The 109576-nt window shown below is 40.3% G+C and overlaps 6 protein-coding genes across 10 annotated transcripts; 5 read left to right on the top strand and 1 right to left on the bottom strand.

The window, feature by feature from the left end:
- Positions 1-4065: 4065 nt before the first annotated feature.
- Positions 4066-11351, top strand: rheb (Ras homolog, mTORC1 binding). The gene is made up of 8 exons (XM_063885100.1): positions 4066-4356; positions 5081-5152; positions 7447-7514; positions 7616-7698; positions 7813-7869; positions 7987-8034; positions 8350-8431; positions 10536-11351. Exons 1-8 carry the CDS (start codon positions 4305-4307, stop codon positions 10626-10628), a joined length of 555 nt encoding a protein of 184 aa, XP_063741170.1. The 5' UTR covers positions 4066-4304; the 3' UTR covers positions 10629-11351.
- A 1244-nt stretch (positions 11352-12595) lies between these two features.
- Positions 12596-14233, bottom strand: ly97.3 (lymphocyte antigen 97, tandem duplicate 3). Of its 2 annotated transcripts, none has more exons than XM_063885020.1 (4): positions 14061-14233; positions 13651-13722; positions 13202-13324; positions 12596-12874 (listed from the first exon to the last, which is right to left on the bottom strand). In XM_063885020.1, the coding sequence occupies exons 2-4, from the start codon at positions 13697-13699 to the stop codon at positions 12768-12770; spliced, it is 279 nt and encodes a 92-aa protein (XP_063741090.1). In that variant the 5' UTR covers positions 13700-13722; positions 14061-14233; the 3' UTR covers positions 12596-12767. The 2 variants fall into 2 exon arrangements, with proteins under 2 accessions (XP_063741090.1, XP_063741089.1); XM_063885019.1 differs by having other exon boundaries at positions 13651-13719; positions 14061-14229.
- Positions 14234-15377: 1144 nt separating this feature from the next.
- Positions 15378-17556, top strand: LOC134866356 (gamma-crystallin N-A-like). Its single transcript, XM_063886477.1, has 4 exons — positions 15378-15588; positions 15789-16037; positions 16578-16723; positions 17291-17556. Exons 1-4 carry the CDS (start codon positions 15568-15570, stop codon positions 17424-17426), a joined length of 552 nt encoding a protein of 183 aa, XP_063742547.1. The 5' UTR covers positions 15378-15567; the 3' UTR covers positions 17427-17556.
- A 2931-nt stretch (positions 17557-20487) lies between these two features.
- Positions 20488-33879, top strand: LOC134866360 (activin receptor type-2B-like). Its single transcript, XM_063886481.1, has 11 exons — positions 20488-20910; positions 22876-23083; positions 25534-25649; positions 26175-26326; positions 27013-27156; positions 27655-27798; positions 28587-28735; positions 28867-28981; positions 29783-29921; positions 30115-30239; positions 30663-33879. Exons 1-11 carry the CDS (start codon positions 20859-20861, stop codon positions 30855-30857), a joined length of 1539 nt encoding a protein of 512 aa, XP_063742551.1. The 5' UTR covers positions 20488-20858; the 3' UTR covers positions 30858-33879.
- A 1266-nt stretch (positions 33880-35145) lies between these two features.
- Positions 35146-64774, top strand: LOC134865633 (rho GTPase-activating protein 29-like). 4 transcript variants are annotated; one of them, XM_063885289.1, is made up of 22 exons: positions 35146-35296; positions 35949-36316; positions 48712-48855; positions 51958-52054; positions 52264-52336; positions 52590-52650; positions 53238-53387; positions 53934-53998; positions 54104-54214; positions 54443-54523; positions 54850-55017; positions 55185-55322; positions 56026-56213; positions 57679-57848; positions 58516-58650; positions 59157-59255; positions 59921-60084; positions 60258-60446; positions 60598-60735; positions 60972-61195; positions 61716-62013; positions 62834-64774. In XM_063885289.1, the coding sequence occupies exons 2-22, from the start codon at positions 36028-36030 to the stop codon at positions 64025-64027; spliced, it is 4176 nt and encodes a 1391-aa protein (XP_063741359.1). In that variant the 5' UTR covers positions 35146-35296; positions 35949-36027; the 3' UTR covers positions 64028-64774. The 4 variants fall into 4 exon arrangements, with proteins under 4 accessions (XP_063741359.1, XP_063741362.1, XP_063741360.1 ...); XM_063885292.1 differs by lacking the exons at positions 35146-35296; positions 35949-36316; positions 48712-48855 and adding an exon at positions 50344-51152; XM_063885290.1 differs by lacking the exons at positions 35146-35296; positions 35949-36316; positions 48712-48855 and adding an exon at positions 51173-51473.
- A 221-nt stretch (positions 64775-64995) lies between these two features.
- LOC134865632 (retinal-specific phospholipid-transporting ATPase ABCA4-like) lies at positions 64996-104133 on the top strand. The gene is given in 51 exon segments (XM_063885288.1): positions 64996-66340; positions 67451-67563; positions 67725-67818; positions 68003-68144; positions 68411-68550; positions 69419-69546; positions 69704-69901; positions 73582-73671; positions 76333-76570; positions 77424-77563; positions 78160-78276; positions 78775-78972; positions 81209-81414; positions 82437-82613; positions 83367-83589; positions 83810-84031; positions 84182-84386; positions 84478-84570; positions 85146-85349; positions 86230-86407; positions 86496-86627; positions 87041-87180; positions 87283-87420; positions 87756-87937; positions 88054-88159; positions 89198-89403; positions 90218-90272; positions 90489-90542; positions 90923-91095; positions 91374-91498; positions 91640-91738; positions 92112-92393; positions 92642-92674; positions 92758-92863; positions 92948-93022; positions 93326-93495; positions 93927-94104; positions 94315-94430; positions 94719-94866; positions 97057-97180; positions 97668-97797; positions 97965-98085; positions 98752-98814; positions 99123-99229; positions 99908-100049; positions 101000-101134; positions 101554-101657; positions 101818-101910; positions 102362-102537; positions 102540-102610; positions 103256-104133. Coding segments are annotated over 50 exon segments (6975 nt in total). The 5' UTR covers positions 64996-66340; positions 67451-67497; the 3' UTR covers positions 103388-104133.
- The last annotated feature ends 5443 nt before the right edge of the window (positions 104134-109576 follow it).

Here is a 109576-nt window from a genome sequence, read left to right as displayed (position 1 = left end):
ACACGAAAAAGCTTCAAAGATCAAGAGTAGGGTATTTACGAACATCCATTATGTTGTAGAACTAAATATAATAAAACCTCCAAACCCCAGCCCTTATTTCAGAAAATAAAAATGTTATTCCAAAAACCCATTAACTTTAAGATGAGGGAACCAATAGGCAAAAATTCTAACTCATTTCCAGGTTTTAGGTTTTATACCAGCAGCACAAATAACACATTTGCCTCACAGGGCTTAACAAGTTATACAATATGCTGTGGGACACTTTCAATCTTTAGATCTTCAATTGTGATAAAGAGTCTCCTCCCAAAAAAAACGTAAACTTACAGCTCCCAAAGTCTAAAAAGCTACTGACAGGTCACTCAGATTGTGGCTTCACTCACGCCGTATGGCAGTATGTACAGTATGTATGATGCAAGAGACCAGCATTGGCGCAGTAAAAAAGCTCTGGTTCCGACCACTGAATTGCTTTCCATATCCCAATTGTGTCTGATTATCAGTATCATAATGCTAAAACGCCAAGATCCGACTGTCTACAGTTACGCTTGGTAATGGTAGCAGCATGACTTGCATTATAAGGTTTGCCAATTAGCAAGTAGGCAGTGTAGCAGCAAAAAAGAGTGAAAGAAAGAAGGAGCAGTCTCAATAGACACAATTGTCATGTATAGTGCATCACTTGAACTAGGATTTGGTGGTGCATTTTTCTGGAGAAACTCGTATTTCAAAGTGTTTATGTTGACCGTGAATGACAGCACAGTTTCATAACAAGTTCCATCCCTGATGATTTTCCTGCCTGTGTCTACTAGAACTTGAAACAATGGGATCTGACAAGCTCTGTTCTATAAATTAGGATGCTTGCCAGGCCATCACTGCCAGCAAGCCATAAATGTTTCATGTGGTGCTGATATGGTAATCATTGGATCCCTACAATGACACCTTGTGAGAGTTGGATAACGATGGCTGTCTTTCAGGCCTCTGTGACTCTGGACGCGGTCCAACAGCTGAGGCACAGCCTGAAGAGTGAATCAGCCAGTTAAAAAGGCTCTGTTGCACCCAGTAGGTGTATAAAAATCTCAAAGATGAAGGAAATAAAGGTGCAACGGGTCTCCTCTACGCATCTTGCAGACACACAGCCTGTCTGATGCAAATGCATTCCTCTGAGTTTAAATATGCATTGCGTTTCATGAGGATTGCGAGTGGGTCCAGGTGCCCGTTGGTGGCACAGACCCAGCTGGAGGATGTGGCTGACTCGCTCCACTGGCGCCCAGGCTGGCATACTAACAGAGCCAGGGGTGCTTTCACAGTGAGTTGAAAGAGGCTGGCGCGGGTGCCACACACCCAGGGTTCAGACACACGAGCTCCAGCTGCATGTCCATTAGCTCGCATAGCTAAAGAAATTGCAAATCTAAAGTGAATTTTTCAAACTGGTTCGTGACAAGAATATCGATCTCATGATGACACTCGCATACATGCGCCTTAATCACATCTGCCTTCTGAATGCACGCGAGATTCTGTGAGATTAATTGTTGGGGTGAAATAAAGGAATTTTCCAATCACAGGGGATGAGGCAATGAAAGGCCAACATGTCTAAAAGAGCTTAATGTATTATTGCTCTGAGGCTTGTGTAAGCCTTTTATTAAATTGAAACAATCTTGTCAGACACCTGTTGTTCTTGCAGGGGTATTTATTGTTGGCCTATGTCAGCACACTGTAATCCCTGGATAGTACATGGCTGTATTACTGGTGTGACCTATTCTTGGTCATCATAATTTTGTGTGTGTGTGTGTGTGTGTGTGTGTGTGTGTGTGTGTGTGTGTGTGTGTGTGTGTGTGTGTGTGTGTGTGTGTGTGTGTGTGTGTGTGTGTGTGTGTGTGTGTGTGTGTGTGTGTGTGTGTGTGTGTGTGTGTGTGTGTGTGTGTGTGTGTGTGTGTGTGTGTGTGTGTCCAGTGATTGCAGGCACCCTTCAGCCATTTCAGTTGAGCTTTTTTTTTTGACACCCAGTGTCATGCAGAACAAATCGCCTATTGCTGACACCAGTGATTTCTTGTCTCCAGTGCTGAGAAGTGTGTGTGGAGGCAAAACAGTGAGGTCTTACTGAGGGAGAGTTGGACATTTCTGTGAGTAAGTGGTAATAGCCCGGGACGTGACAGGGAAACGGGGGACTTCATTGGTCACAGGGCAAGAGAAAATGCACACCCCGGGTTGTATGGGGCTATTTTTGCGAGAGTATATAATTACTTCTAGAGTTTTTCTCCAAAACTCTCTAAGCAAGCATTTAAACTGTGTGGAAATACTCAGCAAGAATATTCTGTTTTCCTGACTATCGTTGGTGAAATGATTGACACACATGATCAACATTAGTCTTTAAAAGTAAAGAGGACTCTCATCTTTCCACCACCTTCGCCACGCCTGCGATGAATTCCTGTTGGCTTTACCCACTAATTGTGGCCTGAGTTCCTATGGTATTGTTACATGCCTGTGGTTTGGGTTAAGGCCACGGTTATATTAAGACATGGGTATTTTACCATCTATTATAGAACACACTATCAGCTCAGATGATCAGGGTGGTCTGTAGTCTGATTTATGTGTGAGGTTTTTGGAGAGAGTGATGCACTGCTTAAAAAAACGAGAGTCTGAACCAAAAACAAGAGACGGATGGAAATAAACAATAATTAGAAAGGGATGTTTCTTTGGGAATATATATAATAGTTATTTGAACACTGAGAGACAGACCTCTGCTACCGTTAGTGGCTCCTGGGTGAGATATAGACGGTGTTATGGGGACATCTACTGGTCAATGTGAAAGAGTACTATTTATTCCAAATATTTGGTAGAGATCCAATAATATTGTTTTATATATTGTCTCATGAGATAGAAAGTCTTTACTGCACATTTAGATATCTTCTGTTAACCCTGAGAAACCAGAAGGGTTTTAGAAATATTACCTCATACATTTTAACTGCCACACTACAAACATACTCACTAAGACATAAGCCATAGGTCTATATTTATATCTGTTTCTTTATTTTAAACAGTTGCATATCTAGGTGATTTACATGTTTAATACCTTACTAATACTGCCAGGATTTAATTCGGTCGTTTATTTTCTATGTTTAGTTAAATAACAAGTGCATTTAAATATATTTAATCTCATCTTGAGAAAGTAGTAAGTAAATACAACTTATACCAATGTTTTAAAATGCTCTATTATGTGTAAAAGTCCTACCATCTTAAATTCAAACATACATATAAAAAGCATTATTCAAACCAAACCGTCCGTTATACAGAATGTCTTTTATTTTGGGGAATTATAATTAAAGATGCATTAACGTTTACACCCCTCCATTGTTGTAGTTGGTAATGATGGGGCTAATTTTAATTACTTTATATACTGTAGTGTAGCTTGGAAAATGCACATATATTGGCAAATCAAATCTTGTTTAACCTGTTGATAATAATCATGATACTGTGTTCTGTTCAAATATAACTGAAAATGAAGATGAGTAAAATGTGAAGTATCTCAAAACTGTAGTGTTAATTTTGACCACTGACTATACTATTTCTAAATGGGTTTGTCATTTAGTTGAATAACGATCTTATTAAGGCTCTTTCTGGGTAAAATAATAGAGTCCAATACATCCAATACGTAGTAAGTATTTTTTTTTTAATAAACAAATTTCATGCACCAAAATGAGGTCATCGCACTTGGGTTTACAATCAACTGCAAACACACCACTTTAAGAATGAACTGTATTTGTGTAGTGATCGTTAAAGAATGACTATAGTGTGTCCATGTTAAAAATATATATATAATGACATCTTAATTGGAGTCGTAATGGCTGTATCGCTGCTCCCTGACCCTAAAGACATGAACGACACCGCACCTGACCACACATGTCACAACGCGGTTAGCAGCCAATCAGATTTCAGGAAGCAAGCACCACTGCTTGACGAGCATTTATGTTATCCAATCAGAGCTTTACAACAGGCTTCGAGTCCTTCCTTTACTCCTCTTGTAGCCAATTAGAAAGCAGCAGTAATTACTAATTCATTACATTGCAAAGGGGAGTGACGCAGTTATTGTAGATCTACAGATACTCCATGCTTTTTTCACATGAACCGAAATAACATTATTTTTCCAAGCTTCAGAATTTAAAATCTTAATAAAAAAAGAGCAAAGAAGAGTGATTCCTGCCGTCATCTGAAAAGGCTGTATGCCTAATCTCTGCAGCCTTTTAATTTGGATGCCATTCCGGTTGGAGGTTGCGGTACACCCCGAGGACTAGATGCGATAACCAGGACCAGATATGCCGCAGCCGAAATCACGAAAAATCGCCATCCTCGGGTACAGATCCGTAGGTAAGTTCCCAAGACACGATGAAAAATGGGTAGAATAAACACATCCCGGGCCTAGGATGCAACCCTGAGGCTACATTTTATCGGCCTTATGGGTCCATTATGCGAGCCATTACGCTCCCTATAATAGACTTTAATGATAGGGAGTATGGTGCAGCATCTCACAGCAGGCGAATGAGCGGCATCAGGTAAGACATTGCTCTGCGTGTTTTATCATGAGGCCTCCCGTAATGTGTTCCACATATATATATTTTAACGCTAAATGTCATTTTTGATGCGTCTTCATCAGTGACCCTAACCCCTGGTTTAGTTGGTGCCATGCTCGTCAGGGGCCTGAAGGTCCAAGCGAATTTGACGCATTACTGTGCGTTTTGTTTGATCGTATCTGAAACCAAAGAAGCGCAATTTGTATGCAGTGAAGGGATGTTCAGGATGGCAAGATGGCACACGCAGATAGAAGCACCGAAGGCCCAGCCAGTCTAGCATCCCTAACACACAACCTTGTAATATTCCCATAGAGACTTGGATAGTGTTAATGGTTGCCCACCCTATAATAAGGGAATAACCTCTCACGGTTTTTATATAAGGATTTAAGTAGCAGATTTTAAGCTTTACTGATATGCTAATGATGATAAACTGCCAAAACCAATATTTGTGAATGTATTTTCCATTCTCCAATGATTGCTTCACATGTTATCTGTCTACAATATTACTTTTTGTTTTACAGGAAAGTCCTCCTTGACGATTCAGTTTGTTGAAGGCCAGTTTGTGGACTCCTATGACCCGACAATAGAAAACAGTAAGTGGGAATGGTTGACTGTCAGAGCCTCGATAAACAGATTCTGATGCATCTCCTCTTGTGACCAGTTTGGTTAGTAGATGAAAGTTAACAAAAGCCACACTAACTATACTATTTTGTATTCAACTCTTTGTTCCCTTGTGTTTCAAAGTTAAGTCTGGTAGATTTTAGTTATAGAGCCCCAATATCTAAAAGTATTTAAAACCTGAACGTCACGTGACACCCTGCATCCTTAAACCTCTAATTCTAAAAATGTGAAACTCCACACTAAACAAAAATGGTTTAGTGTGATCGAAACCAATAATGATAATTGTAGTTGGACAAAATAATTCTCATCTCAAGGTCCACTTAGGCCTTGTTTCCAAAGCTTTAGCTACATCTTCTGGCCATCCTCAGTGTATAAATTACCTCAGATGTAGCTGTTATCATATGACCCTAGTATTAAACTGCAGTCACATGATAACAGAATGCTGCAACATATACAATAAGGATGCAACTAATGCCAACAAGTATTATTTTAATCAGAAAATGAATTGTTAAGTTTAAAAAATGTCACAAATAGCAAGAAAATCTGCATTTCATTTCCTCAATGTCCTTGTTGAAATCATCATATTGTTGTTTTGTCTTAAAAAAAAGGCTAAACTCAACAAAATATTTTCTTTGTAATCATTTAAAACAGAAAAAAATTACAAATCCTTACATTTGACAAGTTGGAACTAAGGAATGTTTGACATATAGTTCATAAAGATGACGACTACCATTGGAGTCTTTTATTTTGTCATTCTACTGACCTATATTGATTGCAGGTCGAATACATTATCACACTCTATATTGTATGTCTCTGCATGGCAAACATTTGACATGTACTGAGACATCTCCAAATAAACATTGTCCAAATGTTTCATTATACCTTATTTTGGTTTTATATCAACTTAGCTTGCTACCATCATCTCCATTGTACGCCATAATAGCGTTTATATCATGATTTAACTGAGAAACAAAAATAATTATAACCCTGAATCGTTACCTGGCAGGGCGTGATGTTCCCTCTAATTAAATGTGTCCATACACTAAACCAGCTGATTTCAGTTTCCACACTTTCAGCCCAATTAACTTTCTTTTTAGCACCTTTGGAGAAAATCAGCTGGTGTGGAGTTTGGTCAGACTTATGTGTTGAATTTAGTGGGATTGGCTTGGGAACTTAGCCTGAGGGAAGTTTAAAAGTACATTTTTCCAATTGAGAGTAACAGTAATTCATCAACCTACTACTGTAAACACATATTTCCAGACCCTCCAGAGATTTGAGTCTGAACTTTACCTGGAGGCTGTTTTTCTGTTTCTCAACACGCTCGCCCGCGTATCGCCCTGCATTTCTCGAGTGTGTGGTCTGCGTCTATAAATACATCTCTGGATGGTTATAAAGTGAAGTGTCAGCGATATCAGCGAGATGCTGCAGGCAGCGCAATCCCTCAGTCCTGTAGATAATGTGACCCATCTCCAGGCAGATATTGACATTCCTGTGCCGGATGAACTCAGTGGTACCAAAATGGATCCATACGGAGATGTGCAGACTGAGAACGTACAGTAATGAAGATACAGTATAGCACTGTATAGTACATATAGTATAGTACATGCAGTGTTGGTAAGTCTTACTTTAAAAGAACATTTCTTGCTCTTTCTGGCCTGTAAATCATAAAGAAATAAACCAAAAAATGTAACTCAAAATAAAACTGGCACCAGCTAGCGAATCGTACTCAGAGGAAAGATCCAAGACGAGACGAGAGCGTTGTTTCGTACATTTATTTCAAAAAGTAAGATGAGCAATGATTTCACCTTTCATTGTCCTGCAGCCTTTCCTATAGCTTTCCTTTTCTCACCCTGGTTAAAAAACCTTTTTGCCTTTTTACCGGTGCACTAATCCCACCACCCCCAGTCTCCAATATATACCTGTTCACCAGGTGGCCAAATCACCCTGTGCCCAAAACTTCCTTCCAAATAAAAGCATAAAGAACTACTTAATTTAACTTAAATTACACTAAATAAAAGGTAGATTTTGAATAAACACAAATGGCAAGAAAATGTATGTTTAACTATTTTTGTGACGCCATACGATAGGCTTTACTTTCCTCGTAAAGATACAAAACAATAAATACGACACTATAAAAGACAACAGCATATTCACACATGACTCACAAATAATATAAATCAATATACAGCTCCAACACTCGCCTCTCCTTCCATCCAAATGTGTACAATATCTATTGGTTCTAACTTTTCTTTTCTTTTGACTGCAGCGTTTACTAAAATGATCACAATAAATGGACAAGAGTATCATCTGCAGCTGGTCGACACAGCAGGACAGGTGTAGTTATTGAATTTGATCACATATATATTAATACTTTACTGTTAATTCTGCCTCATTAGTCAGAATAACTTTTCATCCCTTCTTTTCTATCTCTATAGGATGAGTACTCCATCTTCCCACAGACCTACTCCATAGATATCAACGGTTACATCCTGGTTTATTCAGTCACATCCAATAAAAGGTACTTTCACTCCCCTCCTTATCATAAAGCAATCGCATCTCTATGAAGTTCTGTGTAATGAGTTGAAACGGCGTTCAAAGGCTTACCAGGAAACGTTCCCCTTGTTTGTTCCAGCTTTGAAGTTGTACAAGTTATCCATGAAAAACTATTGGACATGGTGGGAAAGGTTCAGTAAGTTCTTCGCCTTTTTCTTTTTTATCTCCTTGTTTTGCTGCCTCAGGCATTCCAAGACATGTAATTTATCAAACATACATGACAATTTGCCATATACTTGTCCCTCTATTGCAGAGTTCCAATTATGCTCGTCGGAAACAAGAACGACCTACATATGGAGCGGTATGTCCCAACACACTTCCAAAGTGAACATTAGGTCAACTATGCACAATAGGTATACACATGGGGGATAGCATTTGTCAATTCTCAGTTTTATTTCCTAATTTTTTTCTTCATATGAAAGAAATACAGAGCAGATGGTTAATGTTTTGTTTACAGCTGACCCAAAATAAGGACAAAGCTAGTGTGGTAATACTTGTTTGTGTTTGTTTGTGTAGCTCTCTTCACATATACCTTACTCAGTGGAAGCAGAATCCATGGGTTGAACCCTGCAGCCTTACTCTGAAATATCTATGTGTTTCATTCTGTTCGTTTTAGGGTAATCAGTTGTGAAGAAGGAAAAGCATTAGCCGAATCCTGGAATGCTGCCTTCATGGAGTCCTCCGCTAAAGAGAACCAGGTAAGAGTCAAGACTGCAGAGATCATATTCACCTGCTAGTACCTTGACCTATTTATCTGGCTGTTGAAAATATACCCAATTGAGATATTTATATTCTGATTATCAACCAGAGGTGGGCTTAAAGCCTTAACATGTTTAGCAGTTAACCTTTGGGTGTATGCAGTTTGATATGTGTGTCTATCAGGCAGGGAGAGTCTAACAAAGAGAGTATGACAAGTTGCATTATGGGAAGTGTAGTATCAAGCATCTTCATCAACACCAGGGACGCATCATGGTGACAGATCCACCTAGAAAGTGCTTTACATGTTTTGGTTGAAAGGCCCTCAACTTGTGCTTCATTTGTGTTTCATTCTCACTGCTCTCATCAGCTGATTTCACCAAAAAAGCTCCAAAAACCCCAGTGTAACCACGGATAAAAGTGACTGAATATTTAAGCTAAAGTAGCCAGAAGCACATAAATAAATGAATGCTAATATTGCTCTGTGTGTTTTGGTTGTGTAAATAACTGTTGGATAACAGGTTTTCTATATCACTCGTGGATAGGATAATATATCAAAGTTGTGATTAGAGCTAACTTTACTGCCCCCTAGTGGCCACAAATGTGAATTCACGAAGATTTAATAATGGTTCAAAAGTGTATCCACCACAGTCTTTGAGACTGCAAGGTGTTACTGCTATTACTTAATATAATTCCCTACATTTAATTGAGGGACAGGCTGAAGCTTGGCCAATGTGAGCTAAAAGTTGCAACAGAAGCCACAGGAATTCATTCTTAATCAGTGTTGGGCAAGTTACTTCCAAAATGTAATACAGTACGTATGACTTATTACTGTCTTTTTAAAGTAATAAGTTACATTACATTATTACTGTCTCTGAACTGTAATGCGTTACACTACTTTTGCGTTACTTTGAGTTACTTTTACCAAAATAACCGCTAAAGTAGGGCTTTAAATGCTAAAATGTAGTTTATTGCAGCTCATTAATTAAAGCTATCTTATCTATCTGCCAGTACATGCTGAAAATTAGGAAAAGAGCTAGAAATTAAACTCATGCTCCATTAAAGTGGGCTGGATAATATGTGATACCGGTAACATGACTTCGCTGTTTCTCATTAATAACATGTTAGTGGAGCCTCTGCACGGCCCTGTAACCTGCTGTATATGAACAAGTCTCTATGGCAACGTTAGCTCACCTTGTCATTGGTGTGTTAACGGGGATTTGGCTGACAAGCTTTCTAAAAGCCGGCAATTCCACAGAGGACAGAGGCTGCAGATCTTCAACACTCCGCCACGAGTCTCTGAACTTCTCGGGGTTTAAGCAGCACAGCAGACCGAGAGAGAAAGTTACCTTCTGTAGCTTTGCCGGCGAGCGCTCCTGTCTTTTTCTTTTCTTTCCTCCGAGCCTGCAGCTCTGCAGCTCTGCATCGTTAATCTGTTTCTGCAGCCCTCTTAACCGATAGTAAACAGGCGTACTGAGTTACTTGTCTATCGGCACAATTATTTCTCTGGTGTCGGAATGTCTCGCGATGTTTGTGATTTCTTAGAAACCAAACACCAAATCATTTCGGGTTGAAATGTGTTGTAACTGTGTTACTGAGAATTGTAACGGGTATTATATTACCCAAATGTCAGAAGTAATGCGTTATATTACTGCGTTACAGCTAAAAGTAATACATTACTGTAACTCGTTACTTTTGTAGCACGTTACAGCCAACACTGTTCTTAATATATATTATGTATTTATGAAACATAGCTAATTTGGAGAATGGAAACATTTTCTAGGAAACTCTGCTTCGAATTAACTTAGCAAACAACAGTGTGTTTGTCTTTAAATGTGCAGAAACAACCCCATCTTTGTTGTGTGTAAAGCCAGTGTGCCTCTGCTGGATGTAATTTGTTCGACTGGAAAATTCCAAGTGGTGTGACTTAGGTGTGTGTGTGTGTGTGTGTGTGTGTGTGTGTGTGTGTGTGTGTGTGTGTGTGTGTGTGTGTGTGTGTGTGTGTGTGTGTGTGTGTGTGTGTGTGTGTGTGTGTGTGTGTGTGTGTGTGTGTGTGTGTGTGTGTGTGTGTGTGTGTGTGTGTGTGTGTGTCTCTATCTCTGTCAGACGGCTGTGGAAGTTTTCCGGAGGATGATCCTTGAGGCAGAGAAGATGGACGGTGGCGTGCAGCCAGGAAAAACGTCCTGCTCCATGATGTAGAGCCGCCCAATCAACACACAGGACACTGCACTGGGATATCCCGTTACTTGAAGGCTAGCTGCCAGTTTTTCTCCACCTCAGCTGACTCCACCCCTCCAGGGTCTTAAATATCCAATACTGTCTATTTATGGCTCTGATTCCACTGTTATTTATCAATATTTCCTATTCCCTTTTGTCATCCTGGTTTTTCTTTGTGTGTTCGATAAAAAAAAGAAATGATGAGTGGTGGTTCCCTTGTCTCCCACAATCCACCCCTCCTCCATGTCTGTGTTTGACACTGATACAAAACACAGAGCTTCATTTGGGTGTATCAGAAAAAATGTTTTCCTGTGCTCGGTAATAACGACTACCGTAACTATGGCCAGAGATAGTAGTGGCTTGATGCATCTTAGCTCCTCATTATGCAGCTCCCATATAGGCAACGAGTCCTTCTCTGTTCAAATAGCAAGAGATAAGAGAAATGTCATGTCTGCCATGCATACGCTCTGGAAACGGATAAGAAAACCCGGCCGTTTCTTCTGATACATCCCCGGCTGTTTGCTCCCTCCAATATAAACAGCTCTTTTTCTACTTCATCTCCACGCAGTACCCACTTCTCTGTCCCTCAGTTTGTTTTCATAGCGGTTACTGTCAGCCAAAAAAATCTGCATCCATTTTCTAATGTTGAAAATGTTGTACAAATGTTTTTGATTGTAATCATTAAAAGGAAAAAGTGGTTATGTACAGCAGGGTTGAGTGTGGATTATTACTGTGTACCCTTGGAGGCAGGGCAGGTTTGTTTTATAGACAACTTTAAAAAGAAAAAATGTAATTGTTTCACAGGAAGGTTAAAAAGACTGTAATAAATACAACAAATGCACACATTTAAGGTAAGATGTACTTTATATATTGCACATATTTCGAAATAAAAAAAGTAGAAAATAAACATGTATACAATATAAAGATCTCAAAATAGAAGATAAAACAGAACTCAAAAAGTGAAAATATAAAAGTTGACCCTGAAGATAAAAATCTGTAAACTATCTGATCAATGAAATGGTATTGAAGGGCCAATTTACATAATTAACACAAAATTATCTAACTTTAAAATGATAAAGTGATTTGAGGAGAGCTCAGGATGCACAGCTAGATGATTATGTTTTTAAGATTTAGTATAGGTAAGCAACATATCCTATTCAAACTTGATTGCACCAACTAAATGTTTTTTTTGTTTTTCTTTTGAACAGTTAGAATACCCTCAACAGATGACCTAAGAGGCAGAGCGTTCAATATAATAATAGATAATAAGTTTAATTCACCCCTACCTCAGCGTTTAATTTAAAGACAAACAAGATAGGGTTTTAAAGGTGCTTTCTGTCTAAACTGTCTAAGTGATTGATTATTAACGTGCGTATGTTTTACTGATTTCACAACAGAGATTTTTCATTTAAAAATGATTTTGTCTGCTCTTATCGTTGACAGTGGGCGGGCGGGGCTCTGATAGAAAAAGGTGATGTCATGTGCCTCAGTGCCCCAGTGAGGAGAAAGCAATATTAAAATCTGAATCTGGCGACAGCTGGTGGGATGTTTGCTCACTGTCAATGTAATCTGATCCAACTACCCCCTTACAGTCCTGTGGATGCAGATTTTCCCCTCAATAAATGACTCCTAAGGGTGTCATTCCAAGGTGCTTCTCATGAATGTTATATGTAAGATGTTTGTAAAAAGGAACAAGGTGAAAGATTGAAAATCCTTAAGAGCCGGTGAGATATATTTCCATCTTTGATAGGTGTCTTACAAAGAGGAATAGGTGTGAGTACTTTTTTTTGACACTACAAAAACACAACCTGATAAAAATAAGACTCATGCCTTAACAGGAACCCTTTAACTTCAGAAGGGAATATTAGCAGATGTATCTGACTTGATGTGCCAGTCCAACATAACTAAAAAACGTTAGAGATTTTCAGGCATCAGAAAAGACAACATGATAATTGTCAAACGTATTTATTTCTCAAGGGATCAGGTTGATAAAACACATTTTGTTCTCCTAGGACTAGCTGCTTTAATGTCCATACATGCATTCACACCTTGGAGCCACTTTCAGCTGTTGGCAGGACGCACTGCCTTTAGGTGCCTTGCTTGAAGCCATACATTTAATTTTTATAAGGTGTTGCACATGTCTTCGACACAGCAATTGATATCGATGTAGGCGTTCATCTTCAGCATTTCGCAGTCTTCAAGAGCCATGCATTTCTGGTAATGGCCATCTAACAAAAAGGAGAAAAGGTTCCTTTATTATGTAAGAAGTACCGCACCGTGGAAGAGCCAATGGACTTTGATATACCTACATAATGTTCAAACATTTTACAAACAGTTTCCTTTATTCGACATGGAGCCACAAGAGGCCTTGACGTATTTTCTAAATGAATTCATATCACCTCCACCATCGCCCTCTGATTTTTGATACAGTGGTTTCCTCCTCCAACTTGACTACGCTTCACAGCAAAGATAATATCCATATTTTATGTTGGTTTATGTAGTGATTCCATGTACTTGTCAATGATAGAAGAGTTTCAGTGTGTTGAAACACTCACGTGGGGGTCGGAGGAAGCTGGCAGCAGCGCAGGCATCCTTCCCTGGTTTGCATGTCTCCACAGTGAGATCACAGGCTCCTCCGGCCTTTTTGGAGACACATCGGTGGCAGTCAAGGGTTTCACCTGGGAAAACACCCAAGCAATATTTCAGTCAGTTAATGTTTTTTTCTGTGAGATTCCAGCCCAACGAGCAAGTACTTAGTAAGGTATTATCTACTTAGATGTTAAACATGTGTATGAAGCCTCATAGATAGATACTGTGCTCTCACAGGTATGTTAATCACTTTCATTTCTCAGATATAACTCCTACCAACTGCTGCAAAATGAAGTGTCTGACAGGTCTGATGATATTGTTCCTGAACAGTAAAGACAGTCAGAGAAAGCAGACATCTCTGTTGCACAGCAGCAGGGCTTGTGTTTATTCAGTGGAGAATGAGTGACAGACTCACCAGCTGTAAACAGCAGAGTGACGGTTAAGGCCAACACCAACAACTTCATTGTTCTGTTCAATACTGCAGCTGCTTAAAAATAAAGCACAGATTTGATTACGCACAGTTCTTGCAGTTTTCTGGATATCATTTACATTGACATTACTCCTCCTGTAAGTGTTTTTATTGGGGGTTTATCTCGTGATTTAGGAACTGATTTAGAAAATATACATAGTTTAAATAGTAGAATTCTGTGCAATGACAGGTGTATTAGCATGCATACTCATGAAGTTGTACATCAAACAAAGCAAAACATGTCAAACTAATAATGAATGAATATGATTTGGTATTAAACACATTTAAGAAAAAGAATTTAGTGTTAAATAAAATGTACTGAATAACTCAAACAAGGGTAATTTAAGTGTTCATACCTTGCTGATTCGTCTGTCTCGGTTTCTGCCAATTACTGAGATGTATTCATCCTCTCTACCTCTTTTTATACTCTTGGTAACATCCCATTAGGTGGTGTTTCTCTGTTAAGTCTATATGCTTAGTAACTCACCCAGACTGGGTAGACTGTGTTCAGGGGTTAAAGTTTGCCAATGCTCAAACTCCTGCATTATGCAAGAGCCGTCCACCCTTTGTCTACTTCTGTATGTCATTTATGAGTCTTTTGCAAATAATAATTTCTACATTTGTCAGAGGTGAAGTTATATTACCTGCATTTAAACCTTAGGAGGACAGGAGGATATTATTGAAAGGCACAGTATGTTTGCTCTAGGTGGATTATGTCCGACCTATATGAGGTGTAATACCTGCAGCTCAGTGTTCTCAGTCTAACCTTGGCTTCAGACTTGTGAATTGCCTCTATACAAAACCTGAATGGACTTGAACTGGGACTAATGAAAGAGGATGAAACACTGGCACTCCTGCTCAACTGTCAAATACTTGAAATAAATGCTTTAGAGAGATGCTGCACAAAATAAGTTTTTTCTTTGATGCGGAAGAAATGTGACCTCCATTTTAGTCCAATTTAGAGTACCTCCAATCATGGGTGAAAAATGCAACTAACTATTTGCAAAAATATGTTAAGAATCTATTATATCATTTTTTATTAAAGAAAAGAGGCCATGAACAGGGTGTTTTACCCATCTCATGGCCTCCTTGATTGACTGCTTTAGTGTGAAAAACAAACCTTGTTTAACTTTCTAATCTCAAAAGAGCCATTTGAGTGCACTTAATCATTTTAATGTGTGTGTTTTATCTCCTCTCTATACCACTTTCGAAAGAGAGAGGGGTCGTACAGTACATGAAAAACAGGTTTTATCTGTTTTGTATCCTGCTCCACCTGTCGAAACTTAGAAACGGCCGCTCTTTGATGTTTAAACGGTGGGAAACTGTCATGGGTCAAGGTCTAAAGTAGATCCAGGGATTGTGCCAGGATCAGCAGCAGAGAAATAACAACAGAGAGTGATCTGGGGGAAGAGATGGAGGAAAATCTGCTCACTTTGCTGCCATGAAAGCTCAGAGATGAACTGGGACCACACCTTTTTAAAGGATCCCACTTACTCACACAAGTTATCAGAAGAAAGATTTCTTATTTGCACTTTGTCCTTTCACCTCTGCTTTCACTGCTATGTTTGTTTTCCCACCACCACCCAAATGATATTCTGCAACATCACTCCCAAAGTCCAATCATAGCAAAATCTCTCCCCTTCTATTGTTTGGTCCAACCCAAAGAGCCAAACTACAATATCAGCAGTGGCACGTGTATGGGAAACTGTCCATGTGGCAAAATGTCTAAACCCCCCATTGTTTTGCTTTTGTTGCCTTTGCCTCGCGATACCACCACACTGTCTGTTGCACATATATATCTGGGTGTCCAAATTTTTCCACTCTTAGACTTTGTGACTAGGTTGGAACAGCTAACAGTGGAAAATGTCTCAGTACTCAGGAAAGGTGAGTACCACAAAAAAGGATAGCAGTGAAACTAAATCATGTTACGGCACACAAACAAATGTCAACCTCAAAGGCATTGATAGGGCTGATGGGTCCAACTTCACGTAGTATGTTTTAAATGTTGAGTGGCACAGATCTTTATGACTTTTTCCATACCAGTAGCTGTTAAATATTTGTACCTCCACTGGTAAAACAAACAGATCGTGTTCTATGAGGGGAAATGTTTCACCGGGAGGAAGCTGGAGATCTGCAGCGATTGTGACAACTTCCAGGACCGTGGCTTCATGAACAGGGTCAACTCTGTCCGTGTGGAGAGCGGGGCATACATCTGCTATGACCACCCAGACTTCAAGGGCCAACAGTACATTCTGGAGCATGGAGAGTACCCCGAATTCCAGCGCTGGAATGCCCATAACGATCACATGGGCTCCTGCAGGCCAATCAGGATGGTAAGAGTGCGTGTGTGTGTGTGTGTGTGTGTGTGTGTGTGTGTGTGTGTGTGTGTGTGTGTGTGTGTGTGTGTGTGTGTGTGTGGTGTGTGTGTGTGTGTGTGTGTGTGTGTGTGTGTGTGTGTGTGTGTGTGTGTGTGTGTGTGTGTGTGGGTGGGTGGGTGATTGGGTGGGTGGGTGTGTGTGTGTAAGAGAAAGACAGAGACCGAAAGACCCAATTACTGAAACTCAGAATCATTTTCTACAGAAATAATTGTGTTGGCACACCGAAGCATATTAACAGCTTGCAAGTCTTCACATCTCATACATAAACGCCATCAGCAGAAAGAAAATCACATATTTAAAGTGCACTTGAGACGTACTGTTGAGCGTGGGCTTTGTCCTCGGTGAGCATTTAACCTTTGGATTTCTATGAGATGTGTTGACGCATACAACACTGTCCCCATCGCATAAAAAACAAGACCTTGGTTCTATGCAATGAGATGAAGTTGACTATTATTGCAAAGAATCAGTGAGAGGGCATGCTATTATCCTCCGCAGCATGGAGAGCACTACAGGATGGAGATGTTCGAGGGAGACAACTTCTCAGGCCAGTGTGTGGAGCTGTGTGAGGACTGTCCATTCCTGCAGGCTCGCGGCCTGACCAAAAGCTGCGTCAACTCCGTCAAGGTTTATGGAGATGGAGCGTAAGTATCTCTGCAGCCGGGGGACAGTTGGTCAGTGTGTTTTAACCTGCTCAGACCACATATAAGCACTAACATGTACTAAATATTGTACATTATACATTTTTAGAGTTGAGTTGAATTTATAAGTCATGACTTCATTTTTGTATGTTTTTTGTTTAAACGAAATTCTATTAAATGAAAGTGGTGTGCCCCAGTGGCCAAGGAGTATAAGGCACTAAGCATGGACCAGTTGCATCTACCCTCACTTCATGTCTACCATCTACCACCCAAGACTCTAGATTATAGACCAAAATTGCCCCAAAAGAAAATATATAGAACAAAAATATGATTTTAATAAACAATGTTAGACTTGGCTGTCTCAGTTCTGATGAAAAAAAGCCTGAATTCTCCATATAGTTATAGATACAAGATGTATGAAAGACAATGTGTTTTTATATTTTGGCCCTTTAAACTCTAAACTCTAAACTTAGATTTTCGACAGTATATAAACTCAGTCAGATAGAACACGTTCATGCATATATTATATTTAAATATATGATAATGTTATTTATCCATTTCCCCAAACAGCTGGGTTCTGTATGAGGAGCCTAACTACCGCGGCCGCATGTACATCGTGGAGAGAGGAAACTACTGCACCCACATGGAGTGGCAGGCGGAGAACCCCAGCATTCAGTCTGTTCGCAGGGTGGCAAACTACTTCTAAAAGCACCGTACCGTCACAGGCAATGTGTCTGCGGGCGTAAGATCATCCATTGAGGAAAGACACACCCCACTCTCAAGTAATCCCTTGCTGACTGTGTGGGGCAGTAAAATAATAAAAGATGAACAAAGTGTTTGACATTTCTTGTTGCATTTTTTGTTTTGTACTGAATAATTCAAAGGTTTTAATAAAGTAGTGATCCGACACTATCTTCAATCTTATTTCCATTTTTTCCCCGTTTAAGCTCAGAGTGAAACTCTTCCCTTAGCCACGACACCACAGTGTAGAAATGGCTGTCTCTTATACACCATAACGACTAAACTAATGGAGCCATTAGCAAGTTAAATGAGATATTCTAAATACCACTGAACTCAGATTAATGGAAAGGTATCCTGGCATTTTAAACATTCAGAAAGGAAATAAAATGGTTTTAATATTGAAAAATAGATTATTATTTTTTTATCTCTAGAAATAAAACAAACGCTTTCCCTCATTGAAGTGAAGGTCTGGCAGTCAGCAGTAAACAATAAAAAAAAGGTGGTCTCTGAACAGTGTATAAATCCAGAGTGAAAGAGGGATATTGGACAGGGTGAAGCTCAATCTGCACCTGCCCCGGGGGAGCTCTGCTACCACCTAGTGTCATTTATCTATTTTACTGTGAAGTCCTGAAGCTCACCTCAGGATTTTATAAGTGGTCACAATGGGACTTTCAACCTCATCGTCACAAACATCTGAATAATACCCATATTTTTCAATTCTTCCTTGAATTAAATAATATTATGAAATAAAAGAAACAATAGTTCTGAGTTGTGTATTGATTAAAGCAGCCTATTATGCTAATCTTCAGGTACATATTTGTATTTTGTGACTATACTGTGACATTTCTCCATGCTTTAATGTTCAAAAAGCTCTTTATTTTTCTCATGCTGCAGCACCTCTTTTCACCCTCTGTCTGAAACCAGAGCCCCGTCTGCTCTGATTGTTTAGCTGGCCGGCTCTTTTGTGTTTAGTCAACAGCTTACAGATGCTCCTCCCCTTGGCCTATCACAAATAATGGGTTGGAGCGCTAGCCTATAGAATCGTAGTGCTACATAGGGATGTCACTATGTTTGGGCAGTAAACAAAGGAGTCCAGGTAAGGTGGGAGAGAAACTCCCTCTGGAGGGAACACAGGGATTTGCAGACCATTTACATGCACAAAAACCTATACAACACACTAGAGGAAACGAAAAACCCAGAATAGCACAATAGGGCCTCTTAAATGTTGTCCACTCAGTGTTTATCCACCTGAAACAACTTTGACCAACAAGTTTTTATCCGTATTTTTTTTTATTTTATGGATACAACTTGTGTTTATAATAACTGCCATAACATATATTACAACAGCCGTTTACAACATTATTATTAGCTCATAGTTTCATGTTTATTTATGCACCAATGCATCATTTCCCCTGTGCTCTTATTCTTTTGGGAATGTCACATACAGCTGTGACCGTAGGACCTTTAATGAGCACTCATGTGCTTTCTCTTCCAAATGTCATGACAACAGAACACCTATCTTTACAAGGTTTTGCTCATGGCCTCTATCGAGTTACAGGGTCAATACGGGATAGCTTAATGAGGAAATGCCTTTGTCTTGAGTTACACTCGGTGGCACTAGTTTAAGGGCGATTACCTATGTCTAACCTCATTCCTGGGCCATTTACTCGATGAATTGTCTGGGTGTCACTAACATGCCATTAGTCTGGATGTCAAAGATGAGAAAGAGGGAAGGAAACTGTGAGCAAGCCTTAATGGCATTTTAACAATGTCATTGCTGATTTTCTATAATGATGGGTTTATTTTTTGCACAAAGGATTACAGTTCTAAAAGAGTGTGTCTTAAATGCTATGCAAGCTATGTGCAGTGGTATTCTATATCCATTGATGTCTATTTTATTTCCATAATAAGACTTGATTATTTGCTCTAATGGAGGTGTGCATTCTTCTTAAGTGAGAGGATTACAAAAGAAAAGCATACCAAATTAGTGGAGAGGAAATGACTTAAACCTCAACCTTTTTGAAGGAAATACTTTTAAAAGAGTCTGTCTGTTGTCTGGGAGACTTATGAGTGTGCAGTCTGACCAAACTTTGTCACTAAGTCTCTCTTATTTAGCAATTATCAACAGAACTAGGTCTACTACAAAAATAATATTATGGAAGAGATTGGGGAAGAACATTTGTTGCACACTTCCTCTTTAAAAAAAAGAATTGATTCATTATGAGCCATGGTTTGGCTCTATTCTGGTTTTGCTATGTAATAAATATTTTATATTTAAGACCTAGGCTGGCAGAGAAATTAGCAATTAGAACGAATATATTTTAAATAGCATTTATTATATCTTCTGACTCCAAATTAGGTCAGCTATTTTTAGCAGTACCACTAATGCATAAAAGATCATTCAGATAGAAAAGATCCCCGAATGTATTATACTGTTTGTGGGGCTGAAGAACACATTTATTACACTGATACGGATAACAAGATATAATAGGTTATGTGATGTAAATATTGAATTAGCAAGGACACTTTGAATTTGTGAATAGTGTGTTATTGTATTGGCATACTGCAAATAGAGTTAAAACATATACTATATTTATATCGTAGCTTTATTTAAGAAGCTACAGATATCGCACTATTCTATGTATAACGAGAACAATAATGAAACATTTCCTGCAAAGGTCATTTAAACCCCGGGCTAAATGATAGGACCCAAAAGTGGTAGTAAAATACCAACTCTGACCACAGAAAGTGCAAGTGTATACTAGCTGGGACCGGGGCAAATACGAACATGGGAAGCGCAAATATTTCACCAACCTATCCTCTTCCTTACGATAGTTTTAAAAATATATAAAAAAACCGTAATCTCTATCGATGCGAAGCTAATATAAAGTCATTTCAGGCTTGTATCTACGGTGTCGTGTTAAGGTCACACGCTGGCTGCCTGAATTCCCCTCTTTGTGTTTACACATCCGGGTTTCCCTGTTTGCAGCCCATTCCCCATTTAGAAGCCATTTTGGACACAGATCAGTAACATGCATGTAAACCCCGACCGACCTCCCGATGCAGCGGTGCTACTATTCAAGTGAATAACCTCAAAAAGAGCGCTGAGCTTTCGTCTCGGATGCTTTAAACGCTTTCCATTCGGTTTTTGGAACCACTTCCGACGCAAAATGCTGCCCGTCTTACTGGACTAACAGTCAGTTAATCGCTCCTATCTTTTCTTGCAACATTGTTGCAGCGTCGCGGCTATTGACACGCGTTGTGGTGGTGGTTAGGCTGCTGGAGGGACCGGAGGCCTGTGGTCGTTTTGATCCTGGACTGATGTTTCGGACAACCTGAGTTTTAATGTTCGCGACGGAAAGCGGGGGAAATATCGGTCCTGAAATAAAAACGGAACATGTCTTTTTCATGGCTGACTTGTTCACTTCTTCTGGGAACTTTATGCGCAGGTAAGCTGCTTTTGTTGGTTCTGAATTTGCAACAGTTTTGTTACCGAGTCCGCAGCAAAGACATTTGTGTGTATTTTTTAAGCGTTTGAAATTCTGACCCGCGAGCGAGTTTTCGTGTGTTGGTTGCTTAAACTTTTGTTGGCTGTAGATACTATCGGTCAGCTGTGGGGATTTTATTCTCTTACCCATAATCGCCTTTTCTCTGTTTGCCCCCACTACCACCTCTATTGCACACACGGGAATTATTCGAGGGAAAGCCGAGACTTTTTACACAAAGAAAATGAATAATATAGCATTAAAATACAGCTTTTTGGGCTGAATAAATCCCCTATTATATCCAAATGTAAAACTGTTGCGTCCCCCTCGCCTTTCTTAACAGTGGCAGGAATAGAAGGCAGCAGCTGCATCAACATCCTGAAACCTTATAGGCTTACATCAGGTCTGCTCTCCTGTTTGTGGTTACAGCCTCAACAAGAGCCTTTGATAACACACTTCCCCCGAAAAGGAATTTCATAAATCAATGTGCGTTTGATTTGACGAGAGAGCAGCTGTTGTGAGAAGTCAGGTCTTCACCTCAAATTGAGGTTACTGTTACACGGTTCTGGTCTCTAAAGCCTGTGACTTGTAACCACGTAAAATGGAGCATAAGGGTTGTTTTTTCTTTTGTTTGGTGGTTATTTTGCTAGCGTTTGCAACTCATATGTGTGTGCCCAACACGTTCATCTTTGTCCCCTTGCTAGGCATTCCCTGTAGTGCGTTTGGGAACAATATATCCACTTTGCCTTTTCACTTTTCACTTTTTCCCCGAACTGTAATACGTTTTTTTCTATTCAGGCAGCTGTCAAATAGCGCTGTGGCTAATGCCTTTATGGTTTATAGATTAGGACTCGGAGTGTATAGTAAGCTGCTTCTCGACAATTCATGTTGTTGTGGTGTAAGCCTCAGTAAGTGACAGAGGGAGGGGGGTTGGGGAATGATCTTGTAGTAAAAGTCCTCCCGGATCATGTGACCACAGATATCAAAAATGCCATCTAGGCTCAATGGAGCGTTGAACATCTCGACTGTGTGTGTGTGCGCGCGCGCGTGTGTGTGGTAGTCTTTACTACCTTAATTTCTTCTATACTTTATAATGAGCATGATGTTTGGTCATTGCATGCATCCCTATATGCTATAATGAAATCCATTGTACGCTGCCGGACAACTAAATGTATGTGTGTGTGTTAGTGGATGCGTGCCTGTGTGTGTGTAATAGGTTGGTGGGGGTAACGCTGGGGGATGGGCGGCCTCCTATAGGCAGGGATTTAAAGAGACATGCACTATTTTTTCTGCGAACAAAGATTAGGCACGAATGTCCGAGAAACATTGTGAATGACATGCTTTATGCTCCAGTATTCATCAAAAACACCTCATACATGTGTTACTTCAGTGTGTCCAACTCTTAATCCACAAACGGAAATAATAAAATGAGGAATTGTTTTAGACTGATAGCTTTTGTTAAGTCTCGACTTGGTTATAGGGAAACTATTCCTGCTAAATGGCAGTAAAAGCCCTGAAAGAAAGAGGTCTTATCTGTGTTTCCAGATGTGTCACACTACAGCGAGTCCTTATCTATAGGAGTAACACACGCCACTGGTGTGTTTCTATATCACAGCAGGGCATACCATTGTTTTTCTATTGCTAATTAAATTGTTCCCTTCTTTTTAGTTTGTTACTCTCTGAATAGATCTTTTAGTGAATGGGATTAGGCTGAACTACAATTCAGCAACAATTTCTATGCCCAGAGGAAGTCCCTTTTCACTACACAGAGCCGCCGAACTTGGCCGTGTGCCACAGTGATGATAGAGGCTCTGCTCAGTGATGTTTCATCGTGGCATCAAGCGGATCCTGCACCATATGTCGGTGCTTCCGCTGTTGATATCCAATTCATTAAGACGTGAGCTGACTGAGGCCTTCTGTCCTTCTCAGGGTACAGTCTGGGCGAAGCAGAGACCCGGGAGTGTGTGTACTACAATGATAACTGGCGTACGGAGAGGACCAACCAGAGCGGCTTCGAGCGCTGCGAGGGGGAGAAGGACAAGCGACTGCACTGTTACGCCTCCTGGCTCAACTCCTCAGGGACCATCAAGCTGGTGAAGAAAGGTTGCTGGCTGGACGACTTCAACTGCTATGACAGGTGGGGTCACTGAGCGAGGTCATCGCCACTGATCATTTATATTTTACGTTTCTTTGAGTGACTGGCAGGGAGTTCAACACAAAAATCAACTTCTGTATCCACATGTAGCTCAAGACAGCTATGGTTCCTTGACATGGGGCCCATCAACTGAAAAAACCTGGTGGTTCCGGCTTCTCAAATGTTAGGATTATATGTTTTTCTCATTTTATATCACTGTAAATTAGTTGTCTGTGGGTTTCGTGCTTGTACTTGGACAAAATCAAGCAATTTACACACAAACAATTATATAAATAAAACATTACGTAAGACATTATTCCCTTTTTAATTGACATGTTTTACGGCTCTAACGATGTATCAGCAGATTTAACTAATCAAGAATCATTCGGTGAAGCCTTATATCATCCCAACTTGACATAAAACACATCCGGAAATTAAGATATGCCGGATATATAATCGTATTATCTGCGACCTATTTGCATATAGATTTGTTTTGACACGTTTTGCATTGCTTTGTCACAAATATAAATCTCAGCAAGCATTACATTTACGCAGTTGCCAGTTTATTATACAGACGGGGTGCATCTGGTATTTAGCTGACACTTGTTGTTATACGCACGGTAGAGATAATAATAATAAAACACCTTTTCTTTTAGTATAAATCAATATGTTTCAACAGCATCGCAAACTACATCCTCCAAAAAAGATTATACAGTTAAATCATCTCCTCTGTAAAACAGTTTCAACCGAGATGGCACATTATTACCTTCATGAAGGCAGGATGTATTGCTGTTGATCTATAAGACTGACTGCTTTAGCTGGAATTGTACTCAATAAACTTGCAGCTTAGTACAAGTCCCAGCACAAATGATCGAAGTGGACCAACAAACATAACCGCCTCTATGACTACTGCACACATACACACATTCGGTCTGTTTCAGGGTACAAAACCCATAGATATTACATATTCAATTAATAAAAAAACTGAAAATGTAGATGATAATGAAGTGGAAATCAGCAAATACTAAATTGTTTTCAACTCAAGTTACTCAAGTAGTTGATGAATTATCCACAATGCTATCCAGTGATGTCTGAGATGAAATGATGGATATACAGCTCCAGAAAAAAATTAGACATGTAGAGAAAATGATCGCTACATGTTTGGCAGCCATTCCAGTGTTTGTTGAATTCCAACACAGAGAAAAATTGTCAGTAGTTTATAGAATACAATAATTAAAAAAAACAGACATGTAAAGCAAGAGAAAATGATAATGCTGAAGTGGTCTCTTCTCTTCATTGTTTCCGCAGCTGTATAACATGTATCAAACCAGCCAAAAACTAATAGGCGTTCGGTCCAACTAAATCCACAAATATAAAATGTCTGAGACTAGCAAAGCATGTTGAGGTAGACTGAAGTGATTTGAAAATTCAATTTCCAATCATGATAACGAACCAGACTCCATTAGATGGTGGAAGTGATTTCAACAGGAATAATTCCTGTTTGCCAAATGCTCTGCAGCCAGCAGAGCTCACACTCCTTCTTTGTGGGAGTAACAGATAGTGTGCATCCGTATCGACGGTGCAGAGTACAGCTTAGTGTCCACAACCTGGCGATGGCACAGAGATACGGTGGCACCGGGCCTCGCAGGAGTTTCTAAGTCAGGAGGAGAATTTCAAACTAGTCTTTATCAGCAGCCGGTGCAGAGCTGTGCAGCGTGATCAAACTTTAAATATTCAAACCACAAAATTGTGAACAAGCTGGAGTTTTGTTGTAGCTCATGAAGGCCAGCTGGAGAAAACAGGACTGTAATAATCTCCCCCAGATGACGCATCTGTGCGTGTGAAGAATTAGTCAACAGAACAGGTAGTCCTTTAGCAACGTGCTGGAGCCTCTTCATTCAATTCTGATTGTTAGAGGTAGTTTTAGCGGTGATGAGTGACGGTGGCATGCCAGTGTTTATCAACTGAATAGCTTAAGCCTGAAGGGCTGTTTGCTTGTTTCTTGTCTTAAGTTTTAGAAACCCTGTGATTCATTTGAATCATGACTGACAGTTCAATGATTGTGTATGTTGATAATGGACCAGTTAAACACAAGATATATCTATATTTAATTAGATTTGTCTCAGTTATGCACCCTTTATAATTAAATCTTTGTTGGCTTTTAAACAAGCAACTTCACTATTAGCGGAAACCAAGGACAGGATCGGGTTAAAGTCAGAGTTATTACAATAAACTCGACAAAAAAGATGATGTCCTTTGTGTGAGGGGTTTGTTCACTGCAGAAACAAAGGATAATACAAACGTTTGACACTCGATTCACATGACACTTGGTTGTCGAAGTCTAGATCAAAAACATGTTAGTTCTATTGTTATTATGGAAAAGGCTTGACATGTACTTTCAAGATATGGATAACAACGGAATCATTTAAGTGTGTGCCGTCTTCTTCTTTTAGGCAAGAGTGCGTCTCCATGGAGGAGAACCCTCAGGTCTTCTTCTGCTGCTGCGAGGGCAACTACTGCAATGAGCGATTCACCCACCTTCCTGACTTGATTGGAATTGGCAACCGAGGTGAGCTGCGAATGCATCCCACATATAGTACAGGCAAAAAATAGGTCTTCGCTTTTCCCCTCTGGTTAGTGGGAGTGAAGCTTAGCCTTGCATCTAGAAGTAAAAAAACATCGAGTCTACACAGAATACACAGGTATTTGCTTTCTTCCTAAATATTGTGAAATCGTGACTTGTTGTAAGACATTTGGTAATATATGCCATTGGCCATTTATTTTATTCTAAATTGATGGAACTTGTCACGAAACAAAATGTTGCACTCGATAAAAAACAACATCTTTATATGCATAGTATGATTCATTTACTCATTTTCAGCTGACTAAATGGTGGAAACATTAAACACCTTTTAAAAGCCTATTTCTCCCATTCTTCACACTGTGGTGGCTCAGGCAGTGAGGATCAAGGCCATACAATCTAGATAAAAAGTCTTTGTAAAAATCAGCACTCAGCGAGGAAGCTTGTGGTGCTGCTTATGACCTACATGTAATAAAGCTGACATACTGTAATTATTCTGTCCCTCCTTGACAGTGAAAATTCGCCCTCCACCCCGAGTGCCCTCACTTCTCAACGTGCTGGTGTACTCCCTGCTGCCTCTCTGCGTGCTGTCCCTGGCCCTGGTCCTGGCCTTGTGGATGTACCGCCACCGCAAACCTCCCTATGGCCATGTAGACCTGAGCGAGGTGAGAGCCCCCCCCCCCGCCCGACTCTCGTTTAAAGTGCTTCTCTGTGGCTCTTGGGGATCACTTATCCCTCCATGCTTGTTTCTGTACTGTTGGTGCCTGCTGCTGCTGCTTATCATAGTTACAGCGTTCTGTTATATTCCTCAAGGATTTCATACTGAAGGCAGGAGAAGTGCCAACCTTTTATTTAGATCAATTTAGCACTTAATACGACTTGTTACCACATCATCGTTTTTAATACTTGCAATGTCTAGGTTGTAAGTGTATTATCTTTTCTAATCTGCACACTTGGTATCTATTGCACATCTGTCCGTCCTGGGACCGGGATCCCTCCTCTGTTGCACTCTCAAGAGGTTTCTTAACTATCCCCATTAATTGTGGGGTTTCTTTGCAAGTTTTTCCCTTGTCTGTTGGAAGGGTCTAAGGATAGGGTGTTGTACAAACCGTTAAGCCGGCTGAGAAAAATGTGTAATACTCTGCCGCAGGGGTTAAGCAAGCATGTAGTCGACATGTTGAAGTGTCCGTGGGCAAGATAATTAACTCCAAATTGCACTCGTATGCTTGTCTTAAGTATTAAAGTTGCTTTTGATAAAAGCGTCAAATAATTAATATGAAGTGTACAATTTAAAATATAAATAAGACTTGATTGATTGATGGATTACCTGGTTTCCCTTTCTGTTATTCAGGATCCTGGACCGACTCCTCCATCCCCCTCTGTGGGTCTGAAACCGCTGCAGCTGCTGGAAATCAAAGCCAGGGGCCGCTTCGGTTGTGTTTGGAAGGCCCAGTTGATGAGCGAATATGTTGCTGTGAAGGTCTTCCCTGTTCAGGTATGTTAATAATTCACGGCACTTGTATTTCTCTTTGATTGCCGCATTCAAGCTCCAGTTGTTTTCCCCTCATCTATTAACATTACTTTTGAGTCACAGCCAAGCATCAGATTCTTTGAAAATCATTTACAACCTGTGATCTTTGAAATCCTCTGAGACTCCTAACCATCTGGATGATTAAATAACCTGATTGTTGCACAATGATAGCTTTTTGACTGAGTAACAATAGTATATTTGTGATAGTGGTTCACGTTGTACACATTTAAAATGAAGATATGTCATTTTGTCATATGTCATTGCTCATGCATTCATAACAGCCAAAAAGTGTGGTGTAATCCCAACACAACTGGGTATATAGGTTTCGGAAAGCTGGATGCTTAGCACTGTAACTTGAATGTAATGTTTATGCTTTGTGCAACATATAAAGAAGGGACTGATTATTTTAAAAAGTGCTCATATGAATTGTAAAAACCTTTTCTTATCTGTGTGTTCGAACAGGACAAGCAGTCATGGCAAAATGAGCGGGACATCTTCCTGACTCCGGGGATGCGACATGAAAACCTCCTACGTTACATCGCTGCAGAGAAGCACGGCAGCAACCTGGAGACGGAGCTGTGGCTTATCACAGAGTTTCATGAGAGGGTGAGTGCACATCCTCCTATATATATATCCCACATATACAGCATTGGTGCTGAGGTACAGTATAGGGCTTCTTTGTTTACTAGAACTGCTGTACTTTTTCCAATATTGGTAGAAGCCTTTTATTTATAACACGAGCATCGCAGCTTTTATTAAAGTGGATTTCATTACTTATGGCACATCTTCTGTACACAGCATACTTTAAAGTGAGGACTTTTGTAGCTTGTGGTGTATTTTAAGTGTTTAATTAACCAATATTACAGGCAATTTGTTGAGTAGTACTCCTTGAAGAAGAAAAAAAAAAAGTGTTAGAACGTGCGTGCGCCTGATTAAACACCTCGAGGCTACCAGAATATCCTGTTCATCTTGTCAACAAAGGTATTAATACATCAAAACAGGATTAAACGATAATTACCATGCCCTCAAACGGAGGGTTACGTTTGTGTGAAGACTTCACAGCTTGCCCTTGTATCACCTTCCATCCATGGCAAACATCTTTAGTAATTGTCTCCGCGCCATCTGTTCATGTGTCATTTGTTTGCTTCAATGTTTCCATTTTTATCAGCATCTCAATCGTATTTTAAGCTCTATTGTTTCAATTTAGACGCCTCTTGTTATTCTTCCAGACTACGCTTCTCAGCCAGTAAATGAAGTAAAACGTTGGACCAAAAACAATATATTCAACGGTTATTGTTGGCTCATTAATTGGACACTAAGTGTAGATTTTCAGGGAAATTGGTTAAAATTAGATTCTTGTTCAGTTTTTTTAATCCGTTTTTGTCTGCGTATAGGGCTCATTGACAGACCACCTGAAGGGCAACACTGTGAGCTGGGGTGATCTGTGTCACATAGCAGAGACCATGTCCCGTGGCCTGGCTTACCTCCATGAGGACATTCCCAGCTACAAGGGAGAGGGGCCCAAACCCACCATCGCCCACAGGTAAGAGACAAAATGCACATTTTTACACTGAAACCCCCATGAAACCTTTCATAAGTACTGCCTTAGTTTGTGACTAAACATGTCTATAATTACAGCATTTTAATGAGTTTGTCCTCATGTTCATTTCCCAGGGACTTCAAGAGTAAGAATGTGATGGTTCGAGACGATCTGTCTGCAATCATTGGAGACTTTGGCCTCGCTGTAAGATTCGAACCCGGAAAACCTCCAGGAGATACTCATGGCCAGGTAAGGAATCTCTTTATTACTGCTCTTTATTTCCACATAGGCACTCTCATGTAACTCAGAGAGCCCTGTGTTTGAGATATGCACTTATTTTATTTTGTCAGGGTTTTTCAGTTTGACATAAATCTGATCATTTATTTATTTTGATTGGGAGTAAAAGGGGACATACTATTTAAAACCCAAGTTTTTCAGTGTTTTCACCCATACATTTCTCTGTCTGAAGTGCATACCAACACACAAACTGAAACGAGACAACTCAAGCAGCTTTTGTTGACTGCCTAGGTCGGAAAACCAAGCATTCAACAAGCTCTTCAGATTTGGTTCCCCTTCCTATACACATGCCGACTCATTTAAATGAAATGCCCCAAACCGGAGTATCTCCTCAAACGGCTTGTAACTACTTCTGCAAAGTAGGAAGCAGGAAGGAGGCTTAAAGAGATATGCACTGTGACTTCCTTTTTTTGGAGCATTAAACCAAGTTAACATGTGCATGGTATAGATCTTAAACACAAGTGTTAACCTGAAAATGAGCATATGATGTCCCAATAAAGAATAACTTGATTCGTTTTGAGGTTGCTTTAAGTAGAGCCAGTTAACCCCGCAGTGAAGCAGGATGCTGTTTTATACTAAAGCATTATTACATGTTAATTTCACTAGCCTTGTTGGGTACAATAAGTGTCTTTGTAGCCACTGGGTTAATGTTTTAAAAAGACTAACTTCCAGGAATGTTACCAGACAGCGTAACTCTTGAGAAACGTGTTTTATGCACATACTCGTATACATTTGAATCTGTTGTCCTTGCAGGTGGGTACGAGGCGTTACATGGCTCCAGAGGTGCTGGAGGGAGCCATCAACTTTCAGCGAGACTCCTTCCTGAGGATAGACATGTACGCTATGGGCTTGGTGCTGTGGGAGCTGGTGTCCCGCTGCACAGTGACAGACGGTGAGTCAAACAGTGCAGGAATGCCGCTTCGCTCACAGGTGAAAGGTCACTGTGCTCCAGGCTGACCTAATAAACAAAGGATTAGTTTTCCTTTTTCCTGGGAAAGTCATCTAATAGGTTAAAGGTGTAATGTGTGATGTTACTCTTTTAAATAGGGTTTCAGGTTTTCATCTATGCCCCTCTTAAATTACAGTTGGGGAGTACATGCTGCCGTTTGAGGAAGAAATAGGCCAGCATCCCACCCTTGAGGATCTGCAGGATGTGGTCGTGCACAAGAAGATGCGTCCAGCCATCAAGGACTGCTGGCTCAAACATCCTGTGAGTAACAGTAGAAGAATAGCTCCCGCTGTTTCCAGAAAAATTCCAGGATATCATGCATCCTTTTTTCCAGTGAATACAGCTTGATCATTTGAGGTCACAGTTCTCGGAATTAGTTGTTGTTTCTGAAACTTGTTCAGTTACATCTAACCCTTAAGGCAACAGAACTGAAGTGGAACTGAAGTCTGATTTAACAGTTGCTTATATTTCACATCATTTATCCAAATCTGCAAAGTAACTAAAGGCATTCAAAATAAATGTAATCGAGTAAAAGTACACAATTTACCTCTAAATTGTAGTAGGCTAGAAGTACAAAGTAGCAAAAATGGAAATGCTCAAGCAAAGTATCGCAAAATAGTACGAGTAAATGTACTTCCCACCTCTGACATGAACTCTCCTGTGTGTTCTGGTATGTGGCTACAGGGTTTAAACCAGATGTGCGAGACCATCGAAGAATGCTGGGACCACGACGCAGAGGCGCGATTGTCCGCCGGTTGCGTGGAAGAGCGCATCGGCCAGATCTCCAGGACGACCAGCAGCACTACCTCAGACAGCCCCGTCTGCATTGTGACATCTCTCACCAACGAGGACCTACCTCCCAAAGAGTCCAGCACCTGAACGGGGACACCACCCTTCCCCCCTGAGCTCCTGACTTTTTATTTCTCAAATCCAAACTCAGCGGATCTCCGTGAATATTTAAAAACGTTCAGAAAAACAACTAGCAACTTGAATGCAGCTGCTATTTTATCCCAATACTGGTATTTTTGTTCAGTTTTTGGTGTTTTTAAGTCAGATCTACTACTAACACATCTATCTGCTGTAGTTTTGAAGTAGTAATAAGTTATACGATGGGCACATCTGATAACACCCATGTGTCAAATCCTAAATGTCGTCATTACCTCATGTATTTCTTTGGTGTTAGTCTATTTTTATTACCTCATAAGTTGTTATCTTTGTCGTTTTCCTGTCTTGGTCATGATCTTCTGCGGCCAAATGAAAGGAACTCTTGCTCCAAACCTCGGACGACGTGCTGCACACCTCGGAGGAACCGTTTTGAGACTGTTAAAACAAAATATATTCATCTTCCTCAGGGGTCGAAGCTTCTCGATTCTTTTTAACTCGAGTGTGCTCCCTTATTTTAAACCTGTGAATGCCTCAGAATGAATAAGAGAAAAAGAAATCGGAGCACAGCTGTTTTCTCGCCAGGGAGGAGCTAAGACGGGAGCTGAGCAGTTGTATTGGACGTTTTGGACTTTTTTGAAGATTTGGGACAAGCGCCTCGTCCCCGGGGAACTACCTCTCAGGTATCCAGTAGGCTTCTTTGGAACATTTTCTCTAAGTTGAGAGCCATGCTATCCAGCTAGCTATCATGGACGTATTCCTGGATTTTATTTTGTTTTTTAATTGTAGACATTTCAGAGTTACTCCTTTGCCAGTGCCAGGGGCATTGACGGATGCTGTCTGGAGTTGCAATGTTACACATTCTTGATTTGAACTGTCTGTGTGAGTGAGCGAGCGAGTGAGTGAGTGAGAAGTTGAAGACTAAATGATGTGAAATGGAAAGAGCGTGTTTTTAAAGTAAGAACCATGGAAAGATATTTGGGGTTTATCCTTGAGGGCCATACTTGAGTAAGCAACTTGTCTGTTTTTTAATTTTCATGGGTTTTTGTTCAATAGACTCAGTCGGACACCAGTCCCCAGTTACCTCAGTCACTGTACATCATGCAAGGAGAGCTCAAATGGTTGCCTTTGTCTCAAATGCAATGCCATAGTTGTACCATACCATGAATACCATACATTGAATGTCCGTTATGCTGCTGTGACTATTCCAGGATACTCAAGGATTTGTAGATGTACATGTATTCTTTGTTAATATAACGCTAATGATATTATGTGAGGCTAATATTCTGTTTTTGTGTTTTTTGACTGGGTAAGCCCTCAGCTGCTTACTCTTCCAGACTGACCTCAGATATTCTGACAAGTACCTCAGGCTTTTTCTACATGTATATCAAGTTGTGCTATGTATTTTATTGTGTTTTAGTAGTTGAGATATTTTATTGCCGATTGGGCCTCTTTGTCTGTGGAGATTTTTTTTTTAATAGAGCCTGACCAGTCGTCACGCTGTTTATGCTGTACAAGCCTAAAAAGAAGAGAGTCAGATTCTTGTAAATAGACCTGTAACACACAGTTGCCGAACACTGATCTGTTTTTTAAAAACACAAAATCAGGGCATTATTGTTCTCATTTCACAGAAATTGAAAGGGATTTCTCAGTTCCACCTCGAAATATTTAAGAGTTGACAACTAGCCCTGTGATTTATTTTATTTTATATATATATATATACTTTTTTTTTTTTCAAGAATGGTGGTTGTGTTGCAGATTTCTATGAATAATGGTATCAGTTCCTCTGAATCAGAAGCTGTGTAGGTAGCACTTGCGTTTAGAAAACTCAGTATGTATATCATTAAAAAATACCACATAAAAAATCCCTTACGGTTTAGTGCTGGCGGCTTCTGTGATTGGCCACTTGCTGGAAATGCCAGTTTGAACAGTATTACCTCAATATTACCCCGCTGATGTGACGTTCAGACCTGTTCGGTGATAATATAACCGCGTTGGACGACACACAGGCTCGTCTGTTGTGCTTTGACTAGTGCTGTGAAGAGATGGTGATTTTAACAGTGGTCTGTGACGCTTGCTCCTGTGCAGTTTTGGTGAAAAACATGTGGGGAAAAAAATACATCAGTCCATACAGAATAATGTTTTTAGTGTTTGGATATCATCAATGTGTCTATACCTACATGATTGATTGATTTGTAATCCAGCCCCATTGTGGTTCATATAAACAGTGGCATGTGCGTGGTCCCAGGGTCCAGCAATATTTATTATACAGCAATAGTCACTTGAAAATCATAGTTTACGTAGTTAAACTCAGCTGTGACTTAGCAGTTTTTCTTCTGCGGATCAATAAAGTACATCTCATCACACCTGGATCGTGTTCTGATGAGGACACGTGTTAAAACCTCCCGGTTGGAAGAAATGCTGTAGGGTGAATTTTTTTGTGCGTTAGCAGAATGGGACCCAGGTGCTTTCACGTATTGTGCCAGAAAACAACAACGATCACGAAGGAAAATCTGCCGTTATCGTTCGTTACCTCCAAATGCTGTCTTACACCCAGCTCTTCTGAACAGAAAACCAGTTACCTCATGCAGTACCTCGTTAGTAACACTAACATGGAGTCAGTCTCATCTTCAAAAAAAAAGACAAAAAAAATCAATTATCGTGTATATATTTACTTGACAAATGTAAAGGGTTTCTTCCTTTTCATGTGTGAATCCTGTGAAAGCAAAATTCTTTCTTTTCTAAAATTTACTGTCAACATATTGTTCATCTCTCATAGTGTGAATGGATGTTTGACTGCATTGTGTGACCTCTGTTTGTGAACTGTGTGTGTGCAGTGTGTCTGTGTGTGTGTGTGTGTGTGTGGGCGTGCACGCCTGCTGTATGTTGGTTGGTTTCACTAAAACAGTACGAATGGTAACTTTGTGTGAGTTGAAATGCTTAGAAATATAAACTAGATGAGAATACATCCATCTTTTTGTATATTGAAATAAAGACAAACACTGATTAACCATGGAAATGAATTTCTTAGTTTTTGTTTAGTTCAGTTTCTCACGTCCACATGATGCGTCACCATCACATAATACAACAAATATATTTAAAATGCTATAAGCAATTTAAGGATCTACATTATGACGTATGTAATAACTGAATTAGAGTGATGTACTGCTTTTGAATTACAACTCTTCTGTAGGAGAACTTTCAATTTTTGTTGAATATAAAATATTGACATCAACATTCCCAAACACTACTTATCCAGGGCTTGTCCTATGGTTACATGTGTACACTAGAGGGCAGCAATGGTGTCAGAAGGCAGTGGCCTAGTTTATAAGTCAAAAGAAAATACCAATTGATCAAAACTGCCTGTAAATGACACGTTAATATTTTCAATGATTCATTTAATTGTGTCAACTTTTCATAATAATGTTTTCTTTCCTAATTAATATTGATATTGTTTTTGTGTAGTTGTGTCTGATGAAGGGTTTTAATTTGTTAACAAGACTTATGTTTGGGACACAGAAGTTTCCCAATGTATTTATTGCAGAAAATGGACAGAACAATAAAGCAAAAGGATTTCTTAAATTAATGTATCAAAGGTATAATATTATGCCAACTAATAACACTGGTTAACTTTACCACAGCAGTGGAGGCTTGTTTTAACCACAGCCTTGAGGAAGGATCTATTTTAGGTCAGACATGGGGAATTATAAGCATACATGCCATGCTTGTGCCAAAGTATTAGTAATTGAAACAGAAACTAAACTAAGCGGGGAAAACCGTAATAATTTGGCAATATGGGCAATACTGTATATTGCAATACGATTTTAGTTGTGGCAAATTTGTCACACGAATGAAAAAAATGTCCTGTATGCAATAAAAAGTCATCTCTAAAACTCTTGCAAGTCCGAATATAAAAAAAAACTAAGAAATGTAAAAATGACTGTTTTCAGAAAATTCAGAGGCAATCGTACAATCTATTTTCAATTGGTATGTTATGTGATAATGTCTCTTAAATGTTTATTTTTGCAGGGGAAAACATTTACAATTCCAATGATGCACTATTTGAAAGGCCCTCCCAAATGTAACATATTTTAATAAAACGTTCTTTAAACCATTTTGGAAAGTTAATGCAAACGAACAAACCAGCTTGCAAAATATCCGCTTGCACGTGAACGCATCATAGTTCCATCCGTTGAAAACATCTAGCCAATCATAACGTGTGTGAACCGTCACGTGATAAACCGACTAGTAATTTACGAATGACTTGAGTTGCTGATTGTGGGCTACTTTCCGATGTACAGTGACTCAAGGCGCACAACTTTCTGCCGCTGTAGGAGTTTGTTTTTTCTAACGGCAAAGCTCGTCGGTTCACAGACTTTATTAAGACACGTTTTTTTCGGATACCGTGGCCATTATGTCAGTAAAATGCAGAGCAGGTGAGTTGAAGTAGCGCTTTTTTTAAGCTTGTGCCAGCAAAGCAGTTTATGACCCGGGTCGTCAGCATCACTTTTTCATTGCAAACTGTCCGGAAAAAGAAATGTGGGTTTCGTGTTGTTGACGATTTCTGTAATTAATACCCGAGATGTTGCTTCTTTTTGTTGATTTAAGTGTGTTTTCTTTCATTTCTGTTGTACTTTTATTACGGTGTGTGGCTGTGCTGTTATTTATTGACGTATATCGTTAATTTACAAACAAGATGGCAACAACAAAAAGTTGCTTGAAGTTGTAGCGTTAGCCTAGCTGTAAGTACCCCCCAAAAAAGTAAATCTAATTATGGAATAAAATTACCTTCAATGTGTAAGGCTTTCTGTGACGTTAAACACTAAACTTTGAGTTAGAGACTTATAGTTTTCTATTTATGTAAAACTCACATGATTAAATGTAAGTAGGGTTAAGTGGTTATCCGTCTGTTACAGGACACATGCATTGGCTGTTTATTAGATGTGTACGTTTTTGACTTTGGCTATCAAGGGTTACTATACAGGGTCAAACAATTTCTTATACAGTAGATTAACACATTTGGAAAATAAACTCACACAGATACACAATCCAACACATCATCTTCAACCATCTTTCTCTGTGTTTCAGCCATCCAGGGACCAGGGCATCGTGTGAAGTTCAGGGGCTAGCTGGCCTGCTGTACCCCCTGTAAAGGGTGGCTGCTGGGATGCTACGGAAGGGCAGCAGTGGTTCTGGTGGTGGTGGAAATAAGCAAACCCAAGGTCTGCCACGACATCTCACCAAGACCCTCACAGGATCTCTGTCTGCCGGATCCACCAAGACCTGGGATATGGGTCGCAGCTCCAAGAACCCGAACCCTTTGAGCAGCATGGGGCTCACCTCCCACCTGGTGGGGGCCCCAGGAGTGGATCCAGAGTATGTCATGCATCTGGTGAATGATGTACGGGGTTTCGCTGATGTGCTGCTCAATCTAAAAGAGGCTTTCCAGTGTAAAGGTGAGTTCAGTGGGAGCTGGAATGCAGAGGTGTTTGTGCAGGAGTTGCCGGGGTCAGGGGGGGAAGTGAAAAACCATAAAAGACACATTTGAAGAGAGAAAATCCACCATTGGATACTTGTTACCCAAATCAATGTTGCATGTTTGTTGTGAACTATGGGTTCTATACAGATAACAGTATTGCACCTTTTGTGTAATTTTTCGCTCGCCTATTTGTTAAGTTGGGATTTCTTGCAAATCCTACAAAGACTTCATTTCAACAAACCCCAGATAGTGTGGGAGTAGTTGAGACAATATTCATGGAGCATGATAAGAGCAAGAGAGTAAGGCTTTATTCACTTGAGTAAGCCCTTAACTTTGATAAGAGGCTACTGCCTGTGGAGCACATATCTCTCGTATGATGGAATTCTTCTTAGGTAATTGCTGACCATATGTCTAGGAAAGGAGCCAAGGATGATGTATAGATAGTTAAAAATCTCTACCAGCAAATTCCATTGCAGATAAACTTGGATTGTATTGACAAGTTGTCTTTTGTTTGGCCAGTTGTCCACTTGCATCACAGTTGCACCAACAGCTTTTTAAACAGTGTAACAGTGAACATTTTTCTTTGACTCGGGCAGTATATCACCGTCGTTCTGCTTTGATGCCTTCTGTGCTGCTAACACCCACAAAATATAGTTGCAGTCATGGCACCGTAAAGGATTAGGTTTCCAGGAAAGCTCTGTGTGTTATTCTGATATTACAGATAGAAAACTAAAGCCCACACTTTGTCACCCTGACATACAGCCAGAACCACCTGGAGTGTTGGTGTACAGTTTGATAACAGCCTCACCGCTAACATGCCGGAGCACTTGCAGTGTTGTTAGCCTCTTAAAAGCTACACAAACCCACAAAGTGCCACACGCACACACACGCACACGCACACACACACACACACATAGATTACGAATGTTTTCTCAGTTTTTCTCACTTGGTTTGATGGCTTTGCTCTTGTTTGCAGACACACACACAAACACTCCGCCCACACACACACTCTCACATAGTGTTTAACAAGGCTTCATGCTACAATTAACCTACTGTTTGTCATGTATTACTTTTAATTATCAGTTCATTTGTGTATTCTTTTATTCAATCTTTATAAAGTGTGTTAAATTAAGGATTTCGGCAGAAAGCAACACTTTTTCAAGTTTTTAATCTACTTTGCAATCAACTCATTTATTTTGTTTGTTCATTTTATAATAGCAATGATTTCAATCAAACCATTGTCTAAAGACATCTTATTTAGCTTTTTGGTGTCTGTACTGTAGTAGTTTCATTAATAGAGGGATTTTCTTCAGTGTAATCAATAACACAACTACTTCTACTACTGCTGCTGCTCAGCTAAAAGGCACATACCTACACACACACACACACACACACACACACACACACACACACACTCTCCCATGCTGGGGTCCAGCTGCAGGTCTGGGAGTGGGAGTGAGTTGTTTAGCCATTCCTCTGGCGGGAGGAGTGAGGCCTCTGTGAGGAAACCTTGGCTTGCGTCGTGCTGAGTGTTGCTCTGAACCATCACGAAAACATTTGGGATATTTGCCTCCCCGTTAACAACAGCTCTTATTGAGCAGGACGGGATAGAATCATACATCACGACCCTATTATTTCATTCAGCTATTTGTCATTTGGATTAGTGGTTTGTTTACAGTGACACAAGTAGCTTCGTGGAACAACTCAGGCAAATGCAGCTTTGCTGTCAAAGTAAACATTGGGACATTTTGATTAGTCAGTCTGGTGGAAGATGGTCACAGTAGCTTTAAATATATGCTGTCACCTGACTGCGAATGCACAGTGGATGTTTCAGCTTTGGTGAAACAACCACTGTGCTTTCCTTTTGAAGCTAGCGAACAGGAAAATATGAATCATCCCTGAGCTGAAATGTGATTTAGAGACTGACAATGTTGTGTATTTATGATCATACATTCTTGTTGTCCCATATGTCGAACATCCTGAACATTGTTTAAAGTCTGACTCCTGTTGGCTGGCCCTGGAGCAATCCCGGCAGTCGTCTCTTAAAGGCAGACACTAATTATGAGCTTTGAATGCTTTAATCGCTACCACAGTAAAGAGTTTTTATGACCAGGTTGACATTTTTATTCAATTTATGCTTCATTTAGACAGGAGGGGCCCTTGAGGTTATGTTTTTCAAAATGTTCCTCGCCCAGTTTGTATAGCCTTGTAGGAGATATTCGAATAACCTCAGTGTTTTTGTCAGTAAATGATAACTTTAAAGTCCCTATGTACCACATCGTGATGATTTGATCATCTACACCTTTGCCACTGTGCGGATGTGTTTATATCCATAAATCGATTGTAACATGTCTTGTTGTTTTTGTGTAAGCGAGGTAACACAGTCTGGAAAAGGCAACAGTCAAAGGTCTGTTTTCTTATGCAACAGGCTGTATCTCTATTTTGGTAAATGCACTTTGATGATATCTTCCATTGCAATTTTTTGCATGGTAAACATGTGAGGGACAATGTCGAGCGAGCTGACAATAAATTGACCGGACTTCTTTCTGTGGATTGATCGTGTATAAGCATCCTTAGCAACAGTCTGGTATTGACGAAGAGCAGAAGTCTATATTTCCACATTTACCAATCGGAATCAACTTTGAAACTAGGCCATGCAATAATACTAACTCAAAAGTGATAAATACACATGAATGAAAAATCCATCTTCTAGATAAGAAATGTAAAAAATGAATGACAACTCTAATGAGGTGTATAGGAAGTTTAGATTTCTTTAAATAAAAAGCTAAAATTGTACACGACCGACCTATTATTATACGTTTTAATAAGTGTAATCTATATTATCTTAAAACAGTTATTGCTAAACTCAGTAAGTCGGGCTTACCGTTGCTGCTTGCTGCGCCTCTGCCTGCGCTGTTATCATTGTCTGATTAGCAGCATTTGTTGGTTTTGCTTGAAAAGATAAACAGCGTAACAGCAACAGGTCTCCATGATAGAGGAGCGCTGCAGGAACACGTTGTGAGGGAAGCAGAGGAGAGGTCAGCGAGGCACATGCCAGCTCTCGTGTTATTCTTTTCATATTTGGACAGCTTTGTCACTGGAGTACTTTGTGAAAAGACACAATTCTTTATTTTGCTGAAAGGCCTGTCTGTTTGCTCAGTATTGTATTGACAGTATGTATTGCCCTCAGCATGGGTCTCATAGCTCCTCACACAAGAGACAACTTTAGGGAGTTTAGCTTGGGTGATGCTTGTTATTCCTCTCAGGACACCCGCCACTTTTAAGCTGGAGGCGCATGTTTGGTTGACGAAATCCCGCAGGGCGAACTGCATCAGTCACCGTAAACTCCAAGTTAACCCTACCCACCTCGTTCACACCCGTGACTTCACACTTATTCATTCCCCAGGGTCAGATTGTGGTGTAGATTTACACATTCTCTCATAACCGGCCCCACACTCTCAGCGCTGGTGAGAATTGTTTCCCAACAATGGTCAAAGCTGTCAAAGAATGTAACCCAAGAAAAGAATGTGAGGCTGAGCTGTACGAGTTTTGACTGAGGAGGTGACCCCTGTCCCCGTCCCAGAGATGATCTTTGTCCACTTGCACGTTCCAACACACACCATTAGTGAACCTTAACCTCTTACCGAGCTGCATCACACTCCACATTTAAATCAATAACATGCCCGTTGAGCCAAAATGGTGAATAACAACATCATTTTGTCAACAGTCTAGAGTAAATCATCAGTATTCTCTTGAAAGGATTGAGGAGAGAAAACTTGCCACGGATTTGAATGAGTGTACAGCCTGTAGTCACAAAAATAACTTCATAAATCAAAGAAAATACACACTCGCATAATGGTGCATTCAAAGTCTTGTAGTACCAGTAAGCCATTGTTGTTAACAGTGAAGTCAAACCTTTTCTTTATCTTGAAATAATGTCATTCCATATCTCACATGTATGTGAACAAGTATTTCTGTAATGGTCCTTCAGACACATGTTTAAAGAGCATGTTAGAGGCAATAGAATAAAAGAGAAATGCAATAAATGCCACAATTCTTTCTTCCTCCTGAAATGTTTATTTGAGTGTGCATTGCTCTGCAGAAGACAGCTTGGTTAATGGTTTTTAATCAGGATGAAAAGGGAGTCCTCCACACAGCCGAGCTGCTGTCCCCCTCCCATCCCCCCACTCCCCTGCATACTCTGCATTCCTTTAGAACAAATGTTCACTTGTAGCTATAGAGCCTCCAATAGACCAATGCTAGGTGTGAGGCAGATTGGCTATAAAAACTCTGCTAAAAATAATTCAGACTTGATTTGTGGTCATAAATGCGACTCAGCGGCGGCTATTCAGTCAAGGCTGTCTTTCATTAAGTGGAAATTCGCTACAATTTTTTAATGGAATCAAAGGGAAACATCTCAAGGGAGCAATCAGAGTTATACTTATGTATTTCTCTGAGTTTATTAAGTGGCTGAATGGTTTCTGTGGGAAACACAACCTGTGTGTGAGTTATCTGATCGACACACACGAAGAAGGTGATCTTTTACTTTAAGGAGTCATTTTACACAATGCTACTGTTGCACAATGTCGTAACCCTTTTTTTTCTTCATCTTTTTACATTTTTGTTTTGCTTCTATTTGACCTGACCACACAGGAAGGACACGTGTACATTTCACTCAGAAACACCTCCTTTGTTTCAAATGGGCTGAATGCAGTTTGTCTTCATTATCGAGCAAAAACACTTTAGGAATGTTTGTTGAAAAACGTGCAGTGGAAGTAATGCATGGTGTGCCGGCCAACAGGGCTGGACAGGATGAGGTTTTCACTTGACGTGCCTTTTGTTGTTGTTCATTCTATTTCCTTTTTTAAAGCTTCTCTGCTCCATTTGGGTTACCTGTTTTTAGCCTTTCAGCCTCAGGTGAGAAACAAAAGTGCTTGACACTTTACAGTCCACTTCAGGGGAGAGCAAACAACTCGCAGCATAGTTTCAGAGCATGTGGTTGAAAGCGTATTGACCTCAGATAAACAGGAAAATGTTTCTGAGAAGAGGCATTACATGTTGTAAGGAGGAACATGTATAGCTGACTCACAAACCTGCAGCTTCTTTCAACTGTTGGTGTCACCGTGACACTGATAAGATCTGGCTGTTCTCCAGTTAAACAGCATTGTTCTGTTTCAGAGTACCAGTCTGTATCTGTGCTGATGTCAGAAGGACAGACTCTGTTTTAGAGCACCGGGCCAAAGGATAACACGTTCAGAACGGGTTTGTTAAAATATGCAGCAAGGTAAACAAGTCCCCGTGAGATACTAACCGTGTTTGTCCAGGGACTTGTTTTTCTTTCTGCTCAAAAAGGGTTGTATTGTAGTAATATGACTACAAAAAGATAGTTTGGACATTTAAAATCGAGCTGCAACGACTACACAGACATCAATTGACAAAAAACAATCACCAACTATTGTGATAATCAATGAATCCAATTTTTTAATTGAGATTTTCTGCTTTAATTGGTTTTATATCGTATTAAACTACATATCTTTGATTTCTGGAAATGACAAAACAATGTATTCGTCACTTTGTACTTTGAGACACTGGACATTATTTCACAATTTTAGGATTTTTTTATGGACTAAACGACTAAATGCGGTGCTATTTAGAGATCATAAAATGTCCTTTATAAGGCTTATTAGACAGGTATTCTATTCCTTCCGTCAATTTGAGGGACATTTACAGCATGTAACCAATTTGAAACCCTGTGTTACTCTGCAGGAACACACATACAGCACCACAAACATCTCCCCCTTCATGCACAAGTGCCCCTGTGCTGGCTGAAGTGGACACTTGCGGGTGGTGCCTTGAATTGAGAGAAAAGCCGAATTCTAGCACATAATAGTTTAATGGCCCGCTGCTCTTAGGGGAGAGAAAGGAGAGATTTGTTGGGCAGTAACTTTCCCCTGTGATGCTGAAGGATGTTTTTGTGCAAGCTTGTGGTCAGGGTGTGTTTCCTGGGGTGGGATTTATGGTTATGGGCCCTGGATGTTTGTGTAGGAGATTGGTCATGGCGAGGGGTGGATTGGCCAGTGGAGCTCCTGCTAGCAGAGGGACGTCACTGCTGACCATTGAGCCGACCCGCTGAAGTTTACAGCTACAGATAAAGGTCTGAGCAGAGAGAGGGCTGGTGCTGCTGTGTTTTTGAACCAGACCAAAAACAGCTAATGTTATGCTTACTCGGGTGTGAATTGAGATGCGCAACAACAACACGCCCTCCCAACAGATTCTTCCATCCCTCGCTTCACACGTCTGACAGAATTAGTCATTTCTGTTTCTCAATATTGTAGTAGTCTCCGACACACATTCCTCTTCTGTAGTAAATTACGTCGTTCCTTCAGGCAAATGGAAAAACCTTCTCGTCAAGGTGAAGTTATTTCCGGATCAAAGAAAAAAAATTGGCTAATAATACAAGCTTTTATTTGTTCCTGGAGGCATTACAACTTAACAGTTTAAACAGAAAAACTGTCAATGAGATCCTCAAGTGTTGATATTTATTTTTACTTCATATTATATAACATTTTCTAAAATACAAATGTTTAATATGTCATTTTTGGTTTTAGGAATATTTGAGCAAATTACTTAAACGTCAATGGTTTTATTATTATTATATATTATTAATTTGCAGCCTTCATCGTTAATGCTTTTGTAAAACAAGAATACCATTTGTTTTTGCATGGTTTAAAACCATTGTTTGGACTGAATTCTTGTGTAAAATCAGTTTTTTCCTGTTTCCTTTTCTGCTTTGTCTCACCTCGCTGTGTACTGACGCCCTGTGAAGGCCAGTGTGTTGATACAAGAATGTACTCTTGTCATGCACCTGCCGCAAAGTCCCCCCAAACATTTGATGAAGTGTCAGAGAATTAGCCTGAAGTGTGAAGCCCGGACCTCACAGAGAGCCCTCCACTAACAGGCTGAGAGCAGGTAGCTGTTTATGGAGGGCCTGCTGTTTACTGTCTGTGTGATGTCTGGGGCCCCGCTCTGTCACCAAACAAGGCATGGGAAAGCCAGAGAGGCACCCAGCAATGTCCGCGTTTGTTTGGACAGTGGGGGGAAACCAGTGTTTGGAGATGGTTTTCCTGACCAAACAACTCCACCTGTCGCAGTTCAGGTTGCAGCTCTGCAACGCAAGCAGAGTCTGTTACAGTGGGAGTAATATTTTCTGACCTTGTGGATTGGGATTAAAGAGATGTGCTTATTTGACTCAGGTGTCTCAGAATCAGGTTTTCTCACACATACAAGCAGAGGTGGGAGAAGTACTCAGATCGTGTACTTAAGTAAAAGTAGACGCTCCAGAGTGTAGGAATACTCTGTTATAATCATACATAATGTGTATACTGCAGGGTAGCTTGTTCTTTTGTTACAAGTAATGCTGTTTAATACATGTAATGGATTAAAAGTACATGATTACCTCTTTGAAATGATACAAGCAAAGTACAAGTACCTCAAATTTGTACTAGAGTAAATCTACTTGGTTACTTTACATTAACTGCATACAAGGAACTTGCTTTGTGTGTAATGGTGCATATACGTGAACACAGTAAGAGCAATTGGGTTGTAAAGTGAAAAAGAGCAAAAATACAACTATTGTACAAAACGATAGAAACAAAAACATTTGATAGGATAACAAATATACGTGAATAAAAGAAATATGAGCAGTTTATTCAAACGTAAAAGTAGACAAGCAATGCCGTTTGTAAGAGATATGCGAGACGGACAAAACGTGGTCCCTTCCATCGGTAGGGGAGCATTTAGGGTGATGACTGAGTCACCATCCTGGGATGAGGGACACATCTGAAATACAACCTGAAGATCCACTGCTGCCCACTGGGTGTTTATCCGTCACCCTTCCAGAGAACAGGCAGAGGAGGGATCCTGATGGAGAAACGTGGCCTCCCTGGTCTTTCCGTAAAGCCCTGCGGCAGTTTCCCAAGCCGCGCTGTGTCACCAGCAGAGCTGCTCAGACTTGTTTCATGTCTGTGTGTGTCGGGGGGGGGGGGGTCGCGTGTCCAGACAGGCCAGTTGATTGCCCGTCGTTATCAGTGGGGGGAGCAAGGGCTGTAACCTCTGTCAGGCCACCTGAAGATTTGGATTAGATTCTCTGCAGCAGACACACAATGAGCTTTGTCAGACACAATGGGACCCCCCCGCGCACACAACAATATGAGGGCAGACATTCATTTAAAAGGTAAATGTTTGAGTGTAGAGAGTCCTCTTTCGTAAGTGATACTCCAAAACAACACAATATTTTACATGAGTGTTTGCAACCGATTGACAGCGAGGTGGATTGTTCAGGTTTGTGCTTTGAGAAGTTTCTCCTGGCCTTTTTTCTGTGGACACCAGTCGCTAGTAGAATCCATTGTAACCAAAATGACTTTAAGCTGACTTTAAGATCCACTTTTCAAGTCTATAGGGCTGAACATTGGGTGGTCCATCTCTTGATAGAAACACAAGTTACTCACATGTTTAGGCTACTTAATTGTTGACCATTTTTGGAGACTTAGGTTATTTTTTTTCAGAAATGCAACACATGCTGATACACTTTCTGTTTTGTTTGCAGCCCATTGTCCAGATTTGATCTTATTATGCGTGTTGCATTTCACATGAGACTACGATGTTGTACAGTTAGGGTCTAGTAACATGGTCTCGTAGTTAAGTCATAAAACCGTGGTAAGAATCTTAAACGACAGACTGGAAATATAGAGAGCTTTGAACCACCAGATGTGTGACTCTTTAAAAGTGTTCCATACTGTTAGCGGTTAACCCACTTACTGTATTTTTAACACTCAGCTGTCAGGAGTTGTGTATCAAAATAGGAACTAGAGGCATGACTGGTATTTTTGTCAGGTACATGTGAAGGACTGTTGCAACATCCCAGGTTAGAGTCTGATATTGAGCTGAAACAACAAGTCAATCAACTGTAATTATTTAGTTCATATTGCCACATATTTAACTTCGTCTTGAATGCAAACATCGACTACATTTGTGTTTTGTTAGCTCGCAGTCTCAACCTTCATAAAACTACTTTTACTGTTGATATATTTTCCTAAAAAGGAGGGGGGTGTTGATCTTGCAGAGAATAAATGAAGCAGACTGAGCGTGAAGCGTGGCTGGGACGCCGACTCATCCCACCACTGCAGAGACAGACGAGACCGCCTTGAGCTGCGTTGGCGTTGGTGGGGGGTCCTCCTTTTTAAACAATATAACCCGGCTCTATGCCTCAGTGCTGTTATCTCTACCAAAAAGAACGGCACGGCCCCCTCAATTGGCTACAAATTTACAGTGAGCTTTTTGATGCCATTGTTGGGACAAAGGCACTCACCACTGATTTTTTTTTTTGACCAGCTTTCTTTCACGCTGCAGTGAGCAAAGATCCTCTCACACAATTCAAAGGGGCAACAATGGTGGTGATCAGTATGAGCTGTCACACAAAATCTGACCTTGTTTTGATAACTTAATTCCCATTTGGGATTGCTATATACAGTTCTGTTGTTAGAATCTTTAATCTGGGTTTTAAGGGCAGTGATTGAACAATGATCTAAGTGGCGTAATTGCGCAAAGACTGGGCTGGGAGGTTAAGCTGTGAAGACCCTTTCATTGGAAAAAGTAATATGTTAAACCTTGGTTGTTCATCGTTTTGAAACTTAACAAGTTATATTTTTACTCTATAAGTGTTTGGGTATAGTATTGACATAGTTTGCGTTGTGTTTTTTGGTGTGGATGTTTTCACCATTGTCTGTAATCTGAATCGTAATTCAGGTTTGGCAACCACCATTTTTTTCAAGGTACATTTATATTTAAAATCTGATTCTGTATTGACTCCCTTATGGATCCCTATTCCCATTTTTGGGTTTGAGTAGCTCTGCTCTCACTAGCGCCGACACGGTCTTTGTTCACTCGTGCACGCTGTCATATATCATGAATTGAAATCGCTGGCTGCTATCTGTTTGTTTGTGCAGTTTTTTAGCTCGGCACAGAGGAGAATTCTGACAGCTGGCAGTGGGTGACAGTACACAAAAGACACAGCCAATACCAAAACAAGGGGAAAAAAATGCCCTGAATGGCTTTGTTCCAATCCAGCAGATTGGCTCAGGATGTCCCTCGGTCTTTGTTGCCACAACATCCTCGCTATTGTCATTTCCTCACAAAGTGAATCCCCTTTGCTCTTCTAAAGAACAGATTAGTCTAATTAAACCCTTTTTTTTTTTTGAGGAAAGGGAAACGGGTGATCCTGAGCGACGTCACTGCTCCATATCAGCGCCTTTTAGTCAGGCTAAGTGGAGATTCTCAGGTGTGGACCTCATTAGGAAGGTTTTCGTATGGTAATGGGGGAACCACATATGTCTTTGATAAGAAAATCTTCAAACACAGCTGAGCTAAGGTTAAGAGGAAGGGGAGGGGTTCTTAATGAAGGACCATTGTCAGTGTCAGTAGGGAGAGAACCTCAAAGTGTGTGTTGCAGGGTCAGGGGACCTCTCGCCTTAGGGCAGGAGGGCAGGTGAGCCCCACCCCCTGTATTACCGGACGCATTTCCTCTAATCCTGAGGGGTGGGGAGGTAAAGACAGGGATCCGTTAGCTTCTAATCAGCAAGAAGACCCTTGTGTGTCCTTTAATTTGTGTATATTTGGAGAGTTTCTTCAAGTGTTTTGTGTTCCTAGTGATTCATTCTCAAAGTCTTATCTCGCCTAGCGTCTATATTCAGCTTTATCTCTCCGGTCTTCTTTTGAAATAGTGTCACAGATGGCAAGGGCTTATGTCTCCGTTGCGGATTATGTCTCTTCTACCACGTTTTACACCAGCCAATGGAGTTAGCGTTAGTGTTTTTAAATAAGGAGTCAAATGGGCAACACACACACACACACACACACACGCACACAGGCTCTCATTTTGACGCCCTCTGCAATTCCTTTTAACATTGCAATAAATTCAGCCTCTCATCTCGTGCTACTGCCTGCTGGGGTGGCCTTGATAAAAAACAGATGACTTTTCTGTTTCCAGACAGTGTCCCTGCTACTTTAAAAACACTAAGTGAGACATGAACTCACCTTTTTTTGTCTGGTGCCGACTGGCACAGCAACAGCTGATTAGCCTTTATCAGAGCGGGAGACAGACTCTTCCTCTTCTGTTGTTTGAACGGGATTCATCAAGATTTACTGATTGTCTTTTGGCTGTATTTTAAGAGCTAAATTGTGTGGTTTGAAAAGTCTCTTCACTGTGAGGTCTGAATTCCCTGGAGAAATCTATATAAAATATCTAACAAGTTCATAAAAGAGCATTCATTTAGACGCATAAATACATTAAATGGTATAATGCTCCTCATTGTATCCTGTTGTTTTACAGGAAAAGCATACCTTTCATAGCAGGATGTACTTAGAATGTGGTACGCTTGGCAAAAACAGGGATGGATGCATTTTGTACATTCTGTTCCTCCTCAAGTGTCATCTTCGGAAACCACTAGAAATATGCAATATCTTCCTCAACTTTTTTTTTTCTTCCGCTCACACTGTCAGCAGATTGCTACAGAAAAGTATGCTTGCATAATAACTACCATATGTGCCACTTCAGTCAACTCTTTAAAAAGGTTATTTGTGCCCTTTTTATTGGAGTGTTTTACAAATTGCATCATGCATATACACAGACACTGCACCACAGTTGTGTTTTTCTATTGCATGAGCTGTAAAAAGTGTAGTAAATAAACACAACAACATCTCAAAGACTTGGAACGGCAGAGGAGCTACTGCACGTATACAATAGATGGCTTTGTTGTTAACTGAGACGTGTCTAAAGTACAGGTTTGAGTTCACTTGTGACCACAAAAGCAGACAGAGTATGTCATCACTTCTGGGTATTCATCAGCTCCACCTGTGTGAGATTCTCATAAGCGTGACTGACATTGTTCGACCTGTTTACATAGAAATATCCCTCTTCCGCTCTACAAGGTGTCACTCTACGCCTGGAGGAAGCAAGTTTCATCACTGCAGTTTTATGCCGCAACAACTGCCTTAATCACTGCCTCTCAACAAGAACCGTCTTCCAGATATCATCTGGGGTTGCATCCTTGCATGCAGATAAAACAAAATGCGTATGACTGTGCCTGAGGGAAATCGTCTGGATCACACACAGATGACATCAACATTTAAAATAACAAGCCAAAATAAATGCTTGGTATTCTTTAGACACTAACGTAGTGTTATTGTAGTGTCTTTGACTAATAGATGAAAATGTTTGATTTGAAAACTGTGCACTGTGGTATTTGGGTTTCCATTTTAGTCTCTTTTTGGTTTACCTTGCTAACCTTCAACCTGCATTGTCTCTTTTATCCCAAGATAATCTGGAAGGTCTTCAGGAGGTGGTGCAGGAACGTTTGGCAGAGTTACTTCGCGTCCTCAAGGCCGTCATCAGCAAACACCAAACCCTCAACTCAGTAGACATCCTGGGATCGGCTGGAACGGTCATTGCCAAGGTCAAAGGTCAGTTGTAGTCACTAGCATGCACTGAGACACACAAATAAAAACACTCAGATGATGCTGGAATGTCCTGGCACTAACTCTGAGTGTTGCATTACTGGTTCAGCCTACGTAACTCATGCAGACTAGTGTGGGAAATACCCTGCGGTTGTATTTTATTGATCTGTTCTTAGTTATAGTTGGCTGGGAGTTTTGTTTCTGAAAGGGCGCAGTATGAGAAGATAATACTCCTTCAGCAACAGCTCTGTTTCCTGTCTCCCAAATGAACACAAACAAAAGGAATCTCAACTCACGAGTTCAATCTGCTAGAAATGTGATCCTCTGCAAGGGTTTTTCTTCACTTGACTTACACACAAGAATCCCTACAGCGGTGACGACTGTAATTTGCATTCCATATTTCAGCGACCACGGGGGCCCCCCGGCAGGCGGCTTGTCGGTCGAGCACATCCACGTGTCTTCATTCTTTTCCCCTTTTCGTGAGGTGTGAGTCTGTCTGACAACGCACCTGCCTTATCTCTATATCTGAGTTATGAGCTACCCCTCAAAAATGCTTAAAAATATCTGTCTGCATCTATGGTTCATTGACGAGTGCTTTGACAACGTGTAGAATGCCAAAAGGAAACAAAAGAGATTCAGAGTAGGATGAGTCACGGTAGTTTTGTTTTGTTTCTTTAATAACAAGACGTACGGTGACGAGTTGTAAAATGACAACATGTCACCGAGTATAGTCTTACCTATAACTGAATGGTTTATACACATTTATTACGCATGTTTTAAAAAAATGTTTAATGTCCGTGCGGTGAAACATGAAGATCTGAAATCAAATCTTGAAATCTGTTATTAAGAGAAAAGGTGGTTGTATTGGTGCGTCCCTAAATACAGAAATACTATGATTTTACAAAATGTGTGGGTATTACCAAGATGTTTATTATACTGTATGCTATAATTTCACAAAAATATGCATAAATAAACACCTTACAGCGATGGACTGATGATGCTTCTATAGATTAAGGCAGTGCAGTTTCCTGTTTTTCAAGAAAAGCCATTTATTCTTGCCGTCAATTCAGAAGCTGCATATGTTGTTGACAAGTCAGAATTAGCCTGTCCACAAGGGGGTGTCTTACATCAACACACACCCTGGTTGGACTGTCCCGTCAGGGCCAGTAGGTAACACAATATTGCCACCAGTCACCGGGCCAGAGGAGGACTGAACAGGAGAGGCTGAGAGAGGAATGAGTCAGCGAGACATCAGAGATGAGGACTCAAAGGTTGGGATGATAACAGGCCCTGTGCGTCTCAGTGTCTTCAGAGTGTGTCGCCTCTTCATTCATGTTGCCCTTTGATGCTTAAAACACCTGGGGCACTTCGGCAGCTGCCAGAATTTACTGGGGAAAAAAATCCCCTTCCTTTCCTATCCAAACATACTGTTTTAAATACCATTTAAATGCAGTGTTTTCTTCTGCATCAAATACATGATCTTTTCACAGACTCATTGAATCAAACGTGTGTGTGTGTGTGTGTGTGTCGCTCCTTGTGAAAAACTGCAAGGCTCTGCAATAAAAGTGTCAACTTCCTCAACATATTGAGATTCTTTCCCTGCTCTGTCTCCCTTTGTCTAGGGAAGACGCTTGAAGGACACATTTGGTCACTACGAGCAAACTTCTATGTCAGAGGCAGTGTTTTTGTCACTATGCTCTCTAAGAGATCTTTCAATTTGCCTCATTTTTTCTATCTTTCATGTGTTTGTAATCCGATTTCACACCAGAGAAATGAAGCTATGTCAAGGTAGAATCATCAGGGAAAAAAGACATGCTCTTAACTCATCAAAGACATTTCTCAGGCACTAATGGTCCCAGTTACGGCTCAACTGTGAGAGAACAATGGCCCCTGTACTCGAATGATGCATTTTCCATATTTCAATCGTGACACGGGGGGGCCGAGCTCTGGATCATTGTTATGAGACGCACAGGATGTCCTGAGGAAGAAGTCGGTGCAGAGTTGTACGCTAGCATTCAGGGCCAGAGAGGTTCAAGGCAGGGAGGCTTGCAGGGAGGCGTCTCACTTTTGGTGTCTTCAAGAATCTCCCTGGATTTTGGGGTTGCCTCCCCATCCCAGGATGCCATGACCCTTAAATGCATCGTCATAGGTTGGATATTTACAACCACCCAACCACCACTGACATGGATGGAATTTGCTCTAATGAAGAGAAAATGGAAGCACAAAAGCTAGAAATAAGTCTGGAAACTTTTTATAGATTTCTTTTTCTGGTCCCAGTTACTGTACAACGTTACTAGAAAAAGGTAAGAGTTGCATATAGTGTTACATGTCACAGAACTCAGGCCGGGTGAGGGTTTCCTGTTGCGGGCAGGCAGGAAGTACTCGCTTTAGTCGATTTCACTGTCTCTTCGGGTCCTCTGATTTCTCTTGCTGCGTAAACTGTTCTCCGACAATGTGCAAACTTTCTCAAAGATTATTCAAGCGTCGATGGTCTAATGGATCTAAAACAAAGTGGACGCCTGACTGTCAATAGATATCAAATCAAAGAATGAGTGCAATTTGATCACCTTTTCTGTGCATGATCGTCATGGAAGATAGCATATGGGATTATAACACATTTGAACGTAGGAAGGAACTTTTGGGATTGTTTTTTTATATTTCTTGATTATCCGTCTTTGAACATTCTTGGAAGCAGGTATTTCTGAAGTGGTAGGAAGAAATGGACTGTTCAGGGCGATGTGCTGTGACAACTTCTGCTCTCATAGCTGTGTTTTTTAAGCTGTTTTCATAGCGCTTCCTTTGAAACACTTGACCCTTTGTTACCACTCAGGGGTTAAACTTTTGTCCGCTGTCGAGGAGAATGTCAAAACATACTTGAAAAAAACGTAAGCCCTTGTAGAGGCGATAAACTTCTCCCCACAAAAGTCAATCAGATAAAAAAGGTCTCTATTAATTAGGATTGCAAGAATAAAACCAAATGCTCTGAGAGGAATTGCATGCATTTAATACAATGTTTCAGTTGAATTTGTTGAAGGACTGAACATGAGCTGCTTTGTAACGCGGTTTAATTTTGGCTGAAGTTATTGTGTGTTTTATCACTCTCCACAGGCATTAACTTCAAGGAAGTGAACCCAGAAAACACTCAGGCTATATTTGGCGAGATACACACATCCATTGACACTTTGGCATTCACTTTCGGCAATGTGTGAGTACAATGTTTGAATAGCTTTTCAACACCACAAAACTTTTATTACTTTTTTGTGTAAGAAAAACAGGGCTGACTTTAGCCAACCTTTTTGGTTAAAGTTTACAAACAGCATACTTCACAGTAGCATTTCTGGAAACCCTTTACTGCTGAATAGATTGCATTTTTCACCCAATCATTTGACATATATCTACACATCTTCCCTCCAGAGTTTCTGACTTCCTTATGGGAGATGTGGACGGCGGGCCAGGGTTGGGGATCCCCCAGACCAGGAGAAGCAGGGTGAGACACCGTCTTTCCTTCCCAGTTTTCGCACCATCTTTTTTTTTCAACGTTTTTTTTTTAAACATTACAGTTTTCAAAGAGGTGCATTTTTTTAAAGTGGCAATTTCACCCCGCCACCATTTTCTTAAAAAGCCTCAAAGACTTGTTTTCTGTACTTAATTGGGGTGTTCAAACCCAGCTGCTTGTGAAGTCTTACTTTGATCGTATGTCTGCTATTCCCTTCTTATAATCTGAAATGTCTTTTTCACAGTCCTTTGACAATCTCTCTTTGGATCCTGAGGGATATTTGTCAGAGAAAAATGACCTTGTGGGTAAGTGTTATTCACAGTCCGTCATTTACCTCTGAGCAACGTGGGTGTAGAATAAAATAAATGAAACCTGAACAGTAATGAGTATTAATGGCTGCTTTTAAAGCATTTAATGGTTGCTTTGTAGCCCAGGGACGCCCTTAGTGTCAGATGGCGAGTTAGCTGAGTGATTTAGGCGCTGGACTGCTTGAATGCCTGAGGTAGACCCACCCTTAGCCTCTGCTTCCACCCCTGTTATTTCTGCTGCTTTTTTCATACTAGCTGCTCATTTTCCCCTCTCCGTCCACATATCTCACATTCCTTGCCTGTTTGGGAGTAGTTCCGTGTGGGATGGGAAACACATGGGGTTTGTGTTAAATCAGACGCTGGATGCCTGGGAGAGGTGCATCACAGTGTAACCAGTTAATAGAAAAATAATGCTATTTGAAAAGGCGCCCGGCACTTTTAAATCCTCCTACACTGTTAACTTTAACCTGAATGTGTTTTTTCCATTTACCTCCCACACACGTCTGTTGGGGGTAGTAGAACTGAGACGCATCATTCCAATCCAACACTTGGCAATGTTCTTGATGCCATGTGTTTCTCTCTAGGCCCAGAGGCGCCACTGTCACGCGAGGAAGAGGTTGACTTGACCCTGCTGAAGCATGACAGCGGGGTGGAGTCTGCTCTACTCTATGCCAAGGCCTGGTCCAGGTATATCAAAGACCTCCTGGCCTGGATGGAGAAACGGCTGACAATGGGTGAGACTTCAAGACTATGGACAGTGGGTTGCAATCAAAGGGTTACTGCATTAGGAAGAATACTAGATATGTTTGGGGAACACAATAACTCCTAAACAGTAAAAATGAACACCCATCTTGCATTGGAGTTCAGTTTAAAAAGACATTAGAGGTATCTGTAAATTGAGTTTGACCCAGGAATGAAACAGCGTTTTTAAAATGGACCCCTGAGTCATTCTAATCCTTTTTACTGTTAATTGAGTTCAACAGGGGCAGAACAGTTTGAGTGTTTTAACGCCATTTAGTCATGGCAACTTATTTTTCACTCTGAGCAGAAAACATTTGGTACCGTTTCATCCTCTTAAACTATTCAATACTTTTCATTTTGTTTGATTTAGGATAATACGTGTGTAATACACTGTGTTTCAGGAATGTAATAACTAGAAATATCTGTTTGTTTAAGGCCAGCATTATGGAATTAGATTAAATGGAGTGCATGTTGTTTTAACTGAATTAATAGTATTTACAGAAAATAATATCTTCACGCTTTGTTTATTTTGTTTTCAGATATTGAGTATGCCAAAAGTTTTGCCAAAATGGCAGAGTCTGCTAAGACACTGGCCAGTCAACAGGTAAGAAAATAGCCTTTTTATATAAATCCTTTATTTATAATGTGTATGCAGTATATGTTTTCTTGTGTTTGATTGAACATTGCCAATTTCTTTTTTATTTCCAAGGACTACATGCCATTCAGTGATATCTACGTTTCCACATTCAAGAACGACTTTGAATACAAACAGCTGCTTACTCAAACTGCAATGGCTCTTCAGACCAATAAATACATACAGGTAACAGTGAGTAATGCAAGTCAAGAGTGCACATAAATAAAATCCCTGTATTTTAATACAGTGGGGCTTGAAAAAGTGCAATATTCCATAACAGAACTTGCAGACCAGAAAACAAGCATTTCTGATATGATGAACATACATATCATTTATCTTAAGGCTTTATTTAGAAAAGCATGAAATGATTATGAAATTCTCTACCTCATTGAATCGTTGTCCATCTTTCTCCAGCCTCTTCTGGCTCGTAAGAATGAACTTGACAAGTTGAGGAAAGACATCAAGGAGCAGTGGCAGAGGGAACAAAAGAAAATGGTTTGTGACATGTCCCTGTTTAATACACGCTATTAGCTCAGAATCAATGCAACCCCTCTTCCTTTTTGCATTTATTAATATCAGTAAAGCTACTTCTATGGAATACAAATCAGCTAAAGCGCAAACTAGATAGTAATTTGCATCATCAGTTATCTATAACAATATATTTTCTGGATGGTTAAAAAGAAACGAGCCCTGGTAGCAGTGTTTACAGTCACTTCTCATGTGATTCAACCAGAAAGGTGTGCCTGACTATGCTTATGATAACTGTTTAACCCCTATGTTGGATTTGAATCACATTATGGTCTATCTGTGTGGTTTGGCAGCAAGAGGCCGTGGCAACCTTGCGTAAAGCACGAGTGCTGAAGGCCCAGAGGAGAGAGGAGTACCAGAAAGCCCACACATCTACCAACCGATCCCAGGAGGAGCACGCTACCGCTGGCAACAAACAGCTGGAGAAGAAGAGGAAGCTGGAGGAGGAGGCTCTGCAGAAGGTGCGCAGGGGAGAATAAGATAGCAATGAACGTTCAGCTTTGAAGGATTTACACACCGGGGCTTGTGTCTTTGCAGCGGTGCATTATAGTTAAATTCCTGAAAACGTATTATTGACATTTAGCATTTCATCCACATCTTCACTACTTTCTGTATCCACTGTGATCAGGCGGAGGAGGCCCAGGATCAGTACCAGAGCTGCATGGCTGACGCAGGCGTCAGGAAGATGGATCTGGCCAACGCCAAGAGCACCATCCTCACACAAATCCGAGAGACGGTGTTCCAGTGTGACCTCACACTCAAAGCTGTGAGTGGACACTACGTGATTAGCAGCCAGCTAACAAGCTGATGTACTGAGAGTCAGAAGTTAACTGTCCAATAACATGTAGTTGTTATATTCATATCTTACAGGTACAATGCATCATGAATTGAGAACAAATGACTTGCCCTTAAAGCAAAGTTTAAACACAAGACACACATTTCTATTTATTTGAAAAACAAAAACACTTAATCCATGTTTGAAAGCAAATTAGAATATGTAGAGAAACAAGCATTTCTCATAGTCTTCCACAACAAATGTAAATACATGTAAACTGTATATGTTTGTCTACAGCCTTAAATGCTACTTCTTCTTGTGTTTGGCAGCTTTTGGGGCCAAAATATTTCTTTTATGTTTATTTTTAAGATTGCAGAGAACCTCCAGCTAAACATGTGCATGGATAAGCTAGATTGAAGGCATTTATGGGCAAAAAAAACACATTCCAATCTTATATAATCACATACCCACCCATTAGACATGTACTGTAAATATTACTAATAGTGAAAACAGGTTTTAGAAATCTGTCAAGCATTGTTTATATTAAATTGAAGTAACATAAGCTACAGTTAATAAAATAAATGTGTATCTTTGTATCTACTTCTAATCACTTAAGTGTTCATTTCCCTTTTGTTTTATTCATTAATTCAATGAGTCATTCACCCATTCATCAAACTAATCCATCTCTCTTCAGGTGACGGTGAACTGGTTTCAGATGCAGCAGGCGCAGACTGTGTCACTCCCTGCACACTACCAGGCTCTGAGTGAGAGCACCAAGTTGTACGAACCGGGCGAGTGCTATGCTGAGTTTGTCCGGAACCTGCCCAAAAACCTGCCTAAAGAGCGTCTGCACTCAGACTCTACCTCCTCCGACAATGCCAGGTACCACGAACTGTGGATTTACTGTAACATTCTGGGAAAAGATCTCAGTATTCAAGCTATGCTAAACTCAATTTTGATAGGTAGGGCGGCAGTGGCTCAGTCAGTAGGCACTTGGTCTTGGGACCGAAGGGTCGCCGGTTCACGTCCCGATCGGACCAAAAAAAATATGGAGTGAGCTGGTAGCTGGAGAGGTGCCAGTTCTCCTCCTAGGCCACTGCCGAGGTGTCCTCTATCTGCTCCCTTGGCGCCGGGTACCTGGCTGCCTCTCTGCTCTTCCTCAATTTCCCTCGGGATAAATAAAGCTTCTTGAATCTTGATATGACATGTCAGCTTGTTGCACATGAGGCCATAATGTGAAAAAGTCACTGTCATAGTTTCAGGTTCTTTTTTTTATTAAACATTAATTCCTAGAGGAGAGTGTTTCAAAACATCTTCATGTTACTCTTTTTAAAATCTCTTCTTTCAGCAAAGGTAACAGTGAGTCAGAGTGGGAGGAAGCGAGAGAGAGAGAGTCAAGGAGAGACAGAATGCGTGTTGAATTTGTTGCCCTTCCTCAGGAAATATCTGTGGCGCAGGCTGAATGCAGCGGGGGAGATTGTGAGCGTGAGAGTTTGGCTCTCGGTTGTCCCTAAGACTTAGATTGTAAAAGCAGTGTCAGAATCTGCTTCCCATACACACACATACTCATTACCACTAAGAAAAACAAGCAAGGCTTCACTTTCTCAGTGCTAAGTTAACGGTGAGATTGATGATTTTATTGTATTTTGTACAGTTAAGTGTGAATCACAAGTGTTGACACTGCTGTAAAAACACTTTGTGGATTAAAAAGGGAATTTAATGCTTTAGTGCTTCCATTATTGTGCAGCCACTGACGTGTTTCATGTGACATTATATGTTGCAATGGTCTACAGCTGGGCTTATTTCAGTTTCTGTTCCTAATCCTCTCTTTCACTCTTAGTTATGCCTTAGGCACAATTTGCATTTCATAAAACTCTTTGAAGTGGCGTCCAACAAATAAAATAGAGCTTTTTTGACTTCATGGCTTTTATTAACATCTGTTAGCAACTATGGAATTACAAAAGATCTGGGGGGGGTTTCTAGAACAGCTTAGGTTAGCCTGTAATAGACAGAAAAGGGCTAATGTTCTTCCAATGAAATGAATTGGCTCACTTAATAGAGCAAAGGTGCTACATGTGTGTTGTGAAGGGGTAACATAATGTCAGTAAATGCTTGCTTATTCAAAACACTGCTCCAACTGTGCTGCTTGTAGTCTTGGGGGTGGGTGGTAGCAAAACAGATTATCTGCCAGAAACTGAAATCCAAAAGTCTCAGTGCCTTGAGAAGTAAAAGTTTAGTCGCATGTCAGTTCCCCACACAAACACACGGTAATAAATCAAATTCGAGCAACTTTGGAACAATATAAATCTTCATCACGTAACCTTTGATTCTGACTTTATTTCCCCAGGTTTGTGTTCAACAAAAGGTCTGTGGGCAGCTCTCATTCCTCCCATGGCAACCTGTCGCAGGCATCCATCTACTCTGGTGATGTGCTGAGCGGAGACGAGGCGGACTGTGCCCTTAACCGCTCTGCAAAGATCAGCGAGGGGAGGTCCAACAGCAGCACCGACATACAAGGTACTCCTTCATTTAGAAAATACTGATTTCAACTCAACGGAACACTATGAATTTAAGCGTTGCTGTGAATAACTGCAGAATTTAAGAGAAGATCATATTTGATACCTGAATATACAGCTCCGGAAAAAATGAAGAGACCACTCCAAACCTGTCTTAAATCTTTGTCTCTACAAGTAAGGCAGCCAGTCCAGTGTCTGTTGAATTCCAACTAAGAGAAATGTTGTCAGTAGTTTAGAGAATACAATAAAATAAAATAGAAATACATTTAACTCAAAGACATATCTATAAATAATAAAACAAGAGAAACTGATGATGCTGAAGTGGTCTCTTAATTATTTCCGCAGCTGTATATAGTATTTTGCATCGTGGCTGATTCCCAAACCCCCAAATGACTGTTGCTGAAGCTCGCAGGTGTTTTTGTGGGTCAGACTAACTACTTTCAGGGTCTGGCCCTGGGTTCTGAGTCATGGAAATGTTCTCAGGACTTAATCAAAACCGTTGTGTGCAGCTTACGCGTCATAAGTCCAGAATATACGTGTGACCTGCCTAGAAATAACCAAAACCAATGCTAAGAATATCCGTTAACGGGAAGCTGCTTTTGAGCTGGATTTTTTTCTTCTCTTATTCCGTTGTGTGTGTGACTGGTGGTCTTTATGTTTCCTTGCAGCGCTGAGAAGCCAGGCCACACTGAGAGCCTGGGCCTCCGGTACTCAGGGCAGCCAGGGCGGGATGTGCAGCGACTCGGAGAGTGCGGGAGGCAGCAGTGAGTCCAGGTCCATGGACTCCCCAACCGCCAGTCCAGGTAAGAGGATTTCATGTTCCAGGGTGAGGTGAATTTGTGAAATGCTATTAAATAAATACATGCGACAAAGTTAGGAATCATTTGAGTCGATGAGATCAAGAAATCAATTTGGAAAAACACCCAAACTATTAAAGATGATAAAGACAGGAATAAAAATCAAACTGAAAATAGCCTGATATTTTTATATCGAAATCACAACAGGGGTAAAAGTATCTGCATGTTATGTATTTATTCTAATTCTAATTGTTTTAGTGTAACTTCCTCTTTGTACAACAGACACACTCACTACTCATCTCTAAGTGCACTTCCCTCTACAGCTGAAACTGTTCGCCACACCGTGCTAAGCTTTGTTATATAAAACCCCGCATGAACACACGTAGCAGAACAATAGCTTCTCTGTTCTCTGTACTGCAGCGGGATATTGTCCTGTTATAAAACGGTGCTTTTAAATTGGTCTCTCAATATTTTTATGCACAAAAATTCATGACCTGTGTATGTACTGTCAGGTGACTTCAAAAGACGGCTGCCGAGGACTCCCTCCACCGGCACCATGTCTTCTGCGGATGACCTGGATGAGAGGGAGCAACCGTCGCCTTCAGACAACGGTAAGGCGCGTGACCCCTTTTCCCCCGGGCAGACGCACACTTGTACATATACCAATTCTAGGCAGGTAGCGCAGGCAGTGTGTTGTGTGTCAGGGAAGCTATGGCAGATACAAAGACAAACTGAGGGGGTTTCGCTCGGCTAAAATGCTTTTACACTTGACGGAGCTACACAGATTGGGGTCATGTTAGTTTGGCCACATGACCTCAGCTCACACTTCCTTTATATCGTGAGGAGCTCTCTGAGTCGGTGTGCATGTCTATTTTCTCATTGAGAATCGAAGCTGCGAAGTAGCTCTCCTATTTGACCTTATTTTTTAATCGTTTTTTGTGGACTGACCTGTACTTGTGTGCATAAAAAACAAATATCATATGACATCCTCACATGATATAATAGTTCCTAAAGGCATATGACAAGGAGTTGAGGTGCCCAACCCTATTCTGTTTTCATATCTTAAGTTAATCTTTTGTTCTGGCTTATTTCTATACTCATTTTCTGATTTGGGGTCTGAGATTAGTAAATGTGAACTAATCCAAATTAAAATAAATGAGGTGACGTGAACAAAGGCTTCTTAGTTGCCCTCACAGAGTTTCAGTTGTTTTGCCTTCAAACTAACAGGAACTGGAAGCCACCAGCATGTTTCCTCATCTTTGGTTCTGATTTTCAGGTCTGGCAGAGATGGTGACGGAGACAGCCAGTTCTCCGGGTCCCTTCAGAAATGCTCAGATGTCCAAAGCCTCTCAAACCCATAAGCTGAGAAAACTACGAGCTCCATCTAAGTGCAGGGAGTGTGACAGCCTGGTGGTTTTCCATGGAGCGGAGTGTGAGGAGGTACAGTACATATAGTCTTTCTTAAGCTGTTAAAATGCTCATGGCGCTGTGTGTATGCAGAATCCATTAACAGGACATGGAAAATACTTTTTAATTTGTAGGAATTTGTTTAATCTAAGGGTGAATCAATTGGCCACTCCATATAACTAAATTGAACTCTTCTTTTCCCTCAGTGCTCCCTCGCCTGCCATAAGAAATGTCTAGAAACGCTTGCTATCCAGTGTGGCCATAAAAAGCTGCAAGGCAGACTTCAGCTGTTTGGTATCGACTTTACACAAGCAGCGAAGAACAGCCCAGATGGCATCCCTTTCATCATCAAGAAGTGCACGTCTGAGATTGAGAGTCGAGCCCTCAACATCAAGGTAAACTGAGGTTTTTTTTCACAGTGAAATTGCTCATCTTTTTATCTTGGATGATAGAGTTTTCAAGCCACACACATCGCAGATATCATTCATTTAAAATGATGATCATAGTAAAATGTTACCAATCCTTTTCCTGTTTTTTTTTTCACAGGGGATTTATCGTGTGAATGGAGCCAAATCACGTGTAGAGAAGCTTTGTCAGGCGTTTGAAAACGGGAAGGACTTGGTGGAGCTGTCTGACCTCTCTCCTCACGATATCGGCAACGTCCTCAAACTCTACCTGAGACAGGTGGGTCTAAAAATGGTCTCAGAAAGTTAATAATATACCGTAAATAATGGGTAACTTTAGTGATAAATGAGTTATTTAAAAAAGGCAGGTGATTGGAGATGCTGAGAACTGTAGATGTAGTTTGTGAGCTTTTTACTCTTTTGTTTGTAATTGTTTTAAATAAAAATGTTATTAGGTATTCATACACTAGCAGTTAACATTTCTTAAACACATCACTGTTTCCCTTCGTTGTACAGCTGCCAGAGCCTCTGATCCTGTATCGATACTACAACGACATTATCGGCTTGGCCAAAGAGTGCCAGAGAGTGATTGTGGATGAGGTAGATAAACCTCCGACAGGAGAGAAGGGGGGGGCCAGCATCCAGCTCAACAGAGTCCTTTTCAAGATCAGAGACCTTCTCCGCCAGCTGCCTACAGCCAACTACAGGACTCTGCGCTTCCTTGTAGCTCACCTACACAAGTAAGGGCTGTTAACACACACATGCTAGCTCATTGTAAGGATTTCTGTTTGTCTGTACACAAACTTCCTCATAAGACACAACGGGAAATAGAGACTTCCCTATAGCATAGAGGAAGTACGACAAACACACGTAATAAACATGCTCTATTCAGAGATCTATTCACAGTTTTGAGATCTGGTTCCAGCAGCAATATTTTTAGAATGACTATTCTGGTCTTAGGTCCTTTACATTTAAATAAAGGCGTAATTGCAGACACTTACAAATAATCACATGTCAGAAACGGGCTCTGGTTGGAAGCTTTCGAGGCAGGTTTTATTTAGACTGTTGTCACTGAAGCTTGTGTAGTGAAACCTTTACTCCCATCTTGCCAGGTTTAAAGTTTTACAAAAATATTGATCTGCAGAATGTCAGTCTAGCTTTGAATCTGACACGAAGTCTGTACTTACAACCAAGACAAAATACTTAAAAAATACCAGAAGAATGTCTTTGATAAATGTCATCACCCCCTTACTCCCACAGAGTGACGGAGCAGGCGGAGGAGAACAAGATGACGGCGAGTAACCTGGGTATAATCTACGGCCCCACGCTGATCAAGCCCCGGCAGACAGATGCTGAGGTGTCCCTGTCCTCGCTGGTGGATTACCCCTACCAGGCCCTGATGGTGGAGCTGCTGGTGCGCCACTTCCACACGGTGTTTGACGTGTCGCTTCTGCCCGGCTCTGACATCACATCCGGCCAGGCCTCCCCTAGACTCACCCCCCAAGAGAAGGTGCAGCGGCTCAGCAGACACTCCACCTCCCTGATGGATATCAAAGAGGTGAGGAGGGATTTAAGGCTCTGACTAATGCTGCTCTCATATCATATATTAGAGAATGTCTTAACAGTACGAGCAGTTAAGTGGAAAAATGTTTCAATATAAAGTTGTGTGAAGGCTTTTGTGTGAGGTCTGATAAGACTTCATGTTTGAAATGAAGAGAAAAACTCTGGAGGTTAGAGTTAGAAAGAAGTGAGCTGACCATACCTCTGTTAGAGGCTAATACCTCAAGGCTGCATTCGAAACAACGATCAACAGACGAGTCAAAGAAAAGAAAAGCAGAAAAACTCCATATTTCAGGGGCTATAAATACATGTTCTTCCATGGGTTTATAAAAGTTACAATAAATTGTAAGCAGTTACCTAACCAGTGCAGCTGTAGTAGGCACCAGGTTTGGAAAAAAAGTAGAATTCCGTGAATAAAAAAAGACAATACGATTCTGCTGCATCTAGTTTGGGAAGGCTGAATCATTGGAAGACTTATTTGATTGATTTACCTTTTTTTAGAAGATATTTTTTTGGGCCAGAGAGTGCCTTTTAATACAGTTGAACAGTTCAAAGGGGGAGATAGAGGGAGGACATTGCCTAAAACTCGTTCGGGCTCGAACCCGTGTGTGTGGCAGCGGACATTGCAATTGAGCCGCCAGCTCTTACCACTTAGTTATCCTGCGTCCCGCAAGACTTGTTTAAAGATATTTTTAAATATTATATGATATAATATATGTAATAATGTGCATTTACATTATTAAAGCTAGGGTACCTTAATTAAAAATGGATTAAAGTCTGGTTAAAAGATTCTAATCTAATTGTTTTTGTTTCTCCAGAGTGCCAAAGTGTACAAGAGACACTCGTCAGTGATCCCCTCCTCACACATCGTGAATGAGATTCAGGAGGTGCAGCCAGGAACAGACAGAACGGAGGACTTGGTCTCGGACAGACTCAACGGGCTCCAGACCTCCGCTGAAGGGGATATGCAGAGGTCCACCTTAGTGTTTGGCCGCCCTAGCTCCACCTCACCCTCCACCACCGCTGCCCCACCAAAGGTCCAGCTCCGCACCCAGCGCACCCGATATGTGTCTCGTCCAATCAGCATGCCGCTAGAACGCCTGCCCAACCCCGCCCAGATCAGCGAGAGGAATTGCCGTAACACTGCTGCTAAAGATGATCCATGCTCCTCTGAACGCGTCACTGAACCCATTCAGGAGATACCAGAGCCAGAGAAGGCCCGCCAAAGTGGCTCATCGAGAGTTAGCACCTACTACATCACTCCTTTCATCGACACACATTCCATGCAGAGGAGAACGTGGGACAGGAAGTACAAGCACTATGATGTCACACCCAGGACTGCTAAGATTGTGGCCAACCTGCCACCTGCCAGCTCTGGAATACAACCTGTGAAGGCAACGATGCCCGTCACTCTTAGCCCAGCGCTAACAGCTACGGTTAGCCCAGCGCTAACATCTACAGTTCCTACTACAAGTAGTGGGAGCAACATGTTCTCTACCAACCCTTACGCAATGTCAAAGCCGGTCTGGATTTCTAAAAGGGAAAATGACTCGGATAATTCTGTCAGCGAGGCTAGCAGCTCGCCAAAACTTCCGCTAACTCTCAGGGCGCCAAGAACTCTGCAGCCTCCTCCTGGAACTTTCTACAAGCCCCCCGTTTCTTTTAACAGCCGAGCAAGGACGCTTCCAAACTGGACTACAACTGTTACCACGGTCACCACCACCACAACCACCACTAGTCCATCCCTCGCCCCCTCCACCCTTACCCAGGTAGTCACCCCAACCCCTGCCCTGTCAACGAGCCCCCCACTGACTCCTCGGCTCCAGACACAGGACTCCACCAACAGCGCCATTGACCCCGGGGTCTCGACCTCTGCTAGCCTTTCGCCCCCGCAGTCCCCACCCCCCAGTAGCCCGGACGATCTCAGTCCCAGCGATACCAAACCCGTGTACCAAAGACTGCGCCCTCGGCGGATGCAGGAGCTCGAACACAGAGAGGCTCATTTTGTCTGACGCCAAAAAAAACCACATATTATATCTGTAAATATAAATGTATCTGTGCCATAGTGTACACAAAGGAAGACGTTTTTATAATACAAGCTGAGTGGGAGAAATGTAGGCCTGTGAAAACAAACCATGAAAGTGTTATAAGTACTAATATATTGTATTTACATGTTCAAGTCAACAGGCTCCTCTCCCAAGCATTCAGAACACACACATTAAAAAGAGTGATGCCAACATCGAACTCTCAATGCTATTAAATTATAAACACATGAATTATCCAATTTTTGGTCAAAGATTTGTCAACATGACAACTCTCTAAAGTATTCTAAGTCTATAATTGTACTTGTTTTAATTGAACCTCTTAGTTCCTGTTCAACGTTTGATTTGTTATGAAATTATATTTTCATTGTAATCACACAATGCACTTAACGCAGGTTCCAATTCTGATGTGCCTTTTATGTTAATTCTTGCTTATTTTTTATCCTTCAATGAACAGATGGAAGTATTTTTTAAGCTGAGGTTTTTAATTTGAAAGAGTTCAACATTTATCTTTTAAATGAGTCCTTTTGATGCCTGTGATTGGTACATCTTTTCTCAGTATGTAAACCTTATGTATCTGTTTACGTTTTTTTATATCCATTCATACATACTGCATGTTTGTCAGTCCTTTTGTTCCATTGCATTATTGTGACCATACCGAAAAAAATGACATGCAACAGTGATTGCTGCAAATTAAACATGTATTTTTAAATGTTACTTCCTTTTTCTTTTTTCTGTTCAACACCTCAGAGAACCAGGATGTGTTTTTTAGGTCTTCATTATTTTATTTGACCACATTTCTGTGTCCTTTTTTACATTGAATCCTATTCAAATTCATGGCTGTATTGGACAACTTGGAGTTTGAAACAGTGGAAAAGTGGCAGATATAGGGCTGATTATTTTCACTATCCGTTAAGTTCTTCTTCTATGAAACCATAGGCGTCATTTATACTGGGGACACTGAGGACAATTGTACACCACTTCTGGAAATGGCCAATTTTGTCGCCACCACTTTGCATTAGGATCATTCGTTTAAAAAAATCTGGGAATAGCTTATTGTACACCTTTTTTTTGAGAAGGTTTATTTACACAAGGGAACATGTACATCTGGAGGCCTGTTCACACTTCTTGGGTGCATTTCTGGTAACCCAAGTGTTGCAGTTTGGACCTGCGTCACATTAAATGTTAGTAACAATTGAATAGCGAATAGCTTTGCATCAGCGTATGAAAAAGTATTGTAAGCATACAGTATGTATGTGTGTATTGTTTGTTAATGCAGATGTGTTTTTTTATATCTGAAAAGTGTCCCCACCAGAAAAAATTGTGAAATCAAATGTCAAGAGCCAAGAAAATGCTGTGAAAATCACTTCATTTTTGCCAATCATTTGCAGTCCATCGACTAATCAACCACTTTTTACAAACTTCTCCACATTATTAATGATTCTTTCATTGTCAATATTTTCTAAAAGCACCATCCCTATAATATTGTCCCAATATTGATGTATTAAGTCAAATATATTATAATATTTGATGTTCTGCTCATCGGCCAGCCCTAATTTAACCCATGGATCCTGTGAGATTTTTTGTTATAGTTTTCTGAGATGTGAGATTGACAAATTGGAGTTGTGTGACATGGTTTACACTGAGCTTTGTGCGGGGTTAAGCCTTTAATTTACATCGGTTTTCAGCTCAGCATGTCTGTTTTTCACACAGTTCACCGCAGGATTCAAGTGGTTTTAATGTCAAACTGTCAGGGCTCCACATTCTCCAAACCTAATCACTCGCGTCTCCTCCATCTCGTCGAGTCATGTCAGACGGGTATGACACAAAAACACCTCTGAGTTTCTCAGCTAACTGCGTCAAAAAATATATTTGAAGTTGTTAACCTGGAGGACTTTCCTGCAGAGACAGTAACTGCAGGTAAATCTTGCTCATGGACATTTCAACAGACCTTTTAGCTCCTACTGTTATCAATCCTGTAACCCCTCTCAGCACAGGGCAGTCCTTCCTCCCCATCCCTCCTTTCTTCTCTAGCAGATATCCACCTAATTCTGCTTCAAAATGGATGACTGTTGTCTTTTTTTTGCCTGCCCATGTTGAGCTGGGAGATTAGAGCAATCAGATTAGGAGTGCAGCTGACCTGCAGGCAGAGGAGAGAGAGAGTGTGGGCAGCCAGGAGACGTACACAGCTCTTTTACCTTGCTTAATGTTTTGCACTACTTCAGCTGCTTTGTGAACCTATTTCTCTAGATGTCGTACGACTTTTACATTATTCCATAAGAGGTAAGGAACTTGCTTTATTGACTAAAGGATGTAAACGCTGACAGCTTAATAATAGCTAATTACTGTTTTAAATGAAAAGGTAAATAAAAAGAGATGCCTGTCGATGCTTTTTTAAAATGTTTTCCCCTTATGGCTTCTTGTATTGTTACTTTAGTTTTTTCTACATTTCTACACATTCTGTGCGAGGAAGTCCTGCTATGTGTAACTGCTGTTGGAGTAATATTAAGGTTATTTCAGAGAAGTCAGACATAAAGCAAGCCTTCACTTTCCTCTTATAGTCTCGGTGTCCTTTTGTTTTTCTGGTATTTTTGTCCTCAGTCTGCTAGGCTGCGGTAATCTATTTGACATGTCACTCTGAACAAATTACTCTTCATGTCTGACATTCTCTTGAGCTCCACTGCAGACAACCTGTAGATGTGATTGGCATTTGAAGTTGTTTTCAATTTGAAAATGAGTTTGTCCTTTGGTCTGTACGGTAGAGCAGGTGCAAATTGAATTCATGAATCACCTCGACTGCATTTTAATTATTGTGATAATGTTTGACTTACTTTTATTTTCCTGTAGAGAAAATGCCTTCTCTCATCATGGCTTGAATAGCACACCTTAATGGGTGGTAGTGTTTTGCTCAGGAGCACTTCAGCAGGGTGTGTGTTTTGCAAGTTTAAGATGGTCCGTCGAAGGATGTAGGCATGACAACCTAAAACAAATTCAAATGAATGCTAAGGCCAAGGAAAGTCAAGTTTGTGTCAGTCAAGTCCAAAACTAAAGCCAGAGTGTGTCAGTGCAACTCAAGACAAATCCCATATCGGTTTTTTATAAATTCGATTTCACTAAATCATAGGATTGATTGATAGAAGTAGACTGAAAATAGACTTCTGAAAAAGCAACAACCAAACAAAAACTAACAATACTCGACCATGCAGTGTAATATACATTTTCATATAAATATTTCGGGTAATAATGAGAAATTCCTAGTGGTCCCAGTACCAGACCCAATAACTGTTGTCCTGTTTCTTTCTGGGTTAACCTTGCTATGTTTGTACAATTTTAACCGTCTGTGAGAAGTAAACAGCAGTGTGTGGTCGCTGATGGAGCGTTGTGTATCCGCAGGTTTGTCACAGTCTGATGACCCCTTCCAGGGGTGAAGCTGCAGAGCAATGAAGACAGGCTCTCAAATCCGCCTGTTACTGTGGAAAAATTGGACCCTCCGCAAGAGGCAGAAGGTATTATTTATGTGACAGTAGTCAGAAAAAACTGAGGATAAAAATAACACCACACACTACAGCGTTCTCTGAATATGATACGTTTCAGGATTAAATCAAATGTTACAGATTTCTAACCTTTTCTGTGTTTTTTAAATCCCACTTTACTTGTTTCTGTCCAGGTCCGCTTCATCGTTGAGATCTGCTGGCCTGTGTTGTTATTTGTTGGTCTGGTGTGGCTGAGGAAGGCCAATCCACTGTACCAGCAACATGAATGTAAGACACACTCTTCTTTAACAAGTTATTTAAGTGGTCCCTTTAAACAAATTATTCAAGAGTCAAGAGGCAACGCTAATGTGAAATTGCTGGAGGGAATAACACATGTTAACCTTGAGGCAACTCTTTTAAAATCACTTTACGAGCCTTCACTTTTTCATAACTGAGTTGTCTGTTTCTTCAGGTCATTTCCCAAACAAGGCCATGCCTTCAGCGGGGATTCTGCCGTGGATCCAGGGCATCTTCTGCAACGTCAACAACCCCTGCTTCAGATATCCCACCAGAGGAGAGTCTCCGGGCGTTGTCTCCAACTACAATGACTCAGTGTAAGACACATCAAAGCATCTCTAAAACCTAAGAAACCTCCATAGAACCTCATAAAGCTGTAATTTCATGATTTGTTCACTGTCAGGGATTTAAAAATAGTTTCATTATAATCTGACAATTAAACCAGAGTTAGACCCTAGTGCTCTAGCGCTGATTACAGATGATAGGCTTCAATGGAATGAGGTAATGCACTATATCATTGTATATAATCTAGAAATGGTAACTAATTAGAATAATTAATTGTGGGTTTTCTACTTGATTTTAGATTGGCACGATTCTACGTTGATATCCAGGAGCTTCTGCTGGAGGATAGGGACGTCCAGGAGCTCGGCGGTCTTTGGCAGGAAATTTCGTCCTTCTCAAACTTCATGGAAACGTTACGCAACAACCCATCTGTGGTGTTAGGTAAAGCAGAGAAAGAAGCACTTGTTTTATGTGTAAAATAGTACGTAGAAGCATTTTTTCTGATCTCTGTTATCAGAAGAGGCAACGATTTTGGATGAACAGAGAGCCGAGTCGGTAGGGAACAAACCACAAGGGTGTAAACAACCCTGGTTTGATTCCTGTCTCTCTCCCCTATCACACTAAAATAAAAGCATAAACATCAGTCTTTGATACAAAACCAAAGGTAAACAACATTTCCCCTCAAAAGTTTATTTCCTAAAGCTTTTATAAACTCTTAACTTTACCTGACAGGGAACCTATACAACACTTCCATCTAAACCTTTTTGTTTGTTTGGTTTCCGACACATCCTCTTTGTGTTGGTGTTTCATGTCTAGTGTTCGTCACAGCACGTCCTCACTTTCTCTTTATTTGAAAAGCAATGCGTCTCAGTTTAAATGTCAGGCCATTTTGCTTACAATGGCAGTAATCCTTCATGTGTTGCATTTCCAACTGCTGGATATACACTTAATCTATTCATATTTTATTACAGAGGTAATCATTTGAATGTTACCGCTACTGAATTATTTTCCCATGGTGTATCAATTTCCTTAATTATCTTATTCTGTTATTTCCTGCTCATATTCACATTATTGTGATCGTTCAGGATTGTCCATATTAATATAGTATTATCATTCTGAATATTACTGTATTTGAAATGACCTCACAAGTGCTTGCAGTGATATGAGTTTAACACACATCGTCTTGCTGGACTTTTTTTCCCCTGCCGGTCTGTGAATCCTTTCCTCTGTAGTCCAGACTATACTTTAGTCAATATTATATTAAGTTGCTCTAACCTTTCACTATGTCTGCTCTTGATGTCTCATACAGGACGTGGGCTGAAGCTAGATGATATTCTGAAGGATGATGAGAATTTCACTGCCTTCCTTTTACAAAACGCTGGCCTCTCTGAGTCTATAGTCTACCAGTTCGTCAATGCAGAAATACGACTGGAACAGGTGCAGTGGGAGAAGCTCATTTCAAAAGAATACTAAAGGACTAACATGCTTTTCTGTAGTTTGTCAATCTTAAGATTTCATTGTAATGCTATTTGTTGAATCTTTGAGACAGATCCAGCGATAAACCCAGTATTCTTCTTCTTCTTATTTCCCCCAGTTTGCGTATGGTATCCCGGACCTGCAGCTGAAAGACATCGCATGCAGCCAGGCTCTGCTCGACCGCTTCATCATCTTCCCGAGTCGCATGGGGCTCCACGGGGTCCGCAACGCCATGTGTGCCCTCAACCAGCAGAGGCTGCAGAGGATAGAGGATGTCCTGTATGCTAATGTGGACTTCTTCAAAATCTTCAAACTGGTGAGTTGTGCTTTAAACAAATACTCAGAATGTCACTGCTATCTATTATACACAATGGTGCGTCATTCATTTACTCTTTATCGCATAATTTCCTGTATTTTCGACGACCTTCACTGCTTCCTGTTAAAGTAAAGTGAAGTGGATGTTGTCCCTTCGATCCATCCTTTCCTCCTTGTGTTTACTTGACATGGCAGTCATTATTTCCACTGACAGGTCCTCTGAGGGCTGCATTTGTTTGAAAAAATATGTCCCTCTTCCTGTTCTGCAGACAGACTTAGCAACGTGTTGGTCTGCCTCTCAATACTTTATTGCTGCCCTGTGCTGTCTGTGCTACTTAGCATCAAGGCCATTTGTTCCTACTGAAGGAGGGCACTGTGGTTTCAGCTAACATTTATTTAACAGTAGTATAATAGTGTTTTTATTAGGAGTGAATGGAGACATATTTGGTGCAAAAGCTAGTACTTCTGGAAGCAGGCAGTACAGTATGTGCAATGAGTCAAAATACACTACTGTGTGTGTGTGTGTGTGTGTGTGTGTGTGTGTGTGTGTGTGTGTGTGTGTGTGTGTGTGTGTGTGTGTGTGTGTGTGTGTGTGTGTGTGTGTGTGTGTGTGTGTGTGTGTGTGTGTGTGTGTGTGTGTGTGTGTGTGTGTGTGTGTGTGTGTGTGTGTGTGTGTGTTCACGGTGTTAAGTGAAGATGTCACCCAGTGCAACAGAGTGACTCACTGATGTGTTTTTAATAGACAGACACAGAACTCCAAGGCACAGTGCAATAAGCTACACTGTAGTGTTGGGTTTTGAAGAAAGAAAAATGTGAAATATCACCAGACTGATCCTTCAAAGACACACATCATATTTTTAAGTCACTAGGCAATTGTACTCTGAAATATTTGTAGAGGACGAAGATGGATGGTTAAATACAGCGTGACTTGAGTTGGAGCGCAATCATGCTGTTAAGTTTTGTGTCTCTAACTGTCACACATTTAAAAGGAGGCTTAAAGGGGCCCTATTTTCCTTTTTGGGGGTTTTCCCTTTCTTTTAGTGCTTTAAACAAGTGTTGTGGGCATGGGTTTCTCTCGACATACACTCCCCTCTTGCTTGAAACACTTCAATTAGACACATTTGTTTTCTTCCGTAACATAGTGACATCACTGTGTAACCCTAGCGCTCCGGCATTAAAGGTAAGATGTAAACATGTCGTAGTAGAGACACAAAAATGAATATGAACCTGAAAATGAGCATAATAGGGTTGATAAAGAAGACATTCCCCAATCACCTGCACAGAAACCTTGTATTAAGTTTGGTGAAGTAGCAATATAATGCAGTCAGGTTGATCCTGTAATAGTGTTTTCATAATAGCTATAGTATTATGAATTGTGAGTTTCCTTGCGATGGCAAATGTGCCAGTGCTGCTTTGTGCTCAGAATCGTTACATTTTGTTTTGAGTTGGGGCGTGACGTCAGATGGCTCATTATTCCAGGAAGAGCTGCTTGTGACTCAATGAGTGCATGTGATGCCTACTGGCTGATTGCAGCTTTTCAAATTGTTTACTTGTGTATTTACAGCAAGAAACAAAGTAAAGGCAGAACAACAGAGCTTTCCTCTTCTTTTTGATTTGTTATTTACTTGAAGGAGTCTTTGAAGTAGAAGTAGACACATCTCGACATGTTTAATTGAATACAAACAATGTAAAAGAAGCATCGAACTTCAACAAACTGTGCTATATTTATACTTGACAGCCTTCAATTTCTTGTCTGAGTTCAGGTTCAGCCTGAGTGAGTCAGGTGACTGGCTCAGGGTCGGGTTATGGCATTATCCCTCTTGGCCTGTTTCTGTAATGGGCTTATCCAGACCACGCCTGGAGCATGTGAGGTATTCTGTAAGACGTGTGGCTGCGTCTCATATAAATACACTACCAACAGGTGCAGTCCGAAGAGAACACCTGGTTATCTGTTTGCTGTGTTGTTTTAACCTCTTGCTTGAGGACAAAACAGCATTTGCAATCTGAACATTTGAGCAGCTGGGTTGTAAAAGAGCCTTGCTTTATGTAATGATCATAAGATTGATGAACTAAATGACTATGATCAATCGCATTATTAGAGTCATTAATTCATTAGCTTGATACAAATTAAATTGATTCATTTTAATTCATTATTTTCTTTTTATTCGTGGCATGAGGTTTCTTTCCATTCTCTAAATTCAATAGAATATATATACTGTATACTTCTTTCCATCTATAATGTTAAACTGTGTACTCTCTAGGGTCAATAAAGCCTGTATCATATTAAATATCATGTAAAGTATTTAATCTTGATGGTCTGCAAAAAACTTTGTTGTAAACATGTGTAAATTCATTTGTGTAAGAAAGCATTTGTCCAAAACAGTGCTGTTCTTTAAAACTGCAGGAACGTGTTGCAACACTCTGTTTGGTGCACAGATTTATGATAAATCTACATATAGGAAACATATTTAGTCGATATCAAAGACATGTGACATCATTTTGTTTCTTGACTGTATTTAGGGATGGCTCGATGCATCTTTTACATGTTTCATATCAATCCAATAACGTCATTATCGAAAGTCACACATATTTTACTGCCCTGAAGGAAGAAATTCACAGCCAACATAGTGCTGCTTCTTTTTACTCACACTCAGAACTAGGGTCAGTATAGAGGGAAAACGAAAATTACAATATTTTTTACAAATACCTTAACAATATTAAAGAGTTGTCTTTGTGGGCTTTCCAAAACTATTCATACAATGACATTTTCATAGATGGTTACTAGTAAAGAAAATGGTTATAAAAAAAAGATAGCATCTAACATAAGTGGTGAATGAATACAGGCAACAAGTTACCACTCAAGGTTATCTATACCTATACCATAGTTGTTTTGATTTGGAGACTGAATGGATCGTATTGGTTTATAATAGTTTTCCCCCAATATCTGATCCAGTAATTTTAGGTTATAACTTCTCATAAACCAAGCGTATGTCCACTCATTGTGTACTATAGTAGAATCTAAGTGGAGATCTTTGCTTTAACCCATTAGCTTTATAAAGCCCATAACCACAGTGATCTCTGCCATGTCACAACTCGTTATGCTCATTACTCCCTTCTGCCATCCACCTCTCAACACCCTCCCTTCCCTTTCCTTTGCTTTCTCTCTTTTCACCCCCTGCGACCCCTTCCTCCATCCTTCGTTCATTGAAATTCAAGTGCGAGGAATGCAGGAAGGATATCGCATGTGCTTGTTTGTCTTTGCATTCGGGGTTTCCGTTACCCTCAGCACTCTGCTCCGACCAGGCCTTTTCTAACGCCTAATGCTAATGGTTTCCCAAGATGAAGTCGTTGAAGGAGGTCCAGGGGCAACGTTTTACAAATTGAATTGAACAACTTATAGATTAAAAATGGTTCAAGGAAGTGGGCAAAAATTATTTCATGGAAGTATTTTGTTTTAAGCGCTTTAGATTTGCCTTAGAGTTGCCAGTGTCTTGCTAGATATGAATGTGTTTATCTGTCATCACGAGACATGACCTAAAAAAAGCATCTATGGTTTTGAAACAAAAAAACAAACAAAGAGCTAATTGTTTAAAACCCATATTTGTATCAGTAAATTTGTTTCAAAAACTGTATTAATATTAATCACTTGACTGATGTGTCTTATGACTCTGTTTCCCCCAGATGCCTAAGGTTATGGACAGCAGCTCCCAGGGGATTGACCTGCACTACTGGGGTCGGGTTCTTAAGACGACCTCGGAGAAGGTCCAAGTTGTAAGTGCTCCAAAGTCCATCAATCCTTTCTCTCTTCTTCTGCAATGTCCTGCAGCAGTATTTTTAGTCCTGCAGGAAGCTCGCCTCTTCCGCTGCTCCCAGTTTGAGAATGGCTCACAGAGGAGGCTGAGAGAAGGGCCCAACAATGTGGGGTGTGCATGAGTGTGGTAACAACCCACATGTGAACTCTCAACAGAGATATGTCTTTGTGGATTCACTATAAACTAAGTGTGTGAGGTTGTGTCTCACATGGCATACAGTCATGCATTTGTCTTTATCGATTCATTTATTTTATATGTATGAGGAGAATACAGTAGATGTTTTAAAGGAAATCAAATAGATAATGTGAAAAAGTGTAATTGCATATAGAAGACTATTTGATGAGCTTATCTGCAAAATAAAATAAAACACTTTCGAGAAATAAAAACACTTCCTGAGCTTCTAATGACATCATCGCTGTGACACAACTAAAACGTATATGTTCACCGTCGACTGTTGGACACTTGGTAATGCGCTAAATACACACATTAAACGTGCTGATCTGCTCACACGTTTTTTTTCTCTGCAAACATATTTTTGCACCACAATGGATTTTACTCAATTGCACTTCACCGCTCTCCCCTTCTGCCATTTTCCTTAAGCGCAATGCATGATGGTAGAAAGTCTCCATTGAGTGTACACTTCTTTTCACAATCCCTCGTGGGAGCCAACTCTGTAGCGTAAATACATGTTGCTATACATTCAGGCAGCACCACAAAAATGCCAACTCCCTATGAAGTTACTTACAAATTCAGACACACACACAAAAAAAGGAGACAGAAAGACTGGGACTGTGTTGTGTGTTTCGGCACGTTTACCGTATGTCCCAGGGGGTTGGTGTGTCCCATCTTTACCTAAAAGGCAGGGTGTGGGAGAGAGAGTGTGTTGGGGGTGTGTGTGTGTGTGGGGGGGGGGGTCGACAAAGAGAGAGAGACATTCCTTTGAGGTGACACATCCTGTAGGTGGGACCTTCGTATCACCGTGGTGACAGAAAGGCGAGCCAAATGCTCTCATTACCCACCTCTCTTTCCTTTTAATTTGTGTGTGTGTGTGTGTGTGTGTGTGTGTGTGTGTGTGTGTGTGTGTGTGTTTCATAATAAATAAGAAAAGGGAGTGAGTGAATAAATCAGGGGTGTAGTTAGTGTGTATGCATGTGTATATTCACACGTAAAACGTTGCTTTGAAGGAGGAAAGGCTTAGAAAATGAGTCATTTGCTGATTGAACTCTAAAAAAGCAGTTTGATTACAGTGTTTTGATATGTTGAGAGATGGTATAGCTCTGCTTGTAAGACGAGGACTTAAAAAACATATTTTTCTGGTGAGACGTCCAAACCACTGAGAACCTGATCCCTTATGAGATCATCTCGACATTCATTTCTCAGATTTGAGGTCATTTCAGGTTGATTTAATCATCTGATTTTATCTTTGGATACACTTCTTCCTCACCAACCAAAAAACTAAAACCCCAAACTACAATTTTGAACACACTGCCAACTATTTATTTAGAAAGGAAATGATACAGGCACGGAGAAACGCGCTTGGATGAAGCTATTTTTGTTCTTTCAATTGGAGGATATTTAGCCGCCCTCAGACTATCCTCATCGTGAGAGTACAGGCGTACGTTCAACATGTCTGCTTATCTTTCAAACTATTGTTTTCTAGTGATCGTTTATGTTTTTCCATTCACACACTATGAATGAATATGAAAGACATAAATATCCCTTCTCTGTTGATAATTATATGACAAAAGGTCAAATAGCTCAAAGCTAACAGCACATTCTCACCATTCATTCATCCTGTTGGAGATAGGATGACATTTAACCCACATTGATCACCAGAAATGAATAAAGGACTTTTAAATTAAGGTGAAAACTAGTCTGCGTACCTTTCAAAGGCGTATCTGCTTTTCTGTGATCTACTGTTAGGATGTTGGTCTGTTGGTCGGCAAGCTTAGACATGTGAGTAAAGTCTTATTCTGTTAAATCACCTTGCTCCATGCTAACATGTCAATGTGTTTTACACTGTTTGGACTTCACTGGCATGACATTTTCTTGAAGAAGTTTCGGTCTTTTGTATTCAAAGATCTTTCATTTAAAACGTTTTCTTAACCTTGCTAGACTACTTTTGAGGGATGGCAATGTGTGTTGGGTGAATTATCTCAGCAACTATTGTATAAAGAGCCTTAGATGATGGACCTGTATGACTTGGGTTTTTCCTCTAGCACTAATTTCTTAGAAAACAATTTACCTATAAGCCTCAATTGTGGACTTGAACGCTAGTTAGCACAAGTTAGCATGCTAAAACAAAACTGAGAGGGTTGGCTCTTACCATTGTGAGCATGTTAGCATGTTTACATTAGCATTTAGCTAAAAGTACCACTGTGCACGTACAGCCTTACAGAGCTGTTAGCAGGCTGCAGACAAGGAGTTTGAATTGTGGCTCAGTGTTAGCATCTAATGTTTTTGCCACACCTGAAGAAAACAAATAGTCAAAGTAGTAGGCATGCTAACTTGAACACGTAGACTCCAAGTTGTTATGGACAATGCATAGATGTAATGTAGGTCAAGATAACATGTTGGTCACTGAGATAATCTCATTCATCTGTCCCTCTGGCTTTTACAGCTGATGGAGCGGGAGGGCTCTCAGGATCTCCTGAAGGTGGTCTCCGCTTTGTTTGAAAACGAGGGCTCCCCCACTTTCAGTCAGATAATGTCCAGTCTGTCGAAGCTCTTCTGTGGATACCCAGAGGGAGGGGGCTCCAGGGTACTGTCCTTCAACTGGTATGAGGACAACAACTACAAAATGTTTCTGGGGGTCAATGGCACCAAGAAACGCAGCTATGTCTATGACGACTCTGCCAGTAAGTGAAGAGGTGTTGACTTTCTCTATAGTAGGTATTATAACGTGTCCTGCTTTGTACTAATATAGTGCTATCATTTATAATATATATAATAATACAATAATTGTATGTACGTTCCCTTTATCTTTTAGCATGTGAGATACTTCTGTATGACTAAACTGCCAGTTCAATTAGTAATTGGTTATTATTTTTTGTCTGAAGCCTGACTTCATGTTTTCCTTCATAACATGTTTCATTGTTGTCATTATTGTTGTCTTTTTTTCTCTTCTTCATATAACATTTGGGTTTTAAAGTCCAAACCACATACATCTTTTTTAATTCATTAATTGAGTATGTTTTGTTAATTATGCAAATAGATAGTACACTTTATATTTACAACTTCGTAATATAACTTCAACAAGGGAAAGCAAAAGTGTTTAATCCAAAGGTTTAATAAAACATTTTCTGGGATGTTTCAAATGAATTATTCTTTTGTTTAGCTGTGGACAGCCACTAAACAACAGCACAATCATCATCCAAATTTGCATACTTATCACTTACCAATATTTAAATTGTCTATGTTTTTAGCACTTTATATTGAAAACCTGTTCAGAATTATTCAGAAGTGTTTAATTGCTACACAGCTTTGAATTCACAGCTCGTTTTACATTTCATCAGGTTTTCTAATCCATGCAAGTGCATTAGAGATGGACTTTGTTCTCCATCACAAAGCTGATGGATAAGCACTCAGTGACTAACCTTTGTGCAGAAACATAAGAAGGTTCCACATGAGGCTTCATCTCTTTTTGTTTGTCCTTTTCTATATATATTTTCTTCTTCTAGCCTCATTGTTTTTGCAATTTTCTACCATTAGCTCCCTCCTGCAACGCCCTGATGGAGACCCTGGAGTCCAACCCTGTCACAAAAATTGTGTGGAATTCAGTCAAGCCCCTGCTGATGGGAAAGATCCTGTACACCCCCAACTCCCCTGCCGTCCACAAGATAATAAAGAGTGTAAGAGAGACAACCCCCAGCACGGCCCCTCACCTCTTTCTTTCTATCTTTAAGTCTCTCTTCTCATATTTTCTGTCCTTCCCCATTTCTTTTACTATATGTTTTTATCTATCTGACCCCCCTCCCTTCTTAGGAATGAGCTGACTACCAAAACAGAGGTGGGCGGAGAGATAGGGGTGGGGGCAATCTTATGCTAGCAGCTCTGTGAGGCTGGAAAGGAATAGGAGTGGAGAGTTAAACAATACATTGAATGTGAGGGTTCAGCAACAGACTGTTTTTCGCTCTGTCACATCGCATTCAGTCACCTCAGTTTCAAGAGGAGTTTTGTTTGGGAGAATTTGATCAAACAGCTCCTGAAATGATAAGGCCCTAATGTGAATGTTCCCTTTTTTATAATCTATGGTGTTTGAAAAGGTGTGCAATAAATGACATTTTCAAGTGGTATTGATCTCATTGCTGTTAACTGTCTAACAGTATAGTAGTATAAAATCATCTCTTGCACATTTCAGCACACATGAAACAATCTGTTGCCTTTGAATCCCCGTGTAATAATTTGATATCCTGTTTGTGGTAATGTGTGTATTTGTGTATTGCAGGCCAACACTACATTCGAGGAATTGGAGAGGTTGCAGAACATGGCCAGGGCCTGGGAGGAGTTGGGACCCCAGCTCTGGGCTTTCTTCAACGACAGCGTACAGATGAACATGATCAGGGTAGGAATGCTGCACACACACATGCAGTCATAAAAGTAACCAATTCTGTAACTAAGTATTATTCAATTTGGATGCCAATAAATAGTGTTTATAGTTATCCAACAAGAGTGCCATTATCAGTACATTTTAAGTATTTGGAGTGTAGTATTATGTTCAAGCTCAAAATGACACTTGAGTACAATTCTATAATAGCTCCTACTGATAACATATTCATTATTGAAAGCAAACAATAGCAAACAGAAGTATGGACACCTATCTGTGATATAGATTCAAGTATGTTTCAAGCCACAATTTCTTTAGAGATCTTAAGAGAACTTCACAGCTAGCTGGTTGCACTTACTCGGCCTAATCAACAGTTTATAAACATCATCCACTTCTATGTTAATGACCCAACACGAAGCCATCTTCCATTGTCAAAATACAACATACTGCAAGCTAAAAGGCCCTTGTTCTTGAATATCTCAATAAGTAACTATACTTCTGTCTCAATCGCTGCAGGACACACTGGGAAACCCGACAGTGATGAACTTCGTGGACAACAGTCTGCAGGACACTGAACTTACTACCAAACACATTCTTAACTTCCTGCACAATGGTCCGGAGGAAAACAGGGAGGAGGGCATGCCCAACGTTACCTGGAAGAACATTTTTAACATCACCGACCAGATCATAGGCATGTTTAACAAGTATGGAGAGGTAAGGAACACAAGTTAGTCTACCTATCTGTATGTTTGTCCATCTATCTGGTCACTATATGTTGTCTTACCGCTGCAATGCCAGATTCCAGTTCTCCAAACATCCTATTCTTGTGATCTAAATCTCAAGAACAACTTGAGGATATGTTTAGAATTTAGTGGACTAAGGTAGAGGCCACTGTGACTTCAATCTCTGAATTAACATGCGCATTATGACAATTTTGGTTAGATGAAATTGGATAAGAAGATGAAGTAATGCCATTTTTGACATGATGTATCGAAACTGTTTGGCGGATGCATATCCAAAATGGGATAATCCTAGTTTCTTCTTAGCTCCTGTCAACATTTGCCAATTGTAGCACATTCCCAGGACTAAGTGTTCAGTCTTTTCTTGTAAGACCCGGTCTCAGCTGTGCAGACAGGTGCATCAGTCTTCAGGTCTGCTCCCAGGAGATTGCAGCCAGGCCCCTTTGAAACAGAGCAGCCACTTAGCACGGCTATAGAGCCGCTTTTCCGTCCCGTAGGCTGAAAGGTGGGGAGAACAAGCCTGCTGTCACCCCCCTCCCCTGCTCTCATTGTGGAACCAGTGATGAAGTGGGGAGTAGGTGGGATTGAGTCACCCCCCCTGCCATGAGCTCAATGCTGTTTTAGTGTATGGCCCCACATTGAAACAGACCCCTGCGTCGGTGAAATAAAAGAGGGCAAATCACTCTATCCATCCTGCACGCCTCCCCTCTCGCCTCTTGGCTGATTTAAAGGGGGCAGGGGTTGCGTTTTTTGAGAAAGCCCTATCAGCGCGGGCATCTCAATCTGCCCTTTGTCTCCAAGTTCAGCATCGAAACCCTTCAGAGGCCCACAGACAAACCCAGGCCGCTTTAGCCAATTAGATATAGCTGTCATCTAGCATTGGCCCATAGGATAACTGCTGCAGTTAGCATTAGGTCCTCTCACTCCATCAGGGGGGTGTTTCTCACACTGAGATCCCATTGGAACATGTGTATCAGTGAGGGTCTTTCTTCTCAGCCCATCTCAGAGTGAAAATGATTGTGCCGTGGATGTAAAGCCGCGTAAAGATGAATAGGAAGTGGTCCCTCCGCTTTCTTTGAGGGCTCTCAGGGTATTGTACAGTAATGTGAATGGAGACATTAGACACGGCGTAAACAGGGGTGGGGGGGTTAGAGAGCAGCGTGCTTGTGTGTGTGTAGGTAGTGAGTTTCACATAGCAATTACGCATGTAGTATAGAGAGAGTGTGTGTGTGTGTGTGTGCAGGAGAGAAAGTTATCCCAATTGTGTGTGTGTGTGTGTGTGTGTGTGTGTGTGTGTGTGTGTGTGTGTGTGTGTGTGTGTGTGTGTGTGTGTGTGTGTGTGTGTGTGTGTGTGTGTGTGTGTGTGTGTGTGTGTGTGTGTGTGTGTGTGTGTGTGTGTGTGTGTGTGTGTGTGTGTGGCTGCAGAATAGATGTAGTATCTCGGATTTTCCCATGACAACAGATCGCCTCAGTGAAAGATGGTTCTGTTAAGGGCGAATAAAAATCCACGTCACTGCACACATCCTCATCAATAGGTCAGGGTATCGTATGGAATATCTCTGAGACCCTACATTATGTTCTGTTAGCCTAATACCCCTAGGAATATTAACAAAGGTGTACACTACATTAGCAAAGCGTGTGAAATGTAAAGATGTAGATATTTTTTGGGCAATGGTTACTGACAGCTGGGAATCGATCCTCATTACTTTTAAAGTTATATAAAGTGATGAGTGAACAATCTATGAAAGCAGTCATAAAATGTGTGTTTTGAAACTTGTAGGTGTTGCAACCATGAGTGGTCCTTTAGCACACATTATTAATGAGAAAAGAAAAAGTAACCAGGCTGGTTTAATAGTATACAAGTTTAGATAGAGATGTGATAGACTCAAAGTCACAAAGTCACAACAGATTGTACGATCACCTTGTGGAGATAATTGTTCAAATCCCACATTCACCTAATCCCATTCACAATTAAATTACAACTGAACACACACACACACACACACACACACACACACACACACACACACACACACACACACACACACACACACACACACACACACACACACACACACACACACACACACACACACACACACACACACACACACACACACACACACACACACACAACATCTTAAAGAACCAGGAGGGAATCCCTGTCTCCCTGCAAAACCCACTTAACCTTTTTTCTCCTCCGGTTATAGTGCCTCGATCTGGATAAGTTTGTTCCATACACGGATGAGTCCCAGATGACCCATCAGGCCTTGTACCTGCTCGAGGAGAGCAAGTTTTGGGCCGGCGTGGTCTTCACTGACATATTTCCCTGGACCAGAAGTGTACCTCCGCACGTCAAGTACAAGATCCGCATGGACATTGACGCCGTGGAGCGCACCAACAAGATCAAAGACAGGTCGGTAGCAGCAAGTGATGTTTAGTTGTGAATACTTCCCTGATTTTTGCTTGAGACCCCTAAAGAAAATGTCTCCTGACTCCATGTAACTCATTGTATATGAGCATGATTTTTGATTTATTTTTCCTTACAGCCTCAGATTGTTTCATTTGAGTGTTAAAGACCTAAAATGGAGAAAGTGTCACGTTTTTTTTACAATAAATAAATCTAGAATCAGATATTTATATAAAGAACACGTTTCTCCTATCCAGTAAATCCTGCAGTGATGAAAATATCTATCCTCAATCCTTTAAGGGATGTAGTTTTCAAACTTTTGGCAGAAGCAAGTTTTTCACACAAAAAGATGCGAGGATAAACATTTTATTAGCAAAGAGAAATCATTTCACCTCACTGGTATACTCACCCACAGGGGTTAAGTCTGATCCAACTAGCAACGTTCAGACCAAATCCCCCTGACAACCTACCATTCCTTCATTTTTTTCACGTTTTACTGCCGTACTAAAGAGGCAATTTATATGGATTGGTCAGATTCCTCAAAGGAGGAACAGAGAGATCTCTCCAGCTGGCCTCAATGTGTTTTTCTAAAGTCTCTTCGTGGTTCCATATTAACTCGATACCTGGCCTTTCATCCTCCCATGTGAGATTTTCACGTGCACTCTCCTTTCCCTTTCATCTCCCCCCGGGGTGAGCAACATGTTGGAGCGGTTTCCTGCGCACCAACAGGCTGTAATGGACTCGGGGGGAATCCTGCCTCTAAACAATTGAATAATCAGATTGTGAAGGGCCTCTGACTTATCGGCTTAAGTAAAAGCAGTGTGGATGTGGTGTGTGAGTGTGTTTGAGGCTTAAGAGACTTTGGCTTCGGGATGTTTTATTATTACGATGTTTTACGAGGAGACTTTGATTGGGATTATTTCATACAACACAAAACATGCTTGAATAAATTGTTTCTTAACCGTTTGTATGATGAATGATCTTTGGCCACATTTGACCCCACCTCACTCTCTGTCTCCTCCTCTCAGGTACTGGGACCCCGGCCCCAGGGCAGACACCATGGAGGACCAGAGGTACATCTGGGGAGGATTTGCATACCTGCAGGACATGATTGAACATGGCATCCTCAAGCTCCACACTGGCAAAGACTGGCCACTCGGGGTGTACGTCCAGCAGATGCCATATCCCTGCTATGTAGATGACCTGTGAGTAAACCTGTCAATACATGTAGCAGAAGACTTACTAAAAAAAAACTCTCAAAGACTGCTTGTACAGAATACTTTTGGATGACCCCAAATGAAAGTGATTATAGAGTAAATCTAGCTGTGTTATTCCTATGGCAATGGTCAACGACAAGGATGCCAAATATGGAAAAAATAATTGTCACGATAACTTATTTTGTCAAAGAAATTCATATTTCACAACTGAAAGTGTTTACAGGTGCTTTGAAGGACAGCACAACTGAAAAAAGCACACTGTCGTTCTAACACCTTGTTTAATACCTGATATTCAATTTAATAAAAGTGCACTGGAGGACCTTTTACTTTTATATTCAAGCTGTTTTTTAATATTAAATCCTCCACACTGACAGCACCAGATGTGCGCTATTCATAATTATTCAGAAAAGTGTGTGCACTTTTCAGTTTGATGGTCTGTGCAGCATAAATACTTTTCTGTCAACGTGTTATTTTGTAATATTACCACTAGGTGTCACTACACTGGGACATTGTTAAATCCTACCCAAAGACGCTCAAAGTTTATTCACCTAAGCACATTTTCTTCAAATGTTTACCCACAATCTTCATCTATTCGTGACTTGTAATAAATGTAATCGTTTAGAGTTTAATACTCCTGTGTATTTATATTGGGGAAAAATAGTTAATCAAATTAAATCAAAAATGTTTCCCATGGGTTTAATGAGTTTTCTTCATCCTCTTCACTCCTGTCCTCTCCTCCAGCTTCATGATCACGCTGAACCGCTGCTTCCCCATGTTCATGGTGCTTGCCTGGATCTACTCTGTGTCCATGACTGTGAAGAGCATCGTGCTGGAGAAGGAGCTGCGCCTCAAGGAGACTCTCAAAACCATGGGGGTCGAAAACGGTGTCATTTGGTGCACGTGTTTCATCGACAGCTTCATCATGATGACTACAAGCACGGCGCTGCTCAGCATCATTATCATGGTGAGGAAACAGGAGAGAGAAGGAGGCCATGTTTGTAGAGAGACAAGGATCAAGTTTTCAAGGGTCATTGTTTTGTAGCAGGCAATGGTGCCCTCTTGTGGCTGGGTTAAAAAACTCTATTGGGAGAAAGGTTGTACTCACTGGCCATTTCTGTTAACAGTAGTATTTGATGTATAAATGAACATCTCCTCATTAAATCACATACCTGTTTTTCTCTTAGGGTGGAAAGGTGTTGAATTACAGCAACACCCTCCTCGTCTTCTTTTTCCTGCTGACTTTCACAGTCACCACCATCATGCAGTGTTTCCTGATGAGTGTGTTCTTCAACAAGGCTAACCTGGCAGCGGCCTGCAGCGGCATCATTTACTTTACCCTCTATCTGCCTCATGTCCTCTGCTTTGCCTGGCAGGACCGCATCACCAAGAACATGAAAATGGCCGCTGTATGTCTATATTGAATGTGACGTAAATACAGAAAAAGCATAGATACATTTCAAGAGTCGTGATTATGATATCCAATGTTCCTTAAGATCACATCCCTTTTCAGTGAATGAAGTATATCTCCTTTATGTGTCTCCATGATTTTATTCTAGAGCTTGCTGTCTCCGGTGGCCTTTGGCTTCGGCACAGAGTACCTGTCTCGTTATGAGGAGCAGGGTTTGGGTCTTCAGTGGGACAACATCATGACCAGCCCTTTAGAGAAAGACACCTACTCCTTCCTCACCTCCATCCTCATGATGGTGTTTGATGCTGTCCTCTACGGAGTCCTGGCCTGGTATCTGGATAATGTCTTCCCAGGTAAGGGTGATAATATACTCTTTACACAACTGCTTTTTAGGCACCACCAGTTTTATACACTGAGGGTAATATCTGTTTGTCCCTCTCACAGGACAGTACGGCGTTGGTCGACCTTTCTACTTCCCATTCCAGTCCTCATACTGGCGACAATCTGCAGCCTCAAACACAGAGAGGGCTTATCAAGGTTAGTGTCACTGACTTTAATATCTCTTACATGGCTGATAATAGAGGACTGTGACTCAATGTTTGTTGCTGAGTTTTGTAAGTGACAGCTGAGTGAGAGAAGTGAAAGCCTGTTAAAACAAAATACGTGCTCCCCGGGAAAAGCTTCTAATTTCTACTGAAACGATGTGGTTGTATTGGAAAGGTCAATAAAAGGTTTATAATGAGTCAGACGCCCACGAGATAGATTTTCTCCCTTGTCTCCTCCAGCACTCCTGGAGCAGGAAATGAGTCAGCATCTCGGTAGAGGATAGCTTAGTAGCATGCACTCAAGTCCTCCTAAGCATCATAATGTTTGATCAAAGAAAAGAACAAGAAGAAGAAAAGCTTCCCTAGGAAATTGAATATGAATAAAACCAACTTCTGCTCTAGACCCGAGAACCAAATTAGCTTGGTGTTATAGTTTATAAACATGTCTAAGCAAGCTGTATTAAGCCAACAACAATTTCTTCCTTCGCTGGCAGCACAAATGTACACACCTCAACTTGATCCAACTCATCCTAACCAGGAAATGCCTCTGCTCTCTGTCTGCTTCAGATGCTGTGATAGTGGAGCCAGACATTGTGGTGGAGCAGGACGTTGAAAGCACAGGCTCACCGGTCACACACACCTGTAACGGCTCAGCAAGAAGGAAAGGCTGCAAGCACCAGAGTAAGAGGGAACAGCAGGAGAGGGAGAGGGAGCTGCTGAAGCGACAGGAGGACACTCAAAATCACGTGGAGGAGGGCCACGGCTTGGAAGGTGAGGAGACAAATACAGAGCAGCAGAAACAGGAGAGTGACACAGACTGCCTGTGGGGAGACACTGAGGACATCTAGTGGACAGATAGGGGAACACACCACACCTGGATGTGCATGACTGAAAGGAAACAGCACAGATAAGACACAGGGCAATAGTGGACAGAAAAGAAAATAGGAATTCAGGTGTTTTCATCCAAACTCCTGATAAGTTAAGACAGGTAATGGCAAGTATTGCTGTAATGGAGATTGTAAGTTTGATGGTGCATGTAGACAGATTTTTATTTTGTCATTGTGCTCAAAACAACAGTTCATAACATAGTTTCTAGGTTGCATGATCACCTTTATGCAAAAAAGGGAAACGGAATTTTTGATGGAATCTGATTTTCTTGTAAAGTGATCTTCCATCACAGACGGAAACCAAACAGTTTTAATTACACCTCGGCCATTAAACCTTACACACACACACACACACACACACACACACACACACACACACACACACACACACACACACACACACACACACACACACACACACACACACACACACACACACACACACACACACACACACTCTCTTTTTTGGGGAATAAACACATAACAGTAAAATAAAAATAACAGTTGTTGTACTTAAAAGATTTAGGTCAATTGGAAAAAATACTCCTGCGTTGTAAGACGTAATCGAAATGTCCTTGCCGGTTTCATGCTGTTATAAGGTTGTATCTTCATATTTTATTGCACTTATCATAAAATGCTTTGAATAAAATTTAAATTAATTTTGAACGTCTTACTTTATAGGAATAAATACACTCTTTTCATTTCTATTAGCTATTTTAGTGCCTATTATGTTAACTCTTTTTATATCTTTTTTTTTCATGCAGGTCAGATGTTCTTTGAGGCTGACCCATTGGGCCTGAAGAAAGGGGTGCAGATCGAGGACCTGGTGATGCAGTTTTCTGGAAGTTCTCGCCCAGCTGTCAACCATCTCAGCATCAATTTCTATGAAGGACAGATCACATCCTTCTTGGGGCACAACGGGGCTGGGAAAACCACCACTATGTAAGAGAAAAGCTTCTAAGTGATCACCTAAAGATCCTGGCACAGAGTTGGCGGCCCTCATCTCATGGTTTTGGTGTGCTCTCTCCAGGTCCATCCTGACTGGCCTGTTCCCTCCAACATCCGGCACAGCCTACGTGAATGGAAGCGACATCCGCACTGACATGGACACCATCCGGTCCTCCATGGGGATGTGCCCTCAGTACAACATCCTCTTCAAACAGTCAGTTACATTTCATATTGGACTGGAGTTATTACAGTAAAATAAGTTTCCTTTTTGTGTAAAGGTTGTTACAGAACTAGAACAGGGAAACTTAGACAAACAAAAAAACAAACAAATAAATATACAATAACTTTACTGACTTTAAAAAATCCATGTTTATAAATGGAGTTTCCTTTGATTTGTTAATAAAAGTAGGGAGGAAAAGAAAAGTAATTCAAAAGTTAAGAATGTTTCCAGTTTTAATAAAGTTAGGAACAGACTTTGCACATTTATTATTCTCACATTGGCCTTGGAAGAAGTTGCTGAATGCCAGGTTCTGTCTGACTCACCTTTCCAAAAACTGTCAAAACAACCATTGTATTCTCTTCCTTTGTAAAGTTCTTTATTACTGTTGATCTGTTTTTTCATGCCAGTCTCACAGTGGCAGAGCACATCCTGTTTTACTCGCTGCTGAAGGGTCGCTCTCAGGAGGAGGCGGAGCGGGAGGTGGAGGAGATGCTGGTGGACCTCGGGCTGCCGCACAAGAGAGACGATGAGGCTCAGAACCTCTCAGGTGGACTCCTTATTACTCTGTGTTTATGAAAGAGAGCCAGGCAGAATTTCATTCATTCCTCCGTCATTGTTTCTCTTCTTAACTTCTTCACACACTCTACAGGCGGCATGCAGAGGAAACTGTCAGTCGCCATGGCCTTCGCTGGAGGGTCAAAAGTGGTGATCCTGGATGAACCCACCTCTGGAGTGGACCCCTATTCCAGGAGATCCATTTGGGACCTCCTACTGAAATACAGAGCTGGTAAAAAGTCTAATTTAATCCAATAGGCTCCACTATTTTTAAGCCCTTTAGGTCAACATTTTACGCCCACCAGTACAATTCTTGCCCTCAAGGTCCATTTTTTCCTGCTACACTGAAGAAACTGAAGGATAAAACCAATCTTTTGTAGCATCACAGCTCTCCTGAGGCACTTGAATTAAGTAGTGAACTGATCTAACGGAAACATTCAGCAACACTCCTACAACAAGCAAAAATTGCACCAAAAAACAAGTTTTGGGACACTTTTTCTTATCTAAAATGGGCTCCAAATGACATGACAAGAAAAAGTACCTAATTAAAAGTGTGACCCTGTGCAGGCCGGACAGTGATCCTGTCCACTCATCACATGGACGAAGCCGACCTGCTGAGCGACCGCATCGCCATCATCTCCAAAGGACAGCTCCACTGCAGCGGATCCCCCCTGTTCCTCAAGAACTGTTTTGGAGTTGGTTTCTATTTGACACTTGTACGACGCATTAAGGATCTGAAGAAGAGGGAGGTAATCAGCCGGAGACTCTGCCACAACGATCTCTGTCATGTCTGTTTATTCTTTCTTGTCTTCAGACAGGATTTTGTAATAGTTAAAGTTGTTCTTGTGTTCTTCTTTCCCATCAGAATGACTGTGACTGTGCCTCAGACTGCTCCTGTTCCTGCTCCATCTGCACCAGCTACAAAGATCTGTCTCAGAACCACTCCCAGCATCTAGATAGAGCCCTCGATGGTAAGTGTACACTGCATATCTATTTTACTGTTGCTGTATACACATAGTCTGCCCATCCTCTCTTTATTTGCACGTGTTCTCTTGTACTTCTTTCTTATTGAGTAACCATTTGAGATTCTAACCCTGTGAGTTTGGGGCATTTGTAGAAAGTGTTAAAGGGCTGTTTAGGAGGGTTCAAAATTATTTCTCCACTTATGGTTAGAAACAGGTTTGAATTAAGCTTAGAATAAAGGTTGCGGTTAGGCATGTGCTGTAGTTGTGAGGGTCAAAGTTTGGAACAGGGTCTAGGAAATTTGGGTATTTCTCACATACTGTATAAAATGTTGAGCCTCTGTGATGACACTTATAGGCGTCTGAAGAGCAATGGGCAAAGAGGTGGAAAGATAGTTACGATTTTAAAAAAAATGAGCGACAATCAAAGTGAAATGTGTGGAAAATATCCTTATTTATCATGCAAAGAGTTTAACATTCAAGAAACTTGGTTAATCTGCCTAATTCAGACAGTTTGGGTGTGGTTTTGTCTTGTGTTTTTAACAGTGCTGGCAAAAGAAAGTATGTAATTACGATAAAAAAAACCAAACAAATAAAGAAATCTCCAATGTGAAATGACTAAAAATGTTTCCCTTAAACTCATAGCAAAATATTGATTGAGAAAAGTTACTTTTATGGCATTTAAGTCATAAAGGCCCTCTCGAGTATAGCAGTACAAACCTGTGTGTGACTTTCTGTGTGTGCTGCTTGATATTCTCCTGAGTGGCCCACTTATCCGAGTTGTAAAACAAATACAGAGGCAGAATACACAGTTTCTCACATGTATAATTCAGTGGTGATATTGATCCATGTGCATTTTCCTCCTAACGCTGCCCGAGGACATTGTACTTTACTCATCTATTTTAGAACTTGAATAATAGTGTTTACTTAGGTTTTCTGGTGTGATAAGCAGTTTCCCTTCCGCTGTCTTTCTTATGGGCTTTACTATTTTAAGGAAACGCTTTAACTAGCCTCTCCATAAGTGATGATGTTCTGTCTTCTTCCCAGGGGATATCGAGAGCATCACCAGCCTCATCCACCACCACGTCCCTGAAGCCAAACTCATCGAGACGATCGGCCAGGAGCTGACCTATCTGCTCCCCAATAAAGGCTTCAAACACCGGGCGTACGCCAGTCTGTTCAGGGAGCTGGAGGAAACGCTGGCTGACATGGGCCTCAGCAGCTTTGGCATCTCGGACACATCTCTAGAGGAGGTAGGGAAATGTTCTGACTGTCTGTTGAGGTGTTTTAATGCTGCATTTACAGATGGCAAAATAGAGCTTCCAGGAAATAACATGTTTTGGTAGGTTTGGATTTTATGATAAAGCCCTATTTTGTAGCTTTATGGAATTTGATATCTTCAACAAAAAAAGCACCCTTGATCAGAAAAAAAAGAAGTCATTATTTAAGAACAAATATTTAAAAAAAATGTACAGGACAAAATAATCTCTTGAATATTTTTCCAGGTTATGACTCTTTACTCTTTAAACTGGAGTTATATATCACTTATTTATACACTCTCCATCCTAAAGAGTGCTTTATCCTATAAACATAAAGTCCATAAAGTAATCTGCTGTAAGGTAATCTGCTGCTACAATTCAATTATATTAGATTTGATCATTCTTAAACAATTTCCAGTATTGAACTGCAATGTCATGGTGGCAATATGAGTTTGTGTTGCAAATTTCTCCCTCCTGTGCTTTTAATAAAGGGCTAAATTAATAAATACATGTCCTACAGTATGAATGAGAGTCAATAACTTGAACAAATACATGATAAAGGGGGAACCCCGGTAGAAACAATACCCTAACCCTAACTACTTTAATTTTATGCATCTCTTCTGTGTAAAATATGTGCATGCTCTTGTATAGGATGGCATTATGTTTCCTTTCAACCTTTAAATACCTTTTAAAGTTATGTTTAATAAAGTAAAAATGTGGAACTTTGCTTCTGAACTATAGAAAAACTTATATTTAATGCTTGAAAAGTTTAGAAAATGTCCCAAAGTTCATCCCTCTTTTTTTCCAGATCTTCATAAAGGTCACCGCTGATGGAGAGGCAGCAAATAATGGCACCACTCCTGGTAAATACCACCACAGATATTACACAAGGCCTTTCCTTTGTTTTAGGTCTCTGGCCTGCAGTAAATCCCTCAGAGCAGTGTTTTATTGTTAATTCCCTATCTTCAACATTAGCTACTCGTCTTATCGCTATGTGCTGTGGTGCATCATCTGTGTTTTAACCCTCTAGATTGTGTGTGTGTTTGCTTTGTGTCTCACCTGTGCACTCCCTCCTGTAGATCAGTGGATGTTACAACGGAGAAAAAATGAAGTCGGTGTAGAGGGAGATGAAGGTCAGACACCTGAGAGCCAACAGACTTCTAGCCATTAAAGCTGCTTTTAATCTTCTGAACTTGGGTCAATCAGTATGTGCCGGGTTGTTTGTCATTTAAATTTAAATGTGCTTTATGACCGGGTATGTGCAGGTCTGTGACCAATTTAATGGCATGACATCTATTTGATAACATACATTTGTCTCTCTTTAGTCTCTTTAAATCCTAATTGATTTATTGCCTCGCATTTATTATTTCTCAGCTAAAGGAACAAATCAGAAACCCCAGAAAGAGTTTATGTGCCTTGCTCCGTGTAATCTACACCTACCCTCTCTCGCAAAAGACACAGAAATGGATATGTTATGCTCAGATCTAACTGTATGTTTTCTTCTTAATTGCAGAACAAAATGGAGGGATGCACAATAACGGCATTACCCATGGTGCATCGGACAGCAGTGCAGGAAAGGGCTCCATGCAGGTGAAAGGGTCCTCTCTGATCTTGAAGCAGTTCCACGCGCTGCTGGTGAAGAGGTTTCATCACGCCATCAGAAGCGCTAAAGACTTCCTGGCTCAGGTACAGGGTCGGGAGGGTTGTGAGGGTTGACTTTTGGATAATGTTATGTATTGCAGTCCAGTACTTGTGTATTTAAACTAAAAGGACACCGTACTTAATGTCAGGATATTAAATCTGGAAGTCCATTGAGGGTTCGGTGGTCCAAACTAACATATTTTATTTATCATATGCAAATGTCGAATCTGTGAGTATACCTCTGTGTATTTTTGCAATGGTTTGAACTCTTTATAGTTTGCTGAGTTCATCAACTTGCTCGCTTGTGTTTTGGGTGATTTCAGATCGTCCTTCCTGCCAGTTTTGTCCTCATCGCTCTGATCTTCACCATGGTCGTCCCTCCGTTCGGAGAGTACCCCAGCCTGACTCTGACCCCCTGGATGTACGGACAACAGTTCACCTTCTTCAGGTTAGACTGCAGAACCATGCTATTAAATGGCACATTGTCAGAACCCTTGCTGATGGATTAGTTGTCATAACACCACCTATAATGCTTCCCTTATTGGCTTTAACTGGATTTTCTTCTTAACCTTTTCTCTTCTCCATTTAGTAACGAGCAGCCCTTTGACCCCATAATGAAGCGCTTCACAGAGCGCTTGCTAGACGAACCAGGCCTGGGGACACGCTGCATGGCAGGAAACCCACTAGAGTGAGTACCAGGACTTTTCATAGTTCAAGATTAGATGAAAGTTGCTTTAAGGCTTTGTCAAAATGTTGTTGTTTTTTTCACTTCAGTAACACTTGAATATATCACATTTTCCAGTTTCATCCCAATGTGTATTCTGACAATTTCTTACAAAATGAAACAAGAATTTTGAACCTGGCTTTATCAAATGTTTAGAAAATAAAAATATTGAGGACTGGCAATGGAAAACATAATAGCCTTAATGCGAGTAATAACCTGGGGAAGTTTCATGCTGATATTAATGTGTTAATATGTTTACCTTTTTCACATTGACATTGGATTACATATCCTCTGTACCCTCACATAACTGGTGACTTACCTTTTTCTCTCCTCACAGAATGGCCTGTAATAACAGCACATCAAACTGGGAATATCCTGAACCCTCTCCAGCGGTCAGCGACATCTTAAAGAGTCCGGAGTGGAGCCAGAGAAACCCGTCTCCGTCCTGCCAGTGCAGCTCCAGCAAGAAGCTCACCATGATGCCCATCTGCCCCGCAGGAGCAGGGGGCCTGCCCCCCCGGCAGCGCATGGAGGCCACAGGGGATACCATGCTGGACATGACGGACAAGAACATCTCTGACTACCTGGTTAAAACCTACCCCACTCTCATCAGGGCCAGGTGGGTTTAAATATAACTTAAAATCTGCATTTAATTGATACAACAGAGGTAGTATGGAGTGTGTTTGCTTTTAATAACATTAAAACAGATTAAAAACCAGATTAAAAGGTGGTTAAAAAGAGAAGTGTCTCAGGTAAAAAAAAGAGGGACAACAATTCTGCAAACAAGCTACAATTGCTCTGAATGTTTTGAGGGTATGACCATAATTCACCTTTCTGTTTAATTGAGTTCAGTTTTTCATTTCACAGTTTGAAGAGCAAATACTGGGTGAATGAACAAAGGTAACAATTAGCATTTTCAGTCTCACTCTTCCTCTTGAGTATCACATATTTGGACACCAAGTGTAAATGTTCTCTGTCCCCAGGTATGGAGGTCTGTCAGTCGGAGGACAGCTTCCCATCCTGAACGTCAACCCCATGGACATCCAGCATTTTTTCCATCAACTGGGACGAATGCTGAACATCACGGGGGTACTCACTGTCTTTCTTTTTAAACATGAGTGTCATGCAAAAAAGTCCATCAAATCTGTTTATAATGATCGTTTCCTTTCACAGGGTCACTATTCTCAACGTGCACTGAGGGAGATTGGTCCTTTCTTGCATTACATGGAAAGTGAATTCAATGTGAAGGTATGTGTGGCATGGATACCTTCGCTTTTCAGCTCAAAGCAAAGCATCAAGTGGCAGAATTCAAGTGCAAACATTCTGCTCTGATGTCTACCTATTATATGATTTTTTTACAAAACACTGCAATTCATGTCACAAGGACGTCGGCTTTAAATGCTTTCATAGCGTTGGTCTCCACTTGAAGTAATTGAGGTTTTTATATAGGGAAGGTCAGCTCACAAGGCCTGAATAAGTGTATCAGGACTGTAATTGTCACAGAAGGTTCTGAGTGTAAAGTGTTCGGTTAACTCGGCTCTCCTTTGTCAGGTTTGGTATAATAACAAAGGCTGGCACGCCATGGTGGCCTTCATGAATGTGGCAAATAACGCCATCCTGCGGGCTTTCCTGCCTTCATCCTCCAAACCTATGGAGTTTGGCATCACCGCCATCAACCACCCTCTGAACCTCACCAAAGAGCAGCTGTCCGAGGTCACAGTGTGAGTGTTGATCATTTATTTATTACAAATAATTCTGTTTTAAAATGGATTTATTTGCACATAAAACGTTTTTTTTTATTACTATTAACGTAAAATATGTATTTCCAATTTATTCTGTTCTTTCTCTTTTATTTCCCACTTTATAAAAATGAATTGATATACATGAAGCAATCATTTTTAGAAAATTGGTTACCATATTTCAGGGGATTACAAAGTAAATTGAACATTTTACTCATCATGAGTTGCTTTTTAAATTGTCTTTAAAAGAAACCAATTGTAAATTTGCAAATTGCTTTAATTATTTTTAATGAAGCTAAAAAGAAGAGGTGTTATTTAATGGATTTAAGCAGCACATACTGTATGTGATTAATTACACCAATTTAATGTATTTACTTTGTCATTAACATCTCTTTTTCTGCTTCTTCCCTCAGGTTGACCACTTCAGTAGACGCCGTGGTGGCAATCTGTGTTATTTTCGCCATGTCCTTCATCCCCGCCAGCTTCGTCCTCTACCTCATTCAGGAGCGGGTGACCAAGGCCAAGCACCTGCAATTTGTGAGCGGGGTCAGCCCTGTGGTGTACTGGGTGGCTAACTTCTTCTGGGATATGGTCAGTCACTCAGTGCTGGAGCCAATATATAATCCTGCTAATTCTGAAATTGATGAGATGTTTAGTTTTGAAATGGCCATTAACCAATGTGATGAAAACGTTTAATTGCATGTCATATTTGTGGATATAAACTCCATTTGGTTTGGAAAGATGTTTATTTGAGTATAATAATAGATGTTTTCTCATGTGAATGCTTCATCTCTTCCTTAGGTTAACTACTCCCTCAGCACTGCATTGGTGGTTGGCATTTTCCTGGCTTTTGATAAAAAGTGTTACACATCACCCTCCAACCTGCCAGCACTAATAACTCTGCTTCTGCTCTACGGGTAAGTCTTCTATTAATTGCATATGCTTCATTTTTTTTAATCACCTAATAAAATCAATCAAAATCAAAGAGGAGATTGAAAAGAGATACATATATACAGTATATATTGGGTATTGTGCAGGTGAGTAAGTGTTATAGGATCCCACAAAGGCCTTATAAGGTCATTAGCAACCAAAAAGGGAGGAACTGAATAACAACCCAATTCACCATTGAGGAAATGAATAGAGAGAGAAAACAAAGTGCATACGTTACATGAAATATATTTAAATACTTGTTTGTTTTTCTCCAGGTGGTCGGTGACGCCCCTGATGTACCCCATGTCCTACATATTCGACATTCCCAGTACTGCGTACGTGTCTCTGTCCTGCATCAACCTGTTCATAGGCATCAACACCAGCGCCGTCACCTTCATCCTGGAGCTCTTTGAAAACAATCTGGTAAGGATGTATGGTTTTAAAACATATTGCCAGATTATTCCCTAAGGGTCAATATCTTCACTGCGAATAAGCTTTTTGATATTTTCATGGGGAAATCTAGATAAATTTCAAAATATTAAGGGAGTATAATTCGAACACTTTTAGGGGAATACAAAGCAATCAGCATATATAGTCGCTGTGTTTATTATCCATGCTACTGAATTAACTTTAATGCCTGCTACTTTCTAGAGTAAGGGATCAACAGAGGACCTTTCTGAGTATCAATAACAAGTGAACACTTCAAAATAAAAAATGTTTTGATGGTGTCAAACTAAAGACAGGCTGTTAATAGTTTAGATTTTTGTACATGATAGCAGATACATCAATACCTCTGTTAGTTCAAACGACATAAAGAAATAAATGAAACAAATGATCAGATTATACCGACAAAAAACCGACAGGATTGTTTCTTCTCAAATATTCAAAGATTCTAAGTGATTGTGTAAATGTCAAGCATTGTCCAAGAAGTGTATTTTTTCAAACCCTGACGCTGATTAATAATGTGCAGCTGGGGCAGCAGAAGGTCTGAAGCTCAGAATAACAGTAACAAAAATAATGGGAGTGATGGGACCTGTTAGACCGGCGAGGAATTATTTAAGAAGAGACAAAAACTGAAATTGGAGAAAACAAAAGTCGGGGGGAAAGGGCGGAGACGCTGCTGCTGACAGGGTAACAGGTGACTCCCTGCCCTGTTGAAATATGGAGATGGTTCATTTACCACATGGTTTTCCAGCCACACATCTTTACTCCTCTCTCTCAACAGAGCAGAGAGAGTCCATACATCGAACTAACGCAAGACCCACCTTTTTAATTTATCTTCTAAATTGAGATGCATTTATTATAACTACATCTTTTTTATTTTATTTTATAGATTTATTTATTGATTTTCATTTTATTTTATTACTTCATTTTATTTATTGATTTTCATTTTATTTTATTACTTCATTTTATTTTATTACTTCATTTTATTTATTGATTTTCATTTTATTTTATTACTTCATTTTATTTATTGATTTTCATTTTATTTTATTACTTCATTTTATTTGATTGATTTTCATTTTATTTGATTGATTTTCATTTTATTGATTTTCATTTTATTTTATTGATTTTCATTTTATTTATTGATTTTCATTTTATTTTATTGATTTTCATTTTATTTATTGATTTTCATTTTATTTTATTGATTTTCATTTTATTTTATTGATTTCATTTTATTTATTGATTTTCATTTTATTTTATTGATTTTCATTTTATTTTATTACTTCATTTTATTTATTGATTTTCATTTTATTTTATTACTTCATTTTATTTATTGATTTTCATTTTATTTTATTGATTTTCATTTTATTTATTGATTTTCATTTTATTTATTGATTTTCATTTTATTACTTCATTTTATTTATTGGTTTTCATTTTATTTTATTACTTCATTTTATTTATTGATTTTCATTTTATTTTATTGATTTTTATTTTATTTTATTGATTTTCATTTTATTTTATTGATTTTCATTTTATTTATTGATTTTCATTTTATTTTATTGATTTTCATTTTATTTTATTACTTCATTTTATTTATTGATTTTCATTTTATTTTATTACTTCATTTTATTTATTGATTTTCATTTTATTTTATTGATTTTTATTTTATTTTATTGATTTTCATTTTATTTTATTGATTTCATTTTATTTATTGATTTTCATTTTATTTTATTGATTTTCATTTTATTTTATTACTTCATTTTATTTATTGATTTTCATTTTATTTTATTGATTTTCATTTTATTTATTGATTTTCATTTTATTTTATTGATTTTCATTTTATTTTATTGATTTCATTTTATTTATTGATTTTCATTTTATTTTATTGATTTCATTTATTTGATTGATTTTCATTTATTTATTATTTATTTATTTTTGTTAGCTTGAGCTATTTACATCAGGGTTCAGGGCATTGAAGAACATTTCTTAAGGTATCATCATGTACATTTTGTATGAAAACACAATGCGCAAAATCAGCAGAAGTCTGAGCTTCAGTGACAAATCACAAATTTGATTATTAAGAATTATATATTTTGCCATCCAGATTGAGCTGAATATACTGTACTCTGCAGACGGTATGTTGAAGTAATTTGTATATTTGTGTGTTACCAGTCTCTACTGAAGTTCAATGAGTGGCTGAAGAAAGCCCTGCTGGTGCTCCCTCACTTCTGCCTGGGGCGAGGACTGATCGACATGGCCATGAACCAAGCCGTGACGGATGTTTACGCCAGATTTGGTAAATACTAGTTCAGCTCATAAAGTTCCGTCACCTTTTGAGTTGTACATCTCTATTAAAAGATCTGTAGCAAAATACTCTTTCACTTAAAATATTTCAAATAAAAGAATCGCAAAATACTGCTATTGAATCTTTATAGATTTATAGGTGACATAATCTGTCTTAATATACAGTACTTATAATAATTTGACACTTTAGATATGACAGTCCACTATTTTCTTTAAGCTTCCACTTACTTTTACTGTGGATGTTTACTTTTTAATATTACTAATGTCTGTCTCTTTATTAAATCTGTGTCTACTCTTTATGTTTGCCTTTAATCTGCACTGTAATGCTGTAAAGTTCCCTGCTGTGGGAACAATAAATGATATCTTATTTCCCATAGATGTTTTTGACTAGCTACTCCTTAGTTCAACAAAGTATTATTATTATTGTTGCTGACTTTGTGCTGAACAAAGGTTCATTTTCAGTATATATCTGTCCTCAGGTGAGGAGTTCACACAAGACCCGTTCCGGTGGGACTTTGTGGGGAAAAATATTGCCTTCATGGCAGTGGAAGGCTTTGTCTTCTTTATTGTTAATCTCTTGATCCAGTACCGCTTCTTCATGGATCACTGGTAAGTGTTCAAACACAGACAGTCTGAGTCTGCAGACACAGCTGTTACACACATGTCTTGACCTTTACACACTCTTTCACAGACGGTCCGAGCTCACACCCATCTATGATCACGTAAAACTGTTATACAAGATGTTCATCCACAGATGTTTTTCTTGCCCTCTTCAGGTTAAAAGAATCCAAGCAGACTACAGTAGGACATGAGGACGAAGACGTGGCAGCAGAGAGGCAGAGAGTTTATGACGGAGCGAGCAAGACAGACATCCTGCAGATCAGAGACCTTTCTAAGGTGGAGTCACTGACTCGTCTGTCGTTGTTACTTTGTCAAGTTTAACTTTTTTTCCCGCACATATTTAAATATATGTATAAAGTTGAATGAAATGTACAAGAAAAATAAGGGATCCGTTGCAGAATTAATGAGCATATCCACAAAACCTTTGTGGGTTAAGTACTGGATAAAAAAAAAAAAGCACCTGCGCACTGGAAATGCAGCTCCCCTTAATTGTGTTTAAATTATTTTAATTAGCTGCTTGAAGAAAAAGAAAATAAATATAAAGAAATACAAAAAAGGCATGAAATGGAAAGAACAATACAAAACAAAAGCTAGTCCGTAACAAAACAAGGGAATTATAAAATGAAAATTATTGTCAGTCTTCCTTTTTTTTTGTTTAGTACTATTTTTATTAGATAAATTACAATGTATATATGGAGGATGATTATAATCTCAGAAATGTTATTTTTTAATTATTTAAATGAAATAAAGGATGATATTTAATCCCATTTCCACATGAATAATTCCCATACGATCCCTAACAGCAAACATTCAAACCAATTTGAAGTGCAGAATTAAATTAAATGCTATATGCAGGCATATTAATGCTGTAGAAAATACCTGTTGTCATTTTAAATGTATTAAACAAATATTCATCATATTTTTCATGCCTCCTCTGCACAGACATATGTGGGCAGGAAGAGGGCAGCTGTGGACCGGATTTGTGTGGGGGTCCCTGCAGGAGAGGTAAAAACACTGAGTCCCTTTACATTCAGTTACTTTGGTTTCATTTATATCAAGTTTTGCTCTATTTGTGATTGCTCAGTTAAACCCAAATGCTGATTAAGCTGCCAGCAGACTGTTAGAGATTCAAAGGTTCAAAGGTGCAAAGATGCACATTATATGCATTATGGTTATATTAAGCCAAATTAGATTTCAAAGTTTCAAAATGATAATAGCAGTCTGAATCAGTGAGTGCGTTTCAACATTTTACTGTCTGTAATTCAGCTGAATGTGTCCTCGCATCAACAGACTGATTGTATTTGTCCTGTTAGTGCTTTGGTCTTTTGGGAGTTAATGGAGCCGGAAAGACGACGACCTTCAAAATGCTGACTGGTGACACGGATGTCAGCTCGGGGGAGGCCACTGTGGCCGGTTACAGGTACATAAAGATCCGTCCACGATGTCCCTGCGGTCCATATAACACACACTGTCCTCGCAGCCCTTTGCTTTTGGTTCATCCGGCATGGTGTTCTGGATGCGAACCCAGAAACAGTCCAATGAGTTAGAAAGTTTAAACATGGAGAAGGTCAATCTGACATAAGTCTGTTTGATGACACTATCTGACTATAAAACCAACACATGCGGCGGTACTCTGAGTAGAAAAACTAGGGGCTAGGGATTCATCATTTTGAAGTCTCAGATACATATTTTTGTGGAGCGGCTGCAAAGTGATTTGAATTCTAAATTTCTATCGGTTGAAAATCCACGTTTTAAATAAACCATGGTTTCATCGCAGATACTTCAGGAATAATGACAGTCTTGGTTCATTTTGAGGTGAGGTGAAGTGCCTAACAAAACAATGTATTTATTTTCCTTTATATGACTCTACAGATTTATCTCAGGACTCCAGATTGGGAATTACCAACTGATTAAAGGGCATGAAAGATAATGGCACATCCGTCCATTAAATTCAGTTGATAAATAATGTAAATGTTATGGTGTTATTTAGTTTTTACATAATTATGTTCTAAAGCATCAGCTCGCTTTTTAGATCTGGATGACATGTTTTAGAGGACTTTGTCCTTCTTGGCTCAATGCGATGGGTTTTGTTGTGCAGCATCCTGTCGGAGATTCTGGACGTGCACCAGAACATGGGCTACTGCCCTCAGTTTGAAGCCATCGATGAGCTGCTAACCGGCAGGGAGCATCTGTACCTGTACGCTCGTCTCAGAGGGGTGCCCGAGTCGGAGATCCCCAGAGTGAGTACGACTCCAGCTCCGTTAATCTTTAACTGTCTGAGGAGGTTTCATTCTGCTGTTTGACTCAGCCCTGCGTAGAATCAGGAATCCTTTATTTGTCCCACATCAGGGAAGTGGACAGAGCATAAAAAACGAATGTAAAACTAACATATTAAATAAAGACACAAGCAAAAGTGAACAAAAGTAAAAAGCAGATATGTACAAACCCAAGGGAGGAAAAGAAACTAAGTAGCAGCCAGTTATAACGGTAGTAAATAGTAAAAGTGTGTATTCCTGGTTATTATTTTGAGTAGTAGTAGTAGTGTGGCAGTCTTACATGGTGCAAAAAACGTAGCAGCCAGTTATAGCTAACACACATCATAAGTGTTTTTGCTCAACTGCGGTGTTATAGTCGCCTAACCAGCCTGTCACTGAGCGAGCTGCACAGTGCAGTCAAGCTGTGGAGGGAGGGTTGAGACACGTTGTCCAACGAGATTGACAGCCAAGCCATTATTTTCCTGTCTCCCAGCACCTCATCAGTGTCCAGGGGGCTCCCTAAAATAGAGCTGGCCTTTAAATCTGTTTTATTGATTTTTTTGGGGGGGGGTCCTTTTTTCCACAACTCTTTGATTTGTGCTTTTAATTGTTGCTGTTTAACTGTTATAAAGGGCTCAGTTAACAGGAAGGTTGGCCCACACAGAAACTGAGACGTTGAAATGAATTAAATGTATTAAGTCCACAGATTTCACATACAGAAACTGTATTAGGTAAGTTGAAAGCAATACAATTAAGTTTAATTACAAAATTGGTTCACATTAATAGTATTGCTTTCAACTAACCTGAGACATTTATGTGAAATTTGTGACGTAATACATTTAATTAAAGTCAACGTTTCAGATTTTTCAGTGCGTCCTTAAAACGAACGTGATAAGACGTGTTAAATGAATGCATGTTCCCCCTCTCCCCTATAGGTGGCAGAGTGGGGCATCCAGAAGCTGGGTCTGACGGAGTATGCGGGCCGCTGTGCCGGGACCTACAGCGGGGGCAACAAGCGCAAACTCTCCACAGCTATCGCGATGATCGGCTGTCCGGCGCTGGTGCTGCTGGTGAGAGAGCCAATGATGATGACCTCATAAACCCATTGTTTTCTGAGCTGTGTGCGAGGATTTATCAATGAAATGGACTACGGATCCAGATGGCGAGCCATATGGGTTCAGTCAGGCCTGGCCTCCAATGTTTTATACATTGGCAGGGAACTGCACAGTCCAATTCAAACTGGCATAAATCTGAGATGTTTGCCATATGCTGATAGAGATAAGGATTTAGTCTCTGTTTATATGGAACGATGTGCTCAGAGAATTTGTCGTGTGTGTGTGTGTGTGTGTGTGTGTGTGTGTGTGTGTGTGTGTGTGTGTGTGTGTGTGTGTGTCTGTGTCTGTGTCTGTGTCTGTGTCTGTGTCTGTGTCTGTGTCTGTGTCTGTGTCTGTGTGTGTGTGTGTGTGTGTGTGTGTGTGTGTGTGTTTAGGATGAGCCCACGACAGGGATGGATCCCCACTCTCGACGCTTCTTGTGGAATGCCATCATGAGTGTGATCCAGGACGGGCGTGCCGTGGTGCTAACATCCCACAGGTTCCACATCCAATAATGAAATTAATCCAGCTGACCAAACACAACTAACTCTTCTGCCAACAACCTGATGTTTTTTTTCTAATTTAAATTATGATTTATTGCTCATAGATAGGAAATAGCAGCGGTAAAAATAAAGATGGATGATGTTTTTTTTCACCAGTATGGAGGAGTGTGAGGCCCTCTGCACTCGACTGGCCATCATGGTCAACGGGACTTTCAAGTGTCTGGGTACCATCCAGCATCTCAAATACAAGTAAGAGGTTTTCTGTTTGTTATCAGGCTTGTGAAGTGTGTGGGTAGTATTTTAATATCATGACTCTAAAACTTTAGTGCTTTGGCCACACTTATATTCCACCCAGAATATATTCGGGTCTACATCCAAGGCTTGACCCCATGTAAAAACTGCCCTGTCGTACCTCTGTGGCTCATAGACTTTTATATACATATATGTATTAATATCAATAAATATCTCTACTCTTATTTATATGCCTGCAAAACCAACTACCCCATGTTCTCCTGATAATGTTGTTGTTATTCTTACTTAAAATGTTGCTTTGTTATTGTTATTCAAATAATTTGTGCGTAACCTCATAATAATTAATAAAGGCCACGTTGTACAACAACCTGGAGGGATGGAAAGTTAAGTGATTTAAATTGTTCCCTGAACATTTCTTCCCTCCTCCCACTGTGTTTCCTTGCTTTAGATTTGGTGACGGCTACGTAGTGACCATGAAAATGAAGGCAGCTAAGGCGGGCTTGTCTCCGGATCTGGAGCCTGTGGAGAGCTTCATGGAGAGCAGCTTCCCCGGCTGCGTTCAGAGGGAGAAGCACTACAACACGCTGCAGTACGAGATCGCCTCCTCCTCCCTGGCCAGGATATTCAGCTGGTGGTGGCCAATAAAGAACGGCTCAGCATCGAAGATTACTCTGTTTCCCAGACAACACTGGACCAGGTACTTATGAACACAGACAATGAGAGTCTCAGAGTGTGTTAAAGGAATTTAGGGGAAACTGTCCTGATGACGTTTGAGAAGACAGACTGGTCAGTTATCTTGTTATCATTCATTAGAGGGGCCTATAATGCTTTTTGGGGTTTTCCCTTTCCTGTAGTGTGTTATATAGGTTTCTGTCAATGTAGATGGTTTGCAAAGGCTAAAATCACAGAGTTTCTCTCTCACCCCTGCCTCAAACACCTCAATTGGACTCCTTTGCGTATTACCGTAACATAATGACATCTCTACGTAACACTTCTCTTAGCTAACACATTGTAGGTGATAGGCTAAGGGGCGGGACAACTCTAAGCGGTTGACCAGTCACGACAGAGCCGGCCAGCTAACCAATCAGAGCAGACTGGGCTCTGGTTTCAGACAGAGGGTGAAAAGAGGTGCTGCAGCACAGGCAGTATGAGAACAATAAAGAGCTTTTTGAACATTAAAGCATGGAGACATGTCACAGTACAGGCACAAATTACAAATATGAACCTAAAAATATACAATATGAAATATGACTTACATCAGCTACACTATGGTCCTTTTTGTGCCCGAGTGCAGTTATAAAATGACTGAATAATGTACTGACTTTGTTTGTCTGTTGTGCAGGTGTTTGTCAACTTTGCCAAGCAGCAGACGGCAGACGACGAGGACGCTACGTTAAACAAACGGACAGCAGGTCGAAGAAAAGACGTAAAGATTTTGCCAGTGCAGAGGAGAATACGTAAAAGTCTCGTGTAAATAATCCTAAACAGGACAGTGATATAACGTTCTACATTCCGTAGTTAAAGCAGAACTTTTTTTTTTCACTAGCATCAATAATTTTTAGGGTAGAGACGAGACTAGCCAGCTAACCTGCCAAAGTATCTGGTAAACTGGCAATTTTTCTAGCCACGTAACAAGCAGAAACATGAGGTAATCTTCCACAATATTGTCAAAAAAAAGCAAGTTGGACAAAATAATTTGAATGATGTGTTTTAACAGCAGAAACTGTGGAATAACAGCTGGGTGTTCATCTGAAATCAGGTTAGATTGACTGGCTTGTATAATTTGTACATATTTTACGTTTAATATATATTTAAGCACCTTAGAAGCAGATTTTTTAAATGTTTACACTAACGCACACACCTCAATTTTATGTCACAAATATAAACAAATGTCATTTAATATTCCTTGGTTATTTTTTTTTCCATAACATATTTATTGTTGCTTCTTTATTGTTCATTCATTCTCTGTTCAGTATTTCATACACTGCCATCTTATGTTCTCCTCCAGAGTCAGAACAGCATATACCTGTTGATGGGTGCAATATATGTGGATAAGGTATTGAACAAAGTAAAGCTGTGAATAAAGAGGAATTATATTTTGTATCTGACCAAATAAAACTGTAATATGCTTTATAATGTATGCTCTTTGCACTCTCCATTAGCTGGATTGTACTGCATCGTCGGTCCCAAATAAAGCGGAACCAAGTTTCATAATGTACATGCAACATGAAGTGTAGTTTTTCTTGTTTATATTCTTCTCAAAATCTCAAACCTTCAGGGTGTGCTACTGCTGGTTGTAGAAATACAGCTGAAAGAGTTGTCTTTTCACTCCATCGACCCGCAATACCTCCAATGACCCTCCGATGAAAAGCTCAAAAAGCTACTGCCCATCTGCGGTTGAGTGATCCCTGCACCCAGGCTGAGGCGACACTGTGGGGGGAGGTTTGTCACAACCTGGATCCATCTGACACACGGTCCAATTACTGTTTTCCCACCTCAAGTGAGGCTGCCATTGCCTCAAGCCGCCCACTAACCTGAATTTCATCGACCACCTCAAAAAAAGGGATGATGGTCATGTGGAATTCTTGGCTGCTAATGAACTCTGTGATGTGGCTCTCACACTCGTCCCCTGCTGATCTGGATGAAGCTGGTGAGCATGATTAGTGCTGCTGTGGGAGAGCAATGAGTCACACTGTACCATGTGTTTTCCATGTTTAATGTAACCATAAAACAATATGATTTCCAGGTATTGTAAATGTGCACAAATCTAAACTAACAACACGGTTTTAACACAAACTTCATTATTCAATACTCGTATTCTATTCATGTGACACATAGCAGGAAATAAAGATAGCAGATCTTTGACTTTAACACAGTAGAGCAAGAAAATGTGATCTCAAGTAAAAAAGTGTTGTGTGGTTTGATCATTAAATCAGTGAAATAGACTCAATAATATCAGTGACCCAGCAATATTTATTGTGGAACATGCTTGCTCCTCTAACCGTAATAATAGCTTAATGTCATTGCTTAATATTTTCATATACAATGTCTATAGTAATTATAATAATTCATGGCATTTATTTTAGCGCTTTTCCAAGTTCTCAAAGCGCTTTACATTATATAATATATCAATACTCTGGATAATACCCACAGGAGCAATTTAGGGAGGAATGTCTAGCCCAAAGACACCTGACTGCAGTGGCGGTATTGTTCCCCAGCTCCCCTGATCTGAGGATCAGTGCACTATGCTCCACATGCTGCGTCTAGAGTAGTAGAAGTGAAAAGTAGCATATCATTATAGTATGCCTAACCTACAGGAGATAGCTTGGGATCAAGTCGTGCCAAAAATATGTGAATGAATTTTAAGTAGCCGAGTATCGATGTGGAAAGAGGTCATTTTACTTGAATTTTCCAAGTTTATTATTGATTTTCGACTCCTTGGCTCTTATTGTCACCATTATTACTTAATTTGAACCGCCATTTCAATGCCTGAAATGTGGATTTAATGAAATGACAGCTCGATTTGGTTAAGAAAGCCTACATACTGTACACTACCAGTATGCTAAAATAGCTTAAAAAGGTTATTGAAAGGGATTGTGCATGTATATCAATCATACAAATATGAGAATCAAATATTAGAGTCTTGAATATAAAGCATTAATATATGCTGTAAAATACAAATGACCCCTTCCTGCTAGCATGTCATGAACCAGGAACTGAAATATTGTTTTTAGATTAGATATTGCTGGTGTTGTGCAACGTCTGTGAGCGATGTTGCAGCACATTCTCAGTAATCTTAGTCTTCAGAGGAGAAGAACATGAAAGGGATACTTGTCTGTTATCCCTGAGATAATACCAAAACTCTCAGTCCACGTGTTGCTTTCAAAATCTAATTGAGAGTATTCCTGCTATGCGTTTTCTCTCTGTGTGGATCCCATATGGTGCTGACGTTTTTAAATTATGAGGCGTGTGGGAGAAGGCAGACAAAATTCATAATGATGCAGGGAGAAGAAACTGTCTACAAATTGAACCCCTGGGGACTTTACAGGATCAATGACTACATCGATTCATTTGTATCGAAGCCTCAGCTCACCGTCCGGATCAGCCTCTCATGCCTCTGTTCTGCTTCAGATCAATACACACCAAGTTAACTATTAGATCCACTGTGTTTAGAGAAAAATCCATCCAACACAGCAGCGATTAGATATAACTGTCCAGGGTTTAAAAGTCTCAGTATCTCTGGCTTATCTATTTGGTGGATTCAAATTATAAAGCCCTTTCATGCTGAAACACTTGAGTGTCTCTATTAAAAAAAAAAACCCAACATGACATAATACAGGATTGATCTCAATGAATACCTCATGGTAAATCAAATGAAACAACATCTACAGATGAAATAGCCTTTTGATACGATGCCAAGAGCTAATTGTACACATGCTATTCACGAGGACTACTTTTAAACCTGTGAGAAACAGGGAACAAGTAACACACAGCAAGTTGCATTATGGGAAATATTCAATCCGGGGGTTTTAGGGCACTTGACACATTAACCTCAACCTCTGTTACCTTGTTTTAGGGTATTTGTTTTAAGTGTGTCTCTTAAAAGCTCTAGAAATATATATGAAAGCACTACACTATATTACTCAAGTCATGCTTTGAAGACATGTCTAGCTTTATATATGTATTAAAAAAAGACAAGAATAAAGTGGGATGATCAGGGGTTCAACCCTTCAAATGTTAGTTAGAGACTTTAGGTGTTGGTTGAGCTACATTAATGGTCATGATGGGAATGATAGTGGATGAGTATATTTAAAGCAGGGAACACATAGAAGTTGTATTGCTGTTGGGAGTGATGTGTGGGCAGAGTATGGCTATTTTTAGTTTTTAAGCCAGTGCAGAGGATACTTTGGGTCATAAGTTTAATTGGGAGCATGGTTGAGGGAAGGAGTCACAAAAGGTTATGGTGTGTATCTATAGAGTGTGTGTGTAAAAAATACAGTTCTGGAAGAGAGACAACGTTGCAGCCAAGGATGTGCTTTTAGATTGTTTTATAATCTATATAATAATTTGATAAAGAGTGTTGAGAGTGAGACAGAAAGAAAGAGATTCTGATGAGCAATAACAAAAAGTTGGATGAATTCACATTCAGTCACTGTGTATTCAGACTTCCATTGGACTGCAGCTTTATCTGTAAGTGTTCAGCAGCACAATTGTCTCATGACACAATGGAGTTGAGATCGATGGAAAGCATGAAGAGAAACTGAACTCCAGTGGAATCTAGATTTGTTTTACATTGAAATGAAAAGCATGTAACAAAGAACAGACGTCAAACTGTAGTCATTATATTTGGTAACTTTGGAATGATGTGTGTTCATTCAGTTCTGCAAAGTATATTTTCATAGTTGTATGTTGTGCCTCTACTGGGACATGTCTCCATGCTTTAATGTTCAAAAAGCTCTTTATTTCTCTCTTACTGCCTGAGCTGCAGCACCTCTTTTCACCCCCTGTCTGAAACCAGAGCCCAGTCTGCTCTGATTGGTTAGCGGCCGGCTCTGGTGTGATTGGGCATCCGCTTGAGATGTTCCACCCCTTTAGGTATAATGTGATGGAGCGATAGCCAATAGAAGCGCAAGTGTTTCGAAAAACAACAAAGGAGGCATTTCAGGCAGAGGGGGAGTGTGAGGAAAAAAACCAAAACTCAACTGCTGATGAAGGTGTTTTTCCCAAGAAGGACTCATCATTTGTTGAAAATAAATCAGTTACTGCACTGATAATATAAAATCATGTAGCCTACAGAGTTTGTGTAGTTGTTTCCTACAGGATTTAGCAGGTGAAAATCTCTCTGAGTTATAGTACAGTGAATCAGAAGACTCATCAAAGTTTCATGTTGTTTTGAAGATGTGTTTCTGTCCTGTTCTGCGACCCAGCAGCAGCCACATGAGGGCAGTAGCTTTTTAAAATAATACCCCCTATAATGTCTAATGTCAACAAAGTAAAGCATCTCTGCCGGGGCATCCCTCTGTAATCCACTCACTTCTGTGCCCCTAACCTTCAGGAGGTGTGTTTGAAGTCTGAAGGATTTGTGGGCTCACAGAAGGAATTGCTGATCAATTGTGCTTTTAAAGGGCATCAAAACCAGCCGGCATCTCCTCCAACCCCCCCTCGTGTACGTGTGTTTTTGTCTCCATAGAAGCTGCTGCAGCTGCCCTTGAGATATCTTCAACAACTATTTCTTCCTCCCTTCTCACACACACACACACACACACACACACACACACACACACACACACACACACACACACACACACACACACACACACACACACACACACACACACACACACACACACACACACACACACACACACACACACACACCATTATTCATGCTACATAAAATGTAGTCCAAAGAAGGAAATGAAATATGCTGCTGCTACACACACCGGCACTCTCACTGTCAACAAGTGAAGAACAGCTGATGTATAATAATGCTGGTAAATTCACAGAAAGGGCAGAGCAAAATGTTCATTTGTGGACTAATCATTTTAACTTCAATGTCAATATATCTCTTATTAAAATGTTCTGATGTCTTCTTTGGGTGTGATCAGTAGGCTACTCCACAACCAGAGACACTACGTCATTTGCATTTTGAGTACAGACTATTGATATAAAAATAAGTCACTTGGGACTTAATGGAAGGAGAGGACGTTCTGCTCCTGGATTAGAATTGCTAGGCTAGTAAAAAAGAAAGTTTCTGGAGTTGGTATATCGGTGGAGAAATCTCAGCATTACTCGCGAGAAGGATGTGGTCGGTCTGGGTCCCAGGGGTATTAAGCCGGCTCTGATCAATAGCAGAGTTGACTCATCATTAGTTTGCCAGTCCTGCTCATGCGAATACCAATTGTTCAACGCTGTGTTTTAAGGCTGTGATTTACCATAGCACATTGTCAATGTTTCACAAGAGCTGCCGTCAATTCAATTCTTGGGAAAAGAAAAAAATCCTAAAGCAGAACACATTTCTTTTCTGCCGTCATGATTACCATAAATCCCAAGCCAAGGTGCTGTGGTGATATAGTGAACCATTAGAGATATGACAAATACACTCATTAGCTTTTCTCACAGAAGCTCAGCTCCACGCTGCTCCTCCCAGGGGAGGCCTTCAGAGGCAGCCGACCTCCGGAGTAATGGTGGAAAGGATGATTGAGAAAGATGGATCAACAGGGATCACCTTCAACTGCTATTCTTGGGCTATTGATTACGATGATGAAAAATGACTGACAGGTACAGGTTGTATTGTCTCATCCACAGGTCAGTGGATCAAAAATAAATAACGCTGTGAAGTTTTGTCGAATAGAAATATCCGCCAGCTCGTTTTCTTTCTGTGAAGTCTTCCACTTGTTTTTATTTAACAAGAACTAGGTGCAGAAATACATTTTGGCCTGGTCTACAAAGCTGTCTTGGTGAATTACACATACTTGTGTATTGGCTTAGAAAAACTGTTGGTTAAATGATCCGTCTGTAATTATTAACAAGTCTGTCTTTGTGGATGATTCAGTAACGTAGTAGTAAAGTAGTTTTTTACAATAATGCAATTGAAAAATGTGGCAACTATGGTTACAGTTCATCCCTGTTGTCTTATTTCACATAGCATACATCTTATAGT

Source organism: Eleginops maclovinus, chromosome 6, assembly GCF_036324505.1.
Source record: "Eleginops maclovinus isolate JMC-PN-2008 ecotype Puerto Natales chromosome 6, JC_Emac_rtc_rv5, whole genome shotgun sequence".
NCBI lineage: Eukaryota > Metazoa > Chordata > Actinopteri > Perciformes > Eleginopidae > Eleginops > Eleginops maclovinus.
This window is presented reverse-complemented; position numbering and strand designations above follow the sequence as displayed.

Excerpts from the sequence above, each read along its gene's own strand:
- rheb (XM_063885100.1), top strand. The coding sequence starts at position 4,305 with ATGCCGCAGCCGAAATCACGAAAAATCGCCATCCTCGGGTACAGATCC. Across the intron at positions 7,515-7,615 it reads TGGTCGACACAGCAGGACAG|GATGAGTACTCCATCTTCCC; the intron begins GTGTAGTTATTG and ends CTATCTCTATAG. Across the intron at positions 7,870-7,986 it reads GACATGGTGGGAAAGGTTCA|AGTTCCAATTATGCTCGTCG; the intron begins GTAAGTTCTTCG and ends CCTCTATTGCAG.
- ly97.3 (XM_063885020.1), bottom strand. The coding sequence starts at position 13,699 with ATGAAGTTGTTGGTGTTGGCCTTAACCGTCACTCTGCTGTTTACAGCT. Across the intron at positions 13,325-13,650 it reads CACTCTGCTGTTTACAGCTG|GTGAAACCCTTGACTGCCAC; the intron begins GTGAGTCTGTCA and ends GTGTTTTCCCAG. Across the intron at positions 12,875-13,201 it reads CAGCTTCCTCCGACCCCCAC|ATGGCCATTACCAGAAATGC; the intron begins GTGAGTGTTTCA and ends CCTTTTTGTTAG.
- LOC134866356 (XM_063886477.1), top strand. The coding sequence starts at position 15,568 with ATGTCTCAGTACTCAGGAAAG. Across the intron at positions 15,589-15,788 it reads TGTCTCAGTACTCAGGAAAG|ATCGTGTTCTATGAGGGGAA; the intron begins GTGAGTACCACA and ends TAAAACAAACAG. Across the intron at positions 16,724-17,290 it reads AAGGTTTATGGAGATGGAGC|CTGGGTTCTGTATGAGGAGC; the intron begins GTAAGTATCTCT and ends TTCCCCAAACAG.
- LOC134866360 (XM_063886481.1), top strand. The coding sequence starts at position 20,859 with ATGTCTTTTTCATGGCTGACTTGTTCACTTCTTCTGGGAACTTTATGC. Across the intron at positions 25,650-26,174 it reads GATTGGAATTGGCAACCGAG|TGAAAATTCGCCCTCCACCC; the intron begins GTGAGCTGCGAA and ends CCTCCTTGACAG. Across the intron at positions 28,982-29,782 it reads CAGGAGATACTCATGGCCAG|GTGGGTACGAGGCGTTACAT; the intron begins GTAAGGAATCTC and ends TTGTCCTTGCAG.
- LOC134865633 (XM_063885289.1), top strand. The coding sequence starts at position 36,028 with ATGCTACGGAAGGGCAGCAGTGGTTCTGGTGGTGGTGGAAATAAGCAA. Across the intron at positions 55,018-55,184 it reads AGGAGGAGGCTCTGCAGAAG|GCGGAGGAGGCCCAGGATCA; the intron begins GTGCGCAGGGGA and ends CACTGTGATCAG. Across the intron at positions 60,085-60,257 it reads ATGGAGCGGAGTGTGAGGAG|TGCTCCCTCGCCTGCCATAA; the intron begins GTACAGTACATA and ends CTTTTCCCTCAG.